General features: G+C 38.5%; 5 protein-coding genes across 5 annotated transcripts; 1 reads left to right on the top strand and 4 right to left on the bottom strand.

Annotated features, from left to right (window-relative positions):
* Positions 1–7,491: 7,491 nt before the first annotated feature.
* Or6p1 (olfactory receptor family 6 subfamily P member 1) lies at positions 7,492–8,445 on the bottom strand. Its single transcript, XM_006993714.2, has one exon. The coding sequence runs from the start codon at positions 8,443–8,445 to the stop codon at positions 7,492–7,494; it is 954 nt and encodes a 317-aa protein (XP_006993776.1).
* A 15,689-nt stretch (positions 8,446–24,134) lies between these two features.
* LOC102906468 (olfactory receptor 10X1) lies at positions 24,135–30,991 on the bottom strand. The gene is made up of 2 exons (XM_006993713.3): positions 30,904–30,991; positions 24,135–25,078 (listed from the first exon to the last, which is right to left on the bottom strand). Exons 1-2 carry the CDS (start codon positions 30,914–30,916, stop codon positions 24,135–24,137), a joined length of 957 nt encoding a protein of 318 aa, XP_006993775.3. The 5' UTR covers positions 30,917–30,991.
* A 5,858-nt stretch (positions 30,992–36,849) lies between these two features.
* On the bottom strand, positions 36,850–47,048 carry LOC102909350 (olfactory receptor 10X1-like). The gene is given in 2 exon segments (XM_006993720.2): positions 36,850–37,834; positions 47,017–47,048. Coding segments are annotated over 2 exon segments (1,017 nt in total).
* A 6,799-nt stretch (positions 47,049–53,847) lies between these two features.
* On the top strand, positions 53,848–58,410 carry Or10z1 (olfactory receptor family 10 subfamily Z member 1). Its single transcript, XM_076547148.1, has 2 exons — positions 53,848–54,026; positions 54,879–58,410. Exon 2 carries the CDS (start codon positions 54,980–54,982, stop codon positions 55,919–55,921), a length of 942 nt encoding a protein of 313 aa, XP_076403263.1. The 5' UTR covers positions 53,848–54,026; positions 54,879–54,979; the 3' UTR covers positions 55,922–58,410.
* A 928-nt stretch (positions 58,411–59,338) lies between these two features.
* On the bottom strand, positions 59,339–130,500 carry Spta1 (spectrin alpha, erythrocytic 1). The gene is made up of 52 exons (XM_006993711.4): positions 130,310–130,500; positions 128,452–128,688; positions 126,856–126,981; positions 124,860–125,000; positions 123,970–124,116; positions 123,451–123,584; positions 122,637–122,781; positions 120,591–120,745; positions 119,610–119,745; positions 119,396–119,497; positions 118,369–118,506; positions 117,490–117,600; positions 115,963–116,040; positions 115,223–115,384; positions 112,313–112,517; positions 110,184–110,365; positions 109,414–109,657; positions 107,941–108,063; positions 105,181–105,398; positions 104,086–104,178; positions 101,109–101,246; positions 99,399–99,550; positions 97,991–98,177; positions 97,015–97,116; positions 95,174–95,265; positions 93,954–94,098; positions 93,103–93,284; positions 92,715–92,814; positions 92,427–92,624; positions 90,774–90,917; positions 88,064–88,167; positions 87,619–87,781; positions 87,242–87,373; positions 86,710–86,847; positions 86,418–86,522; positions 85,205–85,413; positions 83,527–83,647; positions 82,449–82,570; positions 81,236–81,368; positions 74,608–74,706; positions 73,015–73,177; positions 72,638–72,714; positions 69,764–69,973; positions 67,313–67,609; positions 66,673–66,785; positions 65,567–65,584; positions 64,778–64,829; positions 63,585–63,772; positions 62,620–62,673; positions 62,004–62,150; positions 61,176–61,320; positions 59,339–60,156 (listed from the first exon to the last, which is right to left on the bottom strand). Exons 1-52 carry the CDS (start codon positions 130,331–130,333, stop codon positions 60,031–60,033), a joined length of 7,257 nt encoding a protein of 2,418 aa, XP_006993773.1. The 5' UTR covers positions 130,334–130,500; the 3' UTR covers positions 59,339–60,030.
* Between the last annotated feature and the right edge of the window lie 2,029 nt (positions 130,501–132,529).

The raw sequence follows: 132,529 nt of genomic DNA, 5'->3' as shown, positions 1-132,529 counted from the left end.
ATTGTAAAATAAAATAAAAGGAAAAAAAATTGATCTTAAAAAAATTGTTTTTAGGAGTTTTACTTCTTAAAATAAATTTATTTATTTATTTTACATTCTGGCCACAGTTTCCCCTTCCTCCTCTCTTCCCAGTCCCTCTTCCCACTCCACTCTGTTCCCTCCCCTCCCCCATCCACTCCTTCTCTGTTTCTGTTTATGAAAGGGAAAGTCTCCCATGAATATCAACAAAACACGGCATGTTAAGTTGTAATAAGACTAAATACCTCTCTATCTGTTAAGGCTGGACAAGGGGACCCAGTATGAGGAGTAGGGTTCTCAAAGCCAGTAAAGAGTTGGAGACAGCTCCTGTTCCTACTGTTAGGAGACCCACAAGAGGACTAAGCTATACAACTGTAACACATAGGCAGAGGGCCTAGGTCAATTCCATGCCAGATCCCTGGTTGTTTGTTTAATTTCTGTTTGCCCCTATGAACCCAGGTTAGTTGATTCTGTGAGTTTTCTTGTGGCGTTCTTAATCCCTCTGGTTCCTACAATCCTTTCTCTTCCTCTTCTGCAGGATTCCCCAAGTTCCGCCCAATGCTTTCTGTGGGTCTGCATCTGTTTCCATTGGTTGCTAGATGAAGCCTCTCTGACGTCAATCGATCTAGGCATCAATCTATGAGTATAGCAGAATATCATTAGGCATCATTACATTGACATTTTTTTTATCCCCTCTAGTCATGTTTGGTTCTATCTTAGGTCTCCAGCCTGTGGGTCCTTCCTGGTGCTCCAGACAGTGTCATGGGTGGGCTTACTCTCCTGGCATGGGTGTTAGACTAGACTGATCATTGTTGGCCACTGTCTCAATCTCTAGTCCACCCTTACCCCAGCACATCCCATAGGCAGGACAGACTGTATGTCGAAGGTTATGGGGCTGGGTCACAGGACATGACCAGTTCAGGCTATACATCCACTATTGTTAGGAGTCTTAGCTAGGGTTATCCTTCTAGATTCCTGGGAGATTCCCTTGCACTAGATTTTTACCTGACAATGAAATGCACCCCTAGTATTTCTCAGTACTCTTTCCCTTTGCACTCCCTTCCCCCAAACTTGATTGCGCATGTTCCCATTCCCACCTGCTGGCAGTCCATTCATGAAATTTCTTCTATTTCCCCTTCTCAGGGAGATGTAGGCTTCCCGTCCCCCCCACCCCCAACCCTCCTTGTTACCTAGTCTCTCTTGGTCTATGGATTGTAGCATAATTATCCTTTATTTTACAGCTAATAACCACTTGTAAATGAGTACATAGTATGATTGTCTTTCTTGGTCTGGGTTACCTCATTCAGAATGATTATTTTTTAGTTCCATTCATTTGCTTTCAAATTTCCTGATGTCACTGTTTTTAACAGCTGAGTAATTCTCCATTGTGTAAATGTACTACATTTTCTTTATCCATTTTTTTTTTGGTTGAGGGACATCTAGGTTGTTTACAGGTCCTGCCTATTACAAATAAAGCTGCTATAAACACAGTTGATTGAGCATTCTTTGGGTATATGCTCATAAGTGGTATAGCTAGGTCTTGTGGTAGATTGATTCCCAGTTTTCTGAGGAACTGCCACACTGATTTCCAGGGTGGCTGTACAAGTTTGCATTCTCACCAGCAATGGAAGAGTGTTCCCCTTGCTCCACATCCTCCCCAGCATGAGCTGTCACTTGTGTTTTTGATCTTAGCCATTCTGACCGGTGTACAATGAATCTCAGAGTCATTTTGATTTGCATTTCCCTAATGGCTAAGGATGTTGAACATTTCCTTAAGTGTTTCTTGGCCATTTGAGATTCTTCTGTTGAGAATTTTCTGTTTAGATATACCCCATTTTTAAAATTGGATTATTTGGTTTGTTAATGTTTAGTTTCTTGAGTTCTTTATATATTTTGGAAATTAGCTCTTTCTTGGACATGGGATTGATGAAGACCTTTTCCCATTTTTTAGGCTGCTATTTGTTCTATTGAAGGTGACTTTTGCCTTACAGAAACTTGAATTTCATGAGGTTCCATTTATTTAGTGTTGATATTAGTATCTGTGGTATTGGTGTCCTATTTTATTCCCTACTTTCTCTTCTATCAGGTTCAGTGTATCTGTATTTATGTTGAGGTATCGGTGCACTTGGACTTGAGTTTTGTGCAGGGTGATGGATATGGATCTATTTGCATTCTTCCATATGCTGACGTCGAGACACTTACATTTGACCATGAGTGTTCTGGGCAACTCTGGAATTTCTCAAGTACTGAAATGGAACAGTGGAAATACTTCTGACTGGGTAATTTTTGTTAACAAGCTTCTCTATCAGGTGTTTTCACCTTTGCAGCCTTCATTTAAACCGATGCAGAGCTTGCAGCACCCCGAGTCTTAAATGAGCTTCTGATTATTTAGCTTAAAAATTGTGGTGGAAGAGAGGAAGACTAAACCTCCTAAAATCAGTTCAACAAAATCCTTGGACTAAGAGTCTTAAGGGCAGAGACTACACAATTCATTTCTTTTTTATACAGTGTTCAGTGAAGACTTAAAACACTCGTTTAAGTAGTTAATGAGGAGAACTTCATTTTGTTTGAGTTCATTAAAGTATAGCTTCAGTGTAGAGGAAGGTAAGATGGGTAGCTATAACATGGAGCAGGGATTTTTGGAAAAGCTGCAGCTGTCATTTCAGACTATTAAGTCTTGGCTACTATGGTGAACTGAAGATGGATCCTAACAAACATGGTCATTCTGGTTTTTTTTTGGAAAAATTTATAATAATTTCTGTCATGAAAGAAAGTAAAGTAAATTAAGGGCTAAACTAAAAAATAAATAAAGAAATAAACCCACTAATATTTATACCACACATTTGAGTTGGGTGAGTAAATTTACAGTATTTGTAGCGTACAATAAGTCTGGTTGTGGAAAAATATTCTGGATGTGTGTTCCCTCAGACTTGGTAAGAAAAAGTGGAGTCACTTTTAAGTGAATGAAATAATGTTTAAAGATGAAACCTATCACTTTTGTTATATTATTATTTGATAACTCTGCAAATGTACATTATTTATTTTCTCTCTAACTCATAGTTTTTGAAGCAGACAAGCATGTGTGATCTTTCTGTAGAAAATAAACATCACAGAATCCATGTTTTAATTTTAATGTAAGACTCTTTGTAGTTAGCTGTGATGAAAGTGTTGCTGCTTAGAGCGACACAGGAAGTAGTAGGGAGGGGCTTACTTAGAAAGATTCACTAGCCTTTTAGATTGAGGAAGGACAGAAAGAGGAGGCCACCGGTTGCTTCTCCGCTTGTCTGATCAATCAGGTTTTTGGTATATGACTCCCAAGTTTTATTTAGTAATGGAACAATATAAGTAATTGCTTCAGCTCAGGCTGGGGACATAGCTCAATTGATGCAGTGCTTGCTTAGCATTGCATGAAACTCAGTGGATTCGTCCCTATTACCACATAAAGCAGGTATGGTGGTGCATGTCTGCAGTCCCGGCACTCAGGAGGCAGAGACAGTTAAATCAGGCGTTCAGGGTCACCATTCTCTGCACAGTGAATTTGAGGTCAATGACAGATACATGAAACCTTGTTTCAAACAAAATGAAATAAGTAGCTTCCTCAGAAGATAATCATTTATATTTTAAGTGGAAAAAAATGGGGTAGGTAGCCACGGCTGGTAACAAAGCTGAGTGAGTAATAAAATATAGCAATGCAGGTTTACAGCTTTGGATATTTTTATCTTTGAAAAAAGTCTCCCTAGGAAATAAAAGAGAAGAAAAATAAATAACCATTTCTTAAAAAAATTTGATTTACGTGTATGTGTGTGTATCTGTGTGCATATTTGTGGACATGTATGTTGGTGCCAATGAAATCCAGAAGAGGGCTTTTGGATCCCCTGGGACTGGAGTTATAGACAAGTTTGAGCCACCCATGTGCATTCTGGGACCTGAACTTGGGTCCTCTGCAAGAACAGCAAGTGTTCTTTACTGCTGAGCCATATTTCCAGTTCTTTATTTCTTTTATAAATTGGAAGTGAATTTATAGCAATCCATTTGCCCAATGCATTTGAGTTAAATGTACAGTTGGCAAAATAACAGAATATTTGGAGAAATATCTGAAAAAAAAAGTGAGAAACCAATTAACATCAATTAATAGATGGTAAAAATCTCCTATTCCTGAAGCAAAACAATAAGATTTTCTCACCACATTATGGGAATGAATATCACACGAGAAGAGCAGTTTTTATATAAGATGACATTGTCTGGCTCTTCCTCTTGTATAATAAAAACAAATATATATGATTATCAAGTATGGAAACTAGGCTAAAATGGCTAAGGAAAGAGTCATGTTTTGTGTTTGATACTCTATTTGATATTCTAACAAAGACACATGATATATTTTTACTCTTTTTAAGAAGAGAAACTTCGTTTGTGAACTTGAGTGCTCTTGTGTTTGGTACATAGATGGTACGAATTGCAATGTCATCTTGTTGGATTTTTCTTTGATGAGGATGTAGTGTCGCTCCCTCTCTCTTCTGATTAGTTTGGGTTTGAAGTCTATTTAGTCAGATATTAAAATAGCTACAGTGGCTTTCTTCTTAGGCCCATTTGCTCGGAATATATTTTTCCATGATTTTATCCAGAGGAGATGTCTATCATCAAAGTTAAGATGTATTTTTTTTTTTATGTAGCAGGATGCACTGTTTTCTAATCCCTGTTTGTTTTGTCCTATTCTAGTGTGATTTTGTTTTATCTTATTAATTATTATCCCTTAGATGTCCCTTTATTCCCTAATGAGAGACAGAAAGGGAGCGGATCCAGGTGGGAGGGGAGGAGGGGAGGAACTGGGAGGAGCAGAGCTAGGGGAAGCAGTAACACCATATACTGGATAAAACAAAATCTGTTTTCAATTATAGAAAAACGAAAGAGGAAAAACCTCATTTACTCAACCCAATGACAGCTTGGCATAATTTAACTTTCTGTAATTGGAAATGCTAAACTTTCTAATTATCTTGTTACCTTTACAAATAGTTAGAAGGGTTCCTGGATCTTTTCTTTGCACAAATTTCTTAGAGAAATCCAATGTCTTAATTTTTGAGTGAGCCTAGTACACAGTTAATAAGACAGGAATATCTGTTGGAAAGCATAGATTGGTATTAATAATGACAATAAGGGATCTTTAATATCTAGTGAGTGTTTACTGCCAACTCTGTATAGTCCAGATCTTCTTAGTATCTGCAACATAGCCCAATACACACACAACCCTGTGCTTAGCATCTGAGGAACTTGGAGAAACATATAGGATAGTAAACCAAACACTCAGCACAGTAGTAATAAGAGTTTGTATTACAGGGAAAGAGCAATGAAAGCAGCCAGCAGGCAAGATTGCAACTCAAAATCTTAGCTATGATAATATAAGATCTGTACAAAGGAGTGTACAGTCCGTTTTTGTCTTGAGGTGCTCAACTACATAATAACCCACATTGCTAAAGAACAGATCCATGTGTATGCAGAGCTTCCAGACCACAGTGGCAATAATCAAGTAACAAGAGTAGTCAAAGCTGGGATTTTTTTCTTTCCTTTTTTTTTTTTTATCTCTGTGTCTGGAGGACATTTTTGGATCATAAACAATGTTGTCTAGCAATATTTCCCAGGTTTCAATCCATCACAGGTAGGAAATTAATCCTTAGTATTCATAGAGAAATCTATTCGCAGAGAAGAGTTTTCAATCCATTGCTTAGACGTACCACATTTATTGAGTTTCCACAATAAACACAGGAGGTGATTGGTGTTATTTTCACTATGAAGGAGAGAAACTTTGTGTAGGGAATTAAAGTTCTTTGCTTAAGGTTGCTTGAGGGTCTAGCTTTTTCACCATAAACTCCATGCCTTCTGTAACTATGAGAGAAAAAGGGACTACAACAGAAACTGAGTCACACGTAGGGAAGAATGTAATGCCACTTTCAAATTTTATAAAAATAGAGCCAATTCTGCTATTTTATGTAGGTCAGATTATTATTATGATTATTATTTTGCTGATTTTTTTTAGAAAATAGAAAACCCATAAGTAGTTTTCTTTGATGAATGACCATCTCTACCCCTACCTGAACACACACATGTAAGGGCAAATGTATACAGACAATCTGTGTTCTATTGGGATTTGTTCAATTTCATACTTATTTTATTTTTTCACATGTTACTGACTTGGTTCAGCCTGGAGATGTTTGAGTAAACAAATCTAGGAAGCAGATGGTTGTGACATTGTCTATAAGTAGTTCAGCTTACTAAAACTTGAGGGAATTTGGTAGAATTTCTACAATTAGGGTGCGAAGCTGAGACATCCCATTTAGAACAGAGATCTCTTCACCTAGCCTCTGGATCTCAAATATTTTCTCGTATTATGTTGTTTTCTATTTTTATCCTTTTCCCAGGGGATTACAAGTGTTTGATAAATATTGTGGCCCAGATGGTAACTAGATGGCCTTGAATAAAGGTTTTCTAACACATTTTGCTTACTACTTAATCAATATCTACTAAGAAAATCAACTTTATATCCTCCTGAGATTCTAGAGGAGAGATAAGAAGGACATTTCATCATCTTGATGCATATATGACTGAATGAATACCAACATTGCACCGTACATCTTGACTTTCAGTGGGTTTGAGATCTGTAGAAATTAAGGCTAGAAGAGTCCATAAGATTTATTTTTAAGCTTCATATAATAGATACTTTTACAGTTTATATAGAAGCAGAATTTGAGAATATGGATCTTTAAATACCCTGTTATTTCAGATTTTTGCACTTATCTAATAATGAACTGGATTAAAGCAGGGAATCTTAAACTGGTTTTGAAATAAATATTCCTAGGAAGTCTGAAAATTACTCGTGGCAGGGTTATGACTCAGATGTACTTGATCACACTCTTCACATACTTTTCAGGAATCTTTAGTTTTTAATAAAAATGTGATTTAAAATTTGTCATATAATATATTTTGATCATGGTTTCCCCTTTCAACCTCCTCCAGATCATTACTACTTCCCTATCCATCCAACTTCATGCTCTTTTTCTCTTTCTTTCAAAAAACTCCCAAACAAAACAAAATCACGATAAAAATAGACAAACAAAAACAAGTAAGAGAAAAATCAAAAAACCAAAACAAACAAAAAACCCAAAATGAAAAAAACATGGTATTAGAGAATCTCCCTTTGATAACTTCCATCGAAGGTAACTCTCGTGTATCTAATCCAAACTTAGTTTGGAAACGGATGTACAAAATCAATAATTTATTAATTTTCATATGTATTAGGAGGTTCCCAGACAGTTTTTTTTTCAAATTAGGATTTTTTTTTTTATTCTACATTGCTGTGTGTCACTGTTGGCAATTTTTAAGTGTTTACTAATTGACCTTGATCTTTCCTATAAGGCCATTCTGTGATTGCTAGTCAAATCCTTAGTAAGAATTGGTTTCCTCTCTGCCGGTATCTGTCACACATCAATCCGTAACATCCCTAGTATAGTGGCACCTCCCCAGCATGGTCTTCCTGAAGGCATCTTTCACCTCCTTGTTTCTTAAGCAGTAGATGGCTGGGTTGAGGAACGGTACAATGACAGTGTAGAGCACAGAGATGATCTTGTTATAGTTGAAGGTGTACATGGCTCTGGGCCGTGCGTAGGTGAAGAGAGTGGAGGAATAGTAGATGACAACCACTGCTAGATGGGAGGTGCAGGTGGAGAAGGCTTTGTGCCGTCCCTGGGCGGTAGGGATCTTCAGGATGGCTACAATGATGGCAGCATATGAGGAAACCACAGCCACTAGAGGGAGCAGAATCATCACCAGTGCTAGCAGGAAGTCTACTAGCTCTGCTTGTTCCTTGTCTGAGCAGGTGAGATTGAGAAGTGGGGAAATATCACAGAAAAAGTGGTTGATGATATTGGGTCCACAGTAGGATAGTCGAGAAATGAAAAGTAGCTTCATCATGGAACTGAAGAAACCGCTGCCCCAAGAAGCAGCTGCAAGGCGAGTGGCCAGGCTGGGAGGCATGAGACTAGGATAACGAAGTGGTTCACAGATGGCCAGGTAGCGGTCATACGCCATAACTGCCAACAGGACACATTCAGTGCAGGCTAAGGCAATAAAGAAGTAGAGCTGGGTCATGCAACCCACGTAAGAGACTCTGCCGTCCTGGGTAAGAAAGGCTCCCAAGAGTCTGGGAATAGTAACATTGATGTACCATAGTTCCAGGAAGGAGAGATGACCAAGGAAGAAGTACATGGGGCGATGGAGGCTCGGGGTGAGCCAGACTGTAGAAACAATGAGTATATTTTCCAGCAATGTCAACAGATAAATTGCAAAAAAGAAGACAAAGAGGAGTAGCTGGAAGGGTGGAGAGGTAGGAAAGCCCACCAAGACAAATTCCTCCACATGGCCCACACTCAAATTTCTCATAATGTCTGTCCACTCAGATGCCTGCAAAAGTAACAGGGATAAGCAAGACTACAAAACAGGTGCATAAAAGCCAGAACATCCTCGAACAGATTACAAACCTGTAAATGTTCAATGATTCACTGTATTACCAATTCTTATTATATATTCTCTCCTTCACTTTACTGTTGAATTTCAAGGGAAAAGTTCTCAGACTTGAAGATGATAGTTGGTAACCAATGACCCCCAACTACATTAGGTATTCAGTGAATGCTAGCTGAGAGACTTCAGAATGAGCTTTGGTATTTGGAGTCTTACTTTGCAACAATATTTAAAATCTATGATATGCTTTTCCCTCTCTTTCCTCAGGAACAACTACAAACTCCCAAGCCCCAGAGCATCTTTACTTAATATTTAATGAATGAAATAATAAAAGGAGGATACCAAGATGGGTCCTTGAGGCTTGTCACTGAAGAGAAATTGACTGGAATGTAGTGGGAACTCAGTGACTGCTGGAGCTGCATTTCAAGACAGCACAGCAAGAAGAAGTAGTTTGAAATGGGTTCACTCCAAATGGAGAAACAACCCAGTACACAGACAAGGAAACACTGAAAAGAATTTCAGTTAGAATAAATCTTTTTGAGGTCATTGCTTATGCCAGAGTCATCATTTTTCATTTCTAGAACTAGTGAGGCTGACTGCCCATGCCAGACAGAGTGCTTATGCCTTTTCTCCCAGCTACTCAGGAGGATGAGGCAGGAAGATTGAAGTCGAGAGTTCAGGACTAGCTTGAACAACATAGGTTTTGTATAAAGAAAAATGTTTCAAATCTGCGTGTTATATCCACATGAACTCATATGCAGGCACACACACACACACACACACACACACACACACACACACACACACACACACACGAACACACCCACTGGAATACAGCTAAAGCCAATTTATTGGCAAGCTGCAACAAAAGCTTTGCCTGTACTAATCCCTGGAACCTGTGACTGGTTTTGAGAGTGTGATTGAATAAATAATTTAAATTAATAATTGCCAGATGGAGAGACTGTTCTAAATTAACTAGGTGCCCTTACATCCAACCACAAGAGACTTCAAAAGAAGACAAGAAGGAAATATGAGGTTGACCTATAGACGAGAAGACAACATGAAGATGGAACACAGATTTGAAGACGTGGCTGGTCTCAAAGACCGTATTGATTTGGCTACAAAGTAAGGAACACCAGCAGCTACCAGAAGCTAGGAGAGCTGAAGAAGGAATGATGTCACAGAGCTTCTAGAAGAATCACAGCTCTCCTAGTACCTTGACATTAAAAAAGTAGTGTGGATTTCAGACTTCTAACGTGAAGGACTCTGAGAAGTAAATACTGTTCTGAGGCACCAAATCTATGTAATAAAATGGTAGTGGCCACAGGAAACTGGCAAGCCTATAAGGTAAAAGTGCATCATGCTCGGGCTGACCATTCTCCTGTGCTTCCCTGCTCTCTTAGCAACACTGCCAGTGACCTGACATCTCCAAGGGGCTGTTGGGGAAAGCTGCAAATCTGACTTAAGTTAGCATCAGATGCTCAACAAGAAAATTTCCTTTATCAGTGGGATTTATCGTGTCACATTTTTTCCCCAAATAAACTTAAAAATGTGATACACAAGGTTGTATACCATTTTAATAAGACACTTAAATAGTTGAAGGAGCCTAATCCTACTGCATTAGGACTACTAATCTAAATGAAACCACTATACCACCTCTTCATTTATTCAAAGCATCTAAATGTTGATGTTATGATATCCATTAATACCTGTTTTAAATTATGTAAATGAATGTAAATAGTAATATTAACACCCAGTATATCACAGGAGTCACAGTCGAGGGTATTATATTTTTATTATCGCAATTCTTTTATGGATTACTCTGTATCTATCTATGTGTTTTTGTTTGTTTCTGAACTTTTAGGATTAAAAGTTCTTTGTAAAAGATTTTCCTCTAGGTGTTGCATAATTAGTATACGTTTAACCCAAACAGTATAAATATATTTCAAAGTTTGAAAAATTGTATTAGACACAATATTAAAATTTTGTTGAAAAGCCATCTTCTATTATTGTGGATTGCATATTTTGATTCGAATATGCAACCATGACTACATATTATCCCAAATGAGAAAGATTCTGGCAATAATTACATTCTTGTATCTCACTGTAGTACTCTAAACACTGAGAAAAAATTAGCTCCCCCAAGTGACACCAATGGCTCTCAGAATGAAAGTTGCTTTGCTATGGCAACGACACCAATTGTTTCAACTTTTTATTAGTTATATGCAGAAATTACATAGTCATCGATCATCAAAAATACTTGTATTGATCTATTAGCTGACAACTTGATTATCTCACAGAAGAATTTGCTGTCTCCTTATCTGTCCTTTATTGTTCCAGTGCTGATTGGCCCTGACGCTAGTTTACTACACTCTGGGATACTTTCAGATCATAATACTCAGTTTTTGTCTCTCCTAATCAAGAAGAGATTGATTTTGAACAGGAAAGTTGGAAAGGAAAACAGCTCTTCCTCCAGCAGGTTGATTTTAGGAAGTGCTCTTGAGGAAGTTGGATGATGAGGAGAAACAATTCCTTTGATACTATTTCTACTTTGATCTTGGGGAAAAATTGGACTCCAAGTGCCCATTAACCTCAATTTGGAAATCAGTGAAATAATGGACTAGATGCTTTTCTGAGAGTTAGGACAGGCTTGCAGGCTCTCCAGAGCAAGGTGGCTAAGTTCAGATGCTGAAGAAGCCTGAGCAATGAGAGGTTTTCCGGGAAACATGCTTGCATTGCCCTGTTCCCAGTGAAACACTGCACACTGTTCCCTGTGCACAGTTAGACACTGTACGCAGCAGTGTCTGAGATGCAATAAGCTCCCACCAAACATCAGTGGACTAGATTTCAGTTCTGTTTGTATGTATGTATATGTAGTCATCTTATATAGCTTCATTTAGATACATGTTTCATAAACTTAAAAAAAACTAAAACAAACACAAAATGTAATTCTAGCTTGCAGCACTATATGAAACCTGGTTAAAGTTTCAACTTGTCCAGGGTCGTTCTTAAAATACAGGGGAACAAAAATGTCAGAAATGAAATGAGAGTGGGAGGAACACAGGAAACCCATTCTCTCCTTCACTTCAGATTGGTTGACATCACTTCCCCCCTGAAGCCCACCATGACGTCAAGACAAGCCAACACATAGAGTGCTTCCAGCTCAAAGGTAGCTCTGGCCCTAACTCCCTCATCATCCTCTTCTGAGGCTGACAACAGAATCCTGTCTGCTATTCAAAATGGCCAAGGACTTCTCCCAGCCAAGGCAAGTTTGACTCATGATGTGAGCTCGGTATATTTTTCTCTCTTTTCTATAACATGCTTTGTAAAGAGGCTGTCCGATGTAGACTCTTAAGTACGAGATTTGTTTGCTTCAGTCTGTCTGGGCTCCATGGGTGCTGACCTCATGTTTAGCTGTGCTTTTTTTTTTTTTTTTTTTTAAATTTGTTTGCTCTCACTTCTGGGAACCCCTTATGTCTTTCTGCTTGCACTTCAAAAACTTCCATGATATCAAAGCTACACCCTGCTATCAGGACATGACAGGACAGAAGAGCCTGACATTTTAACTGACATGATGACAATATCTTTCATTTGGTGACTAACATTCTAAATAGAAATTTATAGTGGTGTGTGTGTGTGTGTGTGTGTGTGTGTGTGTCTTGAATAACCCTCTCAATACATTTCCTTTTTGAAGATAATTTGCCCACAGAGTGAAACAATTTATTATTTTATAATAGCTTTGTGATTCCATAGGTAATATGGACCTGAAAACACAAAAAAGTCTATTGATCCAATTTGGATATTTACATCAGCAAACCTACCTGAATTCCTATCCAGCCTCCTGTATGCCACATATGTGAAATTTTAACAGGCCAGTTCAGGACCTCTGAGGATGCTGCTGCATAGGAAGTATTAGGGCCTTCATCTGCAGACACGACCAGAGCCCTCCACACAGAAACACTGTTTCCAGAGAAATCTAAGATTACTTGATTTTCAGTTTTCCTTCAGTTCTTCTGATGAACACAAAGTGAACATCAACGCTCTAGCAAATGATGTAGTGGGTCCATAACTGAGGACCACTGAAGTCACTGACATGTAAGGAAGACACACCAGTGGAACACAGTAGCCTGTGGCAGGCTCTGCATACTTGTTGAGTGCTGACAATACTCACAACAGCACAATGAGCTGAAGGGCCTTAATCTCTATTTACCGCTAATATGGAAATATGAATATTTTCTTTTAAATATCATATACATCTGGGATACTGTGGGTCTAGTATAAACACAGAAAATCTTTCTGTGGGAGCAAACTTCACTTCTCTCTTGTAGATTATCCAGGGAAATAAGACAAAAAGGTAAGTTTTGACAACTGATGAATGGCAGAGTTTATTAATATGTATTTAAAAATCACATTCAATTTTTTCTGCTCAGATATAGACATAGTAGGTATGGCTTTAGGCCTGGGAATACCTTCCCCTAAGTATAACAAGGTCAGTTCCTACCTCTCATCACTGCTCTGACCTTTTAAAAATTTTTCTTGAATTTTCTGCCATGTCTAATATCTTTACAGACCTCCAGAGTCTTGCTACATTCTTACTTAAACATATCTATATGAAATGAACATGGAACTATAGTAAGATATCATGTGATCACAGTTAGAATGGCTATTATTGGAACAGAAAAAAAAAGAGCAAATGTTGTCAATGACGTGGAGGAAATGAATCTTATTGTAGTTGTTGCGAATGAAAAATAGTATAGCTACTGTGGCAGACAGTATGGGGGTCCTTATAGCAATAAAACTAGATTTATCTTGCATTCAGCTATCTGACTTATGTGGGGATATTCAAAAGAAGATAAGTCAGGATTAGAAAGATATACTTGCATACTTTTGTTTCTTGCAGAATTATTCACAATATTTGTGATGTGTAATCAGTACATTTGTTCTTTAAGACAGGACTGTAGGCCTCGGGAGGTGGCTCACTGAGGAAAGTGTTTGTGGTGCAAGTAGAAAGACACAAGTTCAAATCTCTAGGACCCATGCAAAGCTAGGAGAGCATCATCTTTCTGAAGAAGGACCCGAGTTCAAATTTCTAGGATCCATGGGAGAGCACCATGCTTCTGAAATCTCAGTGGTGTGTCTTCAGACATAGACAGAGGACACCCCAGAAGCTCATGGGTGAGTCAGTTTGGTGTTTGCAGCAATGAGCAATCAAGAAACTGTCTCAAGAAAGGCAGATCGTGAGGACCAACACCAGAGTGGAGGTTTCCTTTAATACACATACACTCAATAGTCACACACATAAACACACTCACACATCACACACACACACACACACACACACACACACACACACACACACACATCACACACACACATATAAAGAGATAATTAGTTGAGAAAAATATGGTTATATATACAGAAAATGGGATATTATTAAACTATGTGAAAGAGGGAAACTACCATTTCAGTAAAATGGAAGAAATTAGTTGGCACAGAAAGACAAACACTGTATGTGCTCCTTCATAGTGGAAGCTAAAAATGTTGATTCCAAAGTAGAAGAGAGTGAAATAGTGTTTGCTAGAGATGAGAAAGTACAGGGATAAGGGGATGGAGAGAGTTTTGGTGAGTACCTAACACGATTTGATAGGATCACTAGGATGTCCTACAGGACAGTGCAGAATAGTGGGCTGACTGTAGTTTACAACAACCTAATACTCATTTAATGAAAAAACTATAGAAAGGAGTTCAGTCTCCAAACACGAAGAAATGATAAGGAAATGCTAATTATCCCTCTTTAATTAATCATTACACACTGTAAGCCTGGGTTAGAGTATCACCTCTTATTCCATAATATATCATCATTACATTCAGTTATAAAGAAAAGAAATGAAAACATTTCTATATCTGAGAATACACTTACACTAGTGAAATTTTAAAAAGCATTTATTGTTTACCATTTCCATAATCATAAAAACATAGGTCTAAGGAATCATAGCAGGATACTCACTATAAGATACTGAATGATTAAAATTTACCAGAATTTAAGTAGCCTGGACACCCAGGGAAAATAAAGAGCTTTGCAACTTTATGAATAATTTGAGAACTGTAAGGAATGATGAAGGGCCTAAAAAATGAAACATTTTCTTTGAAATGCTCACCTGGTCCTTGAGCTTTCCACTCCACAGTTACTTTCTTTCCATCTTTGGATATTTGTTAGGTCTGTTTCCCTGTTGATTCTGGGCAGGCATGGTCTATTACAGGTCCACTTCAGTAGACCTGACAATTTGTGATGGAATTAGAGTTATCTGTGGCAGAACAGGACAGAGATGGAGCAGTTTGGGCCCCAAAGCCAACAGGGGTGACCGTAGCCAGCTCTTATCTGCAGAACTGTCCCTCATCAGGGACACGGCCCCTTAAGACATATTGTCATGGTGACCCATGCTTCTCCAACAAGACTGTCCAAGTCCCACACCTCAGGGAGAACTTTTTCCTAGGGAACCTGTGATAATGTAAGGCCTAACAGAACACAGAACTGCAGTGAATTAGGGTGCAATCTTCAAATGTATTGCTTCTCAAATTCTGATTTCAGAGAGGCTGGAGAGGCAACTAAATAGGAAAACTCGAGACTAAAATTCCATTGAGGCAATGAAAGAAAGAAGTCAGAGAACTGGGGATGAATGAAATCTCACAAATCTATTTGGGTTTTAAAGAGATGGTTATTTGTCAAACTAGTCTGTCTTTTTATCTTACCATTTATTTCTGCCTATTAGTTGAAGATGCATGCTTTTTTTCCCCCTTTCATAGTTACAAGCTTCATGAAGGAAATATCCTTTCTAGATTTCTATTTCTCCCAGACATGTTTCTAGATAGAACTGTGCTAGGAAGTCAGGTAATGTGGGCCTCAGAATAATGGGTCAGGGAGGCAGAGGAGTAATTGCAGACTGCTGATGCTGGATTCAGGGCCGAGGCAGTTTAAAAATGTGATGAATTCTTTCTACAACAAATCTGGATTTCCTGACTGGTTTCATGGGCAGGTGGCTTCTTGGTTTTTTTGGTCTGCTGAAGATGTCACAGATGAAGCAAGTTATCTCTTGAAATTCGTGCTACAAGTACATATCATTTATCTCTCATGCCATGTTAAGGGAAGAATGAGTTGCAATAAACCCAAGCTCTCTCTCTTCTCTGCAGTAATGAAATCTTCCTGTGACTACAGAACAATAGAGATGCCAACACAATCATATGTGGTATAAAGGGGCATTGGTCCCATTGGTGACAAGGAAGCTGACAAATTCTTACTATCAAGTGATGTAAAGCAGTATTATTCAGGAGTTTATTGTGATCTGGTATAAGTGATCTTACTGCAAAGCTAGTTTCACAAAACGCTAGTACATAAATTGTGTGTATTGCAGACTTCATAATGACAATAAATGACTACTGGGTTATTTGCTTCAACATAACTCTAGGGTCTATTTCCTTTATATATTTTTAAAGCTAATAATGGTAATAAACAACTATGCCAGTGGAGTTTGTGTGGTTTTTATATTGCACTTTTTGTCAATTTTATTTCAGTGCAGGAGATTGAACTCAGGGTCCGAGATATGTTAAGCTTGTATTATATCACCAAACTACACCCCAACCATTATTACTTTAGAATTTTCTCATACTTGTGCATAAAGACTTTATTTATATAAATAATATGTATATTACATCTGCAGCAGCCTCAGATAGCTCATGTTTACAATGTCTTTTGATTAATATATACCGTCTAGGCCTGTACAAATACTTAAAATTGCCTATTGGAATGTTTATCAGAATATGCGGCCCTTGCTAAGTGATATACAACTACATACTTTTTGACAGATTAGTTGAGACTATAAGGAACCAAAGCTTTAGAATTGTGTCTGAGGCTTTAGTCCAGTGGTTCTCAACCTTCCCAATGCTGTGACCCTTTCATACAGTTTCTCATCTTGTGGTGGGTGACCCTTAACCATGGAATTGTTTTTGTTGCTACTTCTTAAATGTAGTTTTGTTACTGTTATGAATTGTAATGTAAATACCTGTGCTTTCTAATGATCTTAGATGATCCCTGTAAAAGGATTATTTGACCCTCAAAAGGGTCATGACCCACAGCTTGAGAAATGTGACAAGATGATCATAACTCTCAGAATGACACAGGAAAAGCACAAGAGAAAATCAGTACTGACATATGAGTGCAAGGAAGAAGTAGATACACACTGTCATTGCTTTGGAATGTTGACTTGGGTCTTAGATTTAATAAATGCAAAGGATCATATTTGATATGATTAACAGAGGAATAGAGTTAGTGACAGAGAAGGATGGGGAGATGAAGAGGACAAAGGAAAGAGGATAATGAACTGGAAAGGGATGAACAAGAAGTCTTTGAAAAAGCTACTTTGGCTGACAAAAGGATGATTAAAAGATCAGGAGTTATCCAAGAGAGGAATCACAAGACTCAAGAAAAGACAAGAGTCTAGTACTCTGGATGTTAAGAGACTAGATATTTCAAGAAGTATGTGTGTGTGCAAATGGGAGAAAGTGCTTTCAGTAATGAAAAAAGTAGAACTATAAGCTTCTTCTGGGAGGTGCAAAAAATACACAAACCCATTTTATTGGATATTTATGATGGCACTGTATAATTCCCACCATGGGATTCAGTCCATGATTTCCACAGATATCTGTGTATACATACCTAGATCCCATATGTAATAAACAGTGTAGTGTTCAGCCATAGATCTCTCCTCACTTTCCTGTATGATTAGAATCATCTAAGATTATTTATAATTCTTGATACAATGTAAGCAATGTGCAGCCATTGGTCTAGATTGTTTCTAATTTGTATTTTAAGGTATTTATTGCTATATGTGTTATTTTACTGCTTTTTCCTTTAAAATTTTCTTTTTAAATTTAAATTACCTTTATTTTATTTTTTAACATTTATTTTTTATTTTGTTTGATGTGTATGGGTATTTTTCCTATGTACATGTTTACATACCACATGTGTTCCTCATACCACAGGAGGCCAGAAAAAAATATTTACAACACAACATGTCTACAATCTGAAATGACAAGACAGTAGGCAACAGCTTATGCAAGACAGACTTTTATTTCTTCTTACGTGACTGCAGTGGTCAGTTGCTCACCATTAGCCACGCTTCCTGGACTTTAGGAAGGTGATGGTCACTATATAAAGAAAAGAGGGTTATTTGCATCACAGTTTGGAGACTATAACAACATTGAAGAGTCCATCTATTTTGCCCCAAGTGAGGGACTTGTGGCTGCATTACAAGGTGGGGAGCACTATGGAAGGAAAATACATGAAAAGAGAAAAGAGGGAGGAGGGACAGGGGGTGAGGAGGAGGAGGAGGAGGAGGAGAAGAAGAAGAAGAAGAAGAAGAAGAAGAAGAGAGAGAGAGAGAGAGAGAGAGAGAGAGAGAGAGAGAGAGAGAGAGAGAGAGAGAGATCACAAGGAAAGACAGGAAATAGGAAATTAGAGAGAGGCTAATAATGCTATTGATGTAGCAACTTATGCTTATGGATCTATTGCATTCCGATAGGATACGACTCTGGTGAAATAAAGTATCCATCCGTTTATGGGAGTAGAGCCTCCATGACTAAATTAACTTTCACTAGTTCCACCTCTTCAAGACCCTCCATATGGTGGGAGGCCAGCTCCCACCTTTTAAAGAATTCCTATGAGGAGAAGAGAGGATAATAATATAACAATAAGAAACTTTTACATAGAAAGATAGTGGAGAGGAGACAGAGAGAAACACAGGGTAGCTTCAGGAGGACCTGGGTCAAAATCCAATGTCCCCTTCTGTCTCTTCAAAGGGCTTCAAAAGTTGCCCATATTTGCATGGGTGTGTGGCTACCCACTGGGACTTGAGCAAGCCACCAGTGGTGACACTCCCAAAGGAATGTGATTCTTTCTCTCTCCACAGTCATCAACTGACAATAACTTCTTAGTTAGAGGTAAGTCCCTGTGGTGGAATTTTGATGGGCTTGGTCTTGTGCAGGCCTTCTGATCTTGTGCTGGTAAACCAAGCTGCTACAAGTTTATACGTGGAATATCCTAGCCATGTCCAGAAGACAGCATTTCACAACATTTCTTCCCACCCTATCTCTTGAATTAGTTCTGCTTCCTCTTCTGCGATGTACTTTGAGCCTTGGATAAAGGAGGTTGTTATAGATGACCCATCTAAACTTGGATAAATAGTGTCATAGTTTCAGTAGTTTTTTTTCCTTTTATTAAAAATAGATTTTTTTCCTCACATAAATTATTCTGATTAAATGGTTTCTCCTCCCTCTACTCCTCCCAACTTCTCCCCACCTTCCTTCTCATCCAGATCCACTCCATTTCTGTCTCCCATTAGAAAATATAAAAGGCTTCTAAGGTATAATAATAAAATTAAAATATAATAAGATAAAACAAAACTAACATATCACAACTGGACAAAACAAGTCAAGAGAAGAAAAACAGCCCAAGAGAAGGCACAAGAAACTGTAGCATGAATCTTAAAGAGTCTTATTAATAAAAACAAACCCGGTGCCAGGTATTGGGTTAAAGCTGGAAGATCAGAGAAACAGAACAAGCCACAGCTTCCTCAACTTGCAATTCCTCAGCTGATCCTGTTTCCTCAGCCTGGAAGCCTCTGTGTCCTCATCCAGAATGAATCGCAGCTGAACTGCTTCTCGAAAGCCTGAAAGCTTAACCAACCCTAGTTCTGGTTTTCATGCCTTATTTACCTTTCTGCTTTCTGCCATCACTTCCTGGGATTAAAGGCTCTTGTTACCATGCCTAGCTGTTGCCAGTGTGGCTTTGAACTCACAGAGATCCGGATGGATCTCTGCCTCCCAAGTCATAGGATTAAAGGCGTGTGTGTCACCATTTTCTGGCCTCTATATCTAGTGGCTGTTCTCTTCTCTGACCCCAATAAGTTTATTAGGGTGCACAATATTTTGGGGAACACAATATCACCACACATTCACGTTCAGGAATCCCATAAAAATACTAAGTGGAAGCCATAATATGCATGCCCAGGACCTGGTATAGATCTTCAAAAAGATGACAGGACTCCACAATGATGATTCCACAAGGACTATGGTAAAGCCATTAAGCTGATTAACACCATGGAAAGATAGATTTTGGACTACAAACTGCTCAGGACAATTTCGAGATGGCTAGCTGAGATGATCCAGCCTGACAGACTACTTGAACACAGAATTGAAACAAGCCCTGTACTTTCTCATTATGCAGCGACTGGACAAATGATACAGGACTTGACAATTAACCCAAAAATTTTCTTTGCAGGATTCCTTAAAGATGTCTTCATCCCTAGAAAGCGGCAAGTAATTTTTAAAAAAAAGACGCCCACATTCCCAAGAGGTGGGATGGGTAGGTTTTTGTCGTTCCATGACTTATGGATAATTGTCATTGTTTATGATGGTTGGTTACAAGTTGTTAATTGTTAATGGTGAGGAAAAAAGCTGAACAAGGAGATTAGATTCAGAGGTTTTGCTTAAAAAAAAAAAGAAAAAGAAAAAAGAGAATATAGATATGAAGTAGATCAAATCTACTCTGAGAAAAAAGATAAATAATAGGATAAATGGGTAGATCACTGAATCTACACTAAAAAGAAAAAGAGAAAGATATAAAAATGACAAATGGTAGATCACTGAATCTATTATGAAAAGAAAAAATACTTTTAAAAAGGAATAACTTGTTTTATATAGGATAAATAATGAAAATTTTTTTTGTCTGAGTTTATCAAATGTTACTGGACTGGAAATTGTTAATATATATAATGGAGTTTTTATCTGAAGCTGTCAAATGTTAATGGATTAGACATCATTAATGTAATTTTGTCTGTGTATATTGTATATACTTATTGGATATAACTTTTCTTGTATTAGTTATAAACTTTTAAAATTTTAGACAAAAAGGGGAAATATAGTGGTATTGTGTTCCCCAAAATATTGTGCACCCTAATAAACTTATGTGCATGCTTCCCCAATCTCTGAGTTTATGTAAGTCTTGATCATGTTGATTTTTGTTTGCTTGATGTCCTCCATCCTCTCTTGTTTTTACATCTGTTCTGCCTCCTCTTCAGCAGGGTTCCCTGAACCCTGAGGGGAGGGGATAAAGACATCCCATTTAGAGCTGAGTGTTCCAATGTGTCTCATTCTCTGCATATTGTCTGGCTGTAGGTCTCTGTATTTGTTCCCATCTGCTGCAGGAGGAAGCTTCTTTGATGACGGCTGAGCAAGGCACAGATCTGTGAACACAGTAGAATCTCATTAGGAGTCATTTTATTGTTACTTTTTTTTTTCTTTTTACAAGACAGGGTTTCTCAGTGTAGCTTTGCGCCTTTTCCTGGAACTCACTTTGTAGACCAGGCTGGCCTTAAACTCACAGAGATCTGCCTGGCTCTGCCTTCCCAGTGCTGGGATTAAAGGTGTGCGCCACCACCACCCGGCTATTGTTACTTTTTATATTTCTTTTTTAGAACAGTAGTATTTGGTTTTACCCTGGGTCTCAGGTTCATGGTCACTCAAACAGTGTTACGTATGGGTTCCATTTCATGGAGTGGGCCTTCAGAAAAATCAGATATTCCTTGGTTACTCCCACAAACTTTGTGCCACCACCACGCTAGCATGTCTTGCAGGTGCTACCTCACTGTAGATCAAAGTGTTTGTGGCTGGATTGGTGTTTATGTTTCTCCTTTGGTAGCATGCAGAATACTTTCTTAATACCAAAGACACACAGGAGTGAAGGCTCTGTGTAAGCACCTGCTGGACATCTCCATGTTCGATGAGTTGTGTTGGTATTGTCTTCAGCAAAGGGGTACTGCTGGCAGTTTGTAAAGAGTGATCTATAGTCTTAGCAACAACTTGGGTTGTTTGAGGATTCCAACAGGACCCCTTTGATCTGGTTGCTTTAAGTGATAATTTTTATTTCCTCTACAAGGACCTCTATTATACCCATGAAGGCTATTTTAAGGTCTTTGTCTTGTGCATCAGTTATGTTGAAATACTCAAGGCGTGTGGTAGAGTTGCTGGACTCTATTGGAGACATCTTGCCTGTGCTGTGTTTTAATGCTGGCATCTAGGCATCTGCGTTGTGGAAGATTATAACTGTAGGTGCTGATATCTGCTCTTATCTTTTTGGATGAGTTTCTTTGTCCTTGGTTTCCGGAGCTCTTTCTAGTATTTAGGAGAGTGTGGTGGTTGTGTGTTGCCTGGTAGACAATTCTTTTGGGATCTTGATAGGTATGGCCACTAGTGGTTCAAAGTAAAATGTGTCTCTAGGTGTTGGGAACTGACACTAGGGATGAGGATAGGCTGAGGGAGGGCTGAGGGGGTCCAGAAGAGCAAAGAAATCAGTGTGTTATGCCAGTATATGCTTAGTCCCCTGGAAATGGGGGCAGAGAGTGAGGAGAGGCCAAAACAGATGGTCTACTAAAGAGCTGGGAATGAAACTAGGGAATTAGGCTTGGAGGGATGGAGGAATATTTGCAGGTAGCTTATCTGTCTCACTGGCCAGAATGGCCTGTGAGTTCCAAAGAAAACCAACTGGAGTCAATGGATGGGATAAAGCAATGTATAGGGCCAGGTAAGTTTGGAGGAGAAAATCTGTATGATCCATTGGAGAAAGGAGCAGGGGAGTGGGAGGGAGGCTATAGTGATGGTCTGCTAAAGAGCTGGGGATAATACTGGGGAATTGTTTTGTATGAGCTAAGGGAGAAGTGAAGATCTGCAGTGAGCCTACCTGGTTCTCTGGCTGGAGTCCAAGTTTCAGTAGTTTGACCAGTTAAGAACCTCTACATTAACTACTATTCACTGCAAAAAGCAACTTCTTTAAATAAGGATGAGAGCACCTCTGTCAATGGGCATACACAAATATTCAGAAGGCGCTTTGACAGTGTGGGCATGTAGCCAAACAACAGTACATACCTTCACCTTCCAAGACCTTGGACCTCTGCCTTAAAAAAATGTTTTAACCAGATTTACTAGCAATGAAATCTCTCCTTTGCAACGAGCCTCCAATCAGGAAGTGCTTGGTTGCCCCACAGCTATCATGCAGCATAATGCACCAGTGCACACATCTTGCATCTTCGTTCAGTATTATAGCATGTAAAGTTTTTTTTTTTCTTTACTAAATTTTTCCAGGCTCTAGTAAACACTGGCCCATGTTCAGGTAGTCTTTTTCAGTTTCCACACATGAGAGTAAATATATAACTTTTGCTTTTTGTGTATTATTTTACTTAAAATAGAATCCTCCAGTTTCAATTCTAGATTAAACATAATATCATCTACCCACACTATGAGTGAGTAAATACTATTTATTTCAAGACATATCTTTTCCTTGGATTGAAAAAACATAGTTTCAGGAGTGGAGACAAATTAAAAGAACATTAATTCTATTTAAAAATTTCAACAAATTGAGGCATGTAGAGGCCGTGGCTGCAAATGTGATCTAAACACGAGTCCATGAAAAGTAAGAGAGTCACGATGGCAAATAGTAACATCAATGATCTGATATGTATGATGATTTTCATTCATTATTTCATTTGTCTTTTTAAAACATCACATATGTACCACATCCTCATACAGAACTTACACCTTTTATACACATCACAGTCAGTTAACTGAGAAACTGATAAAAGCTTTCAAGGAATTTTCTGTATTTTTGTTCCTGAATTGTTAGTAAGAGCTTTCACTATTCTTCTGTTGCATAATTTGTACAGTGTTTCTTTTCTATTTCTGACTAGATTTACCTGGTATTAAAAGTTTTATACATTGTTAACCTTGTTGGTATTGTCAAAAATGTTTTGGGGGGGGGCATCAAATATCTCATTATCACAGCAATCTTATTTGAATATCCTGGCAACAGAGAATAAAATAATGCATTTTTATATCAAATATTTCACAAATCACAGAACACTCAGGCATTTGTATCTTATTTGTTCACATGAAATGTGTTGGAAGAGTTGTCCTATACGTAGAAGTTATTATTCAGAAGTCGTGTGATGTCATAGTCACAAATAGGGCACTATTAAAGTATTTATTAATCAATCTGTCATTGGTGTGGTGTGACTACACAGAAAGTGGGTTTGTGTATTTGAGAATGTGTGTGTACATATGCATATTGATGTCTGTACAAAATAGCCAGTTGTTGGATTTTACAACATAGATCTCCTACCAGAAATAGCTTTTCTACTGGAAAGTCTAACTCCGTGCATTACAATCTGTGACAGAAAAAATAACACAAAAAACTAAGACTTAATCATTAGATAATAAAGACATTTATCTATGCAGTAGTCATATTGCAGCTTATCATGTTGTTCTGTTTCTTTTCTCACTTGTGAATGACACAAGAGACCCAAAAAATTGATTGGCAGAATCCTTAGATCAGCAGGACTAAGGGTAGTAGAGAGATTGAATAGCTTTCTGAACAAGCTTATGAAATATCCAGAAAAGCTTTGATGAAAGTCCCATCACTTGCTCCTACATCTGAGCCATTTTATAGAAATGACAGAGCAAATGCTCCATGGACTAATGAAGAACCACATATTAACAATAATATAAGATTATTTTTTCAAGGCTACTGTCTTTCTCATGACCTTTCTAAAAGCGTTCTTCATATCCTTATTCCTGAGGCTGAATATGATGGGACTGAGGAAAGGGGTAATGACGGTATAAGGAACTGCTATGAGTGTGTCATCCCCTCCTGAGGCTTCTGGCTTCAGATAAACAATCGAGGCAAACCCAAAGTGGATGATGACCACAGTGAGGTGTGAGGCACAGGTGGAAAATGCTTTTTGCTTACCCTCAGCTGAAGGGATCTTGAGGACAGAAGAAAGGATGAACACGTAAGTCAAGAAGATGAGTAAGAATGTACCCAGCAAACCTGACACTGACATCAGTGTTACAGTGAATTCTGTGAGGTCACTGTCTGTGCAGGACAGTCTCACAACTGCCCTCATATGGCAGAAGAAGTGTCTAATGAGGTTGGGCATACAGAAAGACACCCTGAATATCAGTGCAGTCTCTATTAGAGAAATGAAGAATCCTCCAGCCCAAGCAGAGGCCACAAGTTGTCCACATGCAACATTTGTCATAAGAAGAGGATATCTGAGGGGGTTGCAGATGGCCAGGAAGCGGTCATACCCCATCAAAGTGAGAATGATGCAGTTTGTTCCACCAAGGCCCAGGAAGAAGCACATCTGCAAGCCACAGCCTGTGACAGAAATGCGTCTGTCCTTGTCCAGGAGATCCACCAGCATCTTGGGGATGATAGTCAGGGTATAACAGGTCTCAGAGAAGGAGAGTGCACTGAGGAAGAGGTACATAGGGGTGTGGAGAGATCTGTCCACCCAAGTCAAACCCATGATGGTCAGGTTGCCTGCAAGAGTGAGAATATAGAGGCAAAAGAAGACCACAGAGAGGAAGGACTGTACATGTGGGTAAGCAGAGAAGCCTACGAGAATGAATTCCTTCAGGATTGTTTGGTTGATTGCCATTGCTTGGGTTCCTGAAATGTGAAAGAAGAAACAAATAAACCTTCAATCATCATTAGTTTCTCATATTGTCAAATGAAATGCATGGTGTGAATAAGAGAAATCATCAGACTTACAACATCAGTCAGTTTTCCATTCAGTTTAGTGAAACTCAGCCATGTATGTAGATGATGTGATTTCCTAATTATGCATTCATTTATATCTTCAACAATATCTTAATTGTGCCTTACTATGTCACCAGAAAGTTTACTTACTCTGGCCTTAGAGAGGTTAACTATCAATTAAAAATCCTAATGCTATGAAGGGGTGACCTCTCTTGAGCTGTTGGTTCCTGGGGTTCCATAGACCACCAGAACAATAAAGGCTGTTGCCATTGCTCTTGGTGAACATTCATAACTTATGGTAAGACACTATTGTTACAGACATCACATAATTAAGTCATATGATTTAGGGAAATCAGGGTGATACGGATTCATTCATGGTGAATAAGTCTGATAATGCTAGAACTGGAACATTTATTCATGTTGACTAGGTCTTGTAGTGCTAGAAATTTCTGTCTACACAAATTTTCCTCGGTGAGGAAAGCCATCAACCCTTGAAAAAACAGTAATGGCTGGCCTTGAAGATATACCCACTCTTGTAAAAGTGCATCTAGGTTGTGGGAGTAACCAATTACTTTCTAATTGGATTTAAATCCTCCTTCACAAAATGATACTTATGCCTGGTACTATTAACTGGGCCCCAAACCATTGACAGGACATGTTATAGGCAATAAGGGAAAATTTAATGCTACTATTTTGATATGTGGGCATAGTAATTGACTACTCCCTAAGTTCTTGGCTTTATACCCATAGGTTAGTGCATCCCTCAACCCTCAGAGGAGAAAATTTTTGTCAAAGATTGTGGTTAATACAAAGACTAGTCAATATGCAGAGAATTAGATTCTGTGGCATGTTCAGCTCTAATTGGGATGCCTACCCAGAGGGCTCAGAGATCATTGAAGAAGTGTGGGGTATTGCTATGGCCTGCAAGTATATGAATTAGAGATTCAGCTATATATGATAAAGCTATACCTATAAAGGTCAAGGAATTCTTCTAGAAGAAAGTCAAATATCTGGGAATATTTGATGTTATTTGGCTTTTAATATATCTGCATTTTCATACTATCAATTTCTTGTGTGTCCATAACTCCTAGGCCATAATGGCAAACAATATAAGCTTCTCAGACCTACTGCTCATCTGAACTAGGTAATTCCTCTACATAGACAATTTCTGTCTCCTAAGCATAGGAGACAGGTGGATTATAGCTACATAGCTTTGTTTCTTGTGCAAATGAAGCTCAGCTGATCCCTTTCCTCCGGGCCTAGTGGCATTCTAGAGTTCTAGAGCTATTGACTAAGGACAAAAAGGTTTTTTTTTTTTTTTTTTTTTTTTTTTTTTGTCATAACCACATGTGAGGGCCAGGGCAGGTTTTCCTGGTCCGGGCAGAGTCTCATGGCTGGAGAGGAAGGGACAAGGGACAAGGCAACACTTCTGTAGACAGTAAGGACTGGGTCAAGTGAGGAGAGTAGGGAAAGAAGAAATGAGCATGGCGAGAAAAAAAAAAAAACAAAGATGAGATCAAAAGCATTAAGGTTATGAGAGGACAGGAAAAGAAGGGACAGAGGGGAACTGAGTGTCAGAATGGAACTGAAGGTGTGTGGATAGAATTTTGTCATAAAGAAATAAAGTGAACGGACGAAAGAGCCTGGTGTACTTAGATTCTTTTCCCCCAGAATGCCTCATCTACAGTCATAGCGTCTTCCCCAGAACTCTGGGAGGAATCTTCTCAGGGCAGGCCCCTGGGAAAATTCTGGTAGGTTATAAGACTAAGAGTTGGAGGTTGTAGATGTGTGCAGCAAAAAAGAAAAAAGTATTTGCTCGACATGACCTCATAGTGGCTGTGAGCTCAAGTACAAGGTTGCCAAGATCACCCCAACCAAAAATCCCAGCATGGACAGGGAAGACACTCATGAAGTCCCTCCTTTAGCTGAGAAGCTAGCAGGAATTGATAGCTGTTGGGAGGGAAAAGCAGTGATAGGGTGAGAGGGGATTTGATCAAAACATTGCATATATGTATGGAAATTCTCTAACAATAAACATTAATAAAAGTAAAGAAAAATGTTTGGGGAACATAAATGAAAATATTGGTCTTTCTTAAAAAGGAAAGTAATTTACCTCAAAAGAGATTCCATTGGCTAGTAATGTAATAATGATGAGATACTGCAATCTGAAGAAAGAAACTCAGGTACTTTAATGAATCCACTTTTGGATAAGACTCTCAACACTGAATGGCGCTGAGTGATTCTGGGGCCTGGGAGGATAGCTCAATGGATAAAGCATTTGCCTCCCGGGTATGAAGACTTGCATTCAGATTCCAGCACCCACATACAGGTCGGGCAGGCACTGCTGTCTGTCTGTTATCCCAGTACTCAGGAGTTAGAGACAGGGGTCATGAGTACACCAGTCTAGTGAGACCATTTAGAATTGGCAAACTCTTGGTTCAACAGATACCCTTTTTCAATAAACATAGAGCAATGGACGTAGACCTTCAGTGTCAGCTTCAGACCTCCACACAGATGCACACACATGTGCCCACAGATATGTCAACATACCACACACTCATACACATACAACACACTCATACACATACAACACACAACATACCACATATGTGTACACATGCAACACACACCATACCATATATGTGTATACATGCAACACACAACATACCACACATGCACATACATACAACACAGAGCATACCACACATGTACAATACAACACACAGCATACTACATATGTATATACATACAACACAGAACATACCACAAATGTACACAAATACCACCTACCACACCATAAACATGTACACATACAACATACAGCATACCACACATGTACACATACAACACACAACATGCCACATACACGTACATGTAAACAAAACCAAACAAAGTAAATGAAAACATGTCTAAAACTTTCTTAGTTAGATTTTCCTTGCTTCAATAAACATGACCTAAAAGCAACATGAAAGGAAAGGTTTTTCCCATTTTACAGCTCACAGTGTGTCATGGAGGAAATGCAGGGAAGGAATTCAAGGCAGGCACTGAAGAAGAGACCAAGGAAGAACACAGCTTACAGGCTTGTTTCCTATGGCTTGATCAGCCTGCTTTTTTACTGCATCCACAAGATGCCAAAGGATGCCACCACACCCAGTGAGGTGGGTCTTCTCACATCAATCATTAACCAAGAAAATATCTGGTAGTTTTACCCACAGGCCAGTAGTAATGCCTTCTACAGAGGCATTTCTCTCAATTAAGATTTTCTCTTCCCAGATACATGTAGGTTTGTCTCGAGTCAAAAACAACAACAACAACAACAACAACAAAAAACCCAAACACTGAAAAAGACAAGTAGTCTAACACAGCCATTCCTATGGAACATATAATCCTATGTCGTTAAGGAAATATTGAAACAATTTCCTGGTCATTTGAGGACTAAGCTTGGATAATGACTTAAAATTGTTGGAGAAACCTGAAATCATCATTCCTTCTTGAGGTTGGCAACCAACCAGGCACTAAAACATCAAAAGAAATTAAAACAAAACAAAACACACCTCTCTTTTGATACTTTGAGGGGAGAGAAGGGTGAACATTAGGGCACCCCAGCATTGTTAGGATTCATAGTAATTAGCTAGAGGTGTAACACTAATTGATAAAGACTCTATATGTAAGCTTGAAACAGGAGGCAACTGAGATTATGTCCATTTTCTTAACAGCAAGCTCATCGCCCAAAGATAAATGTGAAATCACTGTGTGGATTCTTCAGTAACTCTCCATCTATTTGCTCTCATCTTCCAACTTCCACAACATGATGCCTGTCTATTTAATTAAAACATTCAGTTTCCTATTAGGCAGAGATATTTTTCCTGTCTCACATGTCAGCATATTTGATAACTAGCATTTATGGAGTCTGCATTTCCCCAAATTCTTTCAAATGATTATTGATTTTTCACTTCACTGCATAAATATGAAATGCGTGTGACAGCTGCGATCTGTGTGGGACAGCTGAGATTATCTCACTTTGAAAATAATTATATCTAGGAAGTGGCATATTTGTAACTGGAATCACACTGTTTTGATTTCAACTCCCCATTCTTCCCACTCCTCAGTGTTTTCCTTTCAAAAATGGGTCCATGATCATCATTTCTGTATTTCTCAAGGTGACACTTTAAGAAGACAAGAATTCTCAGTAAGTGTTTTACGAATAAGTTAAGAATCAGAAAGTACCTAATTTAGAAACGGTGTCTGTTTTACGTTTTCAGTACTGTGAGTTTTGAACATGTAGAGCACCAGAGTTTCCACACTGCTTAGATCTAGTCCAGTCTAGATTAAGCTTCTTGGCATTGTTAGAAGAGGCACAGAAAAAGAATATAAACATATTTTAATGTCAAATTCACTGTGATTCTTCCTGATTTCAAAATTTGCTTGGGGGTGATTGTTCCATTCTGCAATAATTAGTTCTCTGTAATATTCTGGACTTTCACCCCAACTCCCCCAAAGAAAATTAAGCTTTATTAGGGCCCTTCTGTTTTCCCTAATACGAGGAAACTTGTTTCTCCCATCAGAACATCTTACATACCAAAGCTTCCCCTTTATAGCAACGCTATAAGTAAGTCAATTCTAAGTATTTGAAGCTAAAAGGGTTAAATTCTTGTATCAAAGATATAATAGAACACATTACCAAAACAAGCTGATTTAGTTTCTTGTGTATTTAGAACAAACCCTGCAATTTCCCTGTAACATACTATGTATAAGTAAATGATATATTTCATTCCACATGCACGATCCCCTTCCAGCACAATCAGGGGATGGGTGTTGTTTGCAAAACCATTATTAATTTTAGAAGAATTTTGAGATGAAAATCCAGGCATTGTAGTATGTTCCTGTAATCACAGAACTCAGGAAACCAATGCAGGAGGGTTGCATGAGTTCATTGCCAGCCTGGGATATGGTGAATTCCAGGAATGGATGGACAGAAAGCAATGCAGTGTGAAATCCTGTCTGTCTGTCTTTCTCTTTCTTTTCTTTCTTTCTTTCCTCCTTTCTTTGTTTCTTTCTCTCTCTCCCCCCTCTCTCTTTCTTTTGCTATAGGTTGATGGATTGCTCAGTGCTTATGAGCATTTGCTGCTCTTCCAAGGGACCATAGTTCTGTTCTAACATGCATATCACCCACTCACAAGTGCTTGTAACTCTTGCTTCAGGGGATCTGATGCCTGCTTCTGGTTTCCTCAGTGCAAGAGTGCAAGCCACATGTCCATAGCATACACACACACACACACACACACACACACACACACACACACTACATATAAATAAAATAAAAATTAAAAAATCTTAAAAATAAGAAAGAAAAATAAGTGAAAAGAACAGAAGCATTTTGAAATATTCTGCAATGTAAAAAATGAGCAACACACATTCCACAAAGGGATCTTTCCTTATCTGGTCATCACCTAACTATGTGCTAGACTTTTTCTGGGTAAGTCATCGATACCACAGTATGGCTTCCAGATTTTTGCTCTACCTTAGGCATAGTCTGAATTAGGATGTGGCTATTGGATCCCACCTCATCTTCAACTCTCTCTGAAGCTAATCAACTTGTGCCCATTTTAATTTGTGTTACCAATCTTTAGACAAAAGTATCACTTACTTTTTCCAGCTTCAAAGAGGAATAATGAGTGAGTGATAACAATTCATTGTTAATAAAAGAGAGTCACAGGATGTGAGTAGTGTCCTACCTTGTTGCTTCATTAGGTGACAAGGCAAATCACTGCCACTGGTAAATTCTGAAAGATATTCTTCATGGTTTTTGTAGAAGCACACCTTCTTCTTCACTCAAAAGAAATAAAAACCAAGTTATGAACATCACTGCTCTAAGGGTCTGGATTCTTCTATTGCTGGTTGTTTGGTGACCTTAAGAAAGTTGTTGTACCTTTTGTGTTTGAATTTCTGCAGTTGGCAAGGATGGAGTTTTCTGAGTTTGTGCAACGTTACTCTTTCTGTGGCTCTAGAGTTGTGTGATATGAGGGTTAAGTGATTAAGCAGGCTGTGTTCCCTCACCAACCACTAAAGACTGCTGGTAGAACCTTGCTTCCTGCCACTGTGAGATGCTGTGTGGTTATTATCAAAGGCTGAGGCTCCCCTGCTCTGGAGGTTTGTGTGGTTCTGGTTAGGAGAGCCCTGGAGATCCCTGTTGTCTTTCATCAGAGAAGGAAGAAAACTTTCTTCCTCAACTTTATAATTTGGTCTCATTAGTTATAGGGCTTTGTGTAATACACGACCTTTAAAACACTTCTGCAAATCCTTGGGGGTTTCAGGTGTGCAGGATTCATCATGCACATTAAAAAAAAAAAAAAAACCTTTCTGCTGCCTGTAAATTTTCTTTTGGCTGGAAGCCTAAATGAGAATTAGAACACCAATGCTCACTGAGTTCACTTTTATTGACAAAAATCCTGCCTTGGACCAAACTTTATGACCAGACTTTAAAAGCACTTACAGAGTGTAAGTCCTTGAAGGACATTCAGCATTATCATTCACTAGTTAAATGAAAATTTAACAGTGTGACTCTACTAAATGACTATGTGGATGGCTAAGGCAAATACAATTGTATGTACACATTTTTGCCATCTGTTCATCAGTTGAAGGCTATTTAGGCTGCTGCCATTTCTTGAAAGTGTGAATAGAGCAGCAATGAACGTAGCTGAGCTATCTCTGTTGTGGGATGTTGAAGCCTTTGGGTATAGGCCAAAGGATGATAGAATTTGGTCATACAGTAGATCTATTTTTAGCTTTCTGAGCATTCATACTGATTTCCATAGTGGCTGTACCAGTTTAGCGCCATAAACAGTGAATGAGGATTCACCTTGCCCACATCCTCATCATCATTTGTCAGTTGTTTTCATCTTAGCTATTCTGACTAGAAAGGAACCGAACTTGAGTTTCCTTGGTTGCTAAGGATGTTGAACACATTAAAATAAATATTTTAGCCATTTTTATTTCTTATTTTGAGAGCTTCCCCCCCACATCAGTAGCATGAACACACACACACACACACACACACACACACACACACACACACACACACTAAATTGAGTCATTTGTTTTCTTGATTCTTTCTATTTTGAGTTCTTTATATATTCTGGGTATAGCAGGAAAAGATTATCTCCCACTTTGTGTGCTTTTTCTTCTCTAAGTAGATTGTTTCCTTCACCGTGCAGTAGGTTTGAGGCCCCAGTTGTCAAATGCTAGCTTTATTTCCTGAGTCAATTCAGTCCTATTCGAAAAGTCACACTCCACTCCCATATCTTGTGGGATATCTTGCCCGTGTTTTCTTCTATCAGTTTCAGTGTTTCAGATTTCACTTTGAGATTTTTGATTCATTTGGAATTAACTTTTGTGGGGGTCTTAGATATGGATCGAATTTCATTCTTCTGTGTGTGGTTATCAGTTTTCCCAGTACCATTTGTTGAAGATGCTGTTTTTCCTTCAGTGTGTATTTTTCATCCTCTTTTTTCAAATACTAGATGGCTGTAATTGCATGCAATCATATTTTGTCAGTCTGACCGACAGGTAGGGCAGAGACAGGACTGGTCCAGCAGATCTCTCCCTGGGGCTCAGTGGGATGGTGAGTGTGGATGGTCCAGACCTCCCCTGTCCACCTGAGAGAAGCCCGCTGAGCCAGGAGTCTTGTCAAAGCAGGAACTCATTTTATTGCATCAGGAGTGGACTTATATAGATTGTTGTGATGCGGGGAGGATATGGGGTGAGGATAGTGGGCCAATAAGATGATGCCATCTCAGCAGTTACTAGGCAGAGGCATTCTAGGTCAAATAGAGCTGAGTCAATTGTATGCAGAAATCATGTCCAAAGACAGGTCGCCAAACTCTAGCTAGGCTCAGGAAGTTACACTGGGCCTCACACCAGAGCCTTATGGGGTCCAACAATATTTGGGTCTTACATTTTGTTCCATTGACCAACATGCCTATTGTATTCCTGTAGCATATTATTTTTATTACTTTTGCTCTGTAATATAGCTTGAGATCTGGTATGCTGCTCCCTTCAGAATTATTCTTTTGGTCAGCATTGCTGAAGTCATCCTAGAACTTGTGTTCTTCCATAAGAATTTTAGTTTTTCCCCCTACTCTTAGAATAATGTCACATACAACTTGACTGGGATTGCATTGAATCTGTAAATTGTTTTTAGTAAGATGGTAATTTTCCCAATTTTAATTTTTCCAGTGCATAACCATCAAATATCTTTCTGTCTTCTAGCATTTATCTCAATTTCTTTGTTCAGAGGTTTAAAGTTCTCATTGGAGAACTTTATCATCTTCTTGACTAGGTTCATTCTTTTGTATATTTTTGAAGCTGTTATGAATAGCAGTATTTCCATGATCTCTTTCTCAGCAATTTTGTTCTGGATTTATAGAAAGGCTACTGGTGTTTTGTAAGTTGATATTGAATTCTGACACTTTGATGAAAATGTTGATCATATTTAGACATTTTCTGGTAGAGCATTTTTGTCTGCAAATAAAGATAATTTGAGTTCTTCCTTCCCAGTTTGTATCCCTTTAAGTTCCTTCCCTCATTTATTGCTCTGTGTAGGGTTTCAAGCACTGACTGAAAAGGAGGAGGGACTATGAATAGCCCTGGCTTGTTCCTCATTTTAATAGGGTTACTTCAAGTTTTTCGCCACTTATCATAATGTTGGCTGTGTTTTTATCATATATAAACCTTGTCATGTTGAAGTATGCTCCCTTCATCCTTATTTCCTGTAGGGTTTTTCTTTCTTTCTTTCTTTCTTTCTTTCTTTCTTTCTTTCTTTCTTTCTTTCTTTCTTTCTTTCTTTCTTTCTTTCTTTCTTTCTTTCTTTCTTTCTCTTTCTTTCTTTCTTTCTTTCTTTCTTTCTTTCTTTCTTTCTTTCTTTCTTTCTTTCTTTCTTTCTTCCTTCCTTCCTTCCTTCCTTCCTTCCTTCCTTCCTTCCTTCCTTCCTTTCTTCCTTCCTTTCTTTTTTTTTTGTTTTTTTGAGACAGGGTTTCTCTGTGTAGCTTTGCGCCTTTCCTGGAACTCGCTTTGGAGACCAGGCTGGCCTCGTTCTGTAGGGTTTTTATCATGATGCTATATTGAATCTTATTAATGGCCTTTTGTTCATCTATTAATAAAATGAAATGACTTATATCTTTATATCATTATTATTATACTAATAAACTAACATATGTTGAACTATCCCCACATTTCTTGGATAAAGCAATCTTGATTGTTGTAGGTGATTTTTTTTATATATGTGTGCATTTTGTTTACAACTATTTTAAATAATTTTAAATGAGTGATTTATTTTATGTGTATGAATCCTTTGCCTGCATGTACATTTATGGACTGCATGTGTGCTTGGTACCTGCTGAGGTCAGAAGAGGGCACTGGAACTGGAGATAATTGTGAGGCACTCTGTGGGATCTGGGAGCTAAACTCAGGTACTCTATGAGAGCAAGTGTTCTTAACCTGTGATCCATCTCTTGAGCTCCTAATTTGTAAATATTTTGTTGAGAATTATTTTCATCTATGTTCATTAGTGGTAATGGCCCTTAGTTATCTTTATTAAATTTTTAGAAATTTGATCAAAATATAAATATGTCACTTTCCCCTTCCCTTTCCTTCCTCTATCCCCTCACCGGTCCATTCTCTCAGTGTTTCCATTTCCCAACCCCATTTATCTCTCCAACTCATAGCCTCCTTTTCTTTGAGTGTTAGTGTTCCATATGTGTATATTAATAGGTAAATATATAAATACAACCTGTGAAGTTCATTTGTATGTCTGTGATTTTGGGGCACCCACAGTGGGGATATGTACAACACCACTCCTGCTTCTAAGGCTCAGGGAACTTTCTTGAAGAGGGAGGGGAAGGATTCTAAGAGCCAGGAGAACCAGGAAATCCGTTGTGAGATTGTGTCTCCTAGAAATGGCAGGGAAGCTTCACCTATGGCACCTCAACAATATGGGTGCCTAAGCAAGAGCTAAACAATGGCAACAGCAATAGACATGCTACCTCAGAAAGTCGAATCTCAGACTCCATGACCAGAGAAAGAACCACAGGGAACCGCTGAGAGAGGGAGAGGTCTTTCTCTTTTGTGTTGTGTCTTTACCTGTCTTTGCTGTTAGAGTGCTATTGGCATCGTAGAAGGAGTTTGGAAGTGATTTCACTGTTCCTATGTTTTGAATGATTTGAGAGGTATTGGTTCTTCTTTGAAAGTCCAGTAGAATTTTGTATCAAATCTACCTAGACCTGGATTCTTTGTAAAATTTATTTTGGAAGAGGTTTTATTACTGTTTTAGTTAAAAAAGAACACACTTGCTATTTAAACAACTTTTACAGGTTAACAACAGTAGAATGTGACTGTAGATGTGTCCCAAATATGATCCTCTTAAACTAAGAGAGCCAAGACAAAGGTACCCTTAATAAACTCATATGTATGACTATTTTAAGCAATCATTATTTTCATAAAAATATCATATAAACTAGAGTTAAAATTACCCTAATATTTTTCACATATATTTATAAGTACATGCCTCAGTTTAAAGATATATATATATATATATATATATATATATATATATATATATGCCTTTCAAGGAAGTCACAGAGTTGTTTGACAGAAAATAATTGAGGAAAAGTTTCCATAAATTTTCCAGACCTTCATGACTGAATAATTAGTAAAGTCTGTCACTATTCCTCTGTTACATAAATTGCAGAGTTTCTGTTTTGTTCTTGGCATTAAAAAATGATGGTATATTCATCTTTTTTCCTGTCTTACATTTGCTTACTCTATTAACATCTTTGTTAAGTGAATTTTTGGTCAAATATCTTAATATCATACATAACCCATTAACACTTGCTTTTGAATATTCTCACCACAGAGATACAGAAGCACACTCCTTATATTCAACTTTCACCAAATGATAAAATATGCAGTTATTAATAGCTTGTTTATTTACATGAAAGGTGTCAATAGGTTTCTTCTATTCTCTAAAGGTGGAAATTATTGACAGACAACAGTCTCTTAAATATGTTATTGTTAAAACAATAAGTAATGGGTGAAGGATAAGTATGATAAGAATACATTATAATAAACTGGAAATTCTAAAAGATCTAATAAAATAAAGTTAAAGTACAAAAATCATTTAGTAAACAGGAATCAGTATGATGTGAATATTTAACAAATGAGATTTTGCTTTTGTGTATATATTTATATACATATATATGTTTTCACAAACAAATAGCTGCTGTTTTTTTTTTTTTTTTTTTACAATATAGCTCCTGTTAGAAATAGCTTTCTCATGAGAAGTCGAACTTGGTACATATAATCTTTCTAGAAATGTTGACCATTTGTATCTTTAGATACTGAAAACATATCTCAGTGTAGTGGTCACATTGCTGCTTTCCCTTCTGCTCTTTCCTCACTTATGACAGGTACAGAATGCCCAGAAATTGGCAGAGTCTTCTTATCAGTAGCATTATTTTTCCCATAGTTGTGGAAAGAAGAGAGATTGGATACCTTCCTGAGCCTACTTAGAAAATGGCTAGGACAGGTTAGGTGAAAGTCTCAGTCATGTACTCCTGAATTTCACCTTTCTATAGAAGTCACAGAGTGCATGCTCCGTTGACTCCTGGAGGAAGTTAAACAATACACTAAACCAGAAACAATAGCCCAAGGTTAGTTTTCAAGGCTACTGTCTTTCTCATGACCTTTCTAAAAGCGTTCTTCATATCCTTATTCCTGAGGCTGAATATGATGGGACTGAGGAAAGGGGTAATGATGGTATAAGGAACTGCTATGAGTGCGTCATCTCCTCCAGAGGCTTCTGGCTTCAGATAAGCAATAGATGCAAACCCAAAGTGGATGATGACCACAGTGAGGTGTGAGGCACAGGTGGAAAATGCCTTTTGCTTACCCTCAGCTGAAGGGATCTTGAGGACAGAAGAAAGGATGAACACGTAAGTCAAGAAGATGAGTAAGAATGTACCCACTAAGCCAAACATTGACATTAGTGTTACAATGAATTCTGTGAGGTCACTGTCTATGCAGGACAGTCTCACAACTGCCCTCATGTTGCAGAAGAAGTGTCTGATGAGGTTGGGTATGCAGAAAGACACCCTGAATACTAGTGCAATTTGTATAAAAGAGACCAAGAATCCTCCAGCCCAAGCAGAGGCCACAAGTTGTCCACATGCAACATTGGTCATAAGAAGAGGATATCTGAGGGGGTTGCAGATGGCCAGGAAGCGGTCATACCCCATCAAGGTGAGAATGATGCAGTTTGTTCCACCAAGGCCCAGGAAGAAGCACATCTGCAAGCCACAGCCTGTGACTGAAATGCATCTGTCCTTGTCCAGGAGATCCACCAGCATCTTGGGGATGATAGTCAGGGTATAACAGGTCTCAGAGAAGGAGAGTGCACTGAGGAAGAGGTACATAGGGGTGTGGAGAGATCTGTCCACCCAAGTCAAAGCCATGATGGTCAGGTTGCCTGCAAGAGTGAGAATATAGAGGCAAAAGAAGACCACAAAGAGGAAGGACTGTACATGTGGGTAAGCAGAGAAGCCTACGAGAATGAATTCCTTCAGGATTGTTTGGTTGATTGCCATTGCTTGGGTTCCTGAAATGTGAAAGAAGAAATAAATAAATCTTCAGTTCCTCCTTAGTCTTCAATATTGTCAAATAAAATGCATTGTGTGAATAAAGAAATCACTCACAACATCAATTAGTTTTCCATTCAGTTTAGCAAAACTCAGCCATGTATGTAGATGGTGTGATTTCCTAATCATCCATTTACTTCTTCAGCAATGAATTCTTAATTATATAATTATGCCCAGAGGGATCATTTTTGACTATTTAAAGTATTTTATTGGCTGGTAATTTAATATTGGTGAAATACTCCTCTTGGTATTCAGATAAAAGAAACTCAGATCCATTAGCTGAGCTACATGTGGATAAAACTCTCAATGTTGAAAAAACGCTGAATGAGTTTTCAGCCTGAGGAAATTACTCAGTGGATAATACATTTGCTGAACAATCATGAGGACAGTAGTTCAAAATACAACACCCAAATAAAATATGGACAAGCCTGTATCCCAGCACTGAAGATACAGAGGCAGAATACCTGACTATTCAGACTATTTGGAGCTGGCAATCTCTGACTTCAGCAAAAACCCGGCATCAGTGAATGAAGTAGAGAATAAAGAGGAAGACACTCAGTGTCAGCTTTGGGCCTTCATGCGCATGTGTATCCATGCACACCCAAACATATATGCAAAACTCATACTCCCATGTAAACATGAAACCATAATATAAAATAAAAGACATGCTGAAGGATAAAGGGACAGAGTTAGGTCTAACATAGATACTCCTAAATAATAAATAGCCTGTAAATATTCACTAAGTAGAGACTGAGAATGATTTCTAAGTGCTATGGCTTACAACTGTTGGAGAAACCTTAAGTGATTTTTTTCTTCTTGAAGAAGGCACCTAGGTCCCAAATTATTAAAATAATACTTTAAAAGTTTTGCTTTTGATACTCTGAGAGGAAGGATGCATGAAACTTATAATATCCCAGCATTCAACAAAACATGGCATATCAAGTTGCAGTAAGACTAAAGCCTCCCCAGGTATTAAGGGTGGGCAAGGAGACCAAGTATGAGGAGCAGGGTCCCAAAAGCAAGTAAAGAGTGGGAGACAGTCTCTGTTCTCACTGTTAGGAGTCTCACAAGAGTACCAAGCTACACAACTGTAACATATATGCAGAGTGGCTAGATCAGTCCCATGCCGGCTCCTTGGTTGTTGGCTCAGTCTCTATGAGCCTTTATGAGCCCAGGTTAGTTGATTTTGTGAATTTTCTTCTGGTACCCTTGACTTCTCTAGCTTCAATAATCATTTCTCCTCTTCTTCTGCAGGATTCCCTGAACTCTGCCTAATGTGGAGACCCTCCCTAATGTGGGAGACCTGCCTTTTCCTAAACAGAAACATAGGAGGAGTTGATTGAAAGATGGGAACAGAGGGGGGATTTGGGGGAGGAACTGGCAGGAGAGTAGGGAGGGGAAACATCCCTGGGATGTAAAATAAAAATAAATTTATTAAAAAATATCGCAGCATTCAATTTGAAAATGGTTAGTTATCATGAGACAGCTAAGCCCTAAATGGGAGATATATACATATATATTTAGCACTGCCCCACTATCAAGGCTCTAGATACATTACAGAAAAGGAGGCAGAAAAAAATTGAGAACTGGATGATGGGAAGAATATTTTGAGTTGCTGTCTTGTGGACATTATATGGTGACCCCAGTCATATTCTTACAGCTACACAAGATTGAGTCAGCTGAAATCTCAGCATATAGAGCTGATGGTCTCCAGACCTGATTACATTCTGATTCTCCACTGGCAGTTGATTGTTTCTGGAAGAGGAAAAAAAAATTAGTCTTTATTGACTATCTGGCCACTGGTAGGTTTCTCATACTCTAGTGGAAACATCCATGCACAAATCGGTAGGTCTAATTGGATTGAGTGTTCAGATCTATGTGTGGTGCACAGATATGATTATACTTCATTGCATATATATATGCATATATATATATATGCAATTTTCAAAAAATGAGAAAAGAATTAGAAAGAACACCCCAGGATACTCAGGATTAATAATGATTAGATCACATGATATTGACAGTCTCAATATGTAAGCCCGATACAGGAGGTAATGAGATTGTGTTCATTTCCTGAATGATCAACTCATCATTAAGTAAAGAGAGACAAATGCAGTGAAATCAGTGTGAATTCTTCAGTAACTCTGATGTATTTAATCTTATCCTCCCCTGACTTCCACAACATGATGCCTGTCTTTATAATTAATATATTCGCCTTTCTATTACACAGAGCTATTTATCCTGTCTCACATGTCAATGTATTTGATAACTGAAATTTACAGAGTCTGCATTTCCCCAAATTCTTTCAAATGTTTATTGATTTTTCACTTCACTGCATAAATATGAAGGGCGTGTGACAGCTGCGATCTGTGTGGGACAGCTGAGATTATCTCACTTTGGAAATAATTATATCTAGGAAGTGGCATATTTGTAACTGGAATCACACTGTTTTGATTCCAACTCCCCATTCTTTCCGCTCCCCCGTGTTTTCCTTTCAAGAGCGGGACCATGATTATCATTTCTGCCTTTCTCGAGGTGATACTGCACAGCACTTTCAGAAGACAAGTAAGTGTTGTACGGATAAGTTAAGAATCAGAAAGTGGCTAATCTAAAAACGGTGTCTGCCTTGCTTTTTCAGTACTGTGAGTTTTGAACATGTAGAGTTTCAGAGTTTCCATATTGCTTAGATTTTGTTCAGTCTAGATTAAGCTTCTTATGGCAGAATCTGTCTTGCACTGTCAGAAGAGGCACAGGAAAACAATGTAAATATACTAACAGTTTCAGAGATAATACAAACCCTGTGGACTCCACCTGACATGTTTCTTTGATTCTTCTCTCTTCTTCCATCATCTTTCTTTCCATGCTGTGCATGAACAATGTGCTCTAGTTTTCCTTCCTTTTTTTCCCCCTTTGTCATGTTGTCTCAGTAGCTTCTTATCTGTGAGTAATCATTTCTCAGTTGGAAGGTAGGGAGTTCTGTTCTCTTCATAGGTACCTTACAGCGGGTTGCATTTTAGGAAACCCCAGCCTTCCTCATGAGTCTTTCTGTGTAAGCCTCCTTAGTATCTGAGTATACCGTAAGTCTTCCAGGCCTTAAAATTTGCTTACACAGTATTGCTCCAATTACCCCTAGAGTTACTTTTCTGTAACAATCTGGGATTTCACCCTTCCCCTCCCAGAAAAGTTAGGTCCCTCAAAGCCTCTTCTGTTGTAATCTATCACCCAAACACATGCTGGTGGGAGTCAGTAGGACACCTCACACACTAATACTCTTAAGCTCTCTCTCTCACTCTTCATGTAGCAACTCTGTAAGAAATTCAGTTCTATGTATTCTAAAATCAGAGGGTTAACTTATTTTCTTAAATCACATAACACGTTAGCAAAAAGGACGCTGATTCAGTGTCTTTAGAACAAAACCCATAACTTCACTGTAACATATTATGTACAAGCAAATTCCGTATTTCACCCAACCTATATAGTTGCTTCCAACAAAATCACGGGGTGGGGGTTGCTTGCAAAGCTGTCATAAACAGAAGCATTTTGAATCACAAACACAGGTGTGGTGGCTCAAGCCTGTCATCCTGTAATCTTGGCACACAAAAGGCTGAAGCAGGAGGCTTGCTTAGTTCAAGGCCTGCCTGGGCTAAACAGGGAGCTCTAGGCCAGTATTGGTTAAAGTGTAGTATCGTTTTTTTGTTTTTTGTTTTTGTTTTTTTTTAAACGAGCTGGAGAGATGGCTCAGCGGTTAAGAACACTTGCTGTACTTCCTACGGACTCTAGCTCAGTTCCTGGTACCCACATGAAGCAGCTCACACATGCTTGTAACTACAGTTCCAGTTATCGGATCCTACCTACCTCATCTATTTTTGAAGTTGCCACTAAATTTACTGTCTCCAGTTTAGTTGGGTTATCAATCTATGGTCTTCAATGACAAACAGAAACAGTGAGGAGGGGCATAGTCAGTGCTGTCCCATGGATACTTTCTTTCTGTGGTGATAATTAATTATGAATAGAAGAGCGCCAGCAGAACTAGAATACTTTCCTACCTTTCACTTAATTAAATCCCAAGGCCAAGTCGCTGTCACAGGTATATTCTTCTGGAAGATATTCTTCACAGTTTTGGTGTCAGCATTTGTAGTTTCCACTCATCAGAAATAAAAACTGAGTCATGAACATCACTGCTCTAAGGGTCTGGCTTCTTCTTTTGCTGGGTATTGCTGTACCTTTTGTATTTGAATTTCTGCAGTTGGCAAGCATGGAGTTTTCTGAGTTTGTGCAGCTTTACTCTTTCTGTGGCTTTAGAGTTGTGTGATATTAGGGTTAAGTGACTAAGAAGGCTGTGCTCGTCCCTCACCAACCACTGAATGACCGCGGGTCATTGCTTCCTGCCACCGTGAGATGCTGTGATTATTATCAAAGGCTGAGGCTCCCCAGCTCTTAAGGTTTGTATGGTTCTGGTTAGGAGAGCCCTGGAGATCCCTGTTGTCTTTCATCAGAGAAGGAAGAAAACTTTCTTCCTCAACTTTATAATTTGGTCTCATTAGTTATAGGGCTTTGTGTAATATGCGACCTCTGATACATTTCTACAGATCCCTGGGGATTTGCTGCGTGCAGAGTTCATCATGCCCACAAACAAAGCTTTCTGCTGCTCAGTGATTTTTTTTTTTTTTGGGTCTGGCAGGAAGCCCAAGTGGAAACTGGGAACCCCAGTGCTCATTGGGTTTTCTTTGACACAGATGCTGTTTTGAATAAAACTTTATTGAGCCTCCTTCCCCTTACTTCTTATTTAGAGTTTCACCCTAGGCTGCAATGACCAGGCTTATTGGGCCTATATAAGCCAGATATAACCACAACAAAAAATAAAAATAAAAATATCTTGCTATGTAAATGTAGTGGAAATCTCCCATCTGATCCCCTCCAACATCTGATTAAACGTATCTACTCCTTTCCTCCAGGTGATGTCTGGTTATCCCAGCTTGCATTCAACAAGAGTCCTATTGGATGAGTTTAGCAGGAACCCCCTTTGACCCATCATATATCTCAGTAATGTCTCATCCACAGAACTCCTTCCCTGTGCCATGGCTACATCTCTGCTTTTCCATGCTGTGTAAAAAGTTGTGTCTGTGCTCGATTTTTAGGTGGATTATTTTCTTTCTTGATGTTTTGTTTTTAGTTGTTTATATATTCTAGATACTAACCATCTCTCAGATTTAAAGCCAGTAAATATTTTTCCCATTCTGTAGGCTGCCTCTTCACTCAGTTAATTATGTCTTTTGCTATATAGGATACTTTTCTTTTTCTGAAGTTCCATTTATTAGTTGTTGATCTTAATGCCTGTGCTGGCAGGGTATTGTTCAGAAAGTCCTTTTCTCTGTCAATGAGTTCAAGCCTACTCCCTTTTTTTCTTCTATATCACATTCAGGGTATCAGGTCTTATGTTGAGGTCCTTGATCCATTTGGGGTTGAGTTTTATGCAAGACAAGAGACAAGGATCCACTTTCATTCTTCTGCATATGGCCATTTAGTTTAACCAGCACTATTTGTTGAAGATGTTGTCTTTTCTCTAAAGTGCATTATTGGCTTTTTTGGTCATGAATCAGATGGATGTATAAGTGTGGGTTTATGTGTGGGCCCTCTGTTATATTCCATTGATCAATGTGTCTGGTTTTATGCTAGGACCATGTTTTTCTTTTATTACTATAACCTGCACTATAACTTGAAATCTAGGATAGTGATCCCTCCTAAAGTTTTGTTATTGCTCAGGATTGTTTTGACAACCCTGGGTCTTTTTGTCTCCATATTAAATTTGAGATTTACTTAAATGGAGAATTGCATTGAGATACTGATAGCTATTGCAATGAATCTTGAAGATGGTTTTGGTAGTTTGACTAGAGTTCTCAAAAGATGAAATACAAATGGCTGAGAAACATTAAAAATTATTTATTTTCCTAAGCCATTAGGAAAACACAGTTTAAAACTACTTTGAAATTTCAAGTTTCCTTGTGGCTAAGATTTAAAACAACACCGCCCCCCCCCAAACAAATGACAGCAAATATTGGTGTAGATTTGGGGGAAGGGGGAAATTACTCATTGCCAGTGGAAGTGCTAATGGATGCATTCACTAAGGAAATCAGTGCGTCATTTCCTCAAAATGCTAGAAACAGATTTACCATAACACTCCTATGCATATACCCAAAGAATTGTACATGCTAGTATAGATATTCTTGCTCATCCATGTTCATTGCTGCTCTATTCATAATATCCAGTGGTTAAGAGCACTTACTGCTCTTCCAAAGGAAATGAGTTCAAATCCCAGCATCTAAAGGGTGACTAAGAATCAGTTGCTCCAGTTCTAAGGGGATGCAATGTCCCTTTCTGGCCTCTGTGGGCACTGCACACATGTATTGTACAGACATACATTCAGATAAAACAATGAAATACATAAAAACAAATAAATCTTAGAAAACAATGAATAGATAATAAAAATGTGGCACAACAGAACATTATTTAACTGTTAAGGAAATTGAAATTATGGAATATACAGGTAAATTGATGGGGCTGGAAATAATCATTCTAAATGAGGGAACATATCCAGAAAGACAAAAATCACACATTCAAAAAATAATTTGTGAATGTTAGCTTTTAATCTTCAGATATGTATTCTCTATTCTCCATTTGGAGCACTCACAGAGGTAAAGAGCCATATAGGGTAATTTTAAGACAGTGGAGATAGAATGTAGTGGAGTATAAATGGATAGAAGAGAATTATAGAACAATCTGACCAAGACAATTCTCATATAGGAAGACATTTAATTGGGGCTACATCCTTATCCATAGGTTGAGAGAGAAGCTGGACGTAGAGGGACTTTTGAAACCTCATGACCAACCCCAGTGACACATTTCCTCTAGCAGGGCCAAATCTTCAATACTTTCAATCCTTTCAAATAGTACCATTCCCTGGTGACTATACCCTCAAATATATGAGCCTGTAGAGGCCATTCCTAATCAAACGACAACATTCCACTAACTGGCCTCCATATTATAATCTAAACAGATAATCAGTCTATCTTCAAAAGTCCCCATAGTTTATCACAGTCTCAACAATGTTTAAAAGTCCAAAGTTCAATGTCTCTTCTGAGGCACAAGGCAATCTCCTAGCTGTAACCTCTGTAAAATCAAATAAAAAAAATCAGATCACATGCTTCCAACAAACAATGGCACAGGATATACATGACCATTCCAAAAGGAAGAAAGGAAGCATAGTGAGCCAATACTGAATGAAGCAAAACAAGAACAAAACCCAGCAGGACAGACTCCAAATTCTGCACCTCCATGTCTGATGTCAAAGAGCTCTTCAGATCTCCACCTCTTTTCTGCTCTGTTGATGGAAACACACTTCTGTCTCTTGGGCTGGTTTCATAGCTGGTTTACAGTAGGTATCTCATGACTCTGGCATCTCCAATACCTTGGGACTTCTAAGGCAGTCCAGGTTTCATTTTCACAGCTTTACACAGTAACCGCTTTGGTCTTACATTCAGGCACACCCCTGACACATACCTTGCCTCAGTGGCTTTTCTTAGGCATAGAGGGGGAGGAAGATTCCACAATCCCGTGTTTTTGTTTGTTTGTTTGTTTGTTTGTTTTGTTTTTTGTTTTGCATCCTTTACTCTAAAGCCAAAATGATGTGGCTGAAGCTGCCTGGTTCTGCTGCTTTCTGGGGCTGGAACTTGACCCCCCCTTTTAATTACATTTATATCAGCTTTCTGTTGTTGATTTTTTTTTTTTTACACTGATCAAGCTTTTCTTTAATTCCTTTTCACAAGTTCAAATATTACCTGAGTGAGGCCTTACCCCAGCACTGTCTTTTATATTTCTTCCAGTATGGCCCAATAAGCCTTGCTTAAAGCATTCAACCACTCTCCTTGTTCAAAGTCCCAAAGTCTTCCATATTCCTCCAACAAATAGCATGATCAGTCCTTCCGGAGCAATATCCCAATCCCTGGTACCAATCTCTGTCTTAGTCATTGTTTCATTGTTGTGAAGAGATACCACACACAAGGCAACTTATAAAATAAAACATTTAACTGGAGACTTGTTTACAGTTTCAACAGATCAGTCCATTATCAACATGGTGGGGAGCATGGTGGCATGAATGGCACTGGAGCAGCAGCTGAGAGCTACCTCCTGATCTGAGAGAGAGGCTGGACCTAGAATGGGCTTTTTAAACTTCAAGGCCAACCCCAGAGACACACTTCCTCTAACAAGGCCAAACTTTCTAATCCTTCTAATCCTTTCAAATGCTGCCATTGCCTTTTCCTGGTGACTAAGCATCCAAATGTAAGAGTCTTTGTGGGCTATCTTATTCATAACACCATAGCTGGCCAACACATTATTCTATTTTGTAGACTGCCTCAAAGGTATAGTGATTGTCTCTTTTGTTTTGTGTAATCTCACGTGTTAATAAATAAGTATTTGCATCCTTTCTCTAAAAAAAACTTTATGTGATGACTTAAAATGTTTTACCTTTAGCATTTTGTAAGTTGCAATTCCTATATTAAAGTATTTATTACTATTTGAATAGATCTTTGGACAGGCTGAGAGATATGGATTTAGTTTCTTCTGCACATGGATATCCAATTATCCAAGTTCCATGTTCTAAAGAAGGTGTCTTTTATATGATGAGTATTTATGGTATCTTTGCCCAAACCAAAGTGAACATGGGTATTACGGCTTCTTTCTGGGTCCTCCATCTTATGCTGTTGGTCTACATGTTTGTTTCTATGTCAGTGCTAAACAGCTTGAAATTCCTTCAGCACTGCTCTTTTTAACTTAGGGTTGCTTTAACTATTCAGTATCTTTCGTGTTTCATATAAATTTTAGCATTATTATTTATTTTTAAAGATTTATTCATTTATTAAGTATACAGTGTTCTGCCTGCATGTATGCCTGCATGCCAGTAGAGGGTATCAGATCTCATTACACATGGTTGAGAGCTACCATGTGGTTTCTGGGAAGACTTGAACTCAGGACCTCTGGAAGAGCAGGCAGTGTTCTTAACCCCTGAGCCTACTCTCCAGCCCCTGCATTGTTATTTTTTTTCTAGAACTTTGGTGAGGATTTCATTGAATCTGCAGATCATTTTTGATAATATAGTTTTTTCAACAATATAAATTCTACCAATACAAGAGCATGGGAGGTCTTTCCATATTCTACTGATTTCCTTACTTAGTTTCTTTAGTGTTTTGAAATATTTGTTATAGAGGTCATTCACATTTACGGTTCTGTTTCTTACTAGATATTTATTTTTTCCCCTAGTGTACTGTGAATGAGATCTTTTATCATGTTTCTTTCACAATAAGTTTGTAGCTGGTATATGGAAAAGCTGTTGATTTTCTACCCTGCTGCTTTGCTGAAAGTGTTTCCAATGCTAAAAGTTTTCTGGTGGAACTTTCAGGTATTTAAGCTGTAATCATATTATCTATTAATTGGATACTGTTGACTTCTTCCTTTATTACTTACTTCTCTTGTGTTTCTTTTTCTTGTCTTATTGCTCTGGCTAAGACTCCAAGTATTGAATAAAAACAGAATAAATGGACTTCCTTGCTTCATTCCTGATGTTAGATGAAATTCTTTCAACATTTTACTATCAGTATAATGCTGGCTGTAGATTTGCTATACATAGTTTTATGTTGAGAAATGTTCTTTCTATCCTTATTTTTCTCAGAGCTTTTATCACAACAGGATGTTGAACTTTTTCAGAGGCCATTTCTACATTATCCTGTGTGTGTTTTTTTCTTGTCTGCTTATTATGTGTATTACTGATTCACATATATTGAGCCATTATTATATTCCTGGAATGGAATGGACTAGGTTGTGGTCAAGGTGCTTAATATGTTCCTTCATTTAATTCTCAACTAATTTATTGAGAATTTTGCATCTATGTTCATTAAGGAATTTTGTCTATAGTTTTCTTTTGTTGTTGTTTCTTTCTGGTTTGACTATCAGAGTAATACAGACTTCATAGAATCAATTTTATAGTGCTGCTTCTCTTTGTATCTGTGAAAAGCTGTTTTCAATGCCAGTATTATTCTAATATAAAAACCAGGTAAAGGCACAAAAACAACAAAGGAAAACTCTAGGCCAATATCCCCAATAAAGACAGGTGCAAAAAATCCTCAGTAAAATAATTGCAAACTGAATAAAGAAGTATATAAAAATTATCATCTAATACAATCAAGTTGGCTTTATCCTGGTGATACAGAGATGGCTCAACATACTTAAGCCAACAGATAAAAAAATCATATAAATTAAGTTAAAGACAAAAATTACATGATTATACCAACAGAAAAAGAAAAGGCCTTTTGACAAAATTTAATGTAGCATAATGGTAGGTGTCCTAGAGAGAATATAACTGGAGGGAACACACTTCAACATGATAAAGACTATATATGACAAACCCACAGCCAAAATAATCCTAAATGGAGAAAAATTCAAAGCAACCCCATTTAAATCTAGAACACAACAGGTCTGTCTATTATCTCTACTCCTTTTCAATGTAGTACTTGAAGAACTAGCTAAATCAATAATACAAGAGATGAAAATTTAAAGAATAATTATTTTTAAATATAAATTATTTTAGTTCTTTCTAGTTGTATACAAATAATAACCTAGTGGTATCATAAAAATTTTTGGCTTTAAACAATTTATTATTACATATGATTTTACTAGTCTCCTTTTTCAATTTTATATAAACAGTGTAGAATCTGTGACATTTGCTATATTTATTGAATACAATTTATACTATTGTTTTCAATTTTGACACATTTTTCCTAAAAGTTTTCTATTCATCATGAAATAACTTATATAAATAATAGTTCATATTTCAATTGCAAGCACTTTAAGTTTTATATGGTTAGAAGACCTAGGAAAGGAAAAAAATACTATTGACTTTAATCAACTTGTTCAATAAATGTTTGTAATTTTTTTTATTTTTATTGATTCTTTGTGAATTTCACATCATGCATTCTGATCCCACTTGTCTCCCTGCCCCCTAGCATCTGTGCTCTGCCCTTGCAATCTCCCCCCACCCCACCAAACAAAACAAAATTTAAAAGAAATACTAAAAGCCAACTGAGACAAAAAAAAAAAAACAAACCAAAAACCAAAACCAAAACCAAAAACAACCAAAAAAAAAAAAAAAAAAAAAAAACAGCACAAAAACAAAATGAAGAATCTTGCCATGGGAGCTGTGTAGTGTGGCCTGTTGAGACACACAGTTTACTTGCAAGTGTTCATTTCCAGGTCTGGCTTGAGGCCTCTGGTTTCTGCTACACCACTGATAATGGACTCTCACTGTGGCTCCTCTTTGGTGTCCTGTTGTTTTTGTCATGGAGATGCTGCTGTTTTGGATCTGTAGGTTCCTCCCCTTCACAGGTTCATTTACTCAATGGATATTGGGGTGGGACAACTCATAGTCCTGGTTCTGAGTCTGCGTGGTAGCTGGGTTGGTCAGCTCGTGAGCTTTCCCTCATTGTATAACATGTTTTAACACTCTTTCTCTATTTTCCCATGTGTAAAAAGTATATGATAAGTTTTTTGCACTCAGACAAGCCTCTCTGCCAGGCGCAGCAATCCAAATCAGACCAAGTTAGAAAAGCCTGGGTTTAATGTGTAAAGCATTCCCGGATGATTCTCCAGCCCTGCGGAGAGGAGACTGGAAGGAGATAGTGGAAAACCACGTGTTTGTTTTCAGGGATGCAGCTTATATACCTTGTGGGACTGGTCTTGAGCCTCTCTGGGGGAGGACCTGTGTTTGGTGGGCTTTGAAGGGGCGGGTTTGGGGAAAGAGATGGGAGGAGGGGAGTTGAGGTGGATCTTCCACCAGAACACCCCAGACTCTTTGGGTATAGGGTTGCCAGGGTGCCAGGGGTTGAGGTGGAGCTCCCCCAAAACAGTATAGATTTCACTTATTCAAGTTACGAAACTCTTTGTGATTTATATAAAACCTAACTAAGACCAGTATGATTTTCACTTCTATGAAGTATTTAACCCATGACTGACACCTAGTACAATTGGAAGACAGTTTGATATTAAAATATCGAGTTTAAACATCTCTGAAGGTTGGGGGTGCACAGGGCAGGTTCAGACTCCATAAACAAAAGGAAACACAGGAGCATCTTTCCTAGATAGTTTTGGTTGCCTCATGTATCCCATCTTGGAGCTGAGGCAATCATCAACTCAGAAATGCCAATAGACACAGATGAAAAATAACTGTTTAAGATCTTAAGTCCTAATTCCTTTTTCTGAAAACCAGAAATGTGGAAGCCTATCAATATAGAAAATTTTTGGTGATAACTGTTTCACTCCAATCAAACACCACAGAAAATGTTGTCATCTCATTTTTATTTATGACAAGAAAAGGCCATATGAGGAGGCTAACCTATCCTTTTGAGTCTGTAACAAAGTGGCCTTACAGAGTAGTGTTAATTATGGCTGACTATAGACTGAAGATTCCTGTAGGTAAGTAGTAATCTCCCCTCATGATTCTGATTTCCCCTATGAAAAGTTTGGTGGAACCTGGTATTTCCACTTCAATTAGGAAGGACTCAAGAAGAGTTGGAATTTCTCCATTCCCAGAGGTGCCTGGTGAAATGGAGGCTTTTGCATTGAGTGTCACATAAGAACTTCCTGGATGGGTAGGATGGTGTAAACAGAAACACAATGGGGAACCGGAAATAATACTCTCAGCCAGTTCTGAGGAGTCTCATTCCATCCCCAGTGTTAGGATACTGCCACTCCAGCTATATGACCGCATATGCGCAGTTCAGTAGTTAAGTAAGGAGTTTTACATCTTACATTATCAGTGCACTGTGTGATTGAGCAAGTATGTGGCGTAGCTTCATAAGCCCACCTGCACATGTGCATGGGAATCCTCAAAAGCTCGACACAGACTCCTCCCTTCTCCCTTCTGCTTCCCTCCCCCCCACTCTCTTTCTCTCTGCATGCACTTCTTCCTAGGGCTGGTTACCCCCCTCCTCCTAATAAAGCTCTGACATTATTTAAAACCAACACCCAGTGCCAACAGAGACTGAGTGGGAAAGTAGACTTCTGGGTCAGCTGGTAGTGATATTCTGATTTCTCACTTTCCCTGCTGGAGTGGTTCCAGAAGTGAGATAAAATGAGAGATTTAAGTAAGATCTGAATTGTTATGATGTGATTATCAGGGTTCCAGCCACTCATAATATCAACCAGGAAAGCTCAGTCACTGTTTTTAAATCTCCCATTTCTTTGGTGACATTTCTTATTTGCTGAGTATATCTCAAATGCATAAACCTAAAGAAATGCACCCTAACATATGTCAAAATAAAATTTACAAAACCCAAAGGCAAATCACTTCAAAATCATTAAGGAAAAGAAAGGATTTTGGTTTGATTGTAGAATGTGTCCCATAGGCCTATGTGTCTGAATACTTGTTCACTATTGCTGGAGCTGTTATGAAAGTTTGTGGAACATTGAGGAGGTAGAGTCCCACTAGAGGAAGTGAGTGTTGGCCTGACTTGGTTTGATAGCACAGCTCCACTTCTTGTCCATTATGTCCTTCCTGACTATGGATGTAATATGATGGCAACCCCAGGCATATGCCTCTATGTATTTCCATCTTCAATGGACTGCATCCCTTAAACTGTAATTGAAATAATCCCTTCTTTCAGTAGACTTCCCTTGTCATGTATTTTGTCTCAGCTACAAGAGAAATAATGCAAGAGATAAAGTAAATTGAAGCATCACAGATTTCTCATGAGGAACTGAGCATTCAAAGATAGGATTTTGCAGAGATAATTGTTTTTGCAATTGATAAGTGACATATTCTCAGGAGATCAATAAAGCATGAACATTTTAGAAAATCCCAATTTCCAAGATTAACAAATATCTTCAGCTTACTAATTCTCTGAATATTAGATATAAATAACTTAGCATTGACACTAATTTCATTTTAAGCTTTTAATAGTAGAGATAATGAACACAACACTGAGAGATTATTAGTAGCACAACACAATGCAGTTTGCTTGTTTTAAAAAGCATATGTCTTATTTTAGAACTGCCAAATCTAATATTTTGCTGAGTTAAAAACTTACTCATCATAAAATAGTTACAAGTAAGGAGAATCACGACTCATTTCAAAATAGAAACCACATTTAAACTTAAAATACCAACTTAAGTCAAGGTAATTTTATGATGTATATTATCTCTAAACAGCAAATGTTTTTTTCTATTCTCTCTCCAATATGCAACTATGATCCAAGAAGATTTTATTGAGATTTATTATGCATATTTTCCATTATTAAATCAATATGCTTTTAAAGTTGAGTTTTTATTTACAAACAGCAAAATGAGCAGAACAAGATTGACTCAGTGGTGGATAGTGCTTGGACAGGACCGGTGTCTGGTTGTCAGCAGCCATACTAGAGGACTAATAACTGCACATAACTCTGGTTTCAAAGGACTTGATGCCCTCTTCTGGCCTCCCTGGGCACCTGCACATCCGTGCCATTCACTCAAGGATACATGCACCCATACATAAAAAGGAACCTTAGGAAAAGCAAAGAAATGCTAAATCCATTCTTTATGTCACAGAGTGGAACTCACCCATGAGAACTTGTTACAGAAAAGAATGAAGGCTGCTGAAATGATGGGCAGTGCTTAAATATAAAGCACTGTGCATAATTATACTTTTCTCTTACTTTGTTTATAATGACTCATGTCTAGAAATACTACAAATAATTCCATAATAATTTTAACTGGATTTTGCTTAAAATGCATAGTAAAATTCCAAGACCACCAACTAAAACAGTCATAAAACTTGTATTTACACTAATACTTAACTTTATTTCAAATATTTCTCATCTTTTTCATGTTCAGGAATAGTGTTGAAGTAGAAAGAATATTTTTTTAAAAAGATGATATATTATGGCTTCATGAATCCTCTTGCTACTGTGTTACCAGTTAGCTTTCTTAACATAAAATCATCTTTTAGGCATTGCATTCAATTTTTCCTTGTATTAGTTATCTCTCAAATATAGTGACAATATTACTAATCCTTAAGTATTATACTAAATCCATAAAATGGAATTAAATATTTTATCCATATTAACCATTTAATCCATAAAATAGAATTTAATCATTCTAGTGTTGAACTCATGTTACCAGTTATTATTATGGTTTCCATTGCATCAGAGAATAGAGCTGTACATCACAGGTGCACATATTGAAGAAATGTGTTTTGAGAATGTCAGTTGCATACAATGATTAACCTATCCTGACTTTGGGGGGTTCATGTTGTTCAAAGGGTGGGAAGTAGGGGCAAATCTGGATACAGACATTTCAGCTTTGTAGCAAAAGAAAGAATATGAAAATAGGTGATGTTACTTTTTTAAAAAGAGTGATACTGACCAAGGGAAAGATGAGGGTAAAGGAATATATTGACCAGCAGAGATCAAGATCATCTTCACAATGGTCTTGAGACTGGACACACTATGAAATAGTTGCTACAAATTCCTCAGTCCACAGTAAGAAAATGTGAGCTCCTGCTTTCTTATAAGTATATTTTATAGATTACACATTTTATCTGTGAGTTTGAAAGCACAAGTCCCAAGTATTGGGATCTTGGATGAGTCATTTCAACTTCACTGGACTCAGTTTTCTTGTCTAGAAGATGTAACTTAATCTTATTTTCCTTATTTCAAGTTTTAAAAGAGATTTAGTATGTGACAATAATATATTTATTGCATACTAGATACACAAATTATTGTGGCTTGAATCATGATCTTAGCTTCTCTTTGTTTACATTTCTCTTCACTGCTTTCCCCAAAAGGATAGTCCCAAATGATAATAAGAAGCACAATTAGATGTGTTTCCAGAAATAGCACCCGATGGGACTACAGAACCCTCTGAGAGAGAAGCTCTTTGGAGAGAAGCAGATTCAATTCACCACCTGGGGCCAAAGTTGAGGAAGGAAGCTTCCTGGTATCCTTTGGACACATCACTATGCTCAGAGTAGAAGCTTCTGAGATGGACCTCAAGTCTTACTCCTGCAGAGTTGTCTTCTGAGAGCTGCCTATGGCATGGCATGGCTACCAAAAAGCAGGACTCAGTCCCACTGTGATCTTCTTCATGTGAGTGAAGATTCCCCCTTTCTCCCGCAACACTGCCTGCTCTCATTCATGCCTGGGTTCACGGGATCTGAGGGTGGAGAATGTAGTGGTGCTGGGTTGCTGATCACTGGGCTAATGGGAGCCTGATGCACAACCTTTGCTGTACCCTGTTCTTCCTCCAGTGTTCAGCATGTTGGTAAAGAAGCCTACTTCACTCAGGGAAGGCATTTACAAAGGATAGAATGTCTTGGAGGGGAGTGATTGTATAGAAACAATTTATATTGGGCAAGATACTTAATCTACACCTATAATGGTCCCACGGTGCCTGAAGAGAGTAATCATTCTGTGAAAAAGTGATGCTGAATTATAACACAGCAAATCTGTTCTCCAGTCCTGCTTTGGTTTGACTTCAAAAAAGTTACCTCTGTTGACCTTTCTTGCCTAATCTACAAAACATTTGAAAATCCTTCCACCTCTACTGTATATTTTAATAGGCAATGTATTTGTGTTTGTCTAAATGTGTATTCTTAGGTAAAAGGTCAGGATGAATGAATACATGGTGCATGAATTTCAAACTTGCCTATATATAAATATATGTGCATTCATTAGATAAAAGTACAACTTACATGCAGTGTGATGATTTGTAGAAGATGTGTAACACATAGTTTGAGTGCATTATATAAACTCATGTGTTCCTATATTTGCCTACATGTACTTAGACATACTGGAGTTTATGTTAATTTGAATGCAATAACATACATGGATATGTATAGAGTGGACCTATACATGACTTGTGTCTAATGCAGCACATCATTTTCTAAAGTTTAATTACAGTGTAAACCAGAGATTCTTTTGTGTGTGTATTCCCGACAGGCACACAGAGAAGAGAATCCCTCTCACCTGCATCTAAAGAGGCTAAACATCTGCTGGCATGGTGGAAGGAGTCAAGAGAATCACCAGGACTATCATTCAGAATGGTACAGATCAATGCCACCTGCTGGAGTGGCTTTGTCTTCCTGGGCTTCTCTAGCTTTGGGGAGCTTCAACTTCTGCTGTTTGTCTTGTTCCTCTCTTTGTACCTCATCACCATCACCAGCAATGTCTTCATCATCATAGTGATCAGGCTGGATAGCCATCTGCACACACCCATGTATCTCTTCCTCTCCTTCCTGTCCTTCTCGGAGACCTGTTACACATTGGGCATCATCCCGAGGATGCTGTCTGGCCTGGTTATGGGGGGACAGGCTATCTCTTTTACGGGATGTGCTACCCAGATGTTTTTCTCTGCTTCGTGGGCTTGTACCAACTGCTTCCTCCTGTCTGTCATGGGCTTTGACAGGTATGTGGCCATTTGTGCCCCACTACACTACGTCAGCCGTATGAATCCCACCCTCTGTGCCCAGCTAGTTGGCACCTCCTTCTTGAGTGGATACCTTTTTGGACTAGGAATGACACTAGTCATTTTTCGCCTCTCATTCTGTGGTTCCCATGAAATCCAGCACTTTTTCTGTGACACGCCTCCAGTGCTAAGCCTCGCCTGTGGGGATACAAGACTAAGTGAGCTGGGAATCCTCATCCTCAGTCTTCTGGTCCTCTTGGTCTCCTTCTTCTTAATTGCTGTCTCCTATGCCTACATTCTGGCAGCAATCCTGAGAATCCCTTCTGCTGAGGGGCGGAGGAAAGCTTTCTCTACTTGTGCCTCACATCTCACAGTGGTCGTTATTCACTATGGCTGTGCCTCCTTCATGTACTTGAGGCCCAAAGCCAGCTACTCTCTTGAGAGGGATCAGCTTATTGCTGTCACCTACACTGTGGCGACCCCTCTTCTCAATCCTATTGTTTATAGTTTAAGAAATCGGGCTGTGCAAGCAGCTCTAAGGAATGCTTTCCGAGGGAATTTACTAGGTAAAGGATGAAGGCTAGTCCATTGACACTCTCCTTTGTATAGGCAGGCCCTAGACACAAAAGAATCCCTGATTTATGCTGTAACTTCAGAAAATTATGTGCTGCATTAGATGCAAGCATGTATAGGTCCACCCTATACATGTCTGTGTATGTTATGGATAACCATTCATTACATTCAAATTAACACAAACTCCTATATGTCTGAGTACATGTAGGCAAATACGGGAACACATGGTTATATATATCTCAAATTGTGTACTACACATCTTCTACTAATTACCACACTGCTATTAAGTTGTACTTTCATGTAATGAATGCACCATTCAATCTAATGGGCCAAATATTCCAAAATTTTGGCAAAACTGCTGTACCTCAAAGCCCACATCCCTCCTCTGCCTGTCCTCCTGCAATTCCTGAAAGGATAAGCCAGGATTTCCTGCTCTGGTGACTGTGCTCAACTCACAGTGAGCTGAAAATCTTAATATTCACCTTCCGTCTCATAGATGCCACTCTCAGTGGTCAGAATTCAATAAGAAATAGGAATTTTCTTAATTCATTAAGATAATTACGAATTTCCCATATGAGCTAAAGAAGACAAGGGAATTTCAAAGTGTTTAAGTTCAAGACTAAGATGTCAGGAACTGGGTACATTGTAGAGAATTGTCACATGATTACACAGTGAGAATATTTGACCAATAATGTTCTTCTAATGTCTGAAACTCAGCATGTAGCAGTCCTGGGGATGCCAGGCAGACAGAAGCCCTGCTGCTGTATTTGCTTCTCTCTCCTCATCCCAGCTCTTATCTTTCTGACTTTGCTGTAAAACTATTTATTTTGCCTGCTCCATCTTCCACCTGTAGTGTTCTATATATGTTCTGCTGGGTATTGTTAGGAATAAATAAAAGTGAACTCCCACAGTGCCCTGGCAGGAAGTGTGAACACCAGCTCCTTAACTAGCTGTGCTAAGCTGGGTAAGTCACTTAACTTTTTCAGCCTCAATGCCCTCATTTCTAAAATAGTTATCATCTCATACTTTTGTGTTGGTGACTAAACATGTTGTACATAGATAAAGAATTTATCAATATGCTTGACGTCAGTCATTTTTTAAAATAAATGTAAACTGCCACTTTTAATAATGCAGTCTGGAGAGTGATGCTGCCTTTTAGTCCATGGAAGGGGTTACTCTAGGTGAGGAGCTGTGAAGGCTTCATGCCTAAGGTAGCATATGACCTTGTTCCTAAAGAGTGGGTGGAGCCAGGCGGTGGTGGTGGTGGTGGTGGTGGTGGTGGTGGTGGTGGTGCATACCTTTAATCCCAGCCCTTGGGAGGCAGAGGCAGGCGGATCTTTACGAGTTCGACGCCAGCCTGGTCTACAGAGCGAGATCCAGGAAAGGCGCAAAGCTACACAGAGAAACCTTGTCTTGAAAAATCAAAAAGAAAAAAAAAAAAAAGTGGGTGGAACATTTCCTAAACTGACTGGGACCTTCAGAGAAGATAACAGACTAACAGAAGCTGGGCGATAAGACACTGTGAATGTGTAACAGAGCTGATTGAGGGTGAGAAATGTTTTAACCCATGGTGGGGGGTGTTGTTGAGGGTGGTCATCAGTTGAACACCTCACTTCAGGTAGGATCCTTTCACCAAGAGGGAGACAGGGCACAGTAAACGGAGGTGAGAGGCATCTGTGAACTGACTTAGAAAGACTAACCCATGAGCAGGGGTGATGGAGTTTCATCAGAGAAAATAAGAAGCAAGGGGATGAGGAAAGAGGCAGAGCCATCACCCTAGAAGGGAAGGCTGAAAGCTGAAGGAAGCAGGAAGCTTTGAAAAGCTGAGCTCCAGATCCACCAGACTTAGGAAAGAGATGGAAGTATGAGTGACCTGAGAAATGAATGTAGGCGGACAGGACAATTTTTTTTTCTTTAAGAATTTTTTTAAATTCATTTTATATACCAACCACAGATCCCCCTCCCATCCCTCCTAACTGCCACCCCTCCCCCAGCCTCCCCTAACTCCCCATCCTCTCCTCCAAAAGGGTAAGGCCTCCCATGGGGAGTCAGCAAAGCCTGGTACATTCAGTTGAGGCAGGACCAAGCCCCTCCCCCTGCATCAAGGCTGAGCAAAGCATCCAACCATAGGTAATGGGGTCCAAAAAGCCAGCTCATGCACCAGGGATAGGTCCTGATCTCACTGCCAGGGACCACCTCAAACAGACAAAGCTACACAACTGTCTCCCACATGCAGAGGGCCTACTCCAGTCCTATGCAGGTTCCACAGCTGTCAGTCTAAAGTTCATGAGTTCCCACAAGCTTGGTTCAGTCAGACATGACAGTTTTAAGACAGGAGCTTATACTCATTTTTGATGATCTATTATGTCATATACCTCCATTGTAAAGATTTTGGTTATTTGTAACTGATTTACATATTGGCAAACAACTATTTTCAGGGTATGTTCTGATTGCTGTATTCCACTGCAGTTAATGGCCTAGGGCAAATATTATAAAAAAAAACTTACATATCATTTTCAAATATCTTTATTTGTAACCAAAATTATAATTTTTCTATTAATTTTTTTCATTTATTTTACATACCAACCACAGTTTCCCCTTCCTTCTCTCTTCCTGTGCCCCCCCCCCCACTTCCTGTGTACTCTCCAACTCCGCCTCCATTCAGAAATGGGCATGCTTCCCATGGGAGTCAACAAAGCATTGGGTATATCAAGTTGAGGCAGGACAAAGCTCCTCCTCTCTGCATCAACGCTGAGCGAGGCATCCCACCTAGGGAATAGGTTCCAAAAAGCCAGTTCATGTGCCAGGGACAGGTCCCGATTCCACTTCTCGGGAGCCCCAAAACAGACCAAACTACACAACCGTCATCCATATGTGGAGGGCCTAGGTCGGTCCCATGCAGGCGCCGTAGCTGTTGGTCCAGAGTCAGTGAGCTCTCACTAGGTCAGGCCAGCTGTCTCTGTGGGTTCCCCCATCACGATCTCTTGATTGTACATTCCCCCCACCCCTCTTCAGTTGGCCTCCTGGAGGCTGGCCTAGTGCTTGTAGTTAAAATTATTTTAACTGGCTCCTGTGATGAGATTTTTCCAAAAATTAAGACGGGGTTAATTTCTACTCAAGTGGAAGAACCGAGACTTAGTATAGTAAGTAAGGGGCAATATTCACGGGTGAGGGACTCTTTGTGTAAAATGTTGTGTCATTCATTAGGTAAAAAAGTTACCTAAGAAACATATCTGTCCGGAAAATACCTAGATATAGTACCATATCTTCTTGGATTTTCCCCTTAATTCATAAGTTCTGAACAATTTCCCTGATTCTTAAGAGAAGACAGAAATGAATAAGCACAAGCATCATTTGTATCATATGAAAATGTAAGAGAGTATCCAGGGACTTAGAGCACAAGAAGGTACTCTGATATGCCAGAATTGTGTCTTTCCGAGAGTAGAAACATCCACTCTAATGGTGAAATACGAAAACGGGAAAAGAAGTTTTGTGTTATCTTTATGTGGTTCTGGTTCGCAGAATAAGATAAAATAACACACCTTTTTTAATTTTCAAATTGTAAGGATTTAAACACACGCTAAAGCTACAAATTGTAAATCACCTTGAATTTTTACTACTTTATATTGTCCTTCTTCACAGCATAATTAACTACTTGTATTTAGTAATAATATGGTTCCCAAAACGCAGAAGCACAATTTTAGTTAAGTTTTCCCTTTTAAAAGAAATACTTCTATAATCAGAATGCAGAAAAATACTAAAGGCGCAGAATACACACACACACACACACACACACACACACACACACACACACACACACACTAAAACCTTAGCACCCGAATTAGAGGCTAGGTATATTCAAATAATCCCATAGCTGTCTGTCATCTCTTTGCAACATCTCCATAAACTTGATAAAATTTTTTGATTCTCCAATAAATGTAAAACACACACACACACACACACACACACACACACACACACCAACTCTCTCTCTCACACACATAGTACACACACACACAGCATCATCTTTTCTTCTTCCACACATGTCTGTGCTTCTTATCCCACAACACTTCCTGCCACAGTATGACCTATGTCCCATAAAGAATCTGCTTATCAGTTGCCAAAGAATGAATTGGTGAAGCCAACGTAGTCATAGCCAGCAGGTTGGCTTCGACCCCGTGGGTCCATATATTGCTGCATGTGTATGGTGCAGAATGACACTTGTTCTGGGGTTAGAGCCTGGAAAGAATGGAAAGAGAAAGATGCAGTTACAGAAATCCAACACTAGTTGTCTCTGTGGGTTCCCTACCTGTCCGAACTAAACACAGGAGGTGGAGGGACTCCAGGAGAAGCAGCCTTGTTCCTATCACTCTCCTCTCTCATAAATTTATTAGTTCCAATGAATTAAAAATGATTTGAATTTCTACCTGAGCCTTTCTTCATATCCTCTTCTTTAAAGGTTTTTGAGAAAAAAATGAATATATGACATATTATGTTTCATTATGGCGTTTCAAACACAATTTGATTTTATTGATCTCGCCCTCCCCCATTGTTTTCCACCACCTTCCTGCTTGTCCTGTACCCTTCCATTCTGACAGTCCTCTATGCAGTTTATGTGTTGTCTGTGTTCTGTCTGTCCCCACTTCTACTTCAAACCCTCTTTTCCTATCTGTAGTTCGCTTTCTAGTTTCTTGGTCTATACCTACTCATACCCAACCTACATACATGCTTACAAACATCACCATTTAGTGTTCCAGTGTGAGAAAGAATATTCAGCATTAGCCTTTCTGAGTCCTGATTACCGCACTTAATACAATAATTTCTAGATTCATCAATTTTGCTGAAAGCTTCATATTTTTTTCTTATGTCTCACTATATATATGAAAATGGAAAATGATTATATATATATATATATATCACATTTTTTCATTATCTATTCAATAGTCCATGAACATTTGGAACTTAAATATTTTTATTTTCTAAATTTAGCTTATTAGGTAGAAATGATAATAAATTGTTGACAAATTGAGTTGCATACTTTGAACTGACCATAATAGTCAGTAGTAAACCTTTAGAGGGTTTTGAGCTAGAGCAAGGTAAGTGATTTAACTGAAACAAGTGATACCTTGTGAAAAAGGAGGCCTGAGGCAGCACAGTGGGTATGTGTGTGGGAGCTTATGGAGGAAACAATGAAGGCTAAGATGACCCAAACCAAGGTTACAGTGTCAACACAGAAGAAGCAGCAATGAGAATCTCACCTGTTTCATGTCTTCCTTGGTAATATAGGCCTTGCCCTCTGCCAAGGCTTGGAATCCACTTTCTATGTCATCACAGGTCTTGATGTTCTCTGACTCCTTGTCAATCAGGAATGATGTGTAGTCCTCCAGAGAAACATAGCCTTTCCTGTAGGAGAAACAGCAGGGGTTGAGCCTTCTCAAGACAAGAAAGTGTATTCCTTCCATCCTGCGCAGTATCTCAGGTTTCAGGGGTAGGGGAAGCCAGATCCTCTGTAGTTCTATTTCAAGTAGGCTCTATGACACTTGGGTTCTGCTCTCCACTCTGACCCCCTCTCACCCTCTTACAGACACACACTCAGTCTTTGAGACTCCAGAAGTGCCTATATGGGTCACCAGCCATGTTTCTTTGGAATTTCCTATCAGTGCAAGAGCCCAGATAATAGTCCTTTGTCCTCCTCCATCTTTAGAATCAGAAAGAATTACTTCCTTGCACTTACTTGGCTTTGTAATATCTACCACAAGCACATAAGACTCCACCATAAACTGTGGCCTTTGAATTACTAATTTCCCCTTAAGAGCTCATAGACAAGAGATGATTCTTCTCTCAAGTCCCTCTCTCAGAAACAGCTGAAATTTACAGAATAAACATAATCACCAGTTGAGAAAATTGTTGTGCTTGGGACTAAGTTAGGGACAGTGCCATTTACTTCTGAGCCAATCTCAAAAGCAAATAAAACTTCCCAATTGTCTTATTTGCTTATTTCAAGCAAGTTAATTTTGTGTTCCATGGACTTTTTCACTCTATGTTAATCTCCAGTCAACTCCCAACCTTTAGCCTTTTCTTCTTACCTCCCTGGATCCACAGCATTCAGGAATTTCTCAAACTTGGGCTCAGGTTCACCTTCCTCTACCATAGGCAAGTAGTAATTGAGTCCTCTCAGACAGGACCGGAACTCTTTATGAGTCAAACGCCCTGTCAAATTCTCATCAAAGTGTCTGAAAAACAAAAATATTTTTTCAAGCTCAAGAACAATCCATGTTAGAACAGAACAGGTCAGGTCCTGATGTATAGATCTTTAATGCATGCCATAAGATTGCTGGAAAATAGAGTAGAGAATCTATCTGTAGATCTGTGTGTTTTATTACACCCAGTAAAGGAAGGACTAACATAAAACATTGAATATTCTTCTCTTAAGTTCTGCCGTCAGAAACAGCTTAAATTCACAGAGCAAACATAATCACCAGTTGAGTACTGTTTTAAAGGCACATTTTACTTTTAAAATCCAGGGATCTCACAGATTATTAAAACCAGATAGTAAAATCCAATACTGATGTTAATTAACATACCTAGGCTAGATCTTCACTGAAGATCCCATCAAGACACATAGGGGGAAAGGCATTATTTGTAAACTTATTCTGAATTTTCTAGAAGAAAAGGACCACCCAACTATGAACTTATACTCACTTATATGTGGTACTAAACTCCTTCAGTGTCTCTTCACTCACACCAATGGTGTCCCTGGAAGGAAAAATATGAGTGAACTCTGGAAATAAAAGAGGAAATTTCAAAAGACTGCCATGTGAAAGGTAGAAGGATTTTAATGAACAATGTATTACTTGTGCTGTCTAGTTCAGAGGTTGCCAAGCCATGCTCTAGGAGCCATATGCTCCAGGAGTCTAGCCTCCTCCTGCTTCTAAACAGCCCATATGCCAAGAATGGTTTAAAATTTCTTTATAGTTGAAAACAATAAAAATATTTTATGAAGCATGAAAAACAGGTGAAATTCAAATTTCAATGACTACAAATAAAGTTTTATTGGAACACAGCCATGTTCATTCAGCTACAAATTTTCTTTGGCTGCTTTCCAGTACATTAGAAAAATTGAAAAGCTTCAACAGAAATTTAATGGTTCGAAAAGGCTTAATTATTTATAATGAGGTAATTTACAGAAGGTAATTGTCAATTTCTAATGTACAAAAAAATACTTCCAAAGACTACTGAGACAGAAAGCTTCTGTGATGGGTTTAATTTATCTAGGAAGGATTAATTTCTTCCCTGATATGCCATTAGTCGTAGTTTGAACCTTCCATTTTAGATATTATATCTTCAACAGAATTTTATCAAAGGGAATGGTTTCTGAAAGATCATAAGATATTAAAGGGACCCTGAAAACTGGATGGAGGACTCATGTGTCTAGAAAGAGGATGTGTACATACACAAGGAGGTGGTACATCTCTTATTTCATAGTAGACTCTGGTATAAAGAGAAATAGCCCAGTGGTGGAGCAGAAAAGAGAGAATATTGGTATGGTAGGTAAGCATAGCATCTCTAAGCATCTCTTAATTAGGTGTCCTAAGCCCAGCCTAGTTAAGCTGCAACATCTAACATCACCTGCATCTCTCCCTGCCCTGGGTTCAAACCATCATTACTTGGCCTGGATCTGTTGCTCCAGATTGTGTTGCATTCGCATCCCCAACTGGTGCAGCTGATCCCACTGTTGGGCCAGTCCAATGGTGCTGTATTTGATGTCAAGGATCAGAGCCTCTTCCATGCTGTCCCCCAGGTCTTCAATCTTAGTCAGATGTCGCTTCATTGCCTGGATCTCTTTTTGCTTCCTCTGGACAAAGGAAAAGAAAAGAGGCAGTCAATCAAGCCACCAGTTACAACCTAAAAGGTAGGGGAGAAGAGGCTGGATTTCCCTAATTTGTTCATTTTCAAAGTTTCATAGTTCTCTTGAAACATGAACGACTCAGGAAAAGTACTTCACTTTCACAATCACCCCTTTGTAAAACAGTAAGAAGTCTACGAGAGATGATGTCTGTCATCCTGGAAATCAGACACCCCAAGCTCCAGTTATTGCACTGTGAATTATCCCCATCATTCACTGGGGCTGAGCTGTCTGGCTCATCTAATGCCTCAGTGTGTCCACTTCCCAGACTCCCTCATCATCAGGGATGATGGGCTGCTGTTGCCATCCAAGCACATTATGCAAAATTTTTCTACATTTTCCCAAAGCATTCCAATAAGGGGGAACTGTTCACTGAGGAGTCAATGGGCACAGTGGCTCTGAGGGATGGGTGAAAACTTCAATGTTATAAAGCAGATTAACTCTGCCTGACATGTTATTCTTCTCTCATTAAGAAAAATTTATATTTAACTAAATTATTTTTTAATCCTGGAAAGAGGCAACAAAGTATACAAACCTGAGAAATACTCTTTTAACTCGCTGCTTCCCTCAGTTGGAAAGAGAAGATTTACATTTAGTTATTCCATTTGGCTACATCAAATAATAGAAATGTGTTGATGCTCCAAGTTATAGGCTAGGAACATGTATATCTGCTCTTTTGGTTAAGTGCATCAGCAATCTTTAATGTATATGTTAGCTCAGTTGTATTGTTGCAGAAACCGACACGCAAAGATTTAATTAAGCTGAGGCCTGTATCAATAATGTGGTGGTCTATATAGTTGCAATGTACACTGACATCTATGTTGGACTACAACCTTGGTTTCTTGACCTTAGGTAACCTCTACCTAAAATATCACTGGGTTGCTTCTATGTGGTTTTCCCCATCCTTTTTAAAATTCAAGCAGTGTCTTCAGCTAGTGAACAAACATTACTCACTTTATTTGCTTCAAGTTGAGATTCCAGAGTTCCGGTTTCCTTGAGCAATGATCTAATTAAGAATCAAAAGAAAACATTATTTGTTATAACAGAAATCCGTATTTCACAGACTTATTAGCTTAAAGCCTCTGCAGTTCATTGTTTCTGCTTCTTTCAAGTTACATAGAATCCATAAAATAAAGTTTCATGAAGCCAAATTTTAATAAACAAGCCTTCTAGCTGTCAATCTTTCTAGATAGATGAAAAGTAAAGTAAAGCCAATCCTAGCTCTTCTGTGTTTAGAGGAAGGTGTCACATGTCTTTCTTAGTTCTACTCTCCCTTGGGATCTCCCTTGGGGGTCTCTATGGTTACCAACATAATGGATGCTGCAGTTACAAAATGGAAATGTGGCACACAGTATGTCCATGTAATCTATATTGCTTATAATACCTAATATAATTTAAATAGTTGTTAGGTACTTTAAAGAGAATGATGACAAAATATACGTTTATATATTCAGTAGAGACACAGTTTTTTTTGAGTATTTTCAGTCCATAGTTGTTGAACATATAGATATGATTCTCATTGGATAGGAAGGTTTTATTCTATAGATTTAAGACATGTGAGAGAGGTACCACCTACTACAAGTGCAGAGCTAGGAGTCAATATGAGTTTTTAATTCTTGCTCTATATCTTTAATTAGGAACTACCAGATTATGATGAGATAGGATACCTTTGCCCCAAAGTTATCTTAACTAATTATTGTAGGACAATATAAGAAAACAAACATAATTATATAAAATACTGACCCATCCAGAAAATAAGCCCTGGACATGATGGAGTGGAGCAGGAATCATGAGAGAGAAAAAAAGGAAGACATATGTTAGCACAAATAATGATTCCATTTCTTCATGTTGATGAAACATTTTAAGTCTGTTTTGGTCACAAAATAGGAACCCATACACCCACATGCTGATTTCAAATTCTCTGGTACTCTGGGAAACTCAGAGACTTTGTGAAGCTCCCCTCTTAGGGAGAAAGAGCACTCATAGCAATCAGTATGCTGAGTCTCTAACATACATTACGGGATTTACATAAAGGAAACAAAACCAGGGCAAAGGAGGATGCACTGATTAATACAGCCTCAGTCAGATGTATGTTTTTAGATAAAATTCAATTTTTCTTCTTCTAGAAGCATTATTATGGATTATCCAGCCAACACTAAACCTTGAAATAGCACATTAGTGACCTACCTAATGGACATAATCTTCATACCTTAGCCATTTATTCTAACATATTACACTTTTTATGTATTCTCTTTTCCTGGTCATTTACTCCGAAGATGTAATATACATTATCGTCACGTACATCTTACATATAATAAATGAAATTAGGCTATATTACACTACTCCATTCTCATTATGGCTTTAGTTGGCAGGCAACATAATAGCTACGCAATAGGTGCTCCCAGTACATTCTGATTTTGGTCATTTCAATAAATACATATGTGACCTTGAATAAGACAATTTATCTAGGCGAACTTTCCACACTTGAAAGCAGAGGTAATAAGATACATTCTGCACTTTTCAAGGTCGCTCTGTCAGTTAAGTGTGATAATGGCTGTTGAAGCACTTTATAAAGTGTAATGTGGCATGCAGTCACAGGACTGTCGTTTTGAAGTGTAAGTGTACACAATAGGAGGGGAAGTATGAATTACCAAGAAGTAAATAAAAAGGGTGGGTGAGAATAATGGACATAATATGGAACTGTGAAAGTTGTTAAATACAAATATAAAGCAGAGTCAAAATATGGTGATGGGGACAGAGTACCTAACACTTCCTCCTGCCACCTATGCCATCCCGACTTAAAACAGCATGTGTGTGGGGGGTCTTGGTTTGAAGACAGCACAGAATACCTGGTCTCCTGGATCCACTGAAGGAAGGCACTGGCACTCTGCTCAAACTCCTGGCACATTTCAAAGTTCTTGATCTGCCTGGCCTCTTCTTTCTGCAACTCCTGCTCCCGCTCCTACAAAGCGACAAAGAGAAGAGCTGGTTCACACAGAAGGGCTTTGTTTACCATAAAAGAACTATTTAGTAGGTGTAGGTGCACATTTCTATTCCAATGCTAACCTGTTTTCCATGGGTGCACATCGATGTATGTACGTACGTATGTATGTATCTACCTACCTATCTGTCATCTATCTATCATATATCTGTCATCTCTCTTTCTTTCTCTCTCTCTCTCTTTCTCTCTGTCTATCGATCTATCTATCATTTCTCATCTTCTTTTGCTTCCTTCAATCATTTTTCAATTTCCCACAAAGTACAAGACAAGAAACCATAAGATACACCTAATGTCACACACACACACACACACACACACACACACACACACACACACACACTCCAATTTTCCTTAGTTTGGTTCTTGATTTCTGCCACAGCCTAATTAATGACAACATTCCTCTCTTTCCTCAAACACATCCACCTTTCATATGTGTTTACTGATCATGCTTCTTATAGCACAGGATGTTAGGTTGCCCCCCAAGATACCTTGATGATGTCAGGCAGGTGCTTCCAAATCCTGCCCAACACTTCCACTGTTAACCAGGTATAAGGACTGGATGGCTTATTTAAGGCTTTAATCTGCTGGTCTAGCTCCAATAAATGGTTGAAGTCTTCTTGAGCCCCAGCCAGGGAGGCCAAGAAGTCCTGGTGTTCCTTCTGCAGCTGCCGAATCTCATTCAGGGAGACGCAGTGCACAGGTTCTGACAAGTCCTCTTCAGCATTCTCACACCAGTTGTTGAAGGCTGAAGCCTTGTGTGCAAATTCCATGAAGAGCTCCTCAGCCTGCATAGAAAAGACACCCTCATTGCTTCCGATAATATCCCCCAGGAGCAGAGAATACTGAGGATAAAAATAATGCCTTCCAATATTTGCAGAGCAGCAGTCTGAACTGGTGAGACTAAAATTAGCAGGGACACTGTGATAGGGTGGGATGAATGTAAGTTAGAGGAACTGCCAGGGTTTAGCCTTTTCTCACTGTGTGAAATTCCTCAAGTTCCCCACCGTCTACAGATGAAGAAAGTGACTGGTTCTTTGACCTTCTTGATTTGAAGGTGGCAATGGTAGTTTTCAATCACATTATCTCTTATTTTGAAGTGTGCACTGTAGTCCTACCTGGCACAGGAAACACTCAGAAACAAGTATTCAATGAGCATCTAAGAAAATGACTGACATAAACCAAGCAACTCTGTTCTATCCGTTACCCATTCCCTCTGTCTCCCCTTCAGCTTTTGTAGATGGCATACCATACAGTTCTTTGACTACATCAAGCCACTTTCCTACCTTCCTTTCTAAACCATGTGGTCTCATCTGATGCCTAACTGAAACTTTAAAAGTCACAGAGTAAGCCAATCTTCTACACATTGACCTACACCCTGTGCATGAACTACATTTTCCAACACTGTGGTCAGAGCTACCCACATGCTTAAAGGACTCTGAACTTATGTGATTCGGAGACAGAAAAATCATAGACAGTTCCAAGCAGCAAATGATAAGGTATGACTCCAGATACTAAGTACATCACAGGTTTTTAACTCAACTGATTGACTTGTCCACATGATTTGTCTCAGCAATTATGAAAATCAATTTTCTTTCTCAAATTTAAACTAGTTAGAAAAAAATTCATCCAAATAGAGAAGGGAACTATCCTACATTAATTTTAGTAATCCATACGCTAAAATAAATTAACATAAAGAAAATGAACACAATCTTTAGGCCACTTCATGTTATATTAAGAGTGTTATAGATTAATTGAATATTCATAATACAAATTTAAAATAAATGTTTTGTTATTTAAAATGAAAGAAAATGGAATAAGAAAGTCAAGTAACTTTCTATGTTGAATGTATATATACACAGAAAGCTACCAATATAATTGTTTTATTTTTTTCACTTAAGATTTATTTCTGCAGTGTCTATATCCTTTAATAGAGTAGGAATTAACTAGGGGTTGAGACTGTATATTTTTCAAACTCCTTGCCTTAAATTATTATCAAGTACAATTGTTTTTCTCATCTAGAAATAGTAACAACACTGACCATTCTGAATCCGTTTTTCTGTGGGTCTGAAGATCAAACCCAGGGCCTTGTATATTCTAGGCTAGTATTCTACTACAGATTTATTCATCGGGATACACTACTAGTCTTTAATTTCTTAGACAGAATCTTGCTATGCAGTCCAGTCTGGCCTAGAACTCTTGATCCTTTTGCTTCTGCCTGAGTCAGAAATCTGGGATTTTAGGCATACACCACTACCTTCAGCGTGGGTTCTTTTTATTATTGATATGTTTTATGATTGCCATTTAATATGTCTCAGAAGCTACCATCAGAAAGAACACTATAGTCGCCTACATCTACACAGACTACTGCACTTCTAGATTCATTATCTCATTTAATAATAAGAACTCAGAAAAGTGGAAGGGAATGAAAACATCTTCCTGTTTCTTAAGAGGGAGGCACATGTTTTAGGACTAAGTAAAACATTCATTCAAGGATGCCCTTCTAGTGAAGGAGATATACTGAGAACATGTTTTACAGGTACTTTTCAGTGACCATTTTATCTGGGTTAGAGAAATGCACAGGACCAGCTTCGCTGCCAGTTTTAGTTTTGTGTATGAAGTCTTTCCACATTCTGGTTCTATCCACCTCTCTCACTGTATGTGCCTTCCATCCCAAGTCAACCACAAAATTTCTTAATCCGTTGAAAACAAAACAAAAAGAGCTTCTACTCATTCTAAGAAAATGAATTCCTTTTTGCTCAGTAAGAATGTTTTGTTGACTTTTTTCTCTGTCCTGAAATGTCTAAAAAATTTACAAATTGGATTTCTAGTTACTGTGTCTGAATTCTCTGGCTAACAACCAGATCATTGAGGTCCTATCCTACTTCATTGCATTTCATTTTCACCTTACTCTGTTTTTTTTCCCTTCCTGCTTTTCTCACCTTCTGTAAAGGCAGCTGCTTCTCTAACAGTTTCTGCCTGTGAACTGCAGAGGCCTCCAGCAGCTGTTCCCAGCGCCTCAGCAAGGCTGCATGCCGCTCCTCAATGGCTTTGCTTTGGCTGTGCTCAGCAGCCACCAGCTGGTTCTTCAGATCCGTGATCTCGGAAAGTCGTTCCTGTTGAAAGCTCTGAAGACTGGCATCCAACGTGTCCTTAGAAGATCAAAAGAGACGTAATGAACAGGCACAGTGAAGCATCCAAAGGACCACTCATGTCTGTGTCCAAACAGATTTTTATCATGGTGTGATGGTTAATGACAATTGTCGACTTGATAGGATATGTTTAAAAAAGATGATTAGAATGTTGTCCAAGGGAAGCCGTGCGGTGGTGGCGCACGCCTTTAATCCCAGCACTCAGGAGGCAGAGGCAGGTGGATCTCTGTGAGGAAACCCTGTCTCAAAAAACCAAAAAAAAAAAAAAAAAAAAAAGAATGTTGTTCAAGGGAAAGAAAAAATAATTTAGTGATTAGAGTGAACATTTGAGCTTGGAATTATGGTTAAATACTAGTGTATGTATGGTTTATAGATTATATATTAGGGATAAAATTGCTAAGGGGATGGAACATGGTATGATAATTCAAATATTTACAATTAAAATAAAATACTACTTATAATACACTTACATTGTTACACTCTAGTGTACTCTACACTGTACTGTTAGGGGCCTTGGATACACAAACTCACAAAAGCCCGGTATATGCTGGTTACAAAAATTAAATTTTTGCAGAAATGTTAATATCAAAGTCACAAATTTCAGGAATGCTAGGTCAGTTTTAACAAAGTGACTTGCATTAGAACAGTTCTATCTTCCTCATACCCCTCCTTCTCCTCTTTTTCCTCCTGTTCTTTCCCCTTTCTTTTTTTGATACAAGTTCTCACTATGTAGCATTCATTGGCCTGGAGCTCACTTTGTAGATCAGGTTGGCCTCAAACTCATAGAGATGTGCCCTCATCTGCCTGCCTCTGACTGTTTCTGCCTATGCCTCTGCTTCTCCAGAGCTGGGATTAAAGGTGTGTACCACCATGCCCAGCACATTAGACTAATTCTCCTTTTGACAACAATTAAACATTTCATTTTATCTATTTTATTATTTATGTGTGTGGTGTTTTAATCTGCATGTACGCCTGTGGAGACCTGAAGAAGACATTAGGTCTTTTTGAACTAGAATTTCAGACAGTTGTTACAACCATGTGGGTGCTGGCAACCAAACCCAGGTGCTCTGGAAGGGTAGCCAATAATCGTAACTGTCGAGGCAACTCTCCAGATCCACTGAGAACAATTTAAAAATTGTTAAAACATTTATTGTTTAAGTGTAATCAGACTACAACTGAAGAAGCTACAAATGAATGGCCCACAATGCCTGAGAGAAAGGTGGAGCACTGCAGTAATGGCAATATTCACTCCACGTTTCCCTTCTCAGAAGAAGCTGAGCAGGGTAAGACAGTCACAGAAAAGCATCTCCGAGACTTTGGCAATCACATGCAGTTAAAAGGACAGAAATAGCCATTCCGGGGAATTGGGGCATCCAGTTTTGCAGATGATATAGAAAGAGAACTGCAGGAATGTACAGTCACCATTCTTCTGTATTTTAAGGCACTTTAGATTCCAAAAATGAGCAGGTAGTGTCTGAGTAGGAGTCAAGCAGAAACAGTAGTAAGAGCCTCAGATGCTAAGTATGGTTTCTTGTGGTGTCAGCGTGCTGACTGCAGGACCTACCAAGCAGATGCTCTAGCTAAAGCGCTTAGGAAAAAGAGCAAAGGTGTGAAGTCCTCACACAGAGGATATGTTTTGTAACCTTTTAATTCATGACCAAAATGTAGAAGGTTTGGTGGAGCAGGTGTTAAAGCTTCAAATGAAGTTTGTGAATTAATTACCTTAAATGTAAACAGATTCACCTTTCCAACAAAATTTAAAAAATTAAAAAGTAGCGTGCTATCCAAATATATACTATTGGTAAGACACCCATGTGAAACTTTACATTCTCTGTGCAGTGATGATGCTGTGAGCTCTTTAAGAGACAGTGCTGAACAAGTGGTCCTTAGGTCACTTGAACCAATGTCCTCAGGAAAGATTTGTATCACCCCATCTCTTTCCCACTTCCTTTATGATCTCATACTTCCTGCCATGCTCTTCTCATTTGCCAGTGACCTTGTCATTTCTTGTACTGTTTGAACTAACAGCATTATACTATGAATGAAATGCTATTTTTTTTAAAACAAGCTACCTGTGCACTTATTGGAAGGTCCAAGTCTTGTTTTCTGTCTGTGTGGGGTGTTTATATATGTGTGTGTTTGTGTACATGCAGAGGGTAGAGGTTGGCATCAGGTGTCTTCCTCATTTCCCTACATTGTCTTTGTTGAGACAGGATTCTCTTGTTGAATGCAGCAGCATAAATTCCCAAGATCTTTCTGTCTCTGCCTCCCAAAGTTAGTGCTGGATCTGAAATCAGGTCCTCATGTTTGGGTAGCAAGCACTTTACCCACTGAGACATCCCCTCAGCCTTAAGTTTCTCCATGGAACATTTAATTATAATAACAAAATGGCCTAATTACAGGAATTAGTAAAATGCACAAATGGAGAAAATTAGAAAAGCCAAAAGTTGACTCTTGACAAAAGTCAAGATGACAAACACATATACCTTAATAGCAGGGAATGGGCCTGGGAGAGAGAGAAAGAGAGAGAGAGAGAGAGAGAGAGAGAGAGAGAGAGAGAGAGAGAGAGAGAGAGAGAGAGAGAGAGAGAAAGCAAATTATAAGCAAATTAAATGATAAGTATTGGCCTCCCTGGCCCCATTTGACATGGCATCCCTCACTCACATGCTTTGCCAGGAGTGTGAGGAAGGCAGTGAGGTCTGCACCATTGCTCTTGGTCTTCAGACTTGCTTCTTTTTCACCTAGAAAGCAAGGAAAGTCAGGAGGGAATATTAGATGGCTATTTGTAGTAGTCAGTGAGAAAGCTTCCAGATTCTCAGAACAGGTCTATCATATATGAAATTACCAGTCCCTAACAACTGTTCTGTGGATTTATGACACTTAATTACCTAATGCCTGTGTGTGTGTGTGTGTGTGTGATTGTGTCTAGAAAGAATAAAAATAAGTAGTTCACCTCATTTCCAGAGGTAAAGGTAAAATCCAGAGACTGTTCTTCAAATAGCAGTCTTTGTACCAAGGACCTTGGCCCCAGCATCTCATACCTATCCATGATTCCACCACATCAGCCTTCCAGTTAAACTGCTGGAACGCATGCTCCTCATCCAGTTGTGACTTCCAAGCAGCTATTGCCTTAGCCAGAGAAGTTGTCTTTTCATTCAGAACTTGGATCTTGGTGGAAATCTTATCCTTGTTTTGAGTTTCTTCCTGTAAAGCCAAGGTTGAGAGGAGGAGTCAGGCAGACAAGCTGAGGAGCTAGAAACATGATTCTTCTTCACCAGTGAAAAGCTCTCAATTCTCTTATCCAAAACACCTAACTGGTATACTCTAGGTATATTGCAATGATTCCATTCCTCAGATGTGTTCAAGAGTGATATTTCCATTTTAGCATTTGGACAATTGTGACATGTTTGTTTACTCAAGTGTGATTTTATTTATGAAGTTTTTGGAACACAGAGTCATCCATTTTTAGAGATCAATGAGGCTTTGTAAAGATAATGCAAGTGGGGCTGGAGAGATGGCTCAGCAGTTAAGAGCACTGGCTGCTCTTGCAGTGGTCCTGAGTTCAATTGCCAGCAACCACATGGTGGCTCACAACCATCCATAATGAGATCTGGTGCTGTCTTCTGGCCTGAAGGCATACATGAAGACAGAATGCTATATATATAATAAATAAATAAATCTTTAAAAAAAAGATAATGTAAGCAAAGAAAGATTCACAAATAATCAAGAGGTTCTTGTGTGGTCCTCTTCTCAAGAGGCCTAGAAGACAATGAACTTCAGGCTTTTGGGGTACTCTATGGATGTACTGGCTAGTTTTATGTCAACTTGACACAAGCTAGAGTCATTTGGGAAGAGGTAATTTGAAGTGAGAAAATGTCACATCCAGATTGTCCTGTGGATAAGTCTGTGGGGGCATTTGATTGATTGATGATTAATGTAAGAGGACCCAGATCATTGGGGGCAGTGCCACCCTTGGGCAGGCAGTTGTGTGTGTTACAAGAAAACAGACTAAGAAAGCTAAGGGGAGCAAGCCAGTAAGCAGCATTCCTCCTTGGCCTCTTTTTTAGTTTCTGCCTCCAAGTTCCTGCCCTGCTTGAGTTACTGCCTGGAATTCCCTCTGTGATGGGCTGTTAGCTAAAAGCATACAATGAAATAAACCCTTTCTTCCTCAATGAAAACCCTAACTAATATAATAGTCAAAACTTGTTTTAGGATTTATGGAGATTGGCAAAAATGCCATCAAAGTATTTTTGTGGAATGATGAAAGAACATATAAGAACTTGTAAATAATTTTCAGAAAACACCAATTGAGTGGGTAAAGGGTTGCTGCAGGAAACAACTAAATTCTGCTTTGAAGAGGTTACTAAAATTCTGTGTTATGGGCTGAGTATGATTGAACATGTTTTCAAATCCAACACTTGAGAGGCAGAGGAAGAGACAGAGGCAGGAGGAGATAGAGATTTATGGGTTTGAGGCCAGCCTGGTCTACACACCAAGCTCTAAGCCATCCAAGAGTTACACAGTGACATGCCATTTCAAAAGAATCTCTCTATAATTCTATTTTATTATTTTCTATAGGCAATTTCATCACGGTTCTTGTTTCCAAATTTGGGCCAATCACTTTCAGAACTCACCTTACTAAGAATTTCTTCTCCTTGTGCACACACATTTTGTACCCGGGTCTGGTGCACAGCAAAGTCATTCTCCAAAGCTTCAAGCTTCTTTAGCAAACTCTGTATGAACAGATCAGCAAAGATCATGATGTTCAAGAATGGTCAACCTCCATCCACATACAAGTCCACAGTATGTTATTCAACAGAGTTGGCCCAGCCAATTAATGAATTGGATGAGGGTGCACTTCCTCTGCAACAGCTCTATCAAGTTCCTCTTAAAAACTCTTTGCTGCCAAACAGGGTGATCTCACTGGAAAGAGTGACAGGAATCCAGGGACATTGTTTCTTACTTCCCACATGCCTCTAAGAGTTGTTTTCTTTTTATCTTGGAATCAAAGGATTAAGGTGAAATATGAGGATTTTTCAACACTGAGATTCATGCAACTCTGCAAACACTCTATCTTTGAGAAAATATCAAGTATTAAGAACATCCTAAACTAAGAACTATTCCTAAAGGTAGGAGTTAAGGAGAACATGGTGTCATTGAATCTCATCCCAAACCTTCTTTGTTAAAAACTATTTTCTGGAAATCAGGCAATTTGTGCAGCTCACAAGATGGAAAGGGAAGTGAGGATAGAGTCTGAATAGTGTTTCTATCTCCTTATGAAATTTCCTCAAAAATATTTATGCTAGCCCTCACCACCTCCTATCTATCTCTTTTCATACAGGCATCTTATTAATACTTATTTTTCTTATGTGTCATCATAACTCAAGCTAATTAAACAAAAAGAATGTCTGTACCCTTACTAAATCCTATTTTGAAAATAAATTTCAACATATCAGATGCCTATGCATCAGAATAGATGTTTATTCATTTTCAAATCATATAGGATACAATGTGGTTTTTATATCATTTTTGAAAAAAAATTGTAATGGAGATTTGAAATGTAATTCATGTTGTAAGACTGAATGCTTTAGTTAACCTTGAATTGTGTGTGTATACCATGTATACTGCTTGAAATAAAGTTCTTTTACCATTTTTATCTTCTATTTCCAAATGATATGTTTAGAAACTAAAATATAAGTAAATAAAAGAAAACTGATGCCACACAAAGAGAAAGGATCTCCAAAAATAACTGCCAAGAATTAAATAAAAATAAAATGCACAATGTTGAATAGATGGATAGATCCCTGGAATTAAACCTACCTTGAGTAGGTCATTAAGAAATGCAAGTCTGAACAGTAGTCAGAAATCAGAAATTTCAGCTCAGTAAATTCTAGGACCAGATGGCTTCACTGACTAATTCAACCAAACACTTAAATAAATAATGCCAACTATTTATAAACTGTTCAAAACTTTAAGAAAAGAGGACATTTCCCATTCTCTTTTATGAGGAAAGCCTTATGGCTATCAGAGTCAGATGAAGACATCAGAATAAGAGAAAGTTATAGGCTCATGTTCTTGAAGAACTGAGAGGCTTTTGCTGTGTTGAAATTTTCTGATTTCTGACTACTGATCAGACTTTGTATTTCTTAATGACTTACTCCTGTAGGTTTACATTCCCAGGAATCCATGCATCTATTCAATGTTGTGTATGTCCTTGGTGAACTGAGAGGCAGACTCCTCAACAAAATGCTTTGCAACTGAACATGTTGGGCAATAAAAAGGCTTTTGCAGGAGGACAAATGGAATTCACTCCTCAGATGCCAATATGCATCAGCATATACAGATTAACAAATGGGATAAATCACATTAAGAGAAGAAAAGAAAAATCACATCAGACCTCAATCAGTACCAAAAAAACACTTGACAAAATTCAGCAGTTTTTCCAATATAAAAATTCTTGACAAAATAAAAACAGGCTATTACTTCAACACACTCCACATATGAAAAGTACACAGATAATATTGTATCAAATAGTTTTTAAAAAATAAAAAAACTTTCCCTTTAAAATCAGGAACAAGATAAAAATATGCACTTGAGATACTTTTATCCAACATAATTCTGGGAGTAATAGCCAATGCAATTAAGTAGGAAAAAGAAGTAAGGTGATCTAAATAAGAAAGGAATAAGTAAAATAGTCTGTTTGGGAATCAAATGATATAACATGTTAAAAACTCTATACTTCACAGAAACTGTGAAACCAATAAATCTAAGAGAAAAAATTCAGAATAGAAGTCAACACATAAATACACTCCATTTCTATATATTAATAATGAACTACATGAAAGATGAATTAAGAAATCTTCTTTATATAAATCTCATAGAAACCAATGAAATTCTTGACCATAAATTTAACCAAGGGAATCAAAAAGGTATACATTGAAATTTAGGTAACTCTGATGTAAGAAATAATAAACAATGCAAGTAAATAAGTCAACTTCCCATTTTTCATTGATTAGAAGAATGAAAATTGTTAAATCCACATATCACATGAAGAGTTCTACAGATTCAACATAATCCTTATCCAAATTCTTAGGACATATTTTACAGAAATAAGAAAATCAAGTCTCATATTCAGGTGAAACTACTGAAGAATAAAAATAGCTAAACCAAGCCTGAAAAGGAGAATAAAACTAGAGATCTCATGTCATGATTTCAAAAGCATGTCATAAAACTACAGTAATGAAAGCAATATGAAACTGGCATAAAGAAAGACATAAGTGCATAGAACAGAAATAAAACAATATATATGCAGTCTCTAATAGTCTCAAAAATATACCACAGGGAAAGGATAGTCTCAATGGTACTTAAAATCCTATATCTACCCTTGCATAAGAGATAGATCAGCTCATTGTCTTAAATAATGTCTTTAAAAATCAAGTAAAATAGATTGAAGACTTAAGTGTATATAGTGAAAAGTATGCCCCCTCTCTCTGAGAGGACACATACAGGGAAAATTTCAAGACATTTTTTTGGCAATAGTTGCATGGGTTTTACAACAAAATCACAGACAACAGGAGCCACAAATAGAGAAGTAGGATCACATCAAACTCCAAAGCTCTGCACAGCCCAGGGGACAATCAACAGAGCTCAAGCACCACCTGCAGAATGATGATAAACACACAAACCGCTTATCTTGTAAGGGTTAATTTCCAAAGCTTTAACTCACTACTGGAATAAGTAAGTAGAGAAATATATGACAGGAACATTAAAAAGGAATGCTCAATGGTTTGATTTAAAAATAGGATAATGATCTGAATGAAACTTCTTCAAAGAAGGCGTGAACAGCTCACTGGTGTATGAGACATCTGTTCATGATGATTGATCAGGAGGAAATGGAAATTAAAGCACAATGGGCTATCTATTACCTCATGCCTAGGAGGGTGGTGATTGACAAAAGCAAAAGGCGATACATGTTACCAAGGATTTGGAGAATGGGAGCCATGATAGGCTGTTGGCAGAAATTCAGACTTAACTGCTTTGATAAGTGTAATTGATATTGTTCAAGACAATTTAAATATAATGTCCATATCCTCCAGAAGTGCAATTATTGTATATTACTGGGGTTTTGAAAAGACATTGGCATTTTTATGCTCACTGGAGTGTTCATCTCAAGTCACACCTTTAGTCATGAAAAACTAAATCTGAAAGTCTAGAGCAGTAGTTCTCAACCTGTGGGTGGTGACCCCTATTGAGTCAAACAACCCTCTCATAGGGTTGCATATCAAATAATTACATGATGATTCATAATAGTAACAAAATTACAATTTTGAAATAGCAATGAAATGAAAATAATTTTATGGCTAAGGGTCATCACAAAATGAGGAACTGTATTAAAGAGTGGCAGCATTAGGAAGATTGAGAAACGTTAGTCAGATGTATAGATAAAAATTTAGTACAAACTTTTATATACATATAAGATATAAAAGTTTCACTTTATAAATTTATGAGAGAGAAATCTTTATAACTTATAATGCCAAAAGATAAACATTGTGGAATCATGCCAAATAAGATAAGCCAGTTATTTAAAGACTTTCTGTGTGACTTAACTTGTAGGGGGAAATGCATAGAAAGAGTAGGATGGTAGTTACCAGGAACTAGGAAGGGAAAGTGACCTGCTGCTAATGATCCATCATAAGTTTCCATCCAACAAAGAGGATAAGAATTTTGTTATACACTGTACCTATCTTCACCAATAATATTTTGTGTATGTATAGTTTTATTAAGATGACATATCTCATATTAAATGCTATCATGTATAGAAATTGATACAAGGTGTGAAGAGACATTTCACAGTGGAAAATATATAGATGTCAAATAAAAAATATTATTAAGGAAATGCACATTAAAACCACAGCATGGTATCATTGTCCACTGACTGGGATAAAGTAAAATTAATGTAAACACAATGCTAGTGAGCATGTGGAGAAACTGTATCACGTATGCATTGGTGATAAGAGTGTTAAATGATCAACCATACTGGAAAACAGCTGAGCTTAATTTACTGTTGCAAAACTAAGCAGGCATTAGCATATACATAGTCCAGCAATCCAACTCCTGAGTATTTGTCCCAGAGAAATAATCACTTATGTGTGCACAAAAATTGTGCAACAGTGTTTACAAGAGCTCTTTTTCAAAACAGACAGAAAGTACAACAACCCAGGGGAGTGGCTAAGCTGTTGCACATTGCTAGGGATAAAAAAGAAATTAACTTTGTTGCACACAGGAGCCTGAACTAATCACTAAAGCATGCTGCATGAAAACTCTAAACTCCTTCAAAAGTTACAAATATCTGCCTCCTATGATTTCCCATCTATTTGACTGTTGTTTTATGTCAGTGATTCTTCTGCTTATGGTTTCATATCTATCCTTTTGTTGTTGTATCAAAACAGCAGCTGTCTAGCCTAAGATGGATTTGAACTCATAATAATTATCTTGCTTCAGTCCTCCCAAGAGCCAGGATTGCAGCTGTGAACCACAGTACTCAAGGCATCTTGAAATGACAAAACTATAGAAATGTAAAAGAGGTCCAGACCTGCTGTCATGAGATTCTAATTCTAGCTACTTGGGAGGCAAGGCAGGAAGATTACTTGTTGAAGGTCTACCTGTGCTAACAGTGAATTTAAGGCCAACTTGGGCCACTTCATGAAAACCTGTCTCAAAATTAAAGTAATATGGTTGGGATTACAGCTGTGATAGAGTGTATTCCCAGTAAGTGTTAGGCCCTACTTTTAATTTCCAAGATGAAAGAACTATCTATGTCTATGTCTATATCTAACTACCATCTATCTATATATCTCTCCCATCTATCTCTATCTATCTATCTATCTATCTATCTATCTATCTATCTATCTATCTATCTATCTATCTATCTATCTACCTATCTATACATCTACCTATCTATCTATACATCTATCTATCTATTTATCTATCTTCTTTCTCTCTTCCCCTCCCTCCTTCCCTCATTTCTCTTTCTTTCTTTCTTTCTTTCTTTCTTTCTTTCTTTCTTTCTTTCTTTCTTTCTTTCTTTCTTTCTTTCTTTCTTTCTAGAAGATTAAAAAAGTTAAGAATATCAATTCAAGAGCTGGAGAGATGAGTCAGCTATTAAAAGCTAGACTCACAGCCGAAACAGCAAGAATAGCAGTTTGAGGTGGAAAGAATTGGAAACAGTTATGAATATATAATAAATGATGTATAGTTTCTCTGAATTATTAATTCTAAGGCATGTACATCTCTGGTTTTCAAAATAAAAGGCTTTGATACTGCACAGTCACACTCTACGCACTTGGGAGGTTGAATTGAGAAGATTGACATGAGTTTGAGACCAGCCACTGTTGCATGGTGAATCTCTGTCTCACAAAACCAAAACCCCAAAAATAATTAATAAAGCTTAAATTTTAAAAAGAGAACACTTTGGGAGTATTTGATATGAAATATTAAAATGTTAGAGCTTGTACAGGGCGTGTTACAAATTATATTTTTAGATAAAAGGCTGATAATTTGAGACATTTGGTCTTCAGAATTTAAATGTTTTCCTGCAAATCTAAGTCTTCCTTTATGATCTCACGTAGAATCATCTCCACACAGAGCTCTTAGCAAAGTCTCTGCATGTAGGGCTGTGAAACAGACTCAAAGTCATCAGAATATTACTCTTCTGTGAAGGCTTTCTCCACAGCTGCCCAAACTTACATTAACTAAAGAGCACACATAGAACTTGTTAATTCTTTATTCACAAAACCCAATAAAGATAGCTTAAAAGGATGTCTCTAAATGTGGAACTATTCTGTTAAAATGCATGCTAAAATCCTTCTTTTTCTAAAATTTTGTATTTTGGACCTATAGCCAATTCAAGATAAATGACTATTAATTTTTTTCCTATTAATGGAACATTGATACTTGATAGAATCTTTAGAAAAAATATGTACAGCCTGTAAGGACTCACACGTATAAGGAAAGTTCTCTCACTGTGATGTTTTCTATGCAGTCAGCACACAGGTTCAGCTCTGAATTCTGCTTTCATCCCTGTTTGGCTCCATGACTTAAGATAAGTCAGATCTTGTTTTCTCATACTAAAATTAACAGAAGCATCCACATTTCTCTAACCCAGGAGATGGGTTCTAATTTCACAGGTGAAAACACCACATTCTTAAGGGACAGTTCAAATGATAGGGATGATACAATTGACCCATTTTGCTTTTCCTTTACCTGAGTAGCAGCCAGTGTGTCTCCAGAATCCCCCCGGCTGACCGTAGCATCTTTTTCGCTCAGCCAGGCTTCCTCTTCCTCTGCGTTCTCCATGAACTGCAGATACTGAAGAGACTCTTCCAACTGTGCCCCTCTGTGACAAGGCAGTTAGCCCAACAGGAGTAGGAAGGAACAGGTCAACTGTGGTGCTACAGCAGGTTTCTCCACCCCAGAAAACCACTAGTTCTCAGGACAGTCACAGCGTAACTGGGCAAGAACACACTCTACATGCCTATTGGTCAGTGGTGCTGATCCCTCGTGACACAGATGAGACTAATGTCCTCGAAGTTTATTATGCAATAGTGTTGAAACTTTGATTGAATGAAGGAAATCCCACCCAAACAAAAGTCTCAGTGCAGTAGACACTCCATAGTGAGGCAGTGGCTCCCCATGTCAAGTACTATCTGTCCTCTTACCTGATAAAGTACTGCAAATCCAGAAAAGATCCTTGTTTTTGTTTTAAAACAAATTTTAAAAGATTTTGTTTTTTAAAAAATTATTTTTTTAAAATTGATATGCATGTGTATATGCCTGAGTGTTAACTCTGGGCTGGTGATCCAAAGTGCTATAAGAAAGCAGGCTGAGCAACCATGGGGAGCAAACTAGTAAGCAGCACCCCTCCATGGCTTCTGAATCAGCTCCTGCCTCCAGGTTCCTATGCTGCTTGAGTTCCTGCCTTTACTTCCCTTAGTGATGGAATGTGATGTGGAACTGTACACCGAAATAAACTCTGCACTCCAAATTGCTTTGTTTTATGACAGCAGTAGAAATATTAACTAAGACAGTATGAAGGTACACCAAGTGTATGCCAGTGCCTGTGGAGGCCAGTAGACAGCACTAGATCCCCTGGAACTGGAATTACAGATGGTTGTCAAACATCCAATTATGGATGCTGGGAACTGAACTTGGGTTGTCTGCAAGAGTATGAAGTGTTCTTAACTGCTGAGCCATCTCTGCAGCTCTGGTGAATTCCTCTTATTCCCCAGAAAGAACTGTCTGCCTCCACAGCCACCAGAGGGAAGGTTCATGAAGGACTTGGTTTTTGAGTGTGAATTAATAAACTAGATTAGGGTCTGTAGGCCATGTTAAGCTGCAACAACATAAGCATCCTTTAAACAACAGTCTAATTCTTCAAACACAGGAACCATACTGGGATTTCTATTGTCCAACTCACCTGGTCTTTGCCAACTCTTTGAGCTTTTCCCAATGCTGAACAAACTGACCCAGCCGCTCCTGGATCTCCTCCTTCCCTATAGCAGCCTTGTCTTTCAGGCTCTCTGCCGTATCCAGCACATTCTGAAGAACACATATTCCACAGTCTATCATTCTATAATATCCTCCTCTCAGTCAGTCATAATTCATAGCAAGAGATCTAGTCTTTCCTAACATCAGATTACCCATGTGCTCCTGGGACTTGAGGTGGTCCCGGGATCCTGGGAATATGAAGAAAGCTATAGCAATATCTTCCATGCTAAGCTTTCCCAATTATTTTGGCAAACATCCCAGAAACCCAGTAGACTACTCCTTTTATTCTGCCTTATGGGTTATTTACAAACACTGCTAGTTCAGAACCAGAGTTATCTTTCCCAGGCATCTCAACCCACATCCCACTTGTCAATGACTGTCCTTCAGTATCAGAATTAATCATTCTAGGAAAGATCTTGGCATCCTGTTTAGAAACTCCTATTCCAAGGACACAAAATGCACACAAGAGAAGAATTCCCATTATCTAAATGAGGTATAGTGCTGTGGGATGGTCTGTATGTCAAATCTGTTGCTCTGATTGGTCAATAAATAAAACACTGATTGGCCAGTGGCCAGGCAGGAAGTAGGTGGGACAAGGAGAGAGGAGAATACTGGGAAGCAGAAGGCTGAGGCAGACACTGCCAGCTGCCGCCATGACCAGCAGCATGTGAAGACACTGGTAAGCCACCAGCCATGTGGCAAGGTATAGATTTATAAAAATGGGTTAATTTAAGCTATAAGAACAGTTAGCAAGAAGCCTGCCACGGCCATACAGTTTGTAAGCAATATAAGTCTCTGTGTTTACTTGGTTGGGTCTGAGCGGCTGTGGGACTGGCAGGTGACAAAGATTTGTCCTGACTGTGGGCAAGGCAGGAAAACTCTAGCTACAGTATAGCTATGTCTTAACACTGTTTTTGCATTTTACTGTATTGATTTATCCAACTATGATGTGAAAACCTGCTTTTAGGTGATTTCTATCCCCTTTAGGCCTGGCATTCGATTCCTACCTGGACAGCAGGTTCATGGGCCACCAGCTCTCCCTCTAGGCGTTTGTGTTTCTTCAGTAAGTTCTGAACACTCTGAAGGTCCCTCCCAGAGTCTTTCGAGCTCACTCGTAACAACTTCTCCCTGAGACCCAGGAAGAAAATGGAAAAATCAGAGGTTAGATATATCTGAGATCAACCCAGAGGAATAGCTTTCTAAGTGCATGTGTGGTAAAAGCTGAGAGATTTTGATAAACTCTATGACTGTGGTGGCAAGTTTTATGTCCACTTGACACAAACTGGGGTCATTGGGAAGAGAGAATCTCAAGTGAGAAAAAGATGCTCCTACAGCACTGACCCATGGGCAAGCCTTTAGTGCATTTTTCTGATTGCTGACTGATATAGGAAGGTCCAGTTCTCTGTGGGCTATGAAGAACAAGCAGCACATGCTCATTGTCTCTGCCATCAGCTCCTGCCACCAGATTCCCGACCTGTTTGAGTTCCTGCCCTGCCTTCCTTTGGTGAAGGACAGTGCGGTTGAACCGTGAGCTGAAATAAACCTTTTCCTTCCCAAGTTGCTTTAGGTCAGGATGTTTTATCAAAGTAATAGAAACCTTTACTTATCCAGAAACCAACACCAAAAAGATAAGCAGTAGAAGAGAATTTCAGAAAACTTGATTTATATCAACAAAATTAAAATAACATAGCAACATCCATTATGCATATAGCTGTAACAGCCTCCCATTGGTACTCTAGAACATATATTAATGTTCACTTCTTTAAAACTATAAAAATTATATTACTTTTATTATTTTGTGTATTAATATCAATAACAATATCTGGAGATATAGCTTAGTGGTGGAGAACTTGCCTTGTTTGTACAAAGTCTTGAGTTTGATCTTTATCACTATAAACTACATGAAATGTTTGAACACCAAAAGGTTATAGTATTTTATGACTACTAAAAGGTCCAGCTTGACACTGTATAAACCATTCTTCCAGCTAATTTATTTGTTACTTGCAAGAATCTGCAGATTGGCAGATGAGAAACAAAGTAACTATGAAGCAGACAAAAAATATTGATTTGTTAAGAATTTCTCAGCCTATTTAAAAGGATGGGATCAGCAGTAAAACTGTGACAGATAATGTGGCTGCTTAGGGTCATGTATTATGTAACACGGAGAAGTGGCTCAGTGGTCAACGGCACTTGCTGTTCTTGCAGAGAACTGGTTTCTAGCTCTCACATCAGGAGGCTCAACAACCACCTGCATCTCTAGCTCTAGGGGATCCTATGTTCTCTTCTGGCCTCCATGGCACCTGCATGTAAGTACACATACACACAGACATACTCACGTGCACATATATAAAAACAAATAAACCTTAAAAGGAAATGGTAATGGCAATGTTGTGATCTTCTGTATAAGCTGCAAAGGGTCAGCTATGTATGCCCTACAATCCAATGTACTATTTAAAACAAATGTGTATGGTGTCTGAATTTTATTCCCAGAGTAGTTCATATGAATAAACTACTCTTCCTATCTCCCTCTGCACTTGATTTCCTGCCTGCATCGACTGAAGGTGAAAAGTGAAACCAATGTTTACTTTCAGTTAAGACAGAGGTTTAAAAGCATTATCAATATGCAAATCAATTACATAAAATGAGTCTGTTTGGTGGGTTCTCCAGTGAGGTGGTGATACATACTCTATCCAGGCTTCCTCATCATCCAGGTCTTGGAAGAACTGGAACAAGGCATAGGTCTCTTTCAGTTTTTCATGGTGTGCAGCTGCCGAGCTCTGGACATTTTTGAAGCGCTCATTGACACCATTCATTTTCTCTTCTATCTGGTCAGTGTTGAAAGTTCCACTGGAGATCAGCTCCTCAGCCAGATTATTCAGATCTTTGAGAGGGTTCTAGAAAATCCAGCATGCTTAGTGAATGGAGTATGATGTTATACAGACCTAGACTTCAGTGGTTCTACTTCCTTGACTAGGTTCAATAGACTGCTTTTGAAGACACTGAATTGATATACATGATTAAGTGTTTCACACAAATGTGGTTGCAAAAGAGGTACATCAGCAATATAGATATCATGCCTATATTACTCCAGATCACATGTATCCCTAGTTAACCTAATCCTCCTCCTATGTTCTCTCCTGCTTTCACCAACTAGAATAATAACTTGTCCCACACACGACTGTCTTCACAGTGCTGCAATTGATAGTTACTAACCAACTGATCAAAACACTCAGCAGTACCCTGTTTTGTAGTATTCTTGGGTTGAGCACACAACACATCCATGGCCTTTTATGCATGTGCTCAATCTAGAGCAGCCCAATAATTATGTAGTGGGAACTATTACAAAATCCTGACACATCAAAACCACAGAGCCTTTGGCTTTTTGACCTTTTAATGTATATCTTTATTATTAAGTAAACTAATTTTATATAATTATCTGGTGTGTAATTGATAGTTAGTCCTGTCAGAATTTTGGTACTGGCCCAGGTTAGGCTGCAAATGGAATGCTCCACAGGACTTACATATGTACTTATGTGCTTCAAACAATTGCATTCTCCCATTTGGTTTTATTTCTTTTCTTTCCTTTATAAAGTCAACTTTTCTTTCAAAGTCTTTTCTTTCAAAGACCAGCTCAACTTTGTAGTTTCAGAAAGTAGTAAGTTTATGCACCAGTAAAATGATAAATAGAGATAACTTTTACGATCCACTTCCCAGAGTCTTAGATCCTATGCTTCAGTGCTAATCGATAATGACTCTCACAGTGGCTCTGCAGCCCATGGATTTGACCTGGCTAAAATGGTCAGTGACCTCAAGGCTGTCATCTCAAGTATTCTCCTAAGATAGGAGGTCAGAATTCTTTCCACCTTGTCCAGAGGAGTGAGATTCCACCACATGTTACCTCTCGAGCCACCATCTCTGCTTCCAAGAGCTGATGCTTCTTGAGTAGGTTTCCGGCTGAGGTTAAGTCTCTGGCCTGATCTTTCATGGCCAACAAGCCTTCCGCCTGGGAATAGAGAAACAAGAAGGAAAGATTTTAGGAAAAAAACTGCATTTAAGGAACATAAGATTTAGCAATCTACATTATCAGATATTTCCCAAGAAGGGTCAAGGAAACAATTCAAATACAAATTAAGTTACTTAACAGGTATTTATTAAGTTCTAATGTCTACATCATTCTCAGGTACAATTACCTCTGAAAGCCAGAACTCAAAGTCCCGGATGCTGGTGTTGAACCTTTGCTGGCGACTGGCCTCATTGAGTTTCTGCCCTTTGTCAATTGTTCTCTCGAGGAGATAATCCCAGTTTTCCTTTAGCTTGTCCAGTTGCTCCTAGCTCCAAGAGAGTGAGAACTCATTACAGTCTTTGGAATCATGGGCCCTGTAAGAACTTGAAGGAATATTGTGTGGAGGGTCTTGCTATAAATAAAATAGTGATATGTGAATGTCATTCATTTCAAATTAGTCATGTTGAATTTGGGAAAACAGCAGGTGAGGTGAAAGGAAAAGTTTGAAAACCAGGATGCTGAGCTGTGTTAAGTGACTGATGTCTGAATGCCAAAAGGTTCTTGGCAGAAAAGACAAAAAATGTCAAATAGACAAGGTTAAGCCAGAAACTTTGTTGGAATTCCAGGAAGTATGACTATATTTCTATTTCTACTGAAAGAGTGGAGGACTTCTCTTCACATGCCTCTGGAAGCCAAACTTATCTAAGCACAAACTTTACCTTCATGTTCTCTTCATTACCATCACACGCTCTTCGCTCAATCAGGGAGTTTCCAAGGTTGATGACATCGTCCACCTGTTCTGCACGACCATTGACTTCTTTTTCAAAGGCCTGATGTTTCAGATATTTCCTCTGAAGGCAAAGAAAAAAAAACCCACATCAGTTGCTCATCTAGAGAAGCATTATTAGAGTCTTATCTAGAGAAGCATAATTAGACTAATGGAACAAAACAACTATCTCCCCCCAACCCCCCATACCCCTGGCAAAACAACAACAAAACTAAGCCAACCACCATAGGAAGCGTTGAGTATCAGGGTGACCCCTTCAACCAACAGTGAGAGTGGAGAATTTTTTCAAGATTTCTATATTGAACTTGCCTGAATGTTAGTGGGATCTTTGTAAGATTCATCACAGGCTGTGGGCAGCATCTCATTGATCCATTCCTCTAGATCTTCAAGGTCACGATAGAATTGTTTCAGGTCAGCATAGTCCCCAAGCTTTCCCAGCTCAGCAAGCAGCTGTTCTTTGAGAGCTTTCCATCTAAAGGATGAGGCTAGATCATTTTCTACCCAGGAAGCCTTTGCTTCGATGCCACATACATAATATTTTCCATCTTCCAACCTGACCCTTGGCCTTTCATAGACTCTCACTTTTTCATACATACAACAGTGTTTAAGTAAACCTATGAATTGTCTTCCACGCTTTTCATTCTATAAGTCTAGAACAGGAAGTCTCCTAAGAAACACACATCAAGAGGACAAGAATTTAAAAGTATCTCTTTATCATGATGCTAATGCAGAGAGAGGACTTTGCAGGCCTGACCTGTCTAGCACACGCTGGAGGCGAGCAGCAATCTCTTCCTTGGCATAGTGGTCATCATCTATGAGCCTTGTGGCAACACGCTCTAGGTCATCAATCTTTCCTTCCTGGGTAAAAGGAAATGGCTAGTGATTAGATCTTTGATATAATGCCAGGCTCCACCCTAAAGATAAACTGTGTGTGTGTGTGTGTGTGTGTGTGTGTGTGTGTGTGTGTGTCTGTCTGTCTGTCTGTCTGTCTGTCTGTCTGTCTGTCTGCCTGTTCAGTTGACAGTATCAGCATCAAAAAGTAAACTCCTGGTACACAGGGAAACATCTACTCTGCTGGGATAGAACAAACTTTCCTTGTGGCTGCTGTGAAGATGAATCCTGCATTGTGTAAGATGCTGAAACAGAGTAACATGAAGTCACATAGAGTCCTAAAGACTGTGTTTTGGAATAATGGAGGCCTTAATGTGAGAAAGTCAAATGTTCATATGTAGTTTGTCAACATCCCCTTCCTGCCCCATCATTCCCATAAGAAGCAAAGGTGACTTGGGGATTAACAGCCTATGGCTTCTGAGAGTAATGCCATCCACCCACACAGGTTACATTCATTCTAACTATTCCATCTTATTTTTTGATTAGTTTATCAAGTACCAAATTTCCCTATGACCACTTTATACATGTTTAGTTTTGGTTGACCCTTATCCTCATCCCTTTCTCTCTCCCATATCCCTGTACCTTCTCCATATCTTTAAGGCTTTACACACACACACACACACACACACACACACACACACACACACACACGTATTCCTGCTTCACTGCACATCACATGTGATCTACATGTGCTTAGGAATGGTTCTTCCTCTCCAATAGACACCTTTCTACCCATGTTCACTTCCACACAAATGCACATGCACAAAAGTTAGGATCAAGGGTCCTCCTATGAGAAAGGACATTTGTGTTTGTGTTAGATAGGGCTGATAAAGCCCCACTCTTCCCTGAGGATTTGTGTACAGTTATGAGAGTAAAGGAGAGTTATCTGTTACTGTGGCGTAGCCACTGGTGAGGGGCTCTTCTTCCTGCAAACAAAATTATACCATGTTCCAGTCAATAAACTTTATGGGCCATTAAAAAAGAAAAGGCAAAAGGTATGGAAGTAGAATTAATCAGGGCTAGTTGAGAGGAAGAGGATGATAAGGGCAGGAGTAGGGGAAAGACAAGGACAGGTAACAGGAGATGAATATGTTCAAAACACTGTGTACATACATGGAAGTATCCTAAGGAAACTCACTAGTATATATAATTAACATGCTAATAAAACAATGATTAAAGAGAAGCAAACGGAAATTAAAATGCCTTAAAAATCAGAAAACCCAGCAAGGATACAGAGTATCTGTGATTAGTACTAATAGTTTGCCATGGTCCAGCCACAGCCTGGGTTCTCTGAGACTGGGAAGGGGTGTCAGTGTGGAGGGGTCCCCAAACAGCTTGACCACACAGCTGCCATGACAGGCTTAGTGGCCCAGACACAGCTTCTGTGACAGACTTACTGGTAGGTAACATCCAGATCCAGGAAAAACCATAAGCTGACACCACCCAGGGATCCACCCAGGGATGGGGAAGTACCTGACATCCCAAACATTCCAACCATTAGATAAGGTGGCCAGATGTTCCTGAGTCTATCACACACCTATTTTTGTTTTACAGATACCCCTAGACAATTGTCAGCCAATCAGGGTCCTGAACCCTGGAAATCCCCTCACCCCAACCTCTGCTATGATAAAAAACCTACCCTGAATGGGCTCAGGGCTCTCTGCTCTCACCACTGTAAGGGACAGACAGACCAAGGCCTGGAGCTTGAAAATAAAAGCTCTTTGCTTGTACATATGGAATTCGGTCTCCATGGTGGTCTTTTGGGGGGTCCCCAAGATCTGGGCATAACATCAGCAGAAAAAGAACTGTGTCTGAACACCAGATGAATTTCACACAAATGGCCGGCCCCAAATAGCTTTAGCCATGTTTATTTATACTTCAAAAACAAGCATGTTTTATCCAGCCTCTAGGATTAACCTCTGGTTAAAAAAAAATACATTCTCCCCGCCCAAACTTACACATCAAAACAGCTTTTAAACCAAAAACAATGCTCAGGATTTTGTTAGCTTGGCTGAATATTAAGCCAGGCACATCCTGTCCTTATAAAGTTAAAAGGTGATAAACTTAGGCACACATTCTCAAGATCAATATCATTTAAAACTTAATAAAGTGTATTTACAGAAATAGGGATGATCTGCTGTAAACTTCTTGCGTACAGTAAGCTTGTATTTCACTAACTGCTCTCTTGTCCTACAAAAGGGTCCTGCATGCCTAAGCGTCTCTATAAGAAACATGAGAAGCTTCAGTTCCCAAAGAATTTTAGAAAATACTGGAGAAAAAAAAATAGGCTTTCCAGGAATGATTACATCTGTCCCATGTGTGACTGACAAAGTGAAACTAAAAGCATCCAAGAGAATCATCAATATCATGAGAGATAAGAGAGTGTGTAGGCTATGTGTTCCTAGCAGTATTCTGTGCTGTTTCAAGGTCCACTGGTCTTGGCCAATTGAGAGACCATCTCCAAGGGCCTTGCCTCATGGAGGTCCATTGGACAAGTGTTTATATGCTGATCTGAAACTAGGCCATACGGCTCCCAACATAGTTGTTATCGGAATTTTTATATTTATTTTTACCTGGGTAGTGATTGCTTTGTCCAAATCATCCCGTTTCTTCATCAAAGCTTGTAGACTGTTTAAGTGGTCCCTGTCGTCTGACCTCAGGGAATTCTCACGTGCCACCATCCAGCTCTCAACCTGTTCACAGTTCCCTCGGAACAACTGTAGTGGGGGTGAGTAGGTGAAATCAGAGGCATGCATATGGTTATTCTACATGGGCCAAGGAAATGATCTTATTCCTCTTCAGTGGTTATGACACAAAGCATCTTGCCAGGGCTGTTGAAGTCTCTCATGAAGCATTCTTTTAATGAATCTTAAGTATACTGTCACTTTACTTTTTGCTTCAAACATACCTTATGTGTTTTATGCGCCATAGTCAATGTAGTAAATGTGAGGATGCTTTCTCTATATGGTACATCTAGGAGCTACTGACTGGCATTCTCTCCTTCTCTCCCCCCTCTCTCCATTAAAATTTGAGACAGAGTATTAGGTAGCCTAGGATGACATCAAATTCAGTATGCAGCTGACAATAACCATGAAGTACTGATCTAAGTTCTGAGATTTTAGATTTATGCATCTAACTTTAAGCTGGTTATTTATTTAAAACTTTGTCAAATATTATCTGCAGATGTGTCTGATATTTCCATACACTTTCCTCAAACTTTGTGATCATGCCTTCCTCTTTATCTTCAAAGCATTCATTCATTCAATTTTATTAGTAAACATCTCCTATATTACAATGATCTGCACTTCTTATATAAAGAAACTCTAATGATATTTGTAGTACTATGACCTGCACAAGCAGTTCTTAATGAAAACTAATCCTTCAGCTAATTACTTAATAGTAAGTCATTAATCATCCCATTCATGTACAAGACTGACTACCATCTTCTTTTTCTCTCTCTTTTAAAAAAGCTTTTAGTTTTTAAAATTTCATTTATTTATTTTTATTATTATTATTAGTAGTAAGTATAGTGGGTAGCCATTCCAGCTTTGATCTGGAAGTTCCAACCCCCAATGAGGCTTCGGCAACTGTCACACCTACAAGGCAGGGTCAAGGGAGGCACCTGGAGACCCGAGATCTGGATGGGCCAGCACTCTCTCTGTTCCTGGACCCTTGATGGTGTAGGTTGACCGAGCAGAGCTCCAGAGAACACCGCTAGACTGCGATACACCTTCCCCAGACCCCGTGACCTACCTATCCCTTCATTTGTAAGTTACCCACTAAATAAATCTTCCTTTTAACTACATGGAGTGGCCTTAATAATTTCACCAATAAGTAAGCCTGTGTGTATATGAGAGTGAGGTTGTATGTGTGGAGGGGGCGAGGGTGTTTCCATGGTGTGCATGTGAAAATCATGGACAACTTAGTGGTGTCAGCTCTCCCCTCTACATGTGTTCTGGAGTATAACTTAGGTCATCGGGCTTGTTCAGCAAATACCTTTACCCACTGAGCCATTTCATAGACACTGATTTGTCTCTTTTAACAGGAACAAGAACACAGAACATAAGGATGCTCAGTCTAACAACACGGAGTACAGTATGAAACAATCAAGAGATACTGGTGTTTAAAGCTCACAGAGCTTAACACAGTGGATGCCCACAATCAACATATAAAACCATTCTCAAGGAACTGAGGCAAAAACCTCAACTATCCAGAAGATGCTGTACCTGAAGTTCTAAGCACTGGTCTAGCATCTTCTTGCGGTTTTCCCAACCCTTCTCCAACTCGTCTCTCTTTAATTTAATATCCCAAAGAGTGTTTTCAATTTCATAGCTGTTACGGTGATCTTTGTCTATAAGTTCCTTGCCAAAGTCCTGTAAGGCCTGGAAGGTGGGGTCTTCTGCCTTCATTTCATCATGATGCTCCTGTGGAGAAAGTAGGAAAGGTGCTGGTTGAGGACTGTAGGAACTTTTGAAGTGAGAAGAGAGTTTTACATTCAAGGCTAGTAGCTGTACCTGGTGTCGCTCCAGCAAGATCTCTGTGCCAGTTAAGTCCTCAGCCAGCTCCGGTGATGATATTATGCCACCAATGGCTTTGATCCAATTCTCTAGATCACTGTAGAAGTAAATATATTAGGATAAATCATAGTTATCCTTATTCTTCTCTGCCTCCAGCAGAAAGAAAATCCATGCCCCAAACTCCTCTTCTGGCAACACCTAGTATATAATATGTACTATATAGGAGCTTTCTTAGTTGGCCTATTTACTTCACATTCCTTAAAGCAACAGTATTTTAGGGCTTCGAGCATTAAACCTGGTTTTTCTGTGCCTTACTGGAGATGACACTTGGACATTGTCTTCATAACCCAGCATGCCTGTTGAATGTCAGCCTTTTGAGCTTTACCTGGCCTTGCTGAGGAAGAGGAAGAACTTATGGGCCTCATTTAGACTCTCCTTTCGATCATTTGTAAGACTTTGTAGGGTATCCCAGGCCTCATTCAGCTCTGTTTTCTGCTTCTGCAGGTCCTCAGTGGCATCTGGGTGGGACTCACAGAGACGCTCAGCTGTCTCCCCCAATGTGGTCACCTGGATAAACAGAAGTATTCTGATAACCACATGGTATTTCTCTGAACTGGGAAAAATTGCCTTTGCTGTTTTGTTTGTTTGTTTGTTTTGTTTTTAAAGAATTTATATAGAAGAGGAGATGAGTGATCCTGCTCCTCAGCAATACTTCAATTCTGCAATCCCGGGGTTTTAATTCTTCACATGAAGATATTCTTTGTGCTCTGCATGATGATGCCAAGCTATAGGTTGCCTCCAATGTATTTGGAAAATTTCAGTCTTTTCAGCTTTGAAGTAGGAATAATCTTATTTAATTAGTGACTGAGGAAACACTTCCCAATATCTAGACATAGTCTGACTTTACTGGGTATGAATATTCATTTTCTCCTAGGCATTTGTTTCCTCAGTTGGCTACAAGTCTATTCACTTGACATTCTCTAAGGAGGCAAAGGAATATAAACTATTCATTTAGACAATAAAAGTTCAATAGAGTTTTTCCTATGTTAATGGACATGGAAGAATGATAATTTAATTTTTTTTCCGGAGGGAGAGTGTATAAAAATTAGTATAATGCAAAATTTAAAAGCGAATAAGAATAATGGGTTTGACAAGAGAACCAAAGAAAGGCACACTAACTGTTACAGGCATAAACTTGGAGAAAGTATTGAGAAAGATTGAAAACATATTTCTCACCTTTTCTCCCAGGGGGATGATGTCTCTCTCAAAGACCTCATGCTGCCTCTGGAGGGTCTGGACACTGAGCAGGTCAGAACCAAGGTCAGCAGCATTAAGAGCCCGACATTTCTTGTCAATCTGTTCCTTGATATCATCTGCTTCTCTGGAACACAAAAGAGTAAAGAATATAGGAGTAATAATGTGCCGTAGAAGGCTGGCTCACAAGGAGGCCACCACCACCATCACCTTCAACATCATTCTCATCCTTTGTGATATACTAGCATTTAGGCTGCTTTGATCTAGAGGCATAGATATTGTTATTATTTCCATTCTATGTATCAGAAAACAGGAGTTTAAATATTCCTCAGGATGCTATCATTGTCAGATGGTGGAGCTCAAGTTTGAACCTGGTACACTAACTGCAGAGACACTTCGTTAAACAATACATTTCACGTCTTTGCAATGTAAGCCATTCTCAATAGCCAGGCCCATCCATGTCTCTGTTTTCTTTTTGCATCCTCAAAACCATATTCATTTGCAGGAAATTATTCAGTTTCTCTTTTGTTTGCATCATTATTTACTTATAAGTGGTGTGTGTGTGTGTGTGTGTGTGTGTGTGTGTGTGTGTGTGTGTGTGTGTTTCTTAGTATAGATGTGAATTTGAGAATGAAGCATTAAAAAGATTGTGAGAGTAGATTAAGAGTGGTTGATATTATTGGAAAATCTCCTTTTTGAAGGGAAATGGTGGAGCAGTGGTTTTGAGGGAGAAGGGAGGTGGGAGGGTCTGGGAGGGCCTGAGGGAGGGGAGGCTGTGGTCAGGATGCATTGTATGAGAGAATAAATTATATATATATATATCATATATATATATATATATATATATATATATATATATGAGGTATGATATCTGCTGCTGTTTACCTTCTGTTTCTAGTTCAAGAGCAAAATGACCTAAGCCCGATTTATACTCCAAACTTGATTCTCTGTTATAGAATCATATCTGAATTTCAAATTATATGCGATGCCTAATTGAATATTGAACTTGGTTATCTTGGAGTATCCGGTGTGTCAGGTGAGGAAAATCTGCTGAAAAAAAAAAATCTTGTCTGTTAGTAAACTGTCTCTTTTTGAGGAAGAGGGCTATATACTATCTTTTTTTCTCCACAGTGACTAGACTTAAGGACCCACAGTGAGGGGGCTGCAGTGGAGCAGCACCATTCAGGCATTAAGGTGCTTACCTGTGAAACATCTCAACAGCATGGGCACTGCTTAGCAGCTGATGCTGTTCATCGGCCAGCCTCTTCAAGGAATGCCAGCGGGTGTTCAACTCCTTAAAGAAGTAGACATATGGATTTAGTCAGAGAGCTAGTTCAGACAGCTTCATGTTGGCATGTCACCTCCTGCTTTCCTGGTAGCTCTTCAGAATGTATATAGCTCTGCTTCTCTCTGGCATAGTTTTAAGACAGTGCCACAGAGGAAGGGATTTCCTTTCATCCCAGCTGATGTTATATGTAGGACCACTAGCCCTAGGGCAAGTATAAATGCCTATTGTCACAAAGGGCACATTAGAACCTTTAAAAATCAGTTAAAAGCATTGACTTGGCAGTTGGATGTTAGCTCATTTATTTAGGTCAAAAATAGCTTTCTGCATTTTGAATTCAAAAGCAGAAGTAGCCTTACAATGCCTTGCTTGCTTCCTGTAGGGGATAAGTACACTGTTTTTATATCTCTTCCTTCTATGTTCAATTTCAGGAAAACTACCATAAGAAAGAGGAAGTGAAGTCATCCTTACTGGTTTATAAAAACCAAGACTGCAAGACTGGTCTTTACAATAAATCCTCATCAAATTTATAATAGAACTGCAGCTCAAAACACAATGCAGGTGAAGAACCCCACCCCTATCTCTACAAACGATGAAAGAGACATTTAAATTCTCCTTCATTTATGCTTCTCAAAACCAATCACTTCTAGTAAACTTTCTTGACTAGCCTCTTCCCACAATCACCAGTCTCTTGTGTGTACTATCTTTGCTTTCTTGTATCTGAGCACTGAAATTTTAGTGTGTGCTCGGCAGTAAAGAGGTAGGTGAGTACAGGTCCATTTTTTACAGATTTTACAGGCTAGTTAAATTGTATATAGCTTAAAACTTCAATACAAAATATCTAATTTTGGGTAAGGTCATAAGATAGGAATTTCATGATCCATTTGTTAGAACCAAGTAATATAAGTTGAAAGGATATTTGAAGATTGTTTTACGAAGTCACCAAGGTACTTTCAAATTCAGCAGTTTTTACAAAGAACACATAGATAGGGTTAAGCCAAGACTAAATCCAACTTTCCTGATGCCCAGTGCAACATCTTCTAAACTTCATTTTTCGGTGTGTGTGTGTGTGTGTGTGTGTGTGTGTGTGTGTGTGTGACGTGTTTTTGCATGTGTGCATATGAGTATACATGTGCACATGTATATGCATAGATGTGCATCTGCAGACCACAAGTTGATGTTGGGTGTCTTCTTCAGTTATTCCCCAGCTTATTTTTTGAGACAGGGTCTCCCACTGAACTCAGAGCTCATCAATTTGACTAGACAACCAGCTCTGGAGACTCCCCCTATGTCCACCCACCCTCTCCTATTGCTGGGACTAAAACCATGTTCTTTGGTGTTTGGTTGTCAAATGTGTTCTGGAGATCCAAAATTAGGTGTTCATGATTTGTTCAATAAGTCCTTTACCAATGGAACATCTCTGTAGTCACTAAGCATCCTAATACTGCCTCTTGAATCTAAATAGGAATTTATTGTCTCAGAATTTTTGTTCTTCACACTCCAAAATTATGTGCAAGAACATAGAAGATATTTGAAATATGTCACTAAGTAAATCTGGTTTATTAAAGTTCTCTGAACCAATAAAATTGGCTGGACTATTTGGTCTGCTCTCCTTGGCCTTTTCTACAACCAGTTTCATACTGCCTTTCCATCCTGGTTTTTGGAATACAAAGCTAAATCAACCAATGAGGACTCATTGAAGTGAGGACTCCAGAGTCCAGCTGGCATTGCAGAGGGATAGACAAAGCTTGTGATTACCTGCCGTATGTGAGCACCTTCTGGTGTTAGGAGATCTTCAAATAGCAATTCGTCAGCCACCTTGTTGATATCGTTGAGCCGAGGTTCATTGCTCTTCAGATCCTGGATAAGAAAATGTATCCAAAGCACTATAAATCTTATTTCTAGACCTTCCATACATGCCTGCCACCTGGGCCTACATTTACTTAAATGTTACTGAAGCAAATGGCTAATATAATTTGTGATATACATGCTGTTCTCTCATTTGCCACTGCATTGTGCCCTTAAACACACTGACACTCAACAGCCATCCAAAATTTGCCAGAACCACCATTTATTTAGAGTCTGAAGTGTATCTATTTATCTTAAATTCCTTAAATTATTTTCCATGTATTTATTTATATTATCAAAACATTTTATACCTCAGGTATATATCTACATGCCAATATATATGTATATTGCCACATGGAGAATTGCAAAAGGAAAAGACAGGATGAAGCACATTTATTCTTTGTTCTATTTGAGATAATAAAATAAATATGAGTGAGGAAAAATTGATGAAAGAGTTCTCAGGAGGTAAATAGTAATTTTCTGACTGTGAAATCAGGTCACTTCACTTTCCATCTCAACTGATGCTTCATATTTGGAGTCCACATGAGTCCTGTGACACTCCATCTCAGTTTGGGATTCAGCAGTACAGTATGTTATAGGGCAAATTTTGAAGAATCACAGCAGTGGCGGCAGGGGGTAGGGTGTGTGTGTGTGTGTGTGTGTGTGTGTGTGTGTGTGTGTCCCTCAACTCCCTAGCAGATTTTCAGAGAGCCAGGCACTGAAGTTGAAAAGTTAAATTGTCTAGTTTCAGATATCTTTGCTTTCTAGTTATTAACAACCATTGGGGGTATTAACTTGTAGAAGTCTCAAAAACTGTGGAGAATTTTTAACAAATACAAAACAAACACCTCCAAAAGAGACATTTAAGCAAAGTCCCCTCGCTTACCCTCTGAAATTCATCAAACTTCTTCTGCAGCTCCCAGACATCATCCAGTTCCACCCCGGTATTCTCTGCCTTTTTCTCTTGGATCCAGTCCAGCATGTCTCCCGCCTCATAGGCCAGCAGAAACTCATTGTAACGTTGCAGCAGGCGACGCCTTCGCTCTTCTGCTCGGTCCAGGAGGGAATGGTAGCTTAGTGGAGAAATTGAGAAGGTTGGAAAATAATGGGTTGAAAAACAGAGAAAGCATAAAAAATTAGAGCCTGGATGAGAAAACTAAAGGAAGAAATGGAAGGAAAGGAAAAAAGAATAAATTAAAATAAGATCAGTAAAAAAGAAGAGAAATAAAATGGGAATAAAACAGACATGAAGAGCAGAGGGGTGAAGAGTATTACATGTAAAAACTGAAGTGTCTCCTGCACCCAAGGCTTAGGGAACATCCTGGAAGAGATGGCAGAAAGACTGTAAGAGCCAGAGGACCAGGAAGCCTTTTCTGAGACTATATCTTCTAGAAATAGCTTTCTAAACAAGACCTGAACATTACCATTAGACATGCTAACTCTGAAGGGAAAATATCTCATGCAGTCATACCCTTAGACAAAGAACTACAGCAACTCATGACAGCTGAGAGAGGAAGAATTAGCCTCTCCCAGGGATAAGTCTCCTCATTGACTATCCAATAGAAAATGATCAGCCATGAAATCATATACACCTAGCAAAAATATATTTAGCAGGTTTTATTTACATGTTTGCCTATCTATCATCTGTGTATCTATAATCAAAGAAAAATAGGCCATCAATTTGAGGGTTGGTAGGAGGACATGGAGAAGTTGGAGGAGGTAGAGGGGAAAGGGAAAGAAATTATGTATCAATATTTTAATTAAGAACCCTTGAAGTGGGTTGGAGAGATGGCTCAGAGGTTAAGGACACTGACTGCTCTTCCAGAGGTCCTGAGTTCAGTTCCCAGCAACCACATGGTGTTTCACAACCATCTGTAATGAAATCTGGTGCCCTCTTCTGGCATGCAGTCATACATGCTGTATACATAATAAATAAATAAATCTTTTTTTTTTTTTTAAAAAAAAAGAACCTTTAAAGTATCAATGGGTGAAAAAAGTGTGTTTTGAGAAATTTTACATGCCAGCTAGATATGAAAGAGTATGCAACATTCTTATGAATGTCTGGAGACTTAGAAGGAAGCTGGCCAATGAGTTGGAAGACATGGCTTCAGAAAGTGTCTGACACTGAGACAATTAATGCTCCTGGAATTTCCTTTCATCATATACAAACTAAATTGTGTGAAGGTTAATACTTACGAATTTACATCTCGGAACTGAAAGAGACAGGGTCATGAGAGGAAAGCAGGTCCTTTCATGTGCCAATCCCCATCAAAGCCTCCATCCTGTGCACTTACAGGCTCTCTATCTGCTGCTGGCGCTGGGGAATATTGATTGGCTCTTCTTGTCGTCGCTGTGGGAATCCAGGTAGCTCATCGTGGGCCAGTTTCCTGACGTGGTTTGCTGGCACAAAGCCCTGGTGATCATCAGCTTCAACCTTCCACCAGTCCTAAAGGGAGGACAGATTCACACTCCTTCCTTCATCCTTCAAAAAGTCACAAACCATGGAGTCTTCAGCTCTCACAACAGACCCCAGGAACAGGAACAGCTGGCTGATGAGGGCTAAGCATCACTCACGGATGGCACATAATTTCCATGCATTATAGAAAGAGTTGAAGAAGGGCTGCAAGAATTTGTAGAGGTCAGCCCAGGAAATCAATGAATGTGGTATCTGATGTCAGATGGGCGTGGTGCTTGAAAACCAGTGAGGGGCTACTTTGCTCCTCAGGAATCAGTTTGCCTTCTTGGGGGTGGGATCTATGTTTGATAGCAGTGTGTGACAATTGATTCCTCACATCCCACTTCCAAGGCACTATGTAGGGTCCTGGATCCCCATATTGAGTAAACTGTTGCCTGCTTGCCGACCTTGACCAGAAGTCCTCCCTATGCTGATTCCCTCAGCCTTCCAAGTGCCTGGGACCAAGGTACATATTGTTTTTCACCAGGCTTCTCCTAACCCTAAAAATGTTGTTTTACTCACTAGGAATCCTGTCACAGAAGAGGAACAAGCAAGTATATGAGAAGAAAAGGACAATTTCGTCCTGTATATACAAAAACAATTATATGGTTGCTCAACCCTTATATATCTTCAAGCTAACTCCATAAGTTTTTTTTTGCTTCATTGTTTTATTAATGCTAAATTAACTAGAACTCAAAAAACCCCAAAGATCTATCTATCTATCTATCTATCTATCTATCTATCTATCTATCTATCTATCTATGTACCTACCTACCTATCTATCTACCTATCATTCTCTCTTGCACAATACTTTGAGAAAAATATTACTTAAACTATAAGAAAAAAAGGATTAATTGTTGAACATTAAAACACCTATCTGAGCCTTTAATCCCAGCACTTGGGAAGCAGAAGTGTAGCTAGAGTTTTCCTGCCTTGCCCACAGTCAGGACAAATCTCTCTCACCCGCCAGTCTCACAGCTGCTCAGACCCAACAAGTAAACACAGAGACTTATATTGTTTACAAACTGTATGGCCATGGCAGGCTTCTTGCTAACTGTTCTTATAGCTTAAATTAATCCATTTCTATTAATCTATACCTTGCCACATGGCTCGTGGCTTACCGGCATCTTCACATGCTGCTTGTCATGGTGGCGGCTGACAGTGACTCCTTCTGCCTCCCTGTTCTTTCTTTTCTCCTCTCTGTTAGTCCCACCTATACTTCCTGCCTAGCCACTGGCCAATCAGTGTTTTATTTATTGACCAATCAGAGCAACACATTTGTCATACAGAACATCCCACAGCACAGAAGCATGTGGATCTCTGTGAGTTTGAGGCCAGCCTGGTCTACAGAACGAGAGTTCCAGGACAGCTAATATTACAAGAGAAACCCAGTCTTGAAAAAAGAAAACAAAACAAACCCCTCCTGCCTCCCCCCAAAAAACCCAACCAACCAAACAAACAAAAAACAAACCCCACCTATCTGGTGGAGTCAGGAAAGAGCTGTGGAAGAGCCATGTTACAGATGGTAAGAAAGTTTAAGAAAAATTACCTTGTTGATGGAACTGAGCAGAGTTAAGACATCGCCCTTCTTCATGCTGACCTCTCTGTGGCTGCGGGCCACAAAGTCAAATAAAGCTATGATCCTAGCTTCTCTACCAGCCTCATCCACTGGTGCTGCCTGCTGTTGCTGGGGAAAAACAAACAAAGGAGACATCAGTTGCACAATGCAAGTCTTTTCCTGTGCAGCTCACCAATGGTGGGCAGTTTCCAGCACCTCCCAGGAGAGGGTAGCTGGGGTTCTGATGTGGCTGCTGGGTCTGACAGTGGTCATCATCAGGGATGCTGCACCATGAAGCACCTATTAGAAAGCTGGAAGACTGGAAAATATGAACACAGTCAACAGTATGTAGGCATTCTTTCAGAAGCACTGAATGTGCTAGTGGGAAGGGCAATATGCTACTGTTCTTTAGTGCGAAGGGCAATATACTCCTCTGTGCAGATTCAAAAGGACCACATATATCCATATTTCAGAAACCTGAGAACACGATAGACTGTGGTGAGCCACAGGAATATGAAACAGAAGTCAAGATGTATAGTATAAGTTATACCTTGACCAGACCAAGGGTCAGTTGAGTGGAAAGCCAATTAGCAGGGACTATTGGTGTTATGCAGCTTAATATTTAGTTGTGCCTTGCTATGAATTCCTTGTGCTCATAATTCTCCTAAAATGTGTATGTGTGTGTGTGTATCTCCATTTCAAAGTATCTGGATAGTCAGGTAGACAGAACCTTCTGCCTCTGAGCTCCAGGCCCCTCTTTAGCATTTGTTTTGGGTATCTGCCTTTTGCAAATACCATCCCTGAGCTACTTCCTAAGATAGAGTCAACCCTAAACAAAGCCTTAAAAAGCAAGCAAGGAACAGATAGCTACCAGACCATCGATCAGACACCTGAACACCCCCGCAACCTCCCCACCCCTGCCCTGAACTAAGGTAAAGCATCCTCTCTGAGACAACCTGTCTCACAGGCCAAGTGCCTGCCCTCTAGATGAACAAGCTTTGTTTCTTGTGTAAATCAAGGCCTCCCCCTCTTTCTCCCGGCCCCAGAGAACTTCTTAGATCAAAGGGGTTTCCTCTCAGCAGGCATTTCAAGCTGTGATGCAGATTAACTAGCTATCAGTACTCTTCCCCTGCCCTGTCAGGAAAATGGCAGCAGAGGAAAAAAGTGACAGTTTTAACTTTTAGTGACCTACAGACTTTCCCTACCCTATCACCTGTAAGTTTATAGTTGAACACATTTATGATAGACTTGTAATGCCTTCACCTAACCACAGTAAGGATATATTTCTAGCACATAAATTCCTTTTCTGTTTTATTCTAACTGCTAACTGACTCCACTCTTATCTCTCCCCTTTTGGGTTGCAAATAAAATTGCCAGGAAGCCTCTGGCAGGGACCCCTACAATCTTGTGTTGTATACAAAACATGAGGTGTTGCTGCTTGGGATAGGATATAGACCGGTCTCAGGAGAAGGAGGGTGACATTGAGCGAATCGGAACTGAGGGACTTAAGAGAATGGAGAGAGTTGAACTGGTGACTGAATGATGGTGACTGACAAATTGGACGAAATTGAATTGGACGAAAGAGCTTTGTGCAACTGGATTCTTTCCTGCGCCGATGGTAGCATCTCTCCTGGGCCCCTGGAATTGTATAGTATTAAGACTGGGCCCTTCAATCTTATACAAAAATAGATTCTTTGTCTGTAATTACTTTCTCCTTTCCCTGGGTCTTCACTAACAGATTTTCCCACCTGCTTGGTCTTTAACTCATTTTGTTAAGGAATTGCGAAATTTCTGCTTTAGAGATTGACAACCCACAGCACAGAAAAAGCAACAGAATTTGAGAAAGTGTGAACACAGCAAATTACTTAAAAAAAAATCTCTCTTTCTCTTTAAAGAAATCCCTCTGTTCCAGGATACACTTTCTGTTTTAATTTCTGATCAGTGTTGTCCTCTCCTAAGCATGCTCCCTTCAGGTTACTGTTGAAGGTGAGTCTGTCATAATGGGTTCTCTGACTTAATGCCCCTCACCTGTAGCATTTCCTCATGACATGTGATGTATCAATCTGTCTGTCTGTGTCCAGGCACCTACTGGGTACAGCCTGGTTCAAGCAGGAGTGCTTTGAACCTGTGTTGACTTGCTGTGCTCAGTGTGTGTCTAGTCTGAGTGTGTGAACTCTCAATCTCTCCTTATTCTCTCTCTCTCTCTCTCTCTCTCTCTCTCTCTCTCTCTCTCTCTCTCTCTCTCCTTTCCTTTTGCCCTTATAAGAAATAAACTGTTTTATCATTTACTTAATTCCAAGTTTATCACTCTTGAACACCTCTTTCACCCCACTTCTCAGCATGCCAACACTCTCAGCTAACCATGTTTCTGACTGCCCAGATATACTTGATTTGTCTGTGTCTTGGTGTATCTATTCTCATAGATTATGGGCTATAAAAGAGCCTTTTCGTATCTGGAATATAAAAATGTTTCTCTTTCCTGGCACTCACGTTCCATGTGAACAGAAGGTTCTTTTCTACTGTGGTCCTATTTTTGTTTTCTGCTTATACATAGACTTTAAAACTATTTCTAGCCATTAAAAAACTAATTTTGTGATAGGATTATTTCAATCAAAACCTGAATCTCTATATTTAAAAAGCCTTGTGTTCAAACAAAAACTAAGTCACAAAGCAAGGAGAATAAGGGAATAAAAATGAAAGGTATGGAGAGAAGAGATAAAAAGGAGCAAAAGAGAAAGCCAGAACGTATGTTACCAAACCTATTGCTTATTGAAAATTTCTTTTGGCACACATCTTTGTAGATGCTACTAAGAGGTTAGAATTCTTACCTAAAATAATTACAGAACTAGTATTTTCTTTGCAATTCTTCTCTGGTTTGTTGAAAGTGGGGAAAAAGATGAGTCAGCAACAGAATTCTGTTCCTCTATAGTGAAGGGTATGATTACTGTCAGAACCCAGCACTTCTCACCTGGCAGGCTTCTGCCTGATCCCTCAAAGCCTTTATGCTGTTCCCAAATGCCTTGAGATCCACCAGGAAGGCCTCGTGCTTCTTGAGAAGGGCCTGGATTTATTGACGGAAAGATAATTAGAGCAAATATCAGAGAAACAGCAAGAATGCCAGGGAGGTGTTTCAGTGACTATTATTAATGGATTATGTGATTGGGTTAAATCAGTTACTTCTGTATTAGAACATTCCTTTTCATATCACATTTGCAAGCAAGACTCAAGGAAATTTCAATAAACAAATGAATAACAATTTCAATGTTTTTGCTCAAATCAAAATTAACTAAGAGTTACACAAATTGTAACCAAGGCATATCACAGCTGTGAGAGGGTGTGACTGTGAACAATACTATGGATAATGTTACTCTGTAGGATTCATATCAGAAAAACTTAAAACACACACTATTTCTAAAGCTAATTAAATTTACTTTATAAATATGATGCTTTCCATATGACACTGAACATAGTATCCGATATAAGAGTGATTGAAAGAAATTATGATCCTTAAGGTTCCTCCTGTCCCAAAATGTCTGTCTTATTTCTCTTCAATAAAAGAGTTAAGGTTCCCATTTTTTTAAACATTTATTTATTTATTGTGTATATAGTGAGTGTTCAGCCTGCAGGCCAGAAGAGGGCACCAGACCTCATTGTAGATGGTTGTGAGCCACCATCTCACAATGCTGGGATTTGAACTCAGGACCTCTGGAAAAAGAGCCAGTGCTCTTAAACTCTGAGCCATCTCTCCAACCCTGAGGTTCCCATTTTAAAGGTATAGTTAGCCTATAGAAGTGACTCTGGGTGACTGAGAAGTTCAGAATAGGACTGGGACAGATATAAATCTTTGATCACAGATTTTGGATTTAAGTATTCTTTATAGGACCTATGGAATTCTATGAGATTAGAAAAAAATGTCATGTTCCTTTGGGGTCTCTATTAACTTTGGGCATATTACAGCAGATCAAGGCAAACAGAAAAAAATCGCCCCTGAAACGAGATAATCTAGCATTTGATGGAATTTGGTGACTATTCACTGGACCATGGTCATTCCATCCCACCTTACCCCAGCTGCTTCTTCATCAGCTCCATAGTTTTTATTGTCTACGATTGGTTCTTTCTCCTTAATCCATGCTTCTGCTTCATGCAGATCTGCCAGGTACTGTTGGAGTTGGACACTGGCCTTGAGATCATTCTCCCTTCTAATAGCTCGAGCATGGAGAGACTCCATATTTTTGTTCAAGCTCTCAACCCTAGATGCTATGTCTTCCGCAGCAAAGTGTCCTGTGGAGTAGGTATAGGCACAGTGAGTATGACCCTGGTTCATAGCTGTTGTGTTCTAATCCTCATCAAACCATGGAGAAAAACAAGAGGCAAGAAGATGATGCTAAATTTAGTAAGGATTACAATAGAATTTCTGGGAGTTGGAATGTCTTAAGTGAGATTAAGCAGCAATAGGTGGGATATATATATATATATATATATATATATATATATATATATATATATATTAGAGAGTGAGTTGGTTTAAGCTAAGAAATACATACACAAAAATAAAACAACCATGAGTGCTATAAGGCTCAGAGTATGAAAACCATTTGTTCTCTAGATTCAGCAGAAGGACTAGCAGATCTCCATTCTCCCTTAAAAGTACAAAACTGGTCAATATGGAAAGTATAATGATTTTCAGAACATTACTAAAAGGAAAAGATGAGACATGCTCTAATGATGCTATAGCTTATGTCTTGGATAATTTGGAGGTTCTATGCCAGGAAACTAACTCAAGCTAAATCCAAGTTAATGAGATAGTGAATGGGAAATTCAAGAACTAGAACTTGTGAGACAGAGAACACAAGAGATGGGGTCTTCACAGAGGAGGAGCTTCAAAGATGTTCAGTGAGGTCCCTTAAGATGTCTGCCTAATGAGTCATTTGTATACATGCAAAGAGAAGATGAAAAGTGGTGTGAAGGCAGCCATCATACAGTCAGTCCTTAGGACTCATCTAAATCTGCAGGTAGGTAAACTACAACCCAATGAACTGAAAGGATACCATTAACGCAAAGTAGGGTCATTAGAAAGGTATGTTAGTACAAGACTTATCTCTAAAGTAGTCCAATGGTACAGTCTGTCTGAAGAATCACAATGAAGATCCAAGAAGCCCTATGGCTGTCATACTGAAGAAACAAATATGAATGATAAAGAGGAAAGATTCAGTAGCTTGGAAACGAAGATTCATGGCAGACAGTGGACAACATGAGACTTCAAATCAGAAACCACAGTTCTAAGGGCAACATACTTGCATCTTTAAGGCCTATGGAGGCTACTTTGACATGTAATGAAAATACACTTGAAAAAAAATGAACGTAAAATAAATGAAGACTTTCATATGAACACAAGCAAAGGGACTTATGGTTAGCTGACCACACTACAAGGACCTCCAGAAGAAGTTCTTCAAGTAGGAGGAAAGCAGTGCAGATGGTAAGCTTGACCAGCACAAAGGAGCAAGGAAAAGCAGAAGAGGTAAATATATGGAGAGAAATTTCTTATTTATCAATATTATTCAAAGCTAATTGAAAATTAAAGTCAAAATAATGTTAAAGCATCAAAAGACTTACAATGTAACAAAATTAAAATGTGTAACAGCAGGAAAAAGATGAAAAATGGAAGACTGCATTAGAAGATGTTTCATTACACATGAAGTGCTATATTATTTAAGGTTAAGTTGTCATAAATTAAAATATGTATTTTAAATCCTAGAATAATCGCACCCAATGTTTTGCTCTCAGAATACCTATAAAAACTTAAAACAATGTGGAGTACCCCTATTAAGCTGCCACACATATGATTATATCTATCAATAGTTACCATATAAGAAGTTAAACATGAAATTTTGAGGAAAAAACTAATTAAAAGACAAACCAAATGATCACATTAAAAAAACATTGAGTAGATTCAGAAAGAAGGAATATTTCTGGGAACAAAGATGGATATTTCATCTTGTAGAAATTACAAGTGATCAGAAAGACAAATGCCTCAGTTGTATTTGCATATAACAATAAACTTCCAAAACATTATAAAACAAGAACTGATGAGCATATACTAAGAAATAGAAAAACATCAACATCTATAGTCAGAGATTTAGAGAATCAAAAAGTTACGTGCTATGGCAAGATAGAATTATAAAACAAACAAATGGTTAAACAACAACAATAAAGAAAAATAAATTTCATTGGTTTGAATAACTTAGTTCAGAACTCAAAATTTCTCAGCAAACTCTATTTCAACCTACACCTTTAAAAACTAGATACTAATAATTGTAACCTGGGTTGCTTGTCCACACCTGGCATATGATGCTCAAATCTGAACATTCTATTTAGAGAGTAGAGCTTTCTAAGTATGGATGACAAACATGTTTTATAAAGTTTTATAAAATGAAAAATTTAAGGGAATGATGAAGCAAAGCTTTTAGACATTTGGAAGGCCTTACATAGAAAAAGGTCTCGTGTTTTACAAGGCGTTGAAACATAGATTTGAATTCTGCAACTTCACCAAGAAGCATATTGATAATTTAGACTAAAATTGATTTATATTAATGAATTTGGATATGCAATAAATAATTCTCAAAAGTGTTTGAACATCTTTTACAGAAGGATTGTAAAAACACAATGAATACTGCTCTATCCGAAACACTCAAAGGGAATTTATTAAATTGGAAAGTGATGGCATCTATTTTTAAACTCACTTTAAGTACTAAGATTATCAACATTTCTTCCCCCAGGTCTGTCATGGTGAGGTTTTGGGCAAATCAATCAGGGTCACACGTACCTTCCTCTACCATTTTGTTTCCCCTCTCTGTTATTACTCGAATGCGTGGCTCATGGCTGGCAATGTCTGCCAAAATGACTTCATGTCTGTTCAGAAGATTCTTGGCTGCAACCAAGTCCTTGCCTATGGAGAAAAAGAAATCAAGGTTTGATATTATCCTTGTGAATGGGACTTGCTTATAAAACATGCTTCACCTGCTGCCCAATATTAATACCACACAAATATGACCACTTTCATCCATCTTCACTCTCCCTGCTTCCTCAGCATACTTAACCCCTTTAACTTCCAGACTTTCTTCCTTGTACCTGGCACTACAGTATGTTGTGGAATATTATTTTAAGATGTGTTACGTTTGTTTATGCTGTGGAACATTAGTTTAATGATGCAAAGATGTGTTGCATTATTTTATGTTGCATTTGTTTAACTCTGTGAAGCTGTTATTTTGCCTGTCTAAAACACCTGATTGGTCTAATAAAGAGCTGAACAGCTAATAGCTAGACAGGAGAAAGGATATTCGGGGCTGGCAGGCAGAGAGAATAAATAGAAGGATAATCTGGGAGGAAAAAAAAGAAGGAATGAGAAAAGGAGGAGGAGGACATAGGGGCCAGCCACCCAGCTATACAGCAAGCCATGGAGTAAGAAATAATGAAAGGTATACAGAAATAGAGGAAGGTAAAAGCCCAAAGGCAAAAGGTAGACAGGCTAATTTAAGAAAAGCTGGTAAGAAACAAGCCAAGCTAAGGCTGGGCATTTATAATTAAGAATAAGTCACCATGTGTATTTATTTGGGAGCTAGGTGGTGGACCCCTCAAAAGAACAAAGAGCCAAAAGAGTAAAAAGAGTAAAAAAATCAACAACAGTATCTCTCCAGACACTCTTCATGCTGCTTCAACAAGAATCAGGATTTTTTATGAACTTTTTGCAGACTTATCCCTCTATGGCCTTTCATAGATACTCCCAGTACATCTGCATAAAGTTGTGCAATATTTGTGTGTGCTTTTCCTGAACATCAAGGCAACTATCCTGGAAGTCACACTTATGAATTAATAAGTTCTAAACTGTAAGACAATTGTATGTCTACACTTTACTTTTGAATCTTTGTGGTAGGTCATATAATTCTCAAAGGGTCACCAATAACCCAGACAAATATATTTGATACTTCAAGCATTATCCATTACTTCTCAGTAAAGAACTATCGACAAAACAGATTTCAGCTCCATCTTCAGAAAGCTAAGCATTCCACTGCTTCCTAAAGGTCTGAATTCAGGCCACTGTTCATGTCCATCTTATAAGGTGAATCTGTTGGCACAATTTTTAAATATTAAACATTGATGGAGGTCAGAACAAAGTTTCCTGAGTCTGGTGTGGAAGAGCCAAGAGTAAACTTTTATCCCGTCACTGCCGTATCTTGTTCTCTCAATCTGGAGAACTTGGTCCTTTCCTGACTGCTCAGTCTGATTATGTTGCACTGACCGAGATGGGTGGAAGCTGCTGAAGGTTCAGTCTCCTGGATCCAGGCCTCCTCATCTTCTGAATCTCTGCAAATCTGCAGTAGCTTGAGTAGGTCAATGAGTTTCTTCTTCCTCGTGGCCAATGGCTCTTTCAGAGCTTCAAAGCGGGACACCAAGGATTCCTGCCTTGCACGGATGTCCCCAGAGTCAGGATGGCCTATTTCTTCAAAATGAAGAGCCAAGTCTGTGATATTGTCCACTTGATTCTGGTGGAGAAAAACAATGTGTGTTAGGAAATTACATAATTTATAAAAAATGGATGAGATAAGATTTTTCAAATACTGAAAATTGGGGTCCTATTAATTTAATGTTCTGTGAAGGTAGGACTATAATATTTTTTCAAAAGGATCAGTAAGATTACATGGATACAGAATACCAGCATAGGTAGCTCTTACATTATAGGTGATAGTATTGATACAGACTAATGTGAAATGAGCTACAAATGAGTGAATGAGAAGTGGCTGTCTAAAAAAGCCTAGGATTCTAGACTGAGAAATTGGCATGATATTTAGAAGAGTCAGTAAGTGCTTACATTGGTCATCAGTTTCTAGTGGACATGCTCAGGAGAATGAAAGGACTTGGGAGTTATTGGAAAGAGGCAGTTCACCAATTAAGTTTTTGAAAAATTTCCTTTGGTTTCCTGATAACTTAGTAGGAATAATAATAATTATAGATTATGCATATGCATAGAGTATATGTCCAGTTTTCAACAATTATCAAAAAACTAAAAACCTGACGAGCAGCCACAGCTGACTCCAGAAGTCCATGTTTCCTCAGTAGATTCTGCACATCTGCCAGGCCTTTCCCATAATCTTCAGAGGTAACCTGCCATTCTACATCCTCTAGCCAGTTCTTCAGGTCTTCTGCATTGTTATCAAACTGTAGCAGCTGGTTAGCTTCATGTAGCTGAGTCCCTAGGGGAGGATATCAGGTAAAAGACACAGAGAATTATGGATTTTTTTCTGTACACTATAATACTCCATCCCTTAACTTAGGGAGAAATATATTTGGGCATTCCAAAGAGAAAAATTAGAGAACCATCTCATGTGGTGATATTTTATCTGTGTCCCAAATAAAGTTTATCTGAAGATCAGAGGATAAAGCCAGCCACTATATTAAACATAGAAGTTAGGCAATGGTAGCACATGCCTTTTGTCCTATCACTCGGGAGGCAAGAATCCATTTGGATTTCTGTGAGTTCACGGCCTCACTGGGAACAGAGTCAGGTGTGGTGGCACATGCCTTAAATTCCAACACTAGTTAACCATAAAGGTCTGGAATCCTGTACAGATAGACAGGAAGTGACATAGCTGGCCAGGAAGAGGAAGTGATGTAGTTGGGCGGAGAGAGAAAATGAGTTAGCAGAACAGAAAGGAATATAGGCATGGGTTTAGAGGAAGTAGGTAAAGTAAGGTTGGTTTTGGCTTGTCCTATTCCTCTGATCTTTCAGAAGTTACCCCAATATCTGTTTAATAAGACAATTTAAGATTCGTGTTACAATCTCACATCCCATTATAGACGAAGTCATCTTAAGTTAGTACTAATTTTGGGGGCATTTGGTTTTAAATACAGAGATGTTATCAAAACATAAACAATAAGCTACATAGTCTGGTGAAATGTAGTTCTACTTGTTAGTTGTCAACACTTACATTGTACAGACCCTTCTTTGGATGAGATTCAAATCCAAACACCACATTTTCTAAACTTTAGGGCTGGGTAAGTGTGAAATTCTGAGGTTGTTTGGAGTATGGCTAGCTTTACTACTAGAGACTGTCTTTCATCACAAACCATGATTCATTATTTTATCTTCTAGAACTATGTTCATGATTCCCATTATATTTGGCTAATTCTTTATTCTATTACCTTGTAGCTATTTGCATTATTCTTCTTCAAAGCAATTACTATGTCTCCTGCTGTGGAAAGTAGTCATTACATCTTATTATTAAAGTAACATTACATTTTTTCCTTAAGCCCCAAATCAGGATGACATCCAAAGAAACCAATGTAACATCTTCTACACCCAGGTCAAAATCCTGTCTACAAATGAGAGTCATAACAATGCAGGTATCGATAGAGAAAACATCATTTGTAATAATTACTGACAGACAAATGGTTAATTTACAAATGTAAGATGCAAGAAAAAAATAAGATAGAGATATATATTTGAAAACTTACAACAGGGTCTGATCCATTTCTACATAGGCAAAAATAAGCATTTTATCAAACTCTATAAGAACAAAATATATAGGACCATTGTGTGTAATATCAACAATCTTTTCATTCCTAAACTCTTAATGTCAATTTTAACACTTTATATTATGACCCATTTATATATCTAGTTTATATAACCAAAAAATGTTAAAAAATATAGCATTAAAAACTCTAGCATATCAGGTTTACATACAAAACCAATACCAAATTTGTGGCTTTCAATATTTTAACAGAGATCTTGCCTTGGAGGAGGTGGGGATGGGGGGTGAATGGGGGGAAGGGTGGGAGGGTGGGAGGAGGGAAGACTGGGGAATCCGTGGCTGATATGTGAAATTAAGTTAATTATAAAATAAAAATATTTTAAAAAAGAAAAGAAAAATTTAGGAGAAAATTGAAGAAAAAAAATGAAGTTTCAACAACAACAACAACAAAACTCCAGTATAAATAAAGAAAATATTTAGAGGATTAAATATATAATGTGATATATTTAGACTAGATTTTTAAATGTTGATTACCAGATGACATGGGGAAGCAAATGGCTAGGGTCCCATTGCAAGCAGTTGACCAAATAACATGTTGCTAAAGAGAGAAATGGTAGATTTCAGAATTTAAGAATTGAATTATCATTTACGCAAACTTTTGCTCCTAACCTTTTTGCGCTGTTGCCTCCATCAACTCTTTCCAGAGGTTGGCAACCTCACTCATGCGAGTGGCCACAGCATCAGAGGCGTAGTGACCATCCTCAATCATCTCCTTGCCAGTTTTCTCCAGGTTGTTGAGCATAATCTCATTAGCTGCCAATTCCCTTTCAAAGTCTAGTTGCTTCTGAACCCGGCTCTTCAAGTTCTGTACATCCTGAGAGAAGATGAGAAAATCAAGGAAATCACTGCTTGAAGAAGGAAGGACAGACATTTTAAGAAAAACCAGGAAGATGGTGAGACTCTATAGAAAAACCAAATTGGAATTCAGCTGGAAGATTCCATGTTCATTATCTTTCATAGAACCAATGAGGCTAGTAGACAGAAGGTATCAACTATCTTGGCTAGCAGAGAGAAGGCAGCAACAATCTTACTCAGCTATGAATTCCACTACATAGAACACTAACATGCAAGATAAATGCACCTACCGGTGAACTGGAGGCAGGACTGCCACTGGGGTAAACAACTGTTCTCTGCTTAGATTTGAAGCTTGTTCTCCCAAAGGGAACTCACATTTGGTGCTATAAAGCTAGTCAAAAGGCCATGGCTGAGGAGGTCTTATTCTCCAAGGGTAACTACTCATGTAAATTGTGACGATGTCAAACTGCCTTATAAACATTTATGTTTATATCCATAGACAAATGTTACTCTCAGCCTTAATCAGAGAATCATACGTGTGCAATAAATGATGGTGAATGCAGAGGTACGTGGCTGATGAAGATGCTGACAATAAATGAAGGTTGAGACCTTAGCCATCAACAGTTTATATAAGGCTGAGGGAACATCCAAAAAAGAGAGTGGAAAGAATATAAGAATCAAAGGGTAGGGAGAAGGGACATGAAATGCTGGGCACAGCACAGCCAATGCAGTCATGATCTGACTGCAGGTGGGACGGATTGATTGCAGTGGGCTGCATTATAGTGGGCCTATCAACAGTCAATCACAGGTCAGCAGGAACTTATGGGGCCCTACCCTTCACTGCTGAACTATTGACTACTGATGGACCCTAGGGGAAGAGTATTTATTGTCTTTTGCTGTTCATCTGCCAATGAGTTCACTAGGCTCCAATGCATGCATAGCTCCAAATCCATGATCACACAGATGATTCAGGTCAATCAAGTCAGTGCCACAGGAGCATGTGCACATGTGTGCATGCGAGCACACATCCCCCCCACACACACACACAAAGATAAGGAATAAAAACCTTGAACCAAACTCACAAACATAAAACAATAACAACAAATTTTATAAATGTGGGAAAGGAGTTTGTAGGGGCAAGGTGGAATAATAGTGTCGGAGAAAGATTAGAGAGGTTGGAGATTATAATTAGAAAACAGGAAGAATGCAATTCATAATCCATGAAGTTATTAAAGAGCAAACTCAATAAAAGTTATTAAAAAAAGAGATTTTGAGGGCAAGGAGTTACGTTGCTATAAATGTTAAGAATACAGGGAGAGGCAAGGGAAGAGTTAGAGGGGGGAGAGTGGTAGGGAAGTCACGTAAACAAGTATCACAATAAAGTAAACGCAACAAAGAAGGGAAGACAAAGAAAAGGATTCTTTCCCGTTGCTGGGGAAACTCATGTGGCGATTTTTCCTATACACAAGGAAGAATGTCTAAGCCTTCCATCACTAGGTCATGAAAACTGTTAATAAGACCCCCTGCAAGCATGAGTCATCAGTCTGAGCTATTGTGAGAGATGAAAATTATTTTCCATTTCTTTTTCAGTATATACACCACCCACGCATTTGCGTTTTAGAACTCTGTTTACTCTGCGCACACAACAACTGCTACTCCTATAGAAAACGCAAACACGTGCTTTGTACTTCCATAGAGTGAAAGGTGAAGTCAAGTATTCACAATTACCTAAGGTATGAACCAAGTACGCATTTATGAATAAAGCAAATATAGAAAAGTAGATACTTTCAATATTAGCCTAGAAACTGAGAGACTAATCTGAGCCTTGATTGTTAATGTGAAAGGTTAGAAACTGTATACACATGTGCACATAATAGCTTGTCATTACATATGTGAGTAAAAACATGCATTGGCACAACTCTAATGAAAAGAAATCAGTAGCCTAAAGATTCCCCAGCAACTTTCACATCACAAAAACTAAAAACTACCAGGCAAAATTTCAAGCCCAGGTTGCACTTGACAGTCTATGATTTCAATATTTATGGGTAACATGCTCTAAATAACTAGATAGCTTTGGACACCTTCCAATTCAGAAGCATGCTTCTTCATTCATAAAATAAAGAATTGGTTTCTCCCAGCCAGAAAGCTGAGGGAGTGAGTCTGCATTACCCAAATGCTTAACTTACTTCTGCAATCACTTTAGCTTTAAAAAATTTGAGTGGATGGCTTGAACCTGGCACAATATTATCAATTACAAAGATATGTAGGAGGACCAGTTATGGTGTCAGCACACAGCTTTAATTCTAGCTGTTCAGGAAGCTGAGCTAGGAAGATTTTAAGTTTGAGACCTTCTTGGGAACATAAAAGGAATCTGTCTTAAAGGTTCACCAGTGAGAGAGGTGTGTAGAGGAGCAGAAGGTATACTAGAGGGACTATGAGTATCCAAGCAAGGAGCATCCTTGTCCCCCCCCCCCCCCCATCCTGTTAAGGACACTAGACGGTGGTTTGGTTGAGAGAGGAGAAAGAAAGGGTATGAGAAAACCAGAATCCAGACCCTTGGGTTTTATCTAAGTGTACAGCCCTAGGGGAGCCATCCCATTTTTTCATGCTCTGTTTTGTCATCTGTAAATGAAGATCATCAGTTGCCTTTAGCTCCAAACTACAATTCTATGAATCCAATTGATATGCCAATAGGTATAAACAAGGTTGAACAAATCTCCCTACCTTGTAATCTTCATCATCAGCCAATGCCAAATTTTTCTTCTTAATGATCCAGGTTTTTAGGTCATCTGAGTCTTGATACAGTTGTTGGAGAACCTGGGAGTCTACCAGCAATTTTCGTCGAGCAGCAGCCCTTTCACGCAGGGCGTCACACCTGGCCAACAGCTGTGAAACACACACACACACACACACACACACACACACACACACACACACACATTAATCTGTGAATAAGCTCACAGCCAACAAAAGCAAATATAGACAGTTGAGGTTGTTGCGCACCCTGACCATCTTTCCCCAATGCTTTTCCTGATCCCAGTGCATAGGCAATATATTGGTTAGTTTTGATCAATTTGTACAAACTAGTCACATGGAAAGTTCAAACTTCAAGAATTGCATCCATAAGACTGACCTGTGGGCATATTTGTGGGGACATTTTCTTGATGAATGATTAATGTGAGAAGGCCCTTCCCACTGTGAACAGTGCCACCCTTGACCAGGTGGTCTTCAGTTTTATAAATAAGCAGGCTGAGCAAGCCATGAGGATTAAGTCAGTAAGCAGCACTCCTCCATGGTCTCTGCTTCAGTTTCTGCCTCCAGGTTCCTACCTTGGCTCCCCTTTATAATGTATTGTACCCTGAAAGCCAAATAAACCATTTCTTCCCCCAAGTCACGTTTAGTCAGTGTTTTACCACAGCAACAGAGAAGGAAAGGCAGATAGAGGCCATGGGCCTTGGGCATACCCCATCACGAATAGTAGCAATGTTCTCAGAGTCATAGTGGTCATTCTCAATAAGGTTGGTTGCAGTCTCATTCAAGGTCTGAAAAAAAAATACAATGACTTTGCCTCAGCAATAGTTAAATGAGTGGCCCCAGTTTGAGCACCTATCTAAGATAAAGAATACCAATGTATAAGTACAACAATCTAATCTTGAAGATTAGAAGGCCTGGATTCTAGTTATAAATTCTGATATGCCTGTATTTCAGAAAGTATACTCTAGGCTTAATGATTATCTTTTCTGCACTATATTTTTTTCCAGTCTAGGTTATAGTGCATGAATTTAGATGTCACTATGAGTAGACACAGAAGTACTACCAAGGCTAGAGCCAATATCATTTTCTTATCAGCTCTTCTGTCTAGCCCATCCAGCAATCTATTATATGCATCTGTAGCTATATTTCTGTTTATAGCTACACTGGAATAAGGAGAGAAGAAGTATAAAAAAAATTTTATCCATATTCATTCTTCAGTCCCTCAAATTGCTAAAGTTCAGAATGTATTTATTAGTTGGGATAGGAATATATAAAATATGTTATAACACAATAATATGAATTACTCTATACTCAGATTTTTACCAGTGAGTATATATAATAGATATATTAATTAATTAATAAAGTGTCACCTTATTGTGATATTAATTAGTAGGGGAAATTTAGAATTCACTTATTATTTTCTATGCTAGTGTTGGTGATGATATATATGTATATATGTATATATATATTGTGTGTGTGTGTCTGTCTACTGTGTACTACCTTAGGAGACAATTAAAGATAGACAGTGTATTTCATCACTTACATATTCATCATGCTCTTGAAGTCCTTCTCATATATTGATAAATTTTATGACATATTATAACATATTATAACATAAGTTCCACAGAAAATCTCTATACTAGCACTAGATGAAAACAATAAAAAGTGAATATGGTAATATATTAAAGGAAAGTAATGCTTCAGGAAAATGTATATGATTAAACATGAAAACTTTGAGAGAAGAAAGTACATTAAATTATTATTAAAAGGAAAAACTACATTTAAATATTTGAAATATTTAAAGGATGATTCTATATTGAATATGGATCTAGCATTTTTATTTACAATTCAAAATCCATAATACAAAGTATGTGCTTCTTTAGAAGATGTCCTACCATCTTGAAACCTCTTCCTAAATGTATTTTGTAGATCAAGAAATTTATTGATGAAATGGGTATTATTATCACTGCTTTGGATATTTTCCTTTTTTCCCAAAAGATAAATCTTGATTTGGTTTTCACTTTCACACTATAAACAATCTATATTCTCACAGAAACAAACCACAGCATTTTAAGACATGTAAGTAGATATTATCAACAACAAAGGAAGGGTTGGCAATTCACAACAACAGCCCTGATGTTAGGTTTTGTAGTCACAATGGTGATTCTGTTTAGAGGCATGTATGGAAACAGTGTATGGAAATAGGAAACTAATGTTCAACCAGAATCATTACTTACTATAATCTTTTCTTCCTGGGCAGTGAACGCTTCTTCGAAGTCATCATGTTTCTGAAGAAGGGCTTCTACACTGCTCACTGAGTTTCCCAGGTCCTCATTTTCTAGGAAGGCCTGTAGAAGACAGAAAGACACACCCTAGATTTCCTCACTGGTAAGACCCTTTCCTCTTGGAGTTTCTCAGAGACAAGGACAAAGGAAGGAGTCTAGGGAACTGGAGAGCAAGGTGAGAATTTGCATAGATAAGAATATTATGTAGAAATTAACTTCAAATACCATGAGCTTAGACTCCCAGTCTTTTAATGCTTGCATGCAACTTTCTTACCTTTATCTCTGGATCTATTCACATGAATTTCTGTCAACAACTAACAAAATATTATTTAGAGTTCTCAAAACTACTCCAGGAAGACTACATTCTTTCTCTAAGAAGCCTGTTCATTAGCCCTGTCTGACTTATTATAAAATTTTCTTCCTGAGCCCTTACCAATTTGATATTCATTTTATTTTTTCTTTAACTGTAGTCAAAAATCTCTGTGCTGCATACTTAAACAAAGCTTTTGAGATAGTGTCACTAGGCAGAACAGACTGTTTTCAAACTTCTGACCCTCCTATGGACTCAGCATCCTAAGTCTTGGGATTGCATGCCTGCTTACTACGCTCAGCTTGTAATTAAATATTTTTCTATGCTTTTGCACATGAAGGTGTTTGTAGCAGCAGCTTTAGAGACCAAACTCATCTTTACTTTTTGCCATGGGTCATACTGTAGTTCCTGAGACAATTTTGTCCAAAAGAAATAACTTCTCGGATGCTGATAGTAATCAAAGAGTTAAATAAAGAATGGAAGAAGTGATATCTGAAGACTGGCCCGGTGCCTCCTGTTACCTCTTGTCTGCTCATCCAGCTATCCACTTGTTCACTGTCTCGGCAGAAGAGGTGGAAATCCAGGCACTGATGATACTGATGCTGACACTTGTCCCATAGTTCCAGCAGGGCAGCCCAGTCGTTGGCTAATCTTGTCATCTTAGCAAAGGAAGAGACATTGTATCAGAAAAAAATTAACGAATAAATTTTATCCTTCACTTACTGAGCAGCTAATAAATGCAATGCTATTTGAAAAGTGCAAAAATGAGTAAGAAATGAGCTATTCTCCTAGCTATTCTCCATGGTCCCACCATGCAAACAAATAAGTGCAGTATTGAAAAATAGGATACATGCCATGAAAGAGACATAACATGCTTTATATGTTTAAAAAAAGAAGAAAAGATTAATTCAGGTGGGGGACTTAGGGAATGAAACTACAGAGAGTATAAGTACTGTTGTACCAAGAAATTTACAGAGTTAGTGAGGAGCATCAGGGATGATGAATAACATCAGACCATAAGAAAATTATATTTCCAGGTCATGAACAGTTATGTCATACATTGCACTTTGGAGAAAAATTGGTGGACATTTCATGATTTCCTCATCAGTGGTGAAACATCAGCTTAATTTGAGTGTTGTATAGAGGAGAGCAGAAATGGTACAGGTGCACATCACTGGACTAGATATTGTAGGAGACTCAAAGATTATTGAGGTACACACATCACTGAATTTACCATCTAGAGATGAGTGTGAGGGTGTGATAAAATAAAGCAATAATGCAAGATGTATAAAGGTTTCAAATGAGGTGTTAAGTCGGAGAATTGATGTAGTAATATCCAAGCAGAGCAATCACTCATCTTGTGAGGATTTCGAGTGACTCAGCTTAGCCATTGCATATGTGATGAGGACTAGGTAGACTTCAGACACACCATTAACATGTTTAGGTGTCTCTTTCCCTCTTTTCAAAGAGAGATTACCATATGAACATGAGATAGATTAGGGTTGAATATATTATTGAAACTTTACACATTGTGTGAAAGCAGCTTACCTTCTCACGAATTTCCTCAGAAGCTTCATGATTACCATCCAGCAGATCTTGGCCAGTTGCATCAGCAGATTGAAATCGGTCATCATAGGAGTCAATCTCATGCTGTGGTCACAAAGCAGAATGTCTCAAATGTGGCAAGAAATGACTGTGATTTCTCAACATTGAACAAAATTCTTCCATCCTTTCTCCTATTAGGGAAGCCTTTGCTCCTTACCTTATGCTGCTGGTGTCTGGCTAGTAGTGCTTCCCCACTGGCTACATCTGTTGGCAGCTCATCAGCATTGATCAGAGCTGTCTTTTCCTTCATCCAGCCTGAGAGCTCATCATAGTCAGATAAGAATCGATGGTACCTGTGAGAAAAACAGGATAAAGGACAGGAAGGAGATATCTGATTTGAAAGGACTGTGAACAAAGGGTTATGAGTGGCATAAGTAATGGCATGTAAGGTTCACCTTGTCCTAGTACCATGTCTCTCTCCCTTTCCCCTGCAGTGGAGTAGGTTATGAAGCCTTTCTACACAGGGTGGTAGATCCAAGAATAGGTGTATCATTGTGTGGGTGTTCCAATTCTGTCACCTTAAGGTCACATCCACCTCAGAGTAAAGTCTCATGATACAGCCAGAAAATGGATACATGTCCTATAACTCTCAGAGTAGGGAGAGAGTTGTGTTTTCTCAAAAATAGCTTTGCTAATATTTACTCTATTAATCTACTAGTAAGGTCATTATCCATTCAAAAAGTTAAATATTCATCATTTGGTTATAAATCATAATGATACCATGAGTACTATCTTCTATCTCTTGATGGTTGGATTACTATTAACTACTGAATTAACTACTAAAAGGATGCCTTGTTATCGCAAATTTTTATAACTTTTGGCTGGTAGCCAAAACACAATTCTGGAGTCATTTTGACTCTGGCTTGAAACCTTATTTACAACTTTTGTTGGAGTCAAGATCTTTCCAACTTTGTAGTCTGCTTTATAAAAATCTTACAACTATCCAGACAGGAACAATAAAGAGGTATGACTGAGGATGTATGATACTGAGTAGTATACTAGTTTACACAAGAACTTTCTTTGACAAATTAGTTTTCATTTGCTTCTACAGAGCAGGCAGGAGACCTGGGAGTCCTTTCACCCTTTCTCTGTTTTGGGACCCCCTGGAAGAGGTAGAACAAGATGTGCAATTTCTGACCCATAAGAAGCCTTCAGCTTTGCATATCTGTTAGTGGCCAAGGCACGAATGCGTTCCCAATTGGAGACCAGATCTGCTTTCATCTGCTCGATCTGAGATGCATCTGCAGGATGGGAAATCATCAGCTTGTCTGCTTTGGCACATAACTCCTTCACCTTTGGAATAAGAAAGAAACCTACTAAAAAATTCAAGCACTGTGACTCCTGGCAGAGCTTTATGGAAGAGTGTATAACAAAAACAATCACATGAATAGTAATAACTGATAAGTATATTTATATGAACATACTTTACTAATATGAAATATCCTATGTTAATGACAATTTTTTAAATCCTTATTATCCATACTATGTTCCATACTCTATAGGCATTTTCTCATATTATGTTTGTTCATTCAATAATAGCATCAGAAATATTCTTTTCAAAAAACAAAACAAAACAAAAACCAACAAAAAAAAAGAAATATTCTTTTCTTCTTTTGGAGAAATTATTATTATTCTTATGTTACATGAGTAACAACAGAGAAATACTATTTTATTCACTCAGTAATTCTGCTCGTTGTCTGAAGCAAGGTTTGGAATAATGTTTATCTGTTGCCATCTCTCTATGATGTCTCTGTAGATGTTATTGTATAGACATAAAGGACACTTTTGCCCCAAACCTTAAGAAAACCACATGACTCCTTTTGAGCTTTAGGCCAGGAATACTATAGTATTATATAGACATGGGTGACTTTCCACATGCCATCATTATTTCTTTAATTATTTAAATATAATCAGATATTGTTGAGAGTTTGAAGTTTTGTTACCATAACACATTAAATCCTATAGTTTCAGCATTTATTACTAGAGGAAAATAGACCAGCAATAACAACAACAATCCAAGAAATGAACAATAGTGGAAGAGGATACTAGAAATGGACCTGGAGATGGCTTTAATCAAAGCAAGCATGTGTGATCTTTCTGTACTCTGTCACTTTGTTGGAAACATATGGGTTTCTGCCTTAATTGTAGCTAAAGTTACAAAATGGAGTATAATGGTAAGTTTTGATTGCCAACATGATTGGGTTAATAAATGCCTAACTTAATAAAGCACTTCTCTATCTGTGAGAACAGTGTTTCTAGAGACAATTAGAGCTCTAATAACTCAATCTCTTGATGGATTTATAATCTGGTATTGTGTGTAGGGGGTATAGGGTAAAAGAAGGTAAGAGACTAGGTGTAGCTGGAGGAAGCAGGTCAAGGAAGGCATGTTCTTGAGAATTCTATTTGACTCTACACATTTCCCATATTCCTGTCTCTACACCTTGGTCAACCATTAAGTGAACAGCTGTCCTCCACCACTTTTCCATCACCACGATGCCCTTCCAAAGCACATGAGGCCAAGGAATCTCTAGACTGAAATCTCTAGAATAATAAGCTAAAATAAGCATGTCTACACTTATATAGTTTCTGCTGGTCACACTGGCAGAAATGTCAGTAACAAGGGAAGAAATAAAAGACAGAAATTGTCCAGAAATGTAGGCTTGCTCTGAGTTCTAGTGTACCTATATCAGTTCCTCTAGATATAGAAATGGGAGCTTTTCAGTTTTTAGAAGGGAGTGGAAAGATAGATTTAGATTTTAATGTCTCTCAGTTCATTATGAAAGAAGAAAATTCATTCCTGATTTACAGTATGAAGGACAAAAACCAGGATCTAGCTGCAACAGAAGAAAATGTGCTCAGAGGGAAGACTCTAGTCCTAAGGTGTTTTAGTGAGAGTGATCAATGAGTTTCTTGGAGGTATTTTCTTTAGTTGCAAAATATACCACAAATATGAAACTGACGTGTGTGTTAAAATAAAAGCAGTTTGAATAAAAAGTAAAGACTTGCGGTCTCACTGAACAAATATGAATTAGAATGAGGAGGAATACTGTAAGAGTACAGAAGAATCCATCCTTTATTGAAAAGTGTGAAATGACTATGTCTTCTTCAGGATGGTGCTAGGCAGAAGGATCACCATGTAAATTTTGTAAGTCTGGGGCTAGCCGTCTTTCTGGCAAAGGCTTACCTTGTCATCCATGACAGCAAGATTCCTCTCGAGCCCCTTGTGACTATGAAACAGTGCCTCGGAACTAACAAGATCTTTGCCGTAGTCCTCAGAGGTGAGTAGAGGCTCTTTCTCCTCCATCCACTGGATGGCTTCAGTGACATCCCTGCCAGACAGTGTCATGAGCACCCACAAACCAAGACGGCAGGCATGGCAGGGCAAACAGAACCACAGGACCAGCTTAGTTCCCACAAGTAGCAACATCTCTATTTTTCAACAAACTGGCATGAAGTAACTTAAAACGTACTTGCTTGTCAGTTATTTTTTGTCCAATGTTCTAGCCCCAAGGGTTCTTGACTATTGAGTTACCAGAGACACTTCCCGTATCTGACATGTGAGCAGTTATTCATGAATGCCATTCTCTTTCCCTCTAACTCATCTGACTCTTACATAACCTCTTTGCTTCTGCAGTGCCAGTGCAGCAGAGCTATACTATTTTATTGTTTGGATATACCAAAATCTATATATTAGATATCAAGTTGGTCTTTGCTTTCTTAAGTCATTTGCTATTTCAAAGGTGAAAAAATGATGGCTTTTGGCTTTTAAGGTATTGGTAATTGCTAACAGGAGTAGAGAGGCGAAAACAAATAAATCTGATGCACACCCATCAATGCCAAGATCACACTTTTTGAAGTCCTTATTCACCAGCTTCTACTTCTGGGATGGCTAGGATTGTTTGCCTCTACTACCTTACTTTAGATAGTGATGGAGATCAGATCCAGGGCCTCTGGTGCACTAGGCCTTTATGTACTGTGCTGTACCTTCACCATCATACCTTTTGAATCTTTGGAGGTCTGCAGCATTCGAAAGAATTTCTCGTCTCTTGAGTGCCAGGTTCCAGAGACGATCCCATGCAGCATTTACCTCATCCTGCTTTGCCTTTATCTCAGGCAACTTAGGATGTTCCTCCTAAAAGAGAAAACCAACAAAGATGACATCATACCAAAAATAACTTCCACACTGAATTTATATATCACACCTTGGTCACACTGTCATATAAAGAAGTATGGCTTCATAGGCAATGGGAGACCATTGCCATGGAACACACACACACACACACACACACACACACACACACACACACACACACACACACACACACACACTGCCATTTTATGGATCAGAAAGGGGAGATTGTAACCAGAGGAGAAAAAAAGCTTCTCATGACATGTTGGTCCATGGAGGTGCATCCCTCTACTTTCTCACATTCTCCTTATATCCCACCTACTAGTGGCCATGAATTCTTTAAGACCAGAATCCTTTCTCTGGAATGCTTCTTTTGTCTCCATCTCACCTGGGCACACTCATTAGCATATTGGTTCACTTTGTCCACTTTTCCCTTCCGAGCCGTCAGTTCTTCTTGGAACTCTTCAAACTTCTTATGCAGGACTTCAGTTCGTTCCCAGTCATCTCCCAGCTCCACTAATGTCACTATAGCTTCCTGTAAGTAAGGAAAAAGTCCACAGAATCACCAGTAAAAAAAAAAATCTAGAATTTTTTTGCAGGTCGGAAGTCTCAAGCCCCTGTTAATTTCTCAGGATCACTCATATGGGGCCCTTTCTTGAGACAAGCCAGAAGCAGGAGAATATCTTAGGATGACACCTTGATCTGGGGATTAGTGTCTTTTGGGTTAAGACTTTAGTGAGTTCAGGGAGATTGCTGGGAGTCTCCGGAAGTTCCCTCTATGCTTTAGAAGACAAATGAACAATTCTTCGTACTCTGCCTCCTTTTGAATCAAGCATCTGCAAAAAGCACTGCACTGAGCTCTTGTGTGTGTAAGACTTCAGCTCCAACTGGGAGGGGGGGGACTATGCTTGAAGTAGTTATAGGTACTGAGAAACAAAAGTTGAAAATTATTTCAGCCAAAACTCTGAGTGTAAGGAAAACCATTGAAGTTGGGCATTAAACAGTATGGGGAGAGAGGGTAATGAGTCTAGACCATACTGGAAGTATGGTGTTAGTCTTGACTTTACCATAATCATACCCATAGTTTTAGGCTTATGCCCTACAACATTAATCTTCAGAATCTCCCCAAATCTTTGCCAAAATTCACCTTTTCTCTAAAGAATGAAGTCCAGAAACAGATTCCTCAACTACTCCAGACTACTTGATTATGCTGTAGAGAGTGACAATAGAGTGCTTGGACAGAGCCATCAAAGTACCCAAGAGTATTCAAGACTGTACCTTTTCTTTGATCCACTCCAAGATGTCTTCACACTCCTGCAAGTACTGATAGAACTTCAGTGCCCGAAGAAGCACATCACTTTTCTCTTGGGTCAACTCCCACAGCAGATCCCACAGGCGGCGAAGTTCCATCAGATGAGTCTTTAAGGGAGAGAGGAAGAATGGCTGGACTGGCAAATAGCTCAGTGGGGAAAGGCATTTGCCTTGAAAACCCAACAACTTGAGTTTGATTTCTGAAAACTATGGTTGAAGGAGAGAATGCCCTAAGCTCTCTGCAAACATGCCATGAACACCATGAACACACCCACACACAAAAACCTATACACATACAATGATAAATAAAATATGATTTAAAAATTATCAATGGAATGCAGAAATATGGAGGTAGAATAAGAAACTTGTACAGAAAAAATACCTGATTACTAATCCCTCCTCCTATTCATTCATATACTAATGACTCAATGAATATCTAATGAGAGAAAAAATGTATATGAAATAGTTACTAAGCATGTGATCTTCCATGAGAGAAAATTGTGTTTAAAATATCTTGACATTTTAAAGAATTGAAAAATACTATCAGATGGCAAAATGGGGGCAGGGAGACAATTTTGGAGCAAGTTTGCACAGAAGATGGCTCATTTTGCCCGAGCTCTAAGGACAGAAAGATTCCTGATGTATAGATGATAGGCAGAGAATGTTCTACATACAGCAAACAGCCATAGTGACAGCATAGGAGAAACAGATGAACTCTTTTCAGAAAGTATAAAAGACACAGTTCTGCTGAGTAACTGGTAAACACTTTCATTAAAACAAGAAGATTATTTGGGTAGTACATAGTTTGACAACATGTAGAGGAATCTGAGTGCCAGAGGAGACCAGAACATCATGTTGCACCAGTCATGGGAAACTGGCTAGCATTGTGCCATCCTTTAAAAAGCTTGCATCTTCACCCCCTCCATTGCCTAGAGTAGGATATGGAACACATTTCTCTGAACCCTACTGTGGTGTCCAGTGAAGCCTCAGTGGTGATGATGCATAGTTGTTTAAAGACTTCTCAGGCATTTTTGTTTTGTTTTGCATTATAAGTTTTAGCAAACAACATCTTTACTATGTAGTGCAGACTACAGTTGAACTTATCACCCTCTGCCTCCATCTCTCCATTACAGGCATACACCATCATATCCAGTTTTAAATATTTTACTTAATATAGACTTTACACAGAGTATTATAACATAGAAGTTCTATTTTAAACAAAAGAACAAGACTTGAGATTTTCTTTACTAAATGTTCCAGCTCTGCTGACTCCCCATGGGAGGTGTTACTGCCTTGTAGGAGGGAATGGGGGGTGGGCTTGGAGGGAAGGCTGGAGGAGTGGGAGGAGGGAAGAGGAGTGATCTATGATTGGTATGTAAAATGAATAAAAACTTTATTAATTAAAAAATAGAATAGGCACACAGTGGTAAATGATTATTTAATAACTATGATGTTCAGATCTCGACATCCAAGAAATTTTTCTAAATTAGGGACTTGGGGGGTTTTGTTTTGTTTTTGTAAACAGAAAGGAATGTATGGAAAGATATACTGTGAGAAATGGGGTGTATTTGAAAAAAGCAAACTTTCACTGGCAAATGGGAAGAATTCAAAGAAGATTCAAATGGGAAAAAATCACTTCGAAGTCAGAATTAATAATTATGAAAGAGTCTTTATAAAAGTCATTTCATCTGAGAAATGTGGGATAGGCTGAAGTGGACTTGATCTTGACATAAAGACAAGTATAAGGACTGCCAAATGACATTCCTACACCATTGTCTTTTTCCACCTATGAAACACAAGGATGATCTGTCATTTCTCCTGCCTCAATTTCAATAAAGAACAAGCGTTTTGAGCCCTTGTTCTAAGGGAGTTATATTGAGGTTTATTTAGCACAATCCACAGAAACCCTAGTAACACAGTTAGCAACTAGAGGCTTGACTTTAAGACCCTACAACTCATTTACCTTGGTGTCTTCATGGGCAAAATGATCTTCTGTAAATCGGGCTTCCCTGATTTCTTCTAGTTCAGGAAGCACCCTTGATTTGACTTGTACCTCTGATACAAAGGATTCATGCTTCTGATACTTCCCCTGAAGTTTAAAAATCAGATTTTATGAGTAATAAAATGTAGTCTCATGGGAACAACAAATACTCTTTTGTTTCTCCTCTCAATTCTAAGCAGACTTCCCACTCCCCCACCTGTACTCAGCAATTTCCCTTGGCTATAGCAGAAAGAATCCCATTCTGAAACAAACAAAGGTGTACTCAAGGTAGAACACCTGAACACAACTCCCCTGAGGCCACACAGACAGTCTTTTCTGTTGGCACTTCTTTTGGAAAACTATCAATAAAATAATACTCTATTCAAGGCTCCACAGACTCCTATGTGAATAAAACCATGTAATACATCGTGTCACTGAGTTCTCTTTTAAAAAGTACTGTGCAGAAAATGAAATTATCCATTAAAAGTTCATAGTAAGCTCTGCACTTGTCATATATGAATTAATCTGTTGCACACATACATCACCCAGATCTTGCGGCACTGTTCCCTGCTCAATACCAATCACCAGTTATGATCCGGCTATGCAACATGGCAACTCATAGATGTAGAACTTTCCACCAAACTTCTTGTCCTACAACCTTGTATTTGAACTTAACTGCCATTAAATAACAATTTTGAGGAAAGCTAGAATAATTGCCACTGCTGAAAAGAGTGGACAACCATTGCTGTAGAAGCACTAATGATTTTTACTATCTTAAAGAAAATCAGTTGTTTCATCATTAGTGTCACAATATTGAAAGCACATGGTATGTCACAAGTTTCTTGAACTTTCAGCCACTATTTTGTTGAGTAAGTTCTCATAAAATGCTGACTTAGATTAGTCTTATTTGCAGATAAGATTCTGAAAGTTAAGAAGCAGAAGACAGGGATCAGGTAGAAGTAGAGCTTTTGTCACTAGTAAATGGTCTAATCTTTCTATGATGTCTATATAATTATAAGAATGTGAGTTCTGAATGAGATGTCAATGTGATGCAGTATGAGTCTGTATTTTCAACAGCTGATATACTGTCAGTTTTTGGTTTCTTTTCTCTTTCTTCTGTCTCATATTTCCAACATTACATAGAAGGAGCAATGTTAGCCTTTTTCTTAACTAAATTTGTAAACTTCTCATTCCACCATTTTGGCTTCATTCTGTACATACAATCAGGTTGTGCTTACACCCACCCCTCAACATTAACATAAAGAAAAGTCCATTTCACCGGGTGGTGGTGGCGCACGCCTTTAATCCCAGCACTCGGGAGGCAGAGCCAGGTGGATCTTTGTGAGTTCGAGGCCAGCCTGGTCTCCAAAGTGAGTTCCAGGAAAGGCACAAAGCTACATAGAGAAGCCCTGTCTCAAAAAACAAACAAACAAACAAACAAACAAAAGCAACAAAAAAACAAAAACAAAAAAAAACCAACCAAACAAACAAACCCTCCCCCCCCCCAAAAAAAAAAGTCCATTTCACTCTCTAGAGAACTTAGGGTCAGCCTGGGGAACATCTGTGGCACTAAGTCACCTGTATATTCGTGGGCTCATAGGTCTTATCCTTTGCAGTCTCCATCTTCTCCATGATCCATTTCTCCAGGTCATCTGCATCTCTCCTGAAAACTTGATAGTGATAAGACTCTTCAAGCTTCTGACCCCTCTCAGCGACACGTTGCTTGAACCTCTGGTATTGGTCTAACACCTCCTGTCTTCTATGCTGGATTTCTTCTGCTGTTTCCAAAACCTTTGGTCCACTGCTTTCCATAACCTATAAGGTAGAAAGTCTCTCCGTGTTTTGCAATATTATTCTGTATCCCAAAATATGGATGAGTGTGGTTACTATGTCAATTAAAGATTATAGGAAGAAAAATAAATAATGTTTCTGTTGCTACTTCTCATATTTATAATTCTATCTTTCTTGTATATCCCAAGGCATTCACCCATATTACATCTACGCTTATCTTTGTTAAGCCTGTTAATTCTTACTGTTGGAGGGGCTGTAATATAACTGTATAATTTTTAACTATAAATAGCTATTGCTCAGATTAATAGCTCTTAATCGTCCAAAATATTCTATAGAAAGGACAAACTTGGACTGATGAAACAACATCACAGAATTTCAGATAGACAGTAAGGAAATGCTATTTTATACCCTTCAAAGGCTAAACAACATTAATAAGTGTTGATCATACTGTAACTTTAAGGAATAGTCAGGGATAGTTTGCAATTAATTTAATGAATCACACACTGAATATTTTTCTTCTTATTCAAAAACATAGATTATGTATTATGTACTCTTATTTGATTTACTAAAAAAATTCTAAAAGTAAAAGAAAATCTAAATTCAACTTGGTTTCTACTCATTTGTCACAACTGTAAATTATTAGTGTTTTAGTAGTTGGTTTTTGGAGTATAAAACATTATATTCTTATCAAGACAAAATTATGCTTTAATTTAATGAAAACCAGTTGTGTGTAACAATATCCAGGAAAATTTCCATAAGGCCATTTCTATAGAGTATTGATTTCTTTGTTTCTTATATCTAAAATATGCAATACAGAGTTTATATTTTAATGTTTCTTTATTTTTCATAAATAGTTTTCTAGGGCCAGTAATTACTGATATGATTATAAATTTAAGTCATTCCACAGAGACACAAACTATTGAAGGCATTATTTGGTTTTAAATTACCTAGTTGTTTTCTATATGATATATCTGACTTCAGCAAGCAATTGTTGAGTTTTTATTATTATATAGGTGTAAAGTTCTAGGTTGTAAACCAAACTAGTGGGAACTCATGAACTTTAGACCAACAGCTATGGAACCTCCTTGGGACTGGGCTAGGCCCTCTGCATAAGCGAGGCAGTTGTGTAGCTTGATCCACTTAGGGGGCCTCCTAGCAGTAGGGTCAGGGTCTATCCCTAGTGCATGAGCTGGCTTTTTGGAGCCCACTACCTATGGTGGGACACCTTGCATGGCCTTGATGCAGGAGGAGGGGCTTAGACTTGCCTTACTGAATGTACCAGGCTCTGAGGATTCCCTATGGGAGATCTTGCCTTGTTGGAGGAGAAAATCGGGGGTCAGTTGGGGGAGGAAGTTAGGAGGGGTGGGAGAAGTGAAGAGAGGGGTATCCGTGATTGGTATGTAAAAAGAATAAAAAATTCCTTATTTTTTTTTAAAGCTATACTACACACACACATACACACACACACAAAGTTCTAGGTTATTTTTAAAAGTAAAACATTCACAAAATAATTGAAATCAAAATTTTCTTTTACTGTAAAGTCAACTAAGTGTAATTTTTAATGACTCCAGTGAAGATGGAATAGAAAGCTCAGAGGAGATAGCTTTCCTAATTGCATCAGGGATGAGAATTCATCTGTACTCACAGTTTCCTTTGGAGGGTGCTCCATCGCTCCCCAAAGTCTAAACGTTTGCTGGATGAAATGTAGCTAAGAGAGAACAAATGTTCTTTGAATGTTTAGTCCACTTCAAATAGAAATGTTGGAAACACGAATGTGGCAAGGACTAAGAGAAAAAAGTTTTAGAATCCCGCCAAGCATAGACAATCAGCATTATCTCCAGGCGACAGTTTCAGTTGAAGCAGTGGCCTAAAGCCACAAACAGGTGACTCAGCAGTTTTTGGGGGCTGTGGTTCTCAGGACCTCAATAGGAATTTAAAAAAGAAAAGAAAGCAAAGTTTTCAGATGCAAAATTATCAAAGAAAAACAGTGACAGATGAAAGGCAAGTGGTTGTGTTGGGTTGTGTTTTATTCAGTAATAGATCTTGTAAGGTCAGAGAATTTATAAATTAGGAAGGAATTCCAGGTTGCTCCTCCTTGGACTCCACAGTGGAGGGTTGAGAGAATTCAGAGAGGACATAACTTTCTTCTTTTGATCTCTTTCTAGGAAGTACAATGTAACTACTTTGTCAAGACCCAACTTCAGGGATTTAGCTAACTTTTAGTTAATAACCTATTTCAAAGTTTGCTCCAGGGTCTTTCTGAAAATTGGGAGATTTTATTTATGACCTCATAGATTAGATTCTTAAAAAATATGATCGAGCAGTGCCTTTAATCATTCAAGTAGAAAGTACACAACAGTAGGATGTATGAATGTGTTTATTTTAGAGTTAATGAAACAATATTTTAAAGTTACTGAAACAATAATTATTGTTTGGAAATATAAATTATTCACAGCATGTTTAAACATGCCTATGATATGAGGCAGAAACCACACTGTTTTACATATATTTAAGGGGCAGAACTTCTTTCCAAGGTATAGTTCCTTTAGGTTACTTTACTAAAAAAAATAAAAAAATATGATCATACAATGTTTAATACTCCATCACAAAGCACAAAGGTGTTAACCAGCTTCAACTTCATCCTCTTTGCTCTTATTGCTCATGGTTTTGTTCCTGTATCTCAGAAATCATTGTCAAAACCCATGTCACAAAGCTTTCCAACAGTATTGTATTATACTTTAGTATTCATATAATGAACAGAATTTTAATGTAATTTAGGATATATAAAATTTCTTTGTTTTTGTGTCAATATTCAATTTTCACAGCACTATCTATTAAAGACACATTTTTTTTTTCATGATACCCAGTCCAGTCAATTGGGCCACTCTGTGTGTGTGTGTGTGTGTGTGTGTGTGTGTGTGTGTGTGTGTGTGTGATTATAAGCTACTAAATATTTTGTACTTACTGTGAGATAGACCCAGAATGTAGAGACCACAAACATAAATGTTGGTGGATTAAGAGAAGACTGACTAAAAGCAAGGAGGAGCAGAATGTCATGACATTCATATTGGTATGGTCTTGACTTATTATTTGAATACCTCAAAGCCATAACTGCAAGATGAAACTTTGTATTACAGTCCATTTATTATGTTTTCACACATAAAATTGAGACTATATAACTTTCAGAAGCCTATAAAATTAATATGAATTAATCACATCAATATACAGAGTTTCCTTAGCAATGTGATATAACATATTTACTAAACTGGTGCCTTTGTCTTTCCTGTCAATTTTTATTTGAATATATTAAAACCATATAAAACTCCTAGAAGAAAATATACAGGAGTTTCATGAAATTTGTCTAAGTAATGACTTCTTGAGACTGAAAAAAAAAAAAAAAAAAAGCAGGAACCACAAAAGACAAGTGGTACATTAACTTGAAAAGCCTGTCAAAACAATCAACAAAATCCAAGGGGAACATATACAAGAGAAGGAAATAAATTGAAATACATTTGACAAAACCATAAAGTCACACCCTCATGACTGCCTGAATATGAGATGCACACGAATGACATCAACAGACACGGCAAAGTGAACTGGGAAGCCCATGAGGCCGCCACCCTACACAAAGCATTACAAACAACTAAGGAACGTTGAGAGTGGGGAAAATAGTCATCCCAGAAAATATACACACAAGTAATATACAGAATGAGCAGGCTATATTAAGGTATAAATATGTATATACAAATGTGCATATAACAACAATTAATGAAAAAAGAAATCATTAATTTGAAGATGAGCTGTCAGGGATACATGTGAGGGTTTGGAGTGAGAAAAGGGAAGGGAGAAAGGCTATAATCATAGT

Source organism: Peromyscus maniculatus, chromosome 11, assembly GCF_049852395.1.
Source record: "Peromyscus maniculatus bairdii isolate BWxNUB_F1_BW_parent chromosome 11, HU_Pman_BW_mat_3.1, whole genome shotgun sequence".
In the NCBI taxonomy this organism is placed as follows: domain Eukaryota; kingdom Metazoa; phylum Chordata; class Mammalia; order Rodentia; family Cricetidae; genus Peromyscus; species Peromyscus maniculatus.
The sequence above is the reverse complement of the archived record's forward strand: the minus strand, read 5'-3'. Positions and strand labels throughout refer to the sequence as shown.

What these genes read in the sequence shown, in the direction of transcription:
- Or6p1 (XM_006993714.2), bottom strand. Translation starts at nt 8,445, where the DNA reads ATGAGAAATTTGAGTGTGGGCCATGTGGAGGAATTTGTCTTGGTGGGC.
- Or10z1 (XM_076547148.1), top strand. Translation starts at nt 54,980, where the DNA reads ATGGTACAGATCAATGCCACCTGCTGGAGTGGCTTTGTCTTCCTGGGC.
- Spta1 (XM_006993711.4), bottom strand. Translation starts at nt 130,333, where the DNA reads ATGGAGCACCCTCCAAAGGAAACT. An exon ending in TCATCCCCCTGGGAGAAAAG is followed by an intron (nt 93,285 to 93,953) that starts GTGAGAAATATG and finishes CTGTTTATCCAG; the next exon opens with GTGACCACATTGGGGGAGAC. An exon ending in CCAAGGAAGACATGAAACAG is followed by an intron (nt 60,157 to 61,175) that starts GTGAGATTCTCA and finishes CATTCTTTCCAG; the next exon opens with GCTCTAACCCCAGAACAAGT.